Genomic DNA, 144,179 nt, shown 5'->3' on the forward strand with positions numbered 1-144,179 from the left:
TTACATGTACGGTGTTCAGAACCAAGGAGTTTCAAAAGTGCAAGATCCAACAGATCCAAATGTTGCAGCAAATCAGAATGATGGACTTGTACCTTGACCTGGAGCTATTCAAGATCACTTAACTCATATCTTGGATGATCTCAACTATTATAGCAATCTAGATTCAGGCAACCCACTTCGAACTCAAACCAGACATGTTTAACTTGTTGAACTCGATAGGACATTAGTGTCATGCCTCATGAAGATGCTAGGCAACACATTTGTGCTTTCTTGGAAGTTTGTGACTCATTTAGGCAAAAAGAAGTGCATGAAGATGTGTTGAAGCTTAAATTATTTCCTTATTCTTTGCATGACCGAGCGAGGGTTTGGTTGAGTGGAGTTATATCCGGCTCGATAAAGTCATAGACTGATCTTTAAAAAAAATTTGCTACAATATAACCCACCCAACATGCACACTCAACTGAGAAATGACATAGCATCTTTCCGTCAAGCTGATAACAAGTCTATGTATGAGTGTTAGGATGCTATAAGATATTGCTTCGAAAGTGTACTAATCATAGATTTCAAGATTGGACTTAAGTCATGATGTTTTATAATGGAGTTAATGCACCCACTAGGATGATGCTAGATGCTTCTGCAAATGGCACTTTGCTAGACAAATTACTTGAAGGTCTTTTGCCATTATTGATAGGATAACAAACAATGATTACCAATTTTCTTCTTCAAGGCTTGGAACAAGGAGGAATATTCCAGGGACATTTGAGCTAGATGCTAAGGATTCAGTCTTTGCCCAACTCTCAGCTATCACAAATATGTTTAAGAACTTGCAATGCTCTAATGAGGTAAAAAAACTAAATATAGCCAACTCTCAGAGGCCATTGATCAGATGCCCACATATGGAAAATTTCTCAAGGAAATTGTCACCAAGAAGAGAAGAGTTGAAAAACATGAGATAATTGTCACAACAAAAGAATTATGTTCTGCATTGAGCAAGTTTTCGTCGAATCAAAAAAATCCAGGAAACTTCATTCTCTCTTGTTATATATGAGACAACTATGTTGGGAAAGCACTGTGTGACCTTGGATCAAGTGTGAATCTAATGCCTAAGTCAATATTTTTGAAGTTTGGTATGGGAGATGCAAAACATACCTTCGTTATTTTGCAACTAACCAATCGATCCAATGTTAGTCCTGGTGGACGGATCGAAGATGTCATAGTAAGGGTATATAAATTTTTGTTCCCAACCGACTTTTTTATACTTGATTGTGAGGTTGATACCAATGCACCCATAATTTTAAGTAGATATGTTGAGTTAATCGATCGGATGAATTGACCAAAAGGGGGTGAATTGACAATTAAAACGTCGGTGGAAGCTTACATAAAATTAAAAATATTTGCATAGCGATTTAGAGTGGTTCGACTTTCTCAACCAAAGTCTACATCCATTACCTTAGCTATTCACACTAAGAATTTTCCACAAATTCACTGATTTGTCTTTCTTTTGAGGACAAAGAGTAACCCTACAAATCCCTCAAGAATTATACCCCAAATTCTTGAGAACACTCTCTCCCAAAGAGAAAACTACAAATTCGTAAACTTTACAGAAAAACCTCACAAGGTAGATTGTTTGCACAATTCTAGAACAAATAAATAACACTAAAAAATGAATACAATTGAGCACAAATGGTGTTCTTGAAAGCGAAATGAATATTGAATGGAAAATATGCTTGAAATGCTCAAACAATAAGTTTAAGGCTTTCTTTTTGATTCTATCTTAATTCTTGTTGATCAATGGCTTCAAAACTTGTTTTAAAACACCTTGGATCAATTCTGAACGTTGGGGGATCATTGGTGAAGTCAATAGAGCCGTTTTTGTATGTTTTCCATTTTAAAAATCTGTTAGGAATGTAGGGGTATCGGTACACCCAGTGTAAAATTTAAATATTTCGACCGTTATTTGACTAAGTGTATCGATACCTCCTAGGGGTATCGGTATACTAATTACATTCGATGTTTCTTGGAGCCAATTTTCACATGAGGGGTATCGGTACATTCGGTTGTGTATTGGTACCCTTATTACATTCGAAATTCAGGGGTATCAGTACATCCGAAGAGTGTATCGGTACACCCCTACTTAAAACTCATTTTTGGCTCGATTAAGGTTCAAAATAATTTGTAAAACTTATTTCAAAAATATTTTAAGATTAAAACACAATTTTACACTTAAGTAAGGATTAAAATTGACATTTGAAAACTTGGAGTAATATTTTTTATATTCGATAAATTTAATCGAATATTATTTTTGAAATTGAATATAAAATATTAAAATTCATTTACACTTTATTTGTTATATCGAAACATCAAATTGTTTTCAACAATCTCCTCTTTTTGATATAACAAAACATTTTAATAATTTTAAGATTTTATTTTTGAAAATAATTTTTGAAATCAATTTTGAAAATTTGAAAAATTACTCCCCCTTACTTTATTCTCCCCCTTTTTGTTAAATCAAAAAGACTCTATAAAACATTTTTAAACAAGTTTTTAAGAAAAATAACCAATTGAATTAAATAGATATAGATTTAGCTGCTAAGATCACAATCAAGAGAATTGTTAGCCATTAGTCAATAAACAATATTCATAAATAATATGTAAATTGGGAATTAGTCATTTGATATCTAATATGTAAATGATGCAAAAACTATATAAAATTTAAGTTTAAGTTCAAACAACTAAATGTCATTCAACTAAATCAAATAAACCAAAATCCAACAAATCCAAACACATCCAAGTTCAAATATCCATTCAAATCATTCAAAATGTTTTAACAATAAGTTCAAATTCAACCTATGAAAACTATGCAAGACAAGGTTTAGTCATCCATTGGTGGGTCAGAAGGAGGAAAATGTGCTCGTAGAGCAGCCATATTGAGTGTGAGTGCATTGAGTCTTTCATCCATAGTAATGAGTCGATGATTCATTGCTTCGTTGTTAGCTCGCATCTTCTGTTGATTCTCCAATTATTGAGCCCCTATAGCGGTTAAGTAGGACTCTATGGATGCAAACCTCATATCAGATGTCTCCAAGAATGATTGAAAATATGGAGGCATATGACTCTCTTGTTGGACCAGCTCATCCTCAGCTAGGTTAACGGGATCATCGACATCCCGAAGAAGATCTTCAAGTTCTGGACTATCATCAGCCGATGCAGGTGCCGCTCGTGAAGAACTAGCACCCGGTGTTTTCTAGGTTGATCAACCCCATTGATATTTATCCCTGCTCTATCCCAATTTATGTAAAGTTTTGATATTTATTTGGCTTTTAAGAGGGATGTCTACATCAAGCTAGACCCTAAGTTTGAATTTGATAAAGAAATTATTAAGAAGACAACCGTAAACTAAGGTTTCTACGTGTTTAGACGAGACATTGTTTACGATTTCAACTAGTTCAGCAAAAATAATATGTGGAAGGTTTATTTTCTTATTATTTTGGATACAATATATCCACCAAAGGTCAAGTGATCTAAGAGTAGAGTATCTACCTCCGGATGGTCTAAACCACCAAGAGATGATCAAGTGAAGAAAACGACCGTTGTGATCTGACAACGTACTCGCACTACCCTTGACTCTATAAGGAGTAGCCATAATTTCTCTCTCGTTATCTAAGTCGTTATTATCTAAACCAAATATCCTAGCGATTGAGTCAGAGTCAATATGAATGTATTGGCCTAGGAGATACGATCGAATACTAACGGTGGCAGTTTGAGACTCGTTTTGAACACAAACCGCATTGGAATAGAAAATATAGATGAGTTGGTGATAAACGATAGGTTGAAGCTGAAAAAGTTTATCAAGTTTCCAAGATTGGAGGGTAGTAAGATATTTAAAATTCATATCAAACATAGGTTGAATAGAAAGGATACGTTCTTCCCGAATGTTATAGGACTCAAATAGGTCAACAAACCTAGTGTAGAGATTTTCCAAACGGTCAGGTTCGTTAAAACAAGAATTTTGATAGTCATTTAGGGGTCATTTGGGTTTGGATTTGGAGGTGGAATAGGAGGTCGGTTTAGAGGTTGGTTTGACCGACTAGATGAAGTCCTAGGTCGTTTGGAATGAGACATGGTTTAAATCGGAATGAGATAAGGATACATGCAAGTTGAAAACACATGTATGCAACAATATCAATCCCAAAACTCAATATGAGTCCTCAATATTCAAGGTTCCCTAAAACTAATCATAATGGGCAATTTTGAAAACTTTTTGAAAATTAAGTTTGAAAATCATTATATAGTTTTCAAAACAACATAATTAAATCAAAAACAATAATTTAAAACAAAACATTTTTTTTATTTCGAAAATTAACAAATTTGTTTTGAAATTTTTGTGTTTTTGATGAAATTAGTTATAGAATCTAGTTTAAAATCATAATATAATCAATGCCCGATATCTATTTCGAACTAGAACTAACTAAAACTAGTCTTATGTTTAAAAATCAATAAAATAGTAATTTAGAAAATATTTCCTTGAAATTTGAAGATTGAGTGATCCTCTACAATTCAAGATTGAAACTCTTCCCAAGAAAGCTCAAGTCAAGAAGGTTCGAACCATTTGAGGTGCACCAAATATACCCCCACGGAGCTGTAGACATTAAAAATCTGGACGATGGGATAATTTTCAAGGTCAATGGCCAACACTTGAATGCATACACTAGAGCCTCTATCGTGCGAAACAAGCTAACACTCTATTTGCAGGATGCCTAAGTTTGCCCCTCGAACCATTTAAAAATGCCATGACATTTTGCATTTACTTTTGTTTCATAAATAACACATGCATTTTTTTATTATTTAGTTATTTTAAAGTTTCAATTATTTTAACTATTTTCCCACGTTTTCTTTTAGGGCAATATTTTTTTTCATCCATGATCAGGGGAAGACTAAGGAAACAATGAAAAAAATTAGGAAAAACCCTAATTTTGAGCTTTGGATGGTAAAAGACGAAAATGGGAAGTTACTTTTTCATTTCAAATTTTTAACATTTTATTTTATTTATCTCTCCACGTTTTTATCTTCATCAAACCCTCTCCACACATTTCCCTCATTAAATACCCGCATCATTTTTTTTACTTTATTACTCTCTCTCCCGTCTTTGTGTCTTCAACAATTCATTATTTTCTCTCTTTCAAGGAAAAAAAAAACTTTAAGCTCTTCACTTTCTTCTTTGTCCACTCGAGAAACTATGGTGCGCTCTCGTCCTGCAAATGACAACCCTCATTTTCCCCAGTAATTCAAGGACGACGCAGCCAAAGAACATTTTCAAAGCATTAAAAATCGAAAGGTTTTCTTTGAGTAAGGCTTTGTCTTCTCTAATGACAATAACAATGATCTAGGGCTGACCGTGATATATGTTGTCAATCGGCACAAATGGAAAAAGTTTACAAGGCACCTGGGCAATGTCAATTCTTCTCTTGTCAAAGAGTTCTACACAAACATCTCCGACCCAACGCAATGCTTTGTCTATGTGAAAGGTAAAAATGTTCACTTTTTCTCTTCTGTGATTAACCGTTACTTTAAACTTTAGGTTGTTGTCGATCATCATACAAAGTTTAAAGAGGAGACTGATAACGTGACTTGTCTCAGTGTTATAGAAGATTTATGTTTTTCAAACTCTAAATGGAATGGTAATCAAGTGAGTCATTGATCAATGAATCGGGAAAGGCTTCAACCGAGAGCTAAATTATGAAACCATTTCGTAAAGCATAAGTTAATGTTAATCGCCCACAACACCGTTGTCTCGCTACCTCGGATGCTGTTGATGCACTCAATACTTTCGAGACGCTCAATTGACATGGGAAAGATCATGTGGGGCAAACACATACGTGCTTAAAGCAACCAGCGAGTACTTTAATCTTTCTAAATCTCATTACGACACTCTGCAAAAGGAATAAAGTCATAGAGGATGACTTTGATGAAATCGTATCGGGGTTGAAGGGAAACACTAAAGAAAAGCTGATGATGTTATTGGGTTTCATAAAGATAAGTCTGAGGTAAATTTAGAGATTAATACAAAGCTAAATGTCATGGCAAGATTAGTTGCTGCTGTCGAGACTTCCAAGTAGACCAAGGAACAACTTGAGGCCCTATTAGGTGATCTCCGAACATTCTTTACCTATGTCAAGTAATACGACACGATGATACAATCTTACTTCAAAAAGATATTTCCCTAATTGGTCCATGATCTCCCTGCATTCTCGGAGTCCATCTTGACAGCAAATGACGATGCCTCGGTATTTCCAGATGCCCCAATGTCAGAGCCATAAGACGTTAACCAAACCACCATGATGCAAGAGGAATAAGAATAGGATCTAAAGCCTGATACGCACACCCATGATGAGCCAGAATAACCCATGGAGGTTCACGCTACTGCTGATAAACTACAATGAGAAATGCCTATGCAAACATAATTATCGTGACAATCTTCCCTACGTAAGACTAAAAGATGTCTGAAGAGGTTTGTGGGGCATGTGAAGACTCTACCCATCAAGGAACCTAAACGTATTCAAGCCTCAACCGCTGAGCCAACATCATAATTAGATCCGAGGCCTCCCCCATTGAAGAGGCATACCCGTCGCAACACAGCCTCCACGACACACCACCATAAGAAGTCAAGGTACCTTGCATTGCATTGCATGACATGTAGTTTAGTTTTTAACTTAGTTTTTTATGTATTAAGGATAATGCATCCCTCAAGTTTGGGGTAGGTAGTGTTCTTAGTAGGTCATTTGCATTATAGTGTTAGCAGAATTAATTTTCCATGACATTAGTAAAAATTAGGATAGATTGTTGGAATAAGTTGATGATGTCCAATGATAATACTTCTTTATGGCTAAAAACTGAATGTAAATAACTTTAGAGTCGAATAGGATTTGCTCTAGGACTTTATTGTTTGCGATTTTAATCATTACACGATTGTATGCTCCCTATGCTTAGGAATTTTAGATTTTTTTAGGAAAGAAAACCTGAATGCCTTAGTGTGTATTAATGAGAATGAACTTAATTGATTAAATTAAACTCCCTTATGTTTGTAAATTGTAGTTAATTGTGAATAAATGTTTCGGCATAACTGTAACGAGACACTCCTCTTTGCTATGACATTGCCTGGATAATGCGTTTCAATAAATGACATCTATATCATATGAGTGAATAAAAGTAGGCATGAGATGATTCTTTCTGACTAGCTCGGGAATGGAAGGTTCGCTCCAGTTCATCTAGAGTGTGGGATAATAGGTATGATAGGCTTACTCTCCTCGTAGCAGTGCTAAAAAAATACTCCCTCTGTCCCATAATTTGTGTCTGATATTGATTATGCACATAGTTTTAAGAGATATATTTGACCAAGGGAAATGAAAAAATTATCCTAAAAGGTGATTAATAGATTTGACAGATTTATTTTAATAGGTGTAAAAGAGTGGGACATATAATGGTAAAAAATAAAATATGTGTTGTTTTTCGTTGACTTTTCTAATAAGACATTTTGAATGGGATAATTTTAAAAATCAAAAGAGACGCATTTAGTGGGACAGAGGGAGTAAAAAAATTAATATGGTTAAGTTAAATGGAAATGAGAGTAATGTATTTGTGATTAAATTTGAAAATATGCTATGGAAGGATAGTAGACTTCCTTAGAATTTTTCTAACTTGACTAAACATAGATTGGATACAATCACACACAACACTCGCAAAAGACCTTGTCCTAGGGTAATATTCTTGAAATATCACTTGTCTAGCTTGTTGAAGCCAATACATTTCCGAGGGTTGGAACTTTATCTCATATGACTGCCCTGAAACTGAACTTTGCCATAACATTTTTCTTTTGCTAACTACTATCCATTGCTTGAGGACAAGCAATAACTTAAGTTTGGGGGTTTGATAACTCCGTAAAAAAGCTATAATCAAGGCCTTTTTCACTTAAGTTATTGGCTATCTTAAAGCATATATAGGTTCATATAGATGCATTTAGGAGCATACTATTGCATTTGATGATGTAGATTTGTCGTGGCATATTAATTTGTAAATGATGTTATTTTACGGAGAAGGTTGTGTTTTGCTGATGATGTGCAGGTTGATGAAAAGGGTGAGCATGAATAATTGCCGCAATATTCCCAAATGGTGAGCAAAAGAGAATTTACAAGGCAATTTAGGATGACTAAGCATGAGGAAAATGTCGCGACAGCTAAGACGATATTTCTGGGCATAGAAAAAGACAAAAGAGCTTAAGATATTTTCATCAAAGTGCCAGCTGTCCATCACTTATGTGATTTCTGCTGCTAAGCACCTAGGAGAGGACCACTTCCACCTTTGTACCCATTTTCACGTGAGGGAATGTACCCTAGCGTACTATGGGAATTTTTACACTAAAACCTAGGACATTCTCCTAGTATAAATAGAAAAGGTAGCTATAAAAATGAGTATGATTCTTTTTGGAGGAAATAATGAGCTAAGCAAGAGGGAAATACAACTAAAAGCTTCCAACTTTCTTTCCCCTTTCATATTTTCAAAGCTTTCCTCTATAGCCAAGCTCAAGGAAATGGCAAGCTAAGTACCCGATAAGAGCTAGTGTTGCTAAGATAGTTCATGGTGGTTCGAGGAGCAACCGACAACGTGCATTAGGAGTTTCCACCACCCTTATGCTTTTATTTTCATTCGACTTATTAGGTTATATGAAACATATTATTTTCATGGATGATTCAAACCCTACCATGACTTAAACCTTATTTGGTGTGGATTATTATGGATGATTAAGTTTTTGCTTTAATGAATGGTTTAAGTTTTTTTTTTATTTGTTTTACTCATTGTTTTTAATTACTTAGAATTTAAGAGCTATGAGAGTAGCCATTTCTTAGGTAGAATGCTTAGTGTTCGAGAGAAACTAAGTGAAATATACTTAGTGTTCGAGAGAAACTAAGGGAGGATCAACGTGAGCAATGAGTTTTAGTTGTTAACTAAGACCTAATCCACCTTAGTGATAAGGATAAGATTTCAACGACTAAAAGGAGTAGTGCTTATTCGATAGGTTTTATGTTACTGTTCACACTGAGAGGTGTTGTCATGACATTTTTATCTGTTAGGCTCCATGATTAGAGATAGCGTAGGGACACTCTTAGTACACTTTGTCAAGGAAGTAGACCATAGAATCTTGAATCATTCTGAGAGGTAAGGCTTATGATTCCTTAGATCTCCACTATTCATTCCCATTGCAGCTTGTTTGTGTGAGCATTATTAAGTCTGCTTATATATTTGAATTATCAACTCACTTTGCCTTGACATTTTCAGTTGTTTACATTTCAAATACATCTTGAATTACCACGACATTTACAACTGCTACACTGCCACATTGCCTTTACAATTTGCCATAACATTTCCATACTACCATTGAACCCCTATTTGCATACATTCCATTTTGTCACAATATTTTCACTTGTGCATATCACCACACTAATTATACTTATATAATTTAGTATTCGTTCTTTAACTTAACTTGCAATTTTCTCCAATCCCTGTGGGGACAATACTCACTCATCACTTTATTACTTGTTCGGTTGTGTATTCCCATGTTTGATTCACGGAAAAGATTATCACCAGGGAATAATCTTTTCCCAACAGTAGCATTTTTTGGTTAAAATGATGAGAATGTCATTACCTCTAAATTCTTAGGTATTAGACAATTCCCACCACCTTGGACAAGAATACCCCTAGACCAATGAACTCTTTTTATATTGATCATTTTCAATTCTTATTTTTTGTACTTTACTCAAAATTATAAAGATATAATAATATACAAAGAGTTTAATTTAGTAAAATAATAATAAATTTGAGTATTTGAAATTATTTTATATTTTAATATTCAATATATTAATTATTTATAATTTTATGAGGGTAAAAATAATATGATTGTAAAAATATAATTATTTAAAATAAGCTCTAACTTTAAGTTATTAAAAAACATATCTTATACATTGAAAAATAATATCTTTGTGCACTCGAGATCATAATATTATTTTTTCATATTATATTATATTTTATATAAATAAATATGATGCTTATGAAAATTATTTAAAAATATAAGTTTAATACACTAATTATATATTAAATATATTTTTTCTCATAAGTTAGATAATATACCAATTAAAATATTTGTAAAAATTTTCATTTAAATATTTATAATTTATTATTAAAGTTTATTTTTTTTAAAAAGAATATATCACAAGGATAATTTGGTAAAATATTCAGTTAAGTAATTTTATATTCCTCCAACCAAACACTTTAGTTTTACATTCCTGCTAAACAAACCAAACAATGTAATTCAACATTTCCATAGTAATATTACATTCTGGTAATGTTTTTCCCAAATGTAATCTTACATTCCGTAAACCAAACAACCCCTAAGTACTTTGTAAATCGCTTTATGTGGTCCAAGACTCAAAAAGTTGGAAATTTGTTTGTTGCTAAGGGTAAGTTTGTTATAGCATTTGAAAAGTGTTGTATAAAAATACATTTAAAATTTAATTGTTTGAGATTACCATTAAAAAGTGAAATTGAAAAGATAAAATGTTCATTATAAACATTATGTTATAAATTGAAAATATAACATTTAAATTATATTTACACTTATATACGAATCATATCAATTTAAACAATAATAAATTTTCTGTATAAAAAAAACTTATACTAAATTCAAAAAAATATATTATATATGAATTATATCAATTTAAGTATGATAAAAATATAAATAAAAATATAATTGCAATAAAAATATATTTTATATAACTAACTATTAATATTTTAATATATAAATAATGAATTTTATTTATTTTTAAATAATAAAAATAAATTATTAAAAATACTAAATTATTTTTTTAAGAATATTAGTATAAAATTATTGAAATAAAATGTAAATATATAAGTGAATGTAACATATACTGTTCCTACTGTAATTTTTTACTTTTTATCGGTTTAGTATTGATTTTACTATCAATTTCGATCAAGAGTGATTTTCGAAAACATTACCAAAAACTCCCTATTAAGAGTCCAAGACCAAGAAGTTTTCCAGTGCGATTGAATCCTATTTAACCCATGCTTTAAACATTCTTCCTTTTCATCAATTCCCAAAGCCATAATAAACATGGCTAAATCACATTTTCTCCCATTAGCTTTAACTTTCATCCACTGTTTCATGGCTAGCCACGCCATGAACGAGAGAAACCTCACCACCGATCAACATCTTCTTCTCCAATTCAAACGCCAAATCGTTGATCCTCTCAAATCTTAGCCGATAGCTGGACCGCCACTCTCTCAATCTGCCATTGGACCGGCGTCTCTTGTGCTGCCAAGCATGGTAGAGTTCGAGTTTTGGATCTTTCCTACATGAATCTCACCGGAACTATCTCTCCGGCGTTAGGAGACCTCTCTTTCTTATCCTCTCTCAATCTGAGTGGCAACGGATTCCACGGCGATTTACCCAGTGAGTTGGGCCAACTGCGTCGTCTCAAAATCATGGACTTAAGCTTCAATCTCCTTACCGGCAAAATCCCGCCGTCATTCGGAAGCTTAAATCAGATTCTTCAGCTGAGACTGCGGAACAACAGCTTGAGCGGTGAAATCCCTCGCTCGATAGGTAACTTATCAAACATGGAGATTCTGGAATTGACATTCAATTCCATCCAAGGTGACATTCCCGGCGAGATTGGTAATCTTGTGAATCTGAGAAGACTTCGTTTGGGATTTAACAAACTTTCTGGGTCTATACCGCCTTCCATTTACAACATGTCATCGTTGCAATTGATCTCCTTAAGAGAAAACAGTTTGTCCGGTGAAATCCCAGATGATATATGTCACCACCTTCCCAATCTACAGATACTTTACCTGACAACAAATAAGTTTTCGGGTCAAATTCCAACGAGTATGAACGAATGCAGTAATCTTGTAACTCTAGGATTGGATTTCAATCGATTGAGCGGCGGCATTCCCACCAGTATCGGTAATTTAACCACACTCCAGGAGCTTACCTTGGATGGAAATCCTTTGGAAGGTACATTTACATATATACACATTTTATCATTTTCTTGGCCAAATTATTTATTTTCTTTTTTCTTTTTACTTCATTACTAAGAAGTGAATATTTGGTATATTGATGTTATATAATTATTTTAAAATTGAATAAAAAATATTAGTTTATTAAGAAATGTTTTATTCTTAATAAACATAAATTTAAAAGTATAATACATTGAATCTATCTAATAATCTAAGAGATTAAGGAAAGTGTTATGCAATTGTGTTGTATGGTGTGCTATCTATGATTAAAAAAATCATGAATAATATCGTAATTATTCATAATTTCAAAAAATAAGTATAATATATTAACAAAATGGTCTTAGGCAAGTTGATGTACCGCTTGCAAATTGATTTGAACAGGTGAGATCCCTTGGGCAATTGGAAATCTGGTGAATTTGCAGACATTTTCAGCTGTAAATACGACACTTACCGGACACATTCCAAGAAGTATTGGAAATTTAAGCAGCCTCAGAGAGATATATTTAGGCCCTAACAAATTACAAGGTAAATATTCTACATTTGGTTTTTTACTAAATTATTTATTATTATTACTCGTTAAAATAAATTTTAACAAACCATAAATATGGTGTTATTTATATATTGATCACTATTTGTTATTTTTATCGGTTATTTAGTGTTTTTTATTAGAAAAATATTATTTTATTCTTTTATTAAAACCTTATTTATTGTACTTTTTAGTTTTTATAATTTGTTAAGCTGTTTTTTTTAGAAGTTGGTTGATAATATATAAATATGTCTTGTATCAAAATTATAAATTAAATTATTTAATCTAAACCTATATTCTAATAATTGGAAGTTTAAGTAATATGAATGAAATACAACAACAAAACAAGGAAGGGCTAAAAAATAATATATCAAATTTAGTTCGGATTCGAATACATATTTAATTTAATTTTTTTAGTTTTATATATTTTTCAGATTTAAATTATATCAGGTTTGAATTTAAACTTTTTATTTTTGTAGTAAAGTTAGGCTTAAATGGATTCAAGTTTGAGTTTTGAGCCTTTATGTTTACGTCAAACGACTCAAATTTTGTTTAAGTTCAAACAAAGTAATTTATTTTTATTTTTTATCTAGTTCAATTTAAATTAATAATAAATTATTTAAATAAAAATATAAAATATTAGTATAGTTTATAATATACACAATGAAAATATATACCAAAAGAAATATACACGATGAAAATAGGTCGTTGGATTAGACAATAGATAGTAGATGTGGTAAAATCTCATGCTTTTGAATAGACTATGGATCTAACTCTCTCGATAGTAGAGGTGGTAAAATGACCTTGAACTCATAATTTGGGCATAAAAAATATGATTTTTTTTAAATTTGAATTTGGAAAAGGTTGGAATTTTAAAATAAATCTAAATCAGAAAAATATGAGTTTTAAATTTGAATTCAAATTCAATATTAAAAAAATAAAATAATCAAATTATATTTAAATATTTTAATAAAAGTTTCAATTAGTATTGATTTTATTGTAATATTTTTAATAAATTAATTATATATTTTTTTGTTATGCAAATAATGATATGTTTATATATATATATATATATGTATTAGTAATAATTTTGTTTTTTATATTCTGTAATTTAATAATATTTATTTTTGGTCCCAAAAATATTGGGTAGGTGAAATTCCAGAGGAGATTGCAAATCTTGGCTCATTAGAGATATTTCAATTAGCAAATATGAGCTTAACTGGGGTGATTCCACCTTCTCTTTTTAACATTTCATCTCTGACAGAAATTTATCTCCAATGGAATCAATTGTCTGGTGAGTAATTATGAGCTTAATTTATCTGAACTTGTATGTCTCTTTGAAATGATGCAAACTTGGTTCATGTTTTAGGCAAATTACCAGAGATGAGGCCGGATTCGAATCTTGAGGGGCTTCACCTGTGGGGCAATAATCTCAGTGGAAATATCCCAGAATCTATCTGCAATGTTTCCAATCTCAAACAAATTTCATTGGGCGCAAACTCCTTCTCTGGTCACATTCCAAATAACCTTGGCAATCTAAAGTCCCTACAGGACTTGCTCCTTTGGAAAAACAAATTGACCACCAATGGTGAATGGAGCTTCTTCCCCTCCCTGCTCAATTCCACATCCCTAACAGATCTAGACCTATCCGTGAACCCATTGGGTGGAGTTCTTCCCACTTCCATCTCGAAACTCCCGGCATCGCTCGAAGCTTTCTCGGTCGCCGACTGCGACATCGGAGGCACCATTCCAATGGAAATCGGTGACTTAAACGATGTATGGTTGTTACAGCTGAATTTGAATAAATTTATCGGATCCATTCCAGTGACAATAGCAAGGTTGAAGAATCTCCAGCATTTGAGTCTTGATGGAAACAAGTTGCAAGGCTCCATCCCGCATGATCTTTGTGATTTAAACAGACTGTACGAATTAACATTAGATGATAATGAGTTGGATGGCCCTTTACCCGCATGTTTGAGTGAGTTGACTTCTTTGAGAAAACTCTCCCTGTCCTACAACAAGTTTCATTCTGCAATACCTTCAAGTTTTTGGAGCTTGAAAGATATCTTGGAAGTAAACTTGTCTTACAACAACTTTAACGGTTCGCTTCCGTCCGACATCGGAAATTTGAAGGTCGTTAATAGTTTGGATTTGTCTGGAAACAATTTCTCTAGTTATATACCTCCTGCTATCGGCAGTCTTCATGATGTGCAAGCTCTAGCTCTTTCTCATAACAGATTGCGGGGTCCTATTCCTGAGGAGTTAGGTTACTTGCTGAGTTTGAAAAGTTTGGACTTATCCGATAACGATCTCGTCGGAGTCATTCCCGAATCTCTCGAAAAACTTGGTGACCTCAATTATTTCAATGTGTCTGTAAATAGATTGGAAGGGGAAATACCGAGTGAAGGGCCGTTTTCGAAGTTCACGGATCAATCGTTTGCAAAAAACGATGCACTATGTGGTTCACCTAGATTTGGAGTCTCCCCTTGTGTGCATCGACATCACAGAAAGACTCTCTTACAAGTTTTGAGGTACGTTTTGCCAATATTTGCCTCAATCATCATACTTATTGCCTTCATAGTTGTCTGCATACAATTAAAGAAGAAGAAGAAGATGAAGAAGAAGAGTACGGGTTTGGCAATTGGAGAAGATGCAATTCCTCTCAAGGAATGGAAAAGAATTTCGCATGATCAGTTATCAAAAGGGACTGAAGGATTCAGTGAAGCAAACATACTTGGTTCAGGAAGTTTTGGCACTGTATATAGAGGACTACTTTCAGACGGGAAACAGGTTGCAGTAAAAGTGTTCGATTTGCAAACAGAGGGAGCATTCAAGAGTTTCGATGTCGAATGTGAGGTGATGAGTAAAATCATTCATCGTAATCTCGTCAAGGTCATTACCTGCTGTTCTAATCCCGATTTCAAAGCCCTGGTGCTCGAATTCATGCCGAACGGAAGCCTGGACAAATGGTTATACTCTGCTAACCATTCCTTGGATATCCTGCAACGAATCAACATAATGATAGACGTTGCATCGGCGTTAGAATACCTCCACTCGGAATATTCAGTTCCGATAATCCATTGCGACCTCAAACCGAGTAATGTCTTACTTGACAGAGACATGGTTGCGCACGTAGGAGATTTTGGAATCGCCAGATTATTAGGAGAAGATTCCATCAAACAAACAATGACACTTGCTACTGTCGGCTACATGGCACCAGGTGATGCTCCGTTTCTTTCCCTTTGTGTCCAAATTTTAGTGCTTTTTACTGAATTATTAATGAAGCTCAAATGGCATAATACAGAGTACGGATCAGCTGGAATAATCTCGGTGAAAAGTGATGTCTACAGCTATGGTGTTCTGCTGATGGAGACTTTCACGAGAAAGAAGCCGACAGACGAAGCTTTCGTCGAAGAGATGAGCTTGAAGCGTTGGGTGGAAACATCATTATCTAATGGAATAATGGGGGCAGGAGATCCCAGTTTAGTGCAGGAAGATGATGAATACTTTGTTGTTAAAGCAAACTGTATATCGTCGATCATAAAACTAGCCTTGGATTGTTCAGCTGAATTACCAGAAGATAGGACAGATACGAAGAATGTTATCTCCATGCTCAGGAACATCAAAAGAAAATTTCTCAACGACGTTGCACATGATTAATACGGTGAGGAATGCAATTATTTCTCTGCATATTATAAGTTGTTTAGCTAGGCTACTTCTCTGCAACTATATCTTACAAGTTGAGCTTATGTACCCTGTTTAAGAACAGTTTCAATCGATATTCGATGTATCGTTTCGATCGGAATCAATGCGCAAATAGATGAACCGACAATCTGAATATATCCAGATCTAGACTAGAACAAACTCATGGTATTTATGTGTGATACATTAAAACATGTACATTAACAGAAAAATCCCCCTTCCCCCCCCCCCAAAATTAAAAGACCATATTTCAGATTGTTAATTAATTTCAGACAGGTTGAAACATGTCAGAAAACCTTCATTACGTACCGAATTCCACGAGAGTGTATGAAAGCCTAATACAAACAGAAAGACGTTCCTGCACCAGAAAACTGCTGAATAGAAGCACTCTTGAGCCGCTCTCATGACATAAACGGTTGGTTCGAGATGCCGGTTGTATTTAACGATTCTCAAGTTACTCGACGATATCAGAATGCCTGATGAATGTGCTTCTTGACCATGAATGAATCACTTCATTGGTTTTGAAGGCTATCGATGGCTTTTTTCCACTGCCATGCTCTTTGTTTCGCATCTTCGAATGACAAGACCTTTTTCGACTGGAACAGCCATAGAAGGAGGAATCGAAAGCATGGACAGATTAATATGTAAGTTTGCAGTTTTCATCGTCACCGACACATAACAAGCAAAAGGAACACAAAGGACTACGGTGAATGTTGAATTTGAGGAATTCATTTCTATCCTACTGGAACACTTGCAGAGACTTACCGTGCAAATCTTGAACTGTGACGGACTTGTGACCTGGACATTAAGGTCACTGGAATTGTCGGACCAAATAATATTCCCTTTTACCACCATTTTCGCGGGATTTACATAAATCAATTTCGGCTTGTTGGTGAGGATAAGCTGCACCTTCTTGCTCGATAATTTCTGTATTTTCTTCACCATCGAGATCATAAGAACAGATTCTCCGGGTTCCAGAAATTGCTGCCTGTTAACACAATGTACGTAAACAATAATACTCGGATTACAATTTGGAAAAATCATTATGTAAGACAACTATCTTAGAGAAATCGGAAAAGTCATGTCCTTTCAACAAAATCTAAGAACATATGCTGAGAAAATAGCTAGACACCAAAAAAATACCATTTTGAGTCAAAGGAGTCGATGGAGGCCATTCTATTTATATGGCCAGGTGATTCAGTCGATGATGGTCCATCATTTTGTCTGCCTGAACCATATCGGATGGGAGTCGGATTCTGTGAAGAATAACTATGATCATCACCGTCACTTGAACGAGCCTGAAAAAATAAATGGCAATATTTTAAAACTCTCAAAAGACAATACAGATACTGAAGCATATATGCTGTCATACCCCGCTCTGTAATGCAAGCTTTGGAGGGGTTCCTGCTCTTACATTGCTCCAGTCAACTTCCCTAAAGAAAGGATGCCTCTTGAGAGCGGCATAACCTTCGGGTCCAACACCTGCTCGTCTACCGGGATCGGTATCCTGCATCAGATTCGCATTACACAATTCCACGGCTACAATTTTTTTCTTGTAAATCAAGATCACACACCACAGAGAAGAATTTATCATGATAAGGCTTTTATTTGTTATTTTCCCGTGAAAACGGAACGGAACAAATCTGATATTCATCTGATAACATAAATAGATAATTGGACAAAGAACTTCAAAGTCTTAGCTACAAGATCATGAATGCATAGCAGAAATCAAATCCCAACATGCATAAAAATTGCAGCTTACCATTAAGTGATCGATAAGGTCTTTGGCTTCTTCGGAAAAGTAGTTTGGAAATCTTATATCTCTGGCTATAATTCTTTGAAATATAAGCCATTCGCTTGTATCTTTAAAAGGAGAAGTCCCTGAAAGCATTTGGTACAAGGTGCAACCAAGTGCCCAGATGTCATTTCTGTTTGAATATGTTAGAACAAACTAGTTATCCTATAAACAACAATTTAACAAGTTAATAATTAAAACTGTTACTAAAATCGGTTTTGTTTGATGGTTTTAATCTAGATTGCAAGACTAATTCGTTAAGTGATTGAAGGTCACTAACCCGGAAGTTGCTGGAGAAGAGTTAAGGACTTCAGGAGGAACATATGCGGCCGTCCCCACAAATGTGCATGCCTTATCATCTGGACAAGTACCGGACACAATCTTAGCGTTTAACGTTCAGGAATGCAAAGGAAGGGGTGTTTTCTTTTATATGATATAAGGATGAATTTACCCGAGGCTGCATTAGGAAGGACTGTAATTCGGCTGTCTTCCATTGGCTTTACACTACCAAAGTCCGCAATCTTAAGATGACCGCCTTTGGTTATTAGCAAATTCTCTGTCTGCCATAAGTTAAGCATTTAGTAGTTTCTCAAATGTTGATGTAACAAAACAGACATGCTCGGAAAATACCTTAATATCTCTATGTATCAATCCCATGCCATGTATGTATTCAAGTGCATCTACAAGCTCTGCAGCATAAAAACGAGCTTCATCCTCCGATAAACGACCTTTCTGCATGAAACGTAACCAGATGGTGGATACTGAACATGAATAAACCAGCAGAGATAGGTTCAAAACGAAAAGTCAAAACGCTAAGAACAACTCACTCTTGTTATTTGGTCAAAAAGCTCTCCACCTTCACAGGATTCAAGCGCCATGTCTTCACATTATGATCAAAGAAAGCAACGTCAAACAAAAACGAAAACTGAATGAGCTGGAAAGATAACACCAATGGGGAGAGAAGTTGTTGTAAAAACTAACTACAAAAGCATGCACGTAACTGAAAACACTGCCAATTGTTACAGCCAAGAATACCTACAGAGAGAGAGAGAATCTTGAAACGTAAAATGTAGCTGCACAATGCCAGGATGGTCCAGCTGATCGAGCACAACCCGTTCCAACTTTACATAAGCTGTTTTGTTTTCTTTGGTGATGAACTTTTTGTCCATGATCTTCAACGCATATACCATGCCGGTTTCTTTCTTCTTTGCCCTCACAACCTAATGACAACATTAGTATCATATTCGGAACAAACCAATGTTTAATTTTCTGTCCTTTGCATCAAATTTCCAGGAAACTAACGCAAATTACTTCTTTCCATTCAAAGTTCAAACAAATTACTTTATCACTAGGGAAATACACAAATCATGAAGATAGCTAAAAGTTATCTAAAAAATATACAATTCATCATAAATCGACCAATCGTCACTGCCCATCGAATTCATAAAGCTAGCTAGAGCATGCATAGATATATAAATTGTTAGATTTGTCTAGAAATAAAGTTGACAAGTTGAAAATTTCATCTTGGTTGGTGGCCAACTTATTGAAAATTTCATCTTGGTTGGTGGCCAAACTTTGAACATGTGAATTTCATATTTGGTAGTTAACTTGTACACATTGGAGAATTCTTTGGTAGGTGGTCAAACTTTGAACATATTGTTCTTAAAACTCAACTATAAATAGGCCTAAGTATTTTCATTAGAAATCATCCCAAAAACAAGTTCTCTATTCCTCTTGTATTCTTCATTCTCCCACTTTGGGAATTCTAAAAAATTCCATTTGTAATATTGGCGATATAGTGAAGTTATCATCCGGTGTGGTGTCCGAGGAGTAGACGATATTCTCGTCGAACCTCGTAAATTTGGCGTGTTCTCTCCTTTATTGTTTTTATTCGGTTCTTTTCCATTATGTTTCAATATTCAATAGTTTGACAGGTTTATCCGCTGTGAAACCTTTGGTGGTTTTAATCTTGACATTTTAGGTCAATTTTAAAACTACGTTCATGTGGGAAATAACTCGTTTTCTCCAACAATTGGCATCAGAGTTTCGTTTGAGGTTATCCTGGTGGTTCCGTTGCTGAAAAGATACAGTTCGTGATATTGAATATTGTTCATTAGAATTAAAATGCCAAAATAGGGATCAGTTGAGACATCAAGCTCTTCATCTGGACCGGTGAGGAGGGTGATGTCAAATGCAAATTTCTCGGTGGAGTTGTTCGATGGATCCGATCATTTTGGCATGTGGCAAGGCGATGTGTTAGACGCTTTATTCCAACAAGGTCTAGACATCGCCATTGAGGAAGAAAAGCTCGAATATATGAAGGAGAAAGAATGGGGAACAATCAATCGTTTGGCGTGCAGCACGATTCGATCTTCTTTTTCCAGGGAGCAGAAGTATGGCTACAAGAACGAGACTTCTGCAAGTAAGATGTGGAAAGCTTTGGAGGAAAAATTCCTGAAGAAAAGCTCTTAGAATCGTCTCCACATGAAGAAAAGATTGTTCAAATTTGATTATCAACCAGGCACCAGTATGAATGAACACATCACTACGTTCAATGAGCTAGTGGAAGACTTATTGGGCATGGATGAAACCTTCAAAGATGAAGATTTGGCTTTGATGTTGTTGTCATCGCTTCCAGATGAATTTGAGCACCTTGAGACAACATTACTTCATGGTAAGGATAATGTTACCCTTAAAGATGTAACTGCTGCTTTGTATAGTTATGAACTCAGGAAGAAAACCAAGAAGGAGAGCAAGTACGAAGCAGCGGAGGCCATGGTGGCAAGAGGTCGCTCGAAAAGTCAAATGCCAAAGTGGAGAGGGAGATCAAAGTCAAAGTCCAGACTGGGAAAAGATGAATGTGCCTTTTGTCATGAGAAAGGCCATTGGAAGAAAGATTGTCCGAAGCTGAAGAAGAAAGGAAAAGATGCTCCAGATGCATGTGTTGCAGAGCATGATGCACATGACTCTGACATATCATTGGTTGCTTCATCAACAACATTCCATTTCGATGAGTGGATATTAGATTCGGGTTGCACCTATCATATGTCCCCTAATCGAGAGTGGTTCTCCGATTTAGTGGAACTAAATGCAGGAGTTGTTTATATGGGCAATGATAATTCCTGTAAAACTGTTGGGATAGGTTCAATTCGATTGAAGAATCAAGATGGATCAACCAGAGTTCTGACGGATGTCCGATACGTGCCCAGTTTGAAGAAAAATCTCATCTTGTTTGGAGCCTTGGAATCCAAAGGCTCAGTAGTCACTATGAGAGATGGAGTTTTAAAAGTCACATATGGCGCACTTGTGATGATGAAGGGCATCAGGAAAAATAATTTGTATTACTACCAAGGTAGTACAATTATTGGAGTAGTTGCAACAGCTTCCGGAGGTGATGATTTGGACGCAAACCAGTTGTGGCATATGCGGTTGGGACATGCTGGAGAGAAATCCTTGCAAATTCTGACAAAGAAAGGATTGTTGAAAGGTGCAAAGGCTTGCAAATTGAACTTTTACGAGCATTGTGTTCTGGGAAAGCAGAAGAGAGTGAAGTTTGGCACCACTATACATAATACAAAAGGTATTGTAGATTATATTCACTCAGATGTATGGGGTCCTTCAAAGACATCGTCTTTGGGAGGAAACCATTATTTTGTAACTTTTGTAGATGACTTTTCCAGAAGAGTTTGGGTGTATCCGATGAAGTTTAAAGATAAAGTGCTTCAAATTTTCATGAAATGGAAAAATATGATCGAGAACCAGACTGGTAGAAAGATCAAACGTCTTAGGACGGACAATGGAGGGGAATATAAAAGTGACCCATTCTTTGACGTTTGCCATGAGTATGGTATTATTCGACACTTCACTCTTAGACATACACCACAACAGAATGGGGGTGACAGAGCGTATGAATCGAACACTATTAGAGAAAGTTCGATGTATGTTGTCTAATGCTGGGTTAGGCAAGGCATTTTGGGCTGAGGCTGTGACATATGTTGGCCATCTCATCAATCGTCTTCCGTCATCAGCGATAGGAGGAAAAACACCATTGGAGGTACGGTCTGGAAAACCTGCTACTGATTATGATTCCTTACATGTATTTGGATCCACTGCTTATTATCATGTGAAGGAATCCAAGCTTGATCCGAGAGCAAAGAATGCTCTCTTTATGGGAATCACCCATGGAGTGAAGGGATTCTGCCTTTGGTGTTTAGACACCAAGAAGATAATTTGTAGCAGATATGTTACCTTTGATGAATCTGCCATAGTAAAGAAGGTAACAAGTGAAGCTGTCCAGACAAGTAGTACTCCGCAGCAAGTGGAGCATACTCTAAAACAGGTGGAGTTTCAGCAGACAATGATCCCAGAAGTTGATGCAGCTGATTCTTCAACTCCAATAGAATAATCAGAATATGAAGAGGTTCAAACCCAAGAACCATTGGAGACACCAGAACCACTTACAGTTAAAAGGCTAAGGAGAGAAATTCGTAGACCTGCTCGATTTGTTGATATGGTGGCCTATGCTCTTCCAGTTGTTGATGATGATATCCCTATCACTTACCAAGAAGCAATACAAAGCTTGGAAAGTGATAAGTGGAAAAGTGTCATGGATGAAGAAATGCAATCTCTCCAAAACAACAACACTTGGAAATTGGCACAATTACCAAAAGGTAAAAGAGGCATTGGATGCAAGTGGGTATTTGTAAAGAAAGATGGATCTCATAGCAAGAAAGATGTTCGCTACAAGGCATGGTTGGTAGCTAAAGGCTACGCTCAAAAGGAGGGAATCGACTACAATGAAGTATTTTCCCCTATTGTGAAGTATTCCTCCATTAGAATATTGTTGGCCTTAGTAGCACAGTTGAATTTGGAGCTAGCTCAACTTGATGTAAATACGACTTTCTTGCATGGTGATTTAGAAGAGGAGATATATATGACTCAGCCAGAAGGATACAAAGATGGTGGTTGTGAGAAATGGGTTTGTAAGCTGAACAAATCGCTATATGGATTGAAGCAATCTCCGAGGCAGTGGTACAAGCGATTTGATAGTTTTATGAGGAGGCAAAAGTATACTAGAAGCAAATATGATCATTGTGTGTATTTGCAAAAGCTCAAAGATGGATCTTTCATTTATCTTCTCTTGTACGTTGACGATATGTTGATCGTTTCGAATAGTCAAAAGGAGATACACAAATTAAAGGCTCAGTTGAATAAAGAGTTTGAGATGAAAGATCTAGGTGAGGCCAAGAAGATTCTTGGTATGGAGATAAGCAGAGATAGACAAAGAGGGAAGCTTTGTTTAACACAGAAGAAGTATCTGAGAAAGGTATTACAATGTTTTGGCATGAATGAAAATACCAAACATGTAAGTATCCCATTGACTTCTCATTTGAAACTTAGTTCTCAATTATCTCCTAAAATTAACGAAGAACGAGTGTATATGGCAAAAGTTCCATATGCTAATGCAGTTGGGAGCTTGATGTATGCAATGGTGTGTACGCGTCCTGACATTTCACAAGCAGTTGGAGTTGTGAGCAGGTACATACATGATCCTGGAGAAGACATTGGCAAGCTGTGAAATGGATTCTACGGTATCTCCAACAAACCATGGATGTTGGTTTAGTTTTTGAACAGGATGAAGCACTTGGTCAGTGTGTGGTTGGATATGTTGATTCCGATTATGCTGATGATTTTGATAAGCGTCGATCAACTACTGGGTATTTGTTTACTCTTGCTAAAGCCCCAGTAAGTTGGAAGTCTACATTGCAATCTACGGTGGCCTTGTCTACTACAGAGGCAGAATACATGGCAGTTTCAGAGGCTGTAAAGGAAGCAATTTGGCTTAACGGGTTGATGGAAGACTTGGGAGTTGTTCAAAGTCACATTAGTCTCTATTGTGACAGTTAGAGCGCTATTCACTTAGCGAAAAATCAAGTCTATCATTCAAGGACTAAGCATATCGACGTGAGGTATCACTTTGTGCGGGAGATCTTTGAAGAAGGAAAGATTCTACTTCAGAAAATTGCGACATCAGAAAATCCTGCAGATATGATGACCAAGGTGGTAACAGTAATCAAGTTCAATCATTGTTTGAACTTGATTAATATCCTGAAAGTATGAACACCTTCGGGTGTGTAGCGCTTGTGAGCACAATTAGAGGCACTACAAATTTGGGGAGTTGAAGAAGTTGAGTAGGCTTGGTAATTTCAAGCCAAGGTGGAGATTTGTTAGATTTGTCTAGAAATTAAGTTGACAAGTTGGAAATTTCATCTTGGTTGGTGGCCAACTTATTGGAAATTTTATCTTGGTTGGTGGCCAAACTTTGAATATGTGAATTTCATATTTGGTGACTAACTTGTACACATAGGAAAATTCTTTGGTAGGTGGCCAAACTTTGAACATATTGTTCTTAAAACTCAACTATAAATAGGCCTAAGTATTTCCATTAGAAATCATCCCAAAAACAAGTTCTCCCTTCCTCTTGTATTCTTCATTCTCTCACTTTGGGAATTCTAAAAAATTTCATTTGTAATATTGGCGATATAGTGAAGTTATCATCCGGTGTGGTGCCCAAGGAGTAGACGATATTCTCTTCGAACCTCGTAAATTTGGTGTGTTCTCTCCTTTATTGTTTTTATTCGGTTCTTTTCTATTATGTTTCAATATTCAATAATTTGACAGGTTTATCCGATGTGCAACCTTTGGTGGTTTTAATCTTGATATTTTAGGTCAATTTTAAAACTACGTTCGTGTGGGAAATAACTCGTTTTCCCCAACATAAATAACAAAACAAAACCCAGAAATCCAAAAACCAATAAAAAATCAAAATGCTTACTTTTGAATAAGAACCAACACCATAGATCTTGCCCAGTTCAAAAGCATCAATACTGAAATTTTCCTGAGGAGCTCTAAACGAAAAGCTTTTTGATTTCACAGTATTGTTGGAAGCTTCACCATTAGAAGAAGAACAATTAACATTTTTCTCATCATTGTTGTTATTATTATTGGACCATTGGTTCCCTGATTCTCAAGCTTTGGATCAAAATCCTTCTCCTTGGTCAACATTTCTCTCTCCAAAATTCCCCCACTTTTCCTTTACAATTATAATAATAAAAAAAGTAGTTTAAGTAAAAATACAAAAATAAATTGTTGGGTGTCAGAGGAACATATTTTTTTGCTTTTTTGGTTCCAGTCAAAGAGGAATAAAAAAAATAATTCTTTTATTGGATTAGATTAGAGGGGACGCCTACAATCAGATCCTTTATAGTGGGATCCATGGCGTTCAAATTGAATGTGACCGTCGGATCAACAAAGCGCAAAACAAGGAAATAGGCACCGTTGATAAGACCACGTAGGATAGCTTTGTAACCTGCTTTACTGCCTGAACCTGCTGAGACCCAATTTAGGTAGAGGAAATCTTATTCTCGTTAACGGGCGTTTGGTTCGTGGAAAAGGTATGAGAGTGAATCATCATTCACGGAATTATATTATTACCTTTACACAGATACCCTTGAAATGATTTTTTTTTCATATGGATCCTTCATAAATATTCTTCTTTCTTACTTTACTCAAAATTATAAACTTAATAATAATAATAATATACAAAGAGTTTAATTTAGTAAAATATTAATAAATTTGAGTAGTTAAATTTATTTTATATTTTTTAATATTTATTATATCAATTATTTTATAATTTATGAGATGAAAATGTTATTATTGTAAAAAATCTAATTATTTAAAATAATATTTATTTTTTGAGTTATTAAAAAATAGATATTATATATTAAATATATATATATATATATATATATTTGTCCACTCAAGATCGCAATATTATTTTTTATATTATATTATATTTTATATAAATAAATATGATATTTATAAAAATTATTTAAAATTATAAGTTTGATATACTAATTATATTAATTATATGCTAAATGTATTTTTTATTTAAACTTAGATAGTGTAATAATTAAAATATTTTTATTAATTTTCATCCAAATATTTATAATTTAATATTAAAATTTTACTTGTTAAAAATATATATATCACACAAGTAGTTTGGTAAAATATGCATCCAAGTAATATTATATTCCTTCAACTAAATACAATAATCTTACATTCCTGCTAAACAAATCAATCATGGTAATACAAAATTCACAGAGTAATGTTACACCAGTAATCTTATTCTCAAAGATAATCTTATATTTCGTGAACCGAACACACAAAGATTTTTTGTTCGAATAGCTATGTTTGTAATATATATATATATATATATATATATTGTCCATAAATTATGAAAATTTTGAACATATATTATTTTGTAATCCCCTATACTATTCAAAAAAATATAAAATTATAATCTTTGATAATACAAACATATTCTACCAATATAACTACTTAATATCTTTAAAAATAATAATCTTTTTTTATCATTAAATCACTTAATTAATCAATTATTTTTTTTACTCAACTATAAAAAGTAAACCACAAATCCTCAATGTTTTTTTTCCCAATTGCCTGTCATTCCACCTGTGCAAGTGAGTTCCATAGACTGTAACTTTTTTATTAGTGTCCCTTTACTTTTTGATTGGGACATAAATTATACATGGACCCAAAGGGAACTGAAAGACATGTCTCATAAAGAAATAAAATAACACAGACATAGACAAGACATGGAAGTCGGTCTTTGATTATGTCGGAAAGGATGATAAATCTTCTGTTTGATCAGTCAGTACTGCATGGTCCATCAATATTTGTCTAAACCCCAAAACGTGCATGCACATGCACGTCCGAATTGAAATAATTCTGAGGTTACAAATGATACAAAAATAAAAAGTAATATAAAAGATGTGTCATTATTTTCTCAATCTATGACTTGAACAGGTTTAAACATTCATTTACCAGATATTATTGTTTCTAATTAAGAAGAGTAAAGGGGATTAACAATCATGTATTCAACATTCTAACACCTTTTCTATGTAACAAGAAAACATGAACATCAATGTGCACTATTAACAACTCGCATTGAGAGGAGACGCAAATTTTACCCGTCAGGTAAGAGAATCCGATGAACAAGTTGGAATCGCAGGCCGAGCCACTCTTAAAGCTATTGCTGTTACTTTCCTGCTATACATCCCAATGATCCTTCCGGGAACCGAATTCCCACCGCCGGCCACTCATACTACCGTACATATCAGTAAACTTCCTATGGCATTCGCTTCTTATTTTGTAATGTGTGTTTGTGTCTGCTGATTGCTGCACTGGAAAGTTTTGATGTATCTATTCCCCAAGCAGGTCTCACATATTCAACAGTTTTAGACGAGCTTGCATTCGCATACAAGAAGTTCATTAGCACGTCCTCGCAGTTAAATTTCGCGTCCACCACTTCTCTCCCCGCCTTGGCTTGCTTGCTCCTATACCGTTCGAAGGCTACTTGACTATCGATGAAAGCAGCCCCTATAAGAATCATATTATACCCTTTATTTTTTCTTGCATATTTCTCACCTCTATACTTCAATTGGCTCCCATCGACAAACCGAGCGTAGAATCCTACAATCCTATTAGGATTTGGGGCCACAACATAAATCCACGCTCTATATCATCACAGGGCATCATTATATCATCGTCAAGCTCAAGCACCGAACGAGTCTTGATCAATGGATCAATCTTGAATCGGTTATTGAGGGAGTTCTGATCCTCGACTCTGATCCGAACAGGCACTGCTGAGTCAAGATCACTCAACTTAGGGGGTATTCCTTGTTCCAGACCACAACAATTTCTTTTACCGAAGCACACCTAGAATAATGCTTCACAAACATTTTCAAATTCCAGAGACGAGCATCGTAAGTCATTGTTAACAATGTAAACTGCGAAAACTGACCCTTCCATGAGTATGGTTCTTCAACACCGTTGCCTCCGTAAATGAATGTAACTCCAATGCAAGAAAGCACAACTCCTAAAGCAAACACCGGAGCCAAAACTAATTTTCCAGTACAGGTGTTGGTTTATCCAGCTTCGCAGATATAAAGGTGTTCGATTTAAGCGGCTGAAAACCCGTCTCACTTTCGAAGAAAAATCATTTGCTCTCTCCCAAGCAATAAGAGTATCGCTTCTCTTTCCTGAGTAATCGGAACACCAGTTAAGGGAGACAATGCAGTTCACTGCTCCTAGTAGGACATCTAATAACAGAATGAGGCCGGTAACTACTGCAACTGAAGCACAACCAAGAAAAAGACGATGGACCAAGTCTCCTGAAGGTACTCGGTCCCCATCCATAACCCCAACCCATTCACCAGACTTTAGCTGCTGTACATCAAGATAATGATACCGGGCACCATTCCAGGCATTCCGGCCCTTGCTGGACTCCTCAAAGGGAAATGAAACGTCACTTCAACCTTGAATATCCGCACACGTCGTCCATATGTTTCGCCGCAGTCCATTACGAGCCCCAAAACTACTGTAAGTATTATAAATAGGGTTCTTCTTGTGTGGTTCCCAGGGACCAAGGGGTGAACTGCTATACCAAATTTCCAAATGTCCGTTTGCTGCTCCGAAATAGCGGTGTTCTGATCCGAAAAGGCAGTACTCTCCATCATGATCGATAGTAAATGAATCAACAAGAGGCTTCTTCATGATGATCTCAAAATATTAGCAAATGGTCTTGTCTAGGAGGCAGGGCACCCATGGATTTATTAATTTTGATGTTGGACCATATTATTATTATTATTATTATTATTATTTGGAAAAGTACATGATTGCGTTTGTTTTTGTCACACATGTCTGAACATATCGAGAAATTTTTTTGATTCAATGAAATAATATTCCTGAGATGAAATTCGAGATTTGATGATGTCATGTTACAAAACATGATAAAAATTAATTTGTCAAATTTTAACTTAATTTTTGTTGTTAGAACATAATAAAAAATTAATTTAGTCTAGTAGTTAGATGGTTTTCACCCCATTGAAATTTTAGGTTCAATCACAATTAAATCTTTTGTATTTTTTTCCTTCCATAGTATAAACTAAATATAATATTTTATCGCAATATAATAAAATGTCTTGCTTAATCTAATGGTTGGGTATTAGAAATCTTTTTTTAAAGGTTTTTAGGTTCAATCTACAATAGGTCCTTACTTTGTTTTCTCTTAAATTTTCATCAATAAGATATTGGAGGGGATACATATAGCTGTTTATGAGCTTGGATCGAAATGAATGTTTTTCTTAATGATAGTGACTTTAATAAAAAAATATTTTGTTTCAATGACCAAAATGAAATTACCTTAAAAGTTTGCTGACCATCATTGTATTTTACCCAAACTCTAATAATTAAGTTTATAAATAAATATTACTTAGGTTTATATAGTAATTTTACCTCTCGTCTCATCTTCCTCTAATCCTCTCTTTCTGACTACAAATAAATATTTCCTTTTTTTCACGTCTATTTCGACACACACGTCGACATATTTTAATATTTTATGAAAAAAAATAAATAAACAGCTTCAAAGAAACGCCGATCAAAATAAATTTATATGTAAATTGATTGTTGCAAATTGTAAATTGACTAAAGGTAGAACCGTCTCGGAGATTTTTGGGGTCGAGAACAACTCAATAAAAATTTAAAAATAAGGCTCATAGAATGAAAGTATCATTAATTTAATTAATTAATTTAATATTTCATTAATAAACCACAAGAATAATTAAACTTTATTCATTACTTTATTAAGAAAATACAACTAAAATAATAAGGGACATTCATTAACTTACACGTTTGTCACTTAAAAAATCTCATCCTCCAAGCATTCTTTGATGCAAATTCATCAATCAAATATTCATAAGCAACTTTATCTAAATCCCATTCTCATTGCCACCAGAGCTAGTCCATTAAGTCTTTCTTGTTACATAAAACTACGCAAGTAAAATTTGAACAATTTTAACTTCAAAACACTTCTTTTGGCCGTTTCAACTGTCACAAGAATTGATAACAATATTATATATGGAATAATTGTATTAGGAAATAATCAACACACTTCAGAAACTTTAAAATATCAAAAGCTCCCAATTTTTCTGTGGACAAAAATTCTTGAAGTAGCTTCAACTCCACATATAAGTCATATCCATGAATATCACATTTATCACCATTCTTAAGCGCATCTTCCAAACGAAAACAACAAAATTTTAAACTAGAATCATCTAGCTAATGTAATTTGTCATAAGAAAATAAAAAACCAAACATATTTTCATATTGTTCAAATCTCCTATTAAGTGAAACAATTGCTTGATCAATGATGCAATTAAAATAATTAATTCTAAAAGACTCTTCTGCACATTGTGGACTTTAATCATTTAAGTTCTCATCAAACTATCTTTTTCTTTTGATTTGAGGCCTTTGAAGAAAAAATGGATCAATTTCCATATCAATTGCAAGTTCCTTAGCAACTTCAAGAGCATTAGAAAAACCTTTCTCTCTATACTCCTTAAAAATAAAATTAATTTTTTCACATTTTCAATGGCAACAGAAACAAACATATCTTCCGATTGTAATTTTTTTACTAATTGAATTGAAAGCATATAACAAATCATATCAAATGACCATATAGCCACTATAAACTCAAAATCACAAAGCTTATTATTGGCTAAAGATTTATCTTCGCTTCTTATTTTAGAGTTTTTATCACTATTAGCAACTTCAAGCAACGCTTCTCTTATAACTGAAATCTGAAATCGTATTTCCTTTACACTATCAACACGACTCTACCAACGAGTACAAGATAATAATTTAGGAGCTAAGTCTTTCACGTTTTCTTTTAAAATTTACCATCTTTTTGTAGAATTTGCAAATATAGTATAAATATATTGTATTACACTAAAAAAATCTCTAGCTTTTCCATAATTGTTGGCCATATCACAAAACATTAAATTAAGACTATGGGCACCACTAGGAGCTTAAAAGGCTCTAGGATTCAAATCTAAAAGTTTTCTTTGTACTCCTTGATTTTTTTTCTTTTATATTTGATCCATTATCATAACTTTTGTCCATGCATATCATCTAAATCACGTTCAAGAACATTCAATTCATGCAGAAAAAAATCAAAAAGACCTTGTCTAATTGTGTCATTCACATTCAAAAATCCTAAAAAAAAAAGATTCTTCTATGCTAACAGAATCAGACGAAACATTCACATGCCTTAAAATTAAAGACATTTGCTCTTAGTGACTAATATCAAGAGTACAATCAAGTATCATAGAAAAATATTTAGCCTATTTATTTTCTTAACAATTTAGATTAATTGCACAAGCAAGCAAAAGAATCAACTCATTTGGATGTTATGACCAAGGTAATGAACATGAATCTCATCATTAGTAATACGAGGAACATGCTCTTCAATAATAGGATCAAACTCAGCTAACATTTCAATTAATCCCAAAAAAAATTCATTGATATTTGATACAATTTCTCATTAATAACACATAATGCTAGATTATGTTTTACAAGAAATTTTACAATTGAAATAATTCTCAATAAGACATTTTTCAATGTTCTTTCTCATTTTAAGTTTTTTGAGCTACTTTGTCAATAGTTATGTCTTTTTAAGTCTTAAATGTAAATCATACCAAGTGCTCATATTTTGGACATGTTCTATACTAGTTTCATGTTCTCTAATTCTAACACAAAGATGTGCCCAATCACTATATCCATTATTTACTAATTGACCTTTAGCACACAATTTCTTAAATAATTTACAACAAAAATAAAAAACTTTATTAAGTTCTTTTGAATATACAAGTTAATCTCTATCACATTTTTCTCCATTTGATAGTATTCTAGTGTAGAATGAGGTAGATAATTGTCTTTCAATTTTATCGTTAACACATTTCACAATGAATAAATCTCTTTTAGGACCTTTTATCATTAAAATGTAATCATTTGAGAATCTAAAGCATCCCAATTTCTTGGATCAAATATGTTAAACTTATGATACACAATATCATCAAAAATATTAACATTATCATCATCAACATTATTAGACTTATCAATTGTAATACCCCAAACATCGAGTTAGTGGCAAAATATAAGAAATTGAAATTTAGTAGTTTAATTGGAATAAGTGATAAGTTCAATGACTATTTTTGGAAATTTGTGTTTAGGACTTATTAACAAATAAGGAAGAGAAATAAAGGGAAAGAAGAAGGGAAAGAAGGCCTTTTGTCAGCATATGGATTTTAAATTCATTCTTTAAAGATATTTTAAGTATTGAAAAAGGGAGAAAAGAAGAAGTATCTGGAGACTCAGCTATTTCTCTTCTTCCTATTCTTTTGGCATGTGACTCCATAGTTTAAAGGTGGGTTACTTCAAGTTGGTGATTTCTTAAATTTATGGGTTTGTTTTAAAGCTCTAAGAGATATATAAGATTAAAGAAGTTTGAAGATGAAGAAAAACTAAGTTACTAAGGAATTATTAGGGAATTAGTAAATTGAGTTTTGAAGTGAAGGGTTGAAAATTGATTGATAAATGGATTCTAAAGGTATAATTGACTTGCCAAAGTCATAGCTAAGAAATTTGAAGTGTTATAAATGATTTAGAACATGTTTGATTAAATGATATATTCGTAATTTTAAGAATTCTATTGAGATATTTAGATGTTATAAGAAGATTAGTGGATATAAGTGATTAGTATGAGTATTAATGAGTTTGAGGAGTTGATTAGAGTTAAAAGTAAGGGATTTAGGTGATTTGAGTTAAAATTCAAATTGAAAGATATGAAATCTGGGCAAAGGTATCAATACTAGAAGAACAGTACCGATACTATAGTGTTAATTGAAGGATTTAGGTGAAATGTGATGAACAGTATCAGTACTGATTAAATTAGTATCAATACTGAAGTGAGGTATCGATACCAATATTTGAGTATCGATACTATTATTAAGTATGGAATTCCAGAATGCCAAAATGGTATCGATATCGACATGGGTATCGATACCATAGAAGAGAAGTATTGGTACTGTAGGAGGAGTGCCAATACTATTTTGCCTGGATTTTAAAAGAGAGTTAGTTTGTTTTTGTAAATGTTGATTTGGTTTCGTGAATGAAAGTTGGTATTGATGTATAGATTTAGATTGAATTGTATAGAAGGAATCGACGTGATACGAGATTGAATGGAAAAGAAAGGGTCTTCATTTTAAACTTACGTGAGGCAAATGTGAGTGAAACTAAATTGTTTTATATTGAAGTTAAGGACGACTTGCGAAAAGCCAACCTCAAAGTTTTTGATCGAAAACTATATTTTTTTATTTCTTTTATGCAATATTTTATGACATTTTATTCAAGTATATTTCCAAGTTAAGTTTCTATTGTTATATGTGTTTGAATGTGAACATGTGACATGTGAATATGAATCATATGAAAATTCCCTACGTGTAAGTAAACTATAAGAATGTACTCTACGCGAATAAGATATACTTTAAATGGTGAAACCTAAAATAATTATAAGTTAAAGGCCAAGGTATATGTACGAGAATTAGAGGTATAGTTGGCATGCCAAGAGTCGAGGGTTCTACGCGGTCCTTTGGGATAATCTATGTGGTGTTTCGAGATATTTCTACGTGGTCATTCGGGACAAATTCTACGCGGTCCTTTGGGACAAATTCTACGTGGCACTTTGGTGCAAATTATATGAGCTGTGGTGACAACATTTGTGCACAACCTCAATGTATTTAGATATTCTGAATTCTCAGTGTTATACATTGGGCTAAAAGAATAAAATGATGTAACTTGAATAATGAGTGACTTGATGCAATTTTTTAGAAAACATATTTTAATTCAAGTATGAAACGCTTTATATAGATCAAATGAAAAATGGTTTTGAAATGTTTTATTTTATACTCCTTATTACCTCACTAAGTCAACGACTTAGCGTGTGAATGTTTCACACGTATGTCCAAAGAGATCGGAAGAGTGAAGAATAGAAAAGGACATCATACGTTAGGAAGATCAGATCAGAACCATTTGTAATAGTAAGTTTTTATAAGTTTGTAAATTTTGTTGGCATGTATCACTATGTTTTAAATGGAAATGCTCTGATTAGTTTTTGTAAACGTAAATTATTGTTTTTATATAAATGATGAAGTATCCCTTTCCAGTATGAGTTTGAAAGTTTTTATATTTATTTTGCATTTAAGGGTTCTACCATTTTAATACAAGAAAAAATTTAAATTTTCAACTACATTCTAAAGGTCAACGATTTGAAAAGTCAATGTGGCTGTAACACCCTCAACCCATACCCGACCTGGATACGAGTCCAAGATGTCACATTGTCTATACAAAACAATACTAAAAAAATATAAAACATTTGAACTTATATTATTAAAATATAATAATATACATATGTTAATACAAGTTTGTCAAAATACTCAGAGCATACACAACTTGACCCTTTGATTACATGCCAACATTCATTTACATAACAAAATGACCTACTGATTAAGTTTCCTCTGATCTGATTTGCAGGAGTAGTGTTGTCCAGCTGCTTAACCTGTCGCGTCTACTTTCTCGGATCCTACATGTGAAACACTCACACGCTAAGTCATCGACTTAGTAAGGCAATATAATAATAATAACAACAAAGAAATGTAATGAAAATGCCATAATAAAATGGAATGAGATGAAATAAAATACTTAACCATGCAGTTTATATCACCATGTTCCTTACCTGTAAGCATAGTATATTAACATTCATGAATTCGTATTAAAAAGATTATTGGCCCATGATACCATACTGAGACCCTAAGGTATGTGAGTACTGTGAGGTTGTGCACTATGCTGTCACCACAACTCGTATAAATGCACCGAAGTGCCACGTATAATTGCACCGAAGTGTCGCGTAGAATTGTACCGTAGTGCCATATAAGATTGTCCCTAAGGACCACGTAGAAAATTCCTTAAGAATCATATACATATGCCAAGGATCAAGTATGTGTCTCAAAAGACCTCACACATGTTCCAAAGAATAGATATATATCCCGAAGGACCACGTAGACCCTCTACTCTTGGCATGCCAACTATACCTATAGTTCTCATCTACATAACATGGGTTTTTCCCAAATTACATAATATATCACATAGACATATTATTTCCTTACCTTCATCACATGGCTCATATAACTTTGCATACATATTCATTTAAAACATGTTACGCAATGTACATAGTATGAATTCATATCATGTTTCACAATATGAAATGAATCATGCATCAATGTATTGAATCTAGAATTCTCACAAGTCTAGAACTAAATATATCGTTATAATCATGTTATGCATATGCACTCACCTATATTTCCTTGTTTTTTCCTTGATCGATGGAACTTGTTTAGGCTCTGTATCTACATGGTAATTCATTGATACTTATCAGTATACTAATTAATATATTATAAACTATCATTCCTTAGGCTAAAAGAAAAGCCATTTTCATCTTTTAATGAAGGTATGCATCGATGCACTACACCATGTATCGATGCATCCCTTGACGGGTGCATCGATGGACTATCTATGCTTCGATACATAAATCATATTCGATGTTTGTATTTAAGGGGGTGCAGCGATGCACTACTTGTGCATCGATGCACTGATGGCATTCGATGTTTTTATTTTAAAGTAGTGCATCGATGCACTTCATGTGCATCGATACACCTTGAATAATTTATGGGATTTATCCTTGATGCATCGGTACACATTGAATGTGCATCGATGCACATTGCCCAGAAATGTCATTTTAGCACAAAAATCTCTTCATAATCTTCTCAACACTTTATATTTCCCCTTTTTTTATATCCCTAACTTGCATACTCTTACTTAAACTAATTATTATCCATTCCATACCTCTAAAACTTAGAAATCCAATTCTCCATATAGAATTTAAGAATCTCACTCAACTTCCAACATGTTCTTAATCTAATTCTAACACTTCATATTCCTTAATTAGCTTGATGACAAGTCAAATCCCACTTCTAATTCTTATTATGAACTCTAATCCAGATTTCACTTTCTACTTCCTTTCTTTAATTCTTCATATAGTCCTCATCTTATGGTTTTAAGATAATCTAAGCTTTCCTTAAGCTTAGTTATCATCTAATGATCAATAAGCAACCTTAAATTCATCAAGAATTTGATCAACAAGAAAACTCACCTTTAGTTTGGTCTCACGGTAGAGAAGAAGAATGAAGAAGAAGAGAAATCTGGAACTTTGGTTTTCCCCAATTATCTTCCACGTGGTATTAAAATATCCCTTCAAAAGTAATATTTAATTGCTTCCCTTATTAAAAGACTTATTTACCCCTTTAGTTCCTCCTTATTTGCTAATTGCTCATCACAAAAACATTTCAATCAATTCTTTGAACTTTTTAATTTATCCAATTTGGTCACTGAATTTTTAAATCTCACAATTTGATCACTAACCCGGTATGGAGGATGTTACAGTGGCACCTCGGATTCATATTCGGGTCAGATATGGGTTGGGGGTGTTACATCAATATTGATATTATCAACATCAACATACTCAACATTAGAAAGTCCAACATCATTATTAAAGGCATTTTTCTCATTTACACGATCCTCATGACCATGTTCATTATTATTATTATTTAAATTCAAATTATGTTCAATATTAACATTATTATCATCGACATTATCAATATTAGAATCATCAATATTAGCAATATTTTCATTTTCGGACACTTGTGACTCATTAATAAAAAATTTATCAAGTGCACTTTTTTGGGAATGAGCTAACTCATTAATTCTTTTTTTTCTTCTTATGTTTTTCACATCCAGAGTTATACTTTCTTTTATGAAGCATACTTTCTTTCGTATCATAAATGACTAAACTAGTAGTTGTAACATGCAACACATAAAATTTCAAGAATAATTAATAGGTAAAAGTATGAACAACATAACCTGATTTTTTAGTCGAATAATTTCATAAATTAGATTTTCTTCTCAATCCTTGAGACCATGTTCTTTTGAAAGTTTGCAAATCCAGAAGACCAAAACATCCAACGTTCTTCTTCTTCTTCTTGAATTTGAATGAATTGAATTGTGGGTATATTATAAAAGATGAATAATTGAAGAATATTAAATTAGGGAATGAGTTGATATTGAAGAAGAAAAGTTAAAAAAATGTAAAAAAATGTAGAATGTGATTTGAGAAAGTAAGATATATATAGTATATTTAAATTAGAATTAAATAAATGAGAAAAAATCTAATTATGAGAAATTAAAAATATTTAACTATTTTACCGTTAAAGCTTTGGGTTGTGTGGTAAGTTAATGAGATTTTGGAAATTAAAAATTGAATTGAAGAAATACTATCTGATCGTTAAAATAAAAAATGACCCCATCGGTTATATATGAATTTATGTAATATATATATGGCTAAACTCACATAAAAATGCAGTGGAAAAAAATTCACATGATAATCCTCTCCTAGAATTAATTGTTCAAATGGTGCGAATGCTACAACGCTCTTATTGGTCTCCATGCAGGCGAAGCGAAGCAAATAGGTCGCCATGGAGTCGGGGCAATCGACCAATGTCGCCATGGAGTCGGGGCAACCTTATAGGTCGCCATATAGTCGGGGTGAACTCCTCTGTGAATCTGTGAATTGACGACAAAGGTGGCCCTGCCTCCCTCAGCCTTGTCTCCCTCATGCATGCAGATTAATTCATGTTGTTGCTGCTCCCGCGATTCCTCTTATCTAATTTAAAATAATTAAATTTAAATTAGAGATTTCTAGAGCTAAAACAAGAAGTCATTATCAACTACAAATGGTAACTTTATCGAAAATAATGGTCTTGATTTGCAGAAAATTAGAGACTTATGCATACATGTATAATAGAGCATTATTTTAGCATTATATCAGAGACAAGTGGCCTTGTGTTAAATATGCATGTTGGAGCATTATTTTAACGTAAATTGTAGGATTTGCAGCAATACTTTAACATAAATTGTAGGATCAGCAATATTAATCGCGTGATATGGAGCATTATTTTGCTCCTCTCATGCATGACCTACATGATTTGCACGTTATAAAAGTAGCAAATGGATGAATTATTACAGCAGTTACTTTAGAGTTTATGGGGTCAATTTAGCATTATAGTAGTGTGATATAGAGCATTATTTCCTCCTCTCATGCATGCATGCCTACATGATTTGCATTTTAATAGTAGCATTGAAAATAGATGAATTATTGTCGCAACTAATTTAGGGTTTATGGGGTTAGTTTAGGGTTATATATGGGTTGGTCATTGGGTCTGGGGAACGAATATGAAGAAAGAAAGGGAGAAAAAGGAAAGGAAGAAGAAGCAGAGAGAAGAAGAGACCGGGTAAAGTTTATTAGTTTAAATTATTAGTTGGTTAGTTTAAGTTATATTATATTAGTTTGTTAGTTTAAGTTATATATTATATTATATGAAAAATTAGTTAATTATTGTTTGTTAGTTTCTTAGTTTAGGGTTTATAAAAAATTAATTAATTAGTTTGTTAGTGTGTTTAATTTATATTAGGTTGTTGTTGAAGCTATATTGAAAAAAAAGTTAATTATTGCTTGTTATTATTGCATTTTTACGTGAGTTTAGCCTATTTAATTTGTTAGTTTACTAAGTATATTATAATTAAAATAGTTTATTAGTTTATCGTTAATATGGTATATTATATTATTTATTTAATGAATTATGAAATTATCTGATCAAATTTGTTTATTATAAATTTATATATATTTGTATTTGTAAAGAAAATGAGCAACAAATTTTTCACGGTTGTCCATTATAATGGACAAATTATGGAAAATGAGGTCAGAGTTGTTTTTCAGTCTGAAAAACCAATAAATATGATGTTCAAAAGAGACATCACATTTGTAGAAATGAAGCAGAAGATAGAAAGAAAAATTCGAGCTGTAGTTGATGGTTTGATGTACATGTTTATGATATGTCCCAACCCAGTCAGATATGTTGCAGTACCAGTTGAAGAAGATGTTGACACTGGAACCATGATTGGACTACATGAGTCAAGCAATATAGCAGTTATTGAGTTATTTATTGATGCGCTTAACATATTTGATGTTCCTGGGTCATCAAAAGATGTAGCTCAAAATCCATCTGAAATTGCTTTCGATAGAGAGTTTGAGGATCCGACAAACAGGTTCCCAAACAGTTTTATGTCACTATTAGAAAATGGAAATGAAGTCGGAGGGACATCCGCAATAACAGAGTATGAGACGAGAAACATACACCATCGGAATTGACTGTGATATGATGCTGAAAATCGATGGAGCGAGAAATTCATGATGATTCAAGTGAAGATGAAGAAACGGAAGAACCGTTTTGGGCGACGGATATAATTTTTTTGGTGGAGGTGCAATTGACTTGGCCATTGATGATGTCCCGACACCGTATGAAGCTACTCCTCACATGTACGAGATAGATGATGATGCGATGAGGGCACCTGAATTCCCAAACATGCCATATTTACCTTCATACCAAATTGCTGAATCATTTGAAAATTCTGGTGAATTTTCAGTTGGGGTGCAATTCAGAGGAAAAAATAAAGCTACGCTGGCGATTAAAGAGTATTGTATCAAATACCATGTTGATGTCCATGTGCAGAGTCCAACTAGAAAAACCCTATCAAGTGTGTTAAATATGGCCAGAGTGCAAGTGGAAAATCAGAGTATCGAAAATTCAAAGGCACGATGCTTGGGTCATCAAAAGGTACAATGGTCCTCACACATGTTTGCGAAACTCCATCGAACAAGACCACCGACTATTGGACTCCGATGTAATATGTGAATACGTGAAGGTGATAGTTGAAAAGGATCCAAGGATCTCTTGTTCAGTGTTAGCTGCATCTATTCGAAGCCAATTTGGATATCAAGTAAAATACAGCAAGGTGTGGAATGCGAAGATGAAGGCAATGAAGCTGACGTATGGAGATTGGGATACATCGTACAATGATCTACCACATTTGCTATAAGCAATGAAACGATTTATCCCAGGAACCATAGTGAAGTCTCAAATCATGCTCGCATATGACAAAGAAGGCCAACTTGTGTTAGGAAAAAAAATATTTCATAGACTCTTTTGGGCTTCAAGTCATGTATTGAAGGATTTCCATTGCAAACGTATGATCCAAGTAGATGGTACGTGGTTGTATGGTCAATATAAACTACTCTTGATGGCAGTTGCACAAGATGGTGAGGCGAAATATCTTCCAATACATTCGCCATTGTTGAGGGAGAGATAACAGAGGCTTGGGATTTTTTTTACATATCTACGTAAATATATCGTTCGAGAAGATGGAGTTTGCTTGATATCCGATAGGGGAACATGTATTTTGGCGGTAATTGAACTACCAGGAAGTCGTTGGATATGATAAGAGATTGGAGAATTTGAAGGTATTTTATGATGATCAGCGTGTTTGGAAGTGGGCTTCAAAAATACCACGGGAAAAATGGTTGCAAGCATACGATGAAGGTCGAAGATACGAACATATGACCAAAAACCTTGCTAAGGCCATTAATTCAGTATTAAAAGGTACACGTCATCTCCCAATAGCGAGTGTGGTGAAAGAGACGTACTTTAGGTTGGCTAAGGTTTGGTCCGATAAAGGCAAAGAAATTGATAGTCTAATAAATAGAGGTCATACTTTGGCTCCTACAGTTGTGGAAGCAATGGAAGCAAATGAACTATTGGCAACATCAATGGTTGTTCATAATTTCGACCGAGTTGGTCATACTTTTGTTGTGTCATGCATACGACGTAATGTCGGAGGAGAAGACCAGACATTTAGAGTTGATTTACGACATAAATAGTGTGATTGTGGTCGCTTTCAGGCATGGAAATACCCATGTGCTCATGCAGTCGCTGTATGTATGTATGCCGGTGTAAGCGCATACACTTATGTTGATGAATACTTTTACCTACATAGGATATTAAATGTCTACAGTTATGCATTCAGGCAGATCCCAAATGAATCATATTGGCCCAAAAAGGATTGTGACGAATGGCTGCCAAATCCAATGCTTCGTAGAAGTCCAAAGGGTCGACCTGAGTTCAGTCGTATTCATACCGGTATGGATTTCCATGCTAGAGAGAGAGGTCAACCAAAGAGATGCAGATTATGTAGGGGTAAAGGTCATTCAAAAAACAAATGTCCTAATTTACCAAGATATAGGCCTCCTCATTAGTAATCATATATGTATTTCAATGTATTCAAAAAAACAAATGATTTGATAGTAATAATTAGTAATAAAGATTTATTATTAATATTTAATGATTTGATATTAATGATTTATTGATTTGATACTAATAATTTAATAACGATTACTAATAATTATTTAATAATGATTAAATAATTTAATATAATTTATTCAATTTAAATCGAATTATAAATAGTTGAATTATAAATACTCGAACTTATTTTTTTTACATTTCACGTAGAGACAACATATTTAAAATTATAATATTATAATAGTTTTTCAATTCATTTTAACGTTATAATGTTATTTAATGTTATGTTGAACTATAGGTTATAGTACAAGTATTTTATATTTAATGATTAAAAACTATCTAATTTCAATATTAATTTGTAACAAATAACAATGAGTTTACAATTATTGTCGAGGTCGGGGTGTTGTTGAATGTAATGTCGGGGCGGACGTCTGATGCGTTGTGGCGTTGTGGTTGCTCAGGAGTATGGTACCCATCATCCTCATTCATTGGGGTAATTCCACCAGTTTGCTCTTCCATCCCACTTGCAAACGTTGATTGACAAATACTGGTATTTGACATCATAGATGTCATTTGGTCAAAGTCAGACGTCGACTCAAACATGGGAGAGTAGATGGGTGCCTCAGACTGCACAAACTCTGGTACGTATGCCGGGACAGTAGAATCATCAAATGTGTGATGCAATGATCCCGCATCGCCAACGGTTGTGGTACACTATTATCCACATCGGTTATTTTCTGCTTCAGGTTGTTGAGATGAACTCCCACTGGTAGAGAGTATTCATCTTACCAAATCTTTTCTTAAAACTCAAAAATTGTCGCCTCTCTACCCTTGTTGTCAAGAACGACTTTCTATTATCCCAAAAATAATCAAGGTAAGCCGCAGTCGTAAAGTTAAAGTCAACGTCTTGAATGGGGTCAAGAGTTGGCAATAATGAAGTCGTATTGTTCCAAGCAATAATGTAGGTTGCATGCTTCTCAACCCAATTCACCTTTTCTTTACGGCGACCATCAAATCTGTGCAGGTCGTCATGCGTATCAACCCAATTCACCTTATGACGACCATCTAAGTTTTGGAGGAGGTCATGATCCCATGAACTCTGCGGAATAGGTTGGTGGAAGTCGAATTGCCTCAGAACTCTATCCGCAAATTGGATCTCAACAAAAGTAAAATTGATCAATGGTGTAACAACACACCAATTTTGAAACCCATCAAAAACATCGTGCGACGCACACGCCAAAATTTCTTCATCTACATATGGTCTCCAATTAAACTGCAAATTAAAATAACATAAGTTGATTTAAATCAAATAATAATTAATTTAAATAATTAATAATAACATATTATGCATACCTCTTTTTTTCCTAATGTCGATCTTTAGTCTGAACTCTTTAATATGTTGTGCACTAACCCTGTGCCTTTAATTTTATGTCTCTATCTGTATATCAATCAAAACAAAAAAATGGCCATTTTTTTCAATATTTTTAATCAAAATAAATAATTTATAATAATTTTATCTTAAAATAGAGAATTCATAGTACCTTCCGGAAACGGAAAATCAACCATAGTCGATTAATCGGTGTCAAAACAGAAGTCTATGCCAAGCCCATGATTGTAGTATATCAGACATCCACCGTTATGTTGTATTATTATCATCACGACTAATGACGCATTGCACATCTCACGATACAAGAACGCCAATATCGTCGATCCCCAGCTATATTGCCTACTTTTTACAAAATTTCTTAAAAAAGAAGATACTGAGTGTGAACATAATTACGGATTTATCCGGCATCAAAATTCCCCCAATCAACTGCAATATATATGCCCGTGTTGCATTTAAATTTCTTGCTCCGTATACTTGCTTGGAGCTGAAATTGATTCTTCAACCATGATAACCATATATGCCCGTGTTGCATTTATAATTCTTGCTCCGTATACTTGCTTGGAGCTGAAATTGATTCTTCAACCATGATAACCTCACGCCACCCTTTACACTCTGGTGGTACGGGCTTTTTCCCAAGAAACGCACTGCAAAGTTGTGCCATATTCTTGTACTCATGTTTCATTACCACTGGCATCCCATTTGTTTGGACCCCAAGTTGCATTGCCACATCATCCAGAGTTATCGTACATTCTCCACACGGCAAATGAAATGTGTGCGTTTCTGGTCTCCAACGTTCAATCAATGCATGATCAAACCTGGGACCAACTTGTTCTCGCACAAATGTTACATACCAAAATCCAGCCTGTTGCAAGTTTTCTTCTATCAATCGGTGTGGCTTGGGCAGCTTATGTAGCCGATTATGAAGACTCGCTGCTCGTCCTCCTGCAATAAATAATTACAAATATTTATCACAATCAAATTAATATTCAAATACTTAAAATAATTCATTAAATAAATATTTTATTTTACTAAATAAGAAATAACACCATTATTCCCAAATGAATTGAAATATGTTCATTGTCAAGTCTCAGTAGTGGAATTTGGTCAGCCATTCCAATGAATCCGTAAAAAAAATTAAACAACAATATTTAAAAAATTATTTAATATAATATAATGTTAACTATTTAATTTACACTACACAAGAACAAAAAATAACCTATTATAACTTAAACAGTTAAACTAATAAACTATTTTTTATTATAATCCAATTTAACATAAACTAACAATCTAAAAAACAAATTAACTAGTTTTTTCATATAATATAACATCAACAAACTAATGAACTAATATAAATTTGTTGAAAACATTTTGATATTTCGATATAACAAATTAAGTTAAATGAATTTTAAGATTTTCCAAATGATTTTCTAAGTATATTCGATAGAATTATTCGAATATCAAAACATTACTCCAAATCTTTCAAAGATCATTTTTAATCCTTACTCAAAGTGTAAAATTAAGTTTTAATCTTAAAACAATTTCAAAATAATTTTACAAAGTATTTCGAACCATTTCAAAGCCAAAAATTCCAGATTGCTCAGAGGGAACAATTCCCCCCTAAGGGGGTACCGATTCCCCCTGAATGGTTGGCTCGAGAATTCCAGTATGCTCGGAGGGAACCGATTCCCCCTGGGGGGTACCGATTCCCCCTTGTATAACGGTCAAAATATTTGAATTTTACACTTAGGGAACCGATTCCCCATAGGGGGTACCGATTCCCCCCACGCTCCAAACTGTTTTATTAATTGTTTTCACACTAAAACGGCTATATTATTTTTTCTAATTATCCCCAACGTTCATAAGTGATTCAAGGTGTATTTAAGCAAGCTTAGAAGCCATTGATCAATAACAAGAAATCAAGCATTTCAAGCCACTTTTCATTGTATTCATTTTGCTTTCAAGAAACACTTATTGTGCTCAATTGTATTTATTCTTGAGTGTTCTTTCTTTATTCTAGAATTGTGCAAACATATTTGCCTTGTGAGTTTTTCTTGTAAGTTTGCAAATTTGTTTTCTCTTTGAGAAAAGAGTGTTCTCAAGAATTGGGGTATATTCTTGAGGGAGTTGTAAGGTTATCTCTTTGGCCTCAAAAGAAAGAACAAATTAGTGAATTTGTTAAAAAATCCTTAGTGTGGATAGCTAAGGTAGTGGATGTAGACTTTGGTTGATAAAGTCGAACCACTCTAAATCGCTGTGCAATTTCTTTCAATTTTCTGCAAAAGCTTCCACCAAAATTTTTATTGCCAATTCACCTCCCTCTTGGTCGATTCAGTCAATCGATTAACTTAACAATTGGCATCAGAGCCTAACTCATTTGAAGGTTTAATCGCCTCTTGAGTCGATTCGGGAAGATTTATATCGATAATCAAAGTCATCAATGGCCTCCGCTTCAAACTTCGACTCCAGTCTCGACTCGATGTCCGTCAACAAGCCTCCTTTCTTCAATGGAGCTAACTATGCCTATTGGAAGAATAGAATGATGTACTTCATTCAAGCAAGTGACATGGGAGCATGGAATGCTGTAGAAGAAGGATACATCAAACCTCTCACTCATCCAAGGTTGTGGAGTGAAGGAGAGACAAAAATGTTCCAGCTCAACTCCAAAGCCATCAATATCATTTTTTGTGCTCTTGGACCAGATGAATACGGAAGAGTTTCATCGTGTACAACCGCCAAAGAAATATGGGACAAACTTTAAGCCACTCATGATGGTACCGATGAGGTAAAGAAATCTAAAATTAGTATTCTAACGCATAGCTATGAAAATTTCAGGATGAAACCAAATGAAGATATCAAAGCTATGACAGATAAATTTTCAACGATTTTCAATGGTCTCAAATCATATGGAGAGATCATTTCAAATGAAAAGCTTGTGAGGAAGTTAGTCTACTCCCTCCCAAAATCGTGGCAATCAAAGAAGACGGTAATCATCGAGTCTAAGGACTTAACGTCCTTAACTCTTGAAGAGCTAATTGGGTCACTCCTCACTCATGAAATGATGCTCGAAGATGAGGTGGACCTCGACAAGATTGACGAGACACCAAAGGAGAAAGAGAAAAAGAAAAACATTGGAGTTGCTCTCAAATCCACAAAAGATGAGAGTGGTTCGAATAATGATGATGATGACGAAGAAATGACATTGTTTGCCAAACGGTTCAGAAAAATGATGAGACCTTATCGAGGAAGAAAATTTAAATGAAATGAAGGCCTAAAAAATGAACCGGAAGAGAAGGACCCAATCATTTGCTACGAATGCAAAAAGCCAGGGCATGTCAAATATGATATCCCACAATTGAAGAAAAATGGTCAATCAAAGAATAAGCACAAGGCTCATGGGCTACATGGAGCGATGAAGAAAGTTCCGATGAAGAGGAACAAGAAGTAGCTAACTTGTGCTTGATGGCATTGGGGAAGATTCTAAGGTAACCTCTAACTCATCCGATTTGATGATTTATCCTATGATGAGTTATTAGAGGATATAATGGGTTGACTTCGGATTATGAGAAATTATTTTTAAAATATAAAAATGATGTTTCAAAATTGAAAAATGAAAACAAACTCATATCCAAAACCAACAACGATCTTGAAAGTAAAATCAAAGATTTGCAAATCAAACTAGAAGAGTTTGAAAAGAAAATTTTAATTTGCCAAAATTTACTTTCAAAGATCAATGATGATCATCAAAAGAAAATTGATGATCTTAAAACTTCTTTTGATAAAGTTGGAACAAAACATTTTGAAAAAGGTGGAAATTCAAAATCCAACTTTGTTAGAAAAAGTTTAAGAAACTACAATCATAGAGGTCCCCAAAGAACCTCTAATAGAAAAATCGTTAAAAGTATGTGGGTTCCTAAAGAACTCATTACTACTATAGATAAAAATATCCTACACAAATGGATACCTAAGGGGACTAGGATTTTGGAAACTAATGAATATGGACCCAAAAGAATTTGGGTACCAAAAATCAAAAATTAATCTATGTTTGTAGGGAAAGGAGCATTGCTACAAGGCACGGGAAACAAATTCAAATTCATGGTACCTTGATAGTGGATGCTCAAGACACATGACCGGAGACAAAAGCCGGTTCATTGAGCTTAACGCCAAAAATGAAGGAGAAGTGACTTTTGGAGATAATTCAAAAGGTCACATTGAAGGTATTGGTACAATAGGTAATACCTTTCCATACAAATTAAAAATGTTTTATATGTGAATAGATTAAAGCATAATCTAGTGAGTATTAGTCAATTATGCGATAAAGGATTCAATGTCTTATTTGAAATTAATGGTTGTAAAGTCATTGACATTGCATCTAATTGGATTATGCTTGTTGGTCATAGAATAGGAAACATATACATGGTGCAATTAGATTCTTTTGACATGACTAATTTATGCCTAGTTGCTAAGGATGAACATGATAGTTGGTTATGGCATAGGAGACTAGGACATGCTAGTATGAGTGTTTTGCAACGGTTAATTCAAGGAGACCTAGTAAGAGGGTTGCCTAAGCTTAAATTTGATAATGATAAAATCTGTGATGCTTGTGCTAAAGGAAAACAAAAGTGAGTTTCTTTTAAATCCATTAATGATGTATCAACTAGTAGAGTTTTACAATTGATCCATTTAGATCTTTTTGGGCCAACTAGAACTACTAGCTTGGGTGGAAAACAATATGCATTTGTCTTGGTAGATGACTATTCTAGATATATTTGGGTTCTATTTTTAAATACTAAAGATGAAGCATTAGAACAATTCATCACGTTTTCAAAAGTAATCCAAAATGAAAAAGGTTACTCTATAACTAGTGTTAGGAGTGATCATGGAACTGAATTTGAAAATCTTGGATTTACTGAATTTTGTAACTCTAACGGTATTAGCCATAATTTTTTAGCACCTAGAACCCCTCAACAAATGGAGTTGTGAGAGGAAAAATCGAACTTTAGAAGAAATGTCTAGAACCATGCTTTGTGAAAATAATTTGCCAAAATATTTTGGGCGGAAGCCACAAATACCGCTGTTATGTTGTAAATCGAGTAATGATTAGGCCAATTTTAAAGAAAACTCCATATGAAATTTTCAAAAATAAAAAACCTAACATTAGTTATTTTCATCATTTTGGATGTAAATGTTTTGTTTTAAACAACGGTAAAGAAAACCTTGGCAAATTTGATGCTAAAAGTGATGAAAGAATTTTTCTGGGTTATTCCTTAAATTCTAAAGCCTATCGTGTATTTAATAAAAGAACTTTAGTTGTAGAAGAGTCTATACATGTTGTTTTCGATGATAATCCCCTTCCGAGGAAGGATTCTTGTGTGAATGATGATGTAGGTGTTATAAATACAAATGACGTTAGACATGACGTTGGAGAACCATCATCAAAGGAAGAAATGAAAAATGAGGAAACTCATGATCCTCTTGAGAATCCAACCATTGAAGAAAGGGAAGTATTTTATCCAAGAGAGTACAACTATGTCAATGATGGTGAAATTATAGGTGATCCATCAAAAGGGGTAACAACTCGATCTTCTCTTAGAAATATTTGTAATTATGTTGCATTTATCTCATGCATAGAGCCTAAGAATATTAAAGAAGCATTAAATGATGAACATTGGATTATGGCTATGCAAGATGAGTTAAATCAATTTGAGAAAAGTAAAGTATGAACATTAGTTGAAAGGCCTAGTAATAAATCTACTGTAGGTACTAGATGGGTATTTAGGAATAAGCTTGATGAGAGTGGTAATATAGTGAGAAACAAGGCTAGACTTGTTGCTCAAGGGTATACTCAAGAAGAGGGCATAGACTATGATGAAACATACGCTCCCGTAGCTAGGATGGAAACAATTAGAATGTTATTAGCATTTGCATGTTTCAATGAATTTAAATTATATCAAATGGAAGTTAAAAGTGCATTTTTAAATGGTTTTATAAAAGAAGAATTGTATGTGGAACAACCTCCAGGTTTTGAAGATTCAAATTTTCCGGATCATGTTTTAAAATTGACAAAAGCTCTTTATGGTTTAAAGCAAGCTCCTAGAGCTTGGTATGAAAGATTGTCAAATTTTTTAATTGAAAAAGGTTTTTCAAAAGGGAAGGTTGACACTACATTGTTTTTTAAGCATAAAGGTAAATATTTATTAGTAGTTCAAATTTATGTTGATGATATAATATTTGGTTCTACTAATGATGTTCTTTGCCAAGAATTTTCTAAGCTAATGCAAAGTGAGTTTGAGATGAGCATGATGGGGGAGCTCTCATTTTTCTTGGGACTCCAAATCAAGCAAAGAAAAGATGGCATCTTCATCAATCAAGCTAAGTACGTCAAAGATATGCTCAAGAAGTTTGGATTGGAAAATGGGAAACCTCATGACACTCCAATGAGCTCTTCAACAAAGCTTGACTTAGATGAAGGAGGTAAATGTGTAGATGTTAAATTATATAGGTCAATGATTGGATCTCTACTTTATCTAACTGCAAGTAGACCGGATATTATGTTTAGTGTTTGCTTATGTGCTAGATTTCAATCATGTCATAAGGAATCACATTTACTAGCTGTTAAGAGAATCTTTAGATACCTTAAAGACACTCCTAGTTTAGGACTTTGGTATCCTAGAGACTCTAGCTTTAGCTTGCTTGCTTTTTCTGATACGGATTATGGAGGATGCAAATTAGATAGGAAAAGCACCTCCGGTACTTGCCAATTCCTTGGAAATATGCTAATTTCTTGGTTTTCAAAGAAACAAAATTGTGTTGCATTATCTACCACTGAAGCCGAATACATTTCAGCTGGTAGTTGTTGTGCACAAGTTTTATGGATGAAACAACAACTTTTTGATTATGGAATTGAAGTAGGTACCATTCCTATCAAGTGTGACAATACTAGTGCTATTTGTCTCACTAAAAATCCCATCTAACACTCTAGAACTAAGCACATTGAAATAAGACATCACTTCATTAGAGACCATGTCACTAAGGAAGATGTAGTTCTAGAATTTGTTGATACTTTGCACCAATTAGCGGATATCTTTACAAAACCTTTAGACAAGGAACGATTTTGGACACTTAGGAGAGAATTAGGTTTGACCCATCTATCTTCACTGAGTGTTTAAAATAATTTTAGCACTTTTAATAATAAATGAAAAATGCTTATAATAGTAATTTTTGATTGCATTCATTGCTATTAGTTAGGGGGAGTTTATGATTCTTGATGAAAAAATAATTTTATGTTCAAATATCTTTTAAAGATTAATTGAATTGTTTGAACATGATTAATTTTCAATATATGAGTTGCCAATACCACTAGAGGAAATTAATTTAGCATTTTGGATGTTTAAAATCAGATTTTAACATTTTGGTGTAGAGGGAATCGATCCCCCCTTGAGGGAACCGATTCCCCCTTTGAAGGGGAACCGATTCCCCCCTAGGGTTCTGGTTTTAACACGGGCAGAACCCAATATTTGCTCAAACCCTCTCTTATTCCTTCACACTGTTTCTTCCCTCTACCCTCTCAAATCTCCATTCTTGCCTCAAATCAACGTTTTTAATCGGAATTCACTTCAAATATCATCCTCTAAACCTGTTGGAATCATCAAAAACGTGCAAACTTCATCTAATCTCACTCAAATCCGAAATCATTCAAGGTATTTTTCCAAAACTTATTTTTATCAATTTATGAACATAGAACTAGTTTTAATTAGTTCTAGGTTGAATTTTTGATCGGGCATTGATTATTTAGTGATTAGAAACTAGATATTACAACTAATTTCATAAAAAACACAAGATTTTTCAAAATTTTCTAAATTTTTGAAATAAAAAAAATTAATTTTCAAATTATTGTGTTTTGATTAAATTATGTTGTTATTATGAAAACTATACATATATTGTTTCTCAAAACCATATTTTTCAAAAGTTTTTCAAAAACTTTGCCCATTAGGATTGATTTAGAGAACTTTGAAATACTGAGGACTCAATTGAGTTTTGGGATTGATTGAATTGCATACATGTGTTTTCTAAATTGCAGGTTATCAATTCTATTCCGATTTCCTAAACCATGTCCAATCCTAAACGTGCTATGTCTTCATCTAGTCGTTCACACCGTCAACCAAATCCACCTCCAAATCCTCCTTCTATTCCAATTTCTAATCCTAATCCCATTGATCCTAATTTGACTATCCAAAATTCGTGTTTCAATCATCCTAGTCCTAGAAATCATCGTTTTTGGTATTATCAATATTTCAACTCTTACAAAATCCGGGAAGAACGTATTCCTTCTCGTCAAGCTATGTTAGCTATCAATTTTAAATATCTTCCTCTTTTACAAGAGTGGAAATTTGATAAACTCTTTGACCTTGAACCCATCGTTTACCATCAACTTATTCGTATTTTCTATTCTAATGTCGTTTGTGTTAAAAACCAATCTGAAACCGAAATCATAGGAATTCGTTCCTACCTTCTAGGACAATTCTTATATATTGACTCGACTTACATAGCCAATATATTCGGATTAGATAATGATGGTATTTCAAATGAAAAACAGGTTTTAGGATCTCGTTATAAAAGAAGGGATAGTGCAAGTATCCTAGACCTTCATGAACGTTTTCTTCATTTAATGATTTCTTGGTGGTTTCGACCATCCGGAGGTCGTTATTCTACTCTTAGAGTCTTAGATCTTTGGTGGTTACATTGTTTCGAAAACAATATTAAAATCAACCTACCTCAGATTATTTTTGCTGAAATTGTTGAAACCGTAAATCTTGTTCCTAACAAAAAACTTTGTTCATCTCTTGTTTACGGTTGCATTTTGAGTAATCTGTTTTCCAAAGCTGGGCTTAGAGTCGGTCTAGATGTCGTTTTTCCCCTTAAGAAACAAATTAACCTTTTCTCTTTAACGAGAGCGGGATGAATTAAGGATAAGGAAACCGGTGAATGGGTTCGATCTTCTGCAAATACTCTGGGAGCTAGTTCTTCACAAGCTCCACCCGAAGCTGACGAAGATCTCGAGCTTGAGCAATTAATGCGAGACATCGATGAAGCCGAAGATGAGCATGAGCAGCCCAAGGAGCAGCCCGAAGAGCAAGCACAACAAACGCATCAAATGCCTCCATATTTTCAATCCTTTATGGAGACATTCGATTTTCGATACGCTACCATGGATTCACGCTTTTCTTCTATAGAGTCTCACTTATCCACAATGGGAGCTCAACAATTAGAAATTCTTCGGGAGATGCGTACAAAACAATGAAGCAACCAACGCGCGTATTAATGACCTCACTCACGAAATGGCCGCTATGCGAGCTCGTTTTCCTCCTCCTGATCCTGATATGTGATTCAATGTTTTACTTTGAACTCCAAACTTATTGTTTTAACATTTTGAATATTTTGGAATGTTTGAATTTGTGGATTGATTGACTTTGAATTTGTTTGGATTTATGAATGGTTAGAAATTATCTATTTGGTGTGATTAAATTTATTCATCATTGCATCATTTACTTCATGATTAGATATATGACCAATTTTGCCATCACATTAATTATGAATATTGATTATGAAACTAATGACTAACGTTTCTCTTGCTTGTGATCTTAGCAACTTATATTATATATAAATTGGCTAAATGATTTCAAAACCTTGTTTAAATTCTTTAAAATGTCTTTTTGATTTAACAAAAAGGGGGAGAAGTGTTAAAAGTGTTTTTAAATGATAAATGGGAGAAGTGTTAAAGTAAGGGGAAGTAATTTCAAAACTTGATTTCAAAATCTTAAAATTACTAAAATATTTTGTTATATCAAAAAGGGGGAGATTGTTGAAAACATTTTGATATTTCGAGATAACAAATTAAGTTAAATGAATTTTAAGATTTTCCAAATGATTTTCTAAGTATATTCGATAGAATTATTCGAATATCAAAACATTACTCCAAATCTTTCAAAGATCATTTTTAATCCTTACTCAAAGTGTAAAATTAAGTTTTAATCTTAAAACAATTTCGAAATAATTTTACAAAGTATTTCGAACCATTTCAAAGCCAAAAATTCCAGATTGCTCAGAGGGAGCCGATTCCCCCCTAAGGGGGTACCGATTCCCCCCTGAATGGTTTGGCTCCGAGAATTCCAGTATGCTCAGAGGGAACCGATTCCCCCCCAGGGGGTACCGATTCCCCCCTTGTATAACGGTCGAAATATTTGAATTTTACACTTAGGGAACCGATTCCCCATAGGGGGTACCGATTCCCCCACGCTCCAAACTGTTTTATTAATTGTTTTCACACTAAAACGGCTATATTATTTTTTCTAATTATCCCCAACGTTCATAAGTGATTCAAGGTGTATTTAAGCAAGCTTAGAAGCCATTGATCAATAACAAGAAACATCAAGCAATTAGAATCAAGAGAGAATCAAAGAGAAAGCATCAACCTCAAGTTTGAGCATTTCAAGCCTATTTTTCATTCAATATTCATTTTGTTTTCAAGAACACTTATTGTGCTCAATTGTATTTATTCTTGAGTGTTCTTTCTTTGTTCTAGAATTGTGCAAACATATTTGCCTTGTGAGGTTTTTCTTGTAAGTTTGCAAATTTGTATTTCTCTTTGAGAAAAGAGTGTTCTCAAGAATTGGGGTATATTCTTGAGGGAGTTGTAAGGTTATCTCTTTGGCCTCAAAAGAAAGAACAAATTAGTGAATTTGTTGGAAAATCCTTAGTGTGGATAGCTAAGGTAGTGGACGTAGACTTTGGTTGATAAAGTCGAACCACTCTAAATCGCTGTACAATTTCATTCAATTTTCTGCAAAAGCTTCCACCAAAATTTTTATTGCCAATTCACCCCCCTCTTGGCCGATTCAGTCAATCGATTAACTCAACAAAATTAAACGACATATAATAAATTATTTAATATAATTTAAACTATAACTATTTTTAATAAAATAACGACATATAATAAACCATATATATTAATTTAATATGATTCAACAAACAAATTAAATATAATTCTTCAACATTAATCTAACTTAAACTAACAAAGTAATTAACTAAATTTTTGTTATATTATATAACTAACCTAAACTATACCCACTTACTAAATAACTAATAATTTAAACTAATTTACATAATGCTCGTTACCTTTCTTCCTTTCTTTTTCCTTTCCATCACCTTTCTTCTTCCTTCACCTTTCTTTCTCCTTCCTTCACCTTTCTTGCTTCTTCTTACAACAAAACAATCCGCCTCATACCCAATATATAGCAACAAATCTATTGTCATTCCCTAAACTCTACCCGTGAATTATTACAGCACTAATTAGAATATTTTTTTATCCACCTTGATCCACCCGTGAGCAGCTGACTTTGGCATGAATTATTGCTGCAATTTGCAGCGCAAAATAACAAAGCAAGAAATCACGTCGGGACTGCATGGCGAGGTGAGGGAGACAGGGCGTTGATTCAGGAGGGAAGGGGGGATACATGTGTCGATTGCAGCAAATTCACCTGGCGACCTACAACGCCGCCCCAACTGCATGGCGAACTATAAGGTCGCCCCTACTGCATGGCGACATACCTTGCTTCGCTTTGCCTACATGGCGACCAATACGAACGCTATAGCATTCCCACCATTTGAACAATTAATTCTAGGAGAGGATTATCACGTGAAAAAAAAATTTCCACTGCATTTTTACGTGAACTGAGCCATATATATATATTACAAGTACACTTTAAAATTTTGGACTTTTAAGAGTGAAACTAAATGTGAAATTATGGATGTGGCCCAATGATAATATCACAGTTACTTTTGAGAACTAATATTGAGCAAGTGCTCAGGTCGCTCCCCTCAAAAATCGGCTCCGACTAAAGGTAACAAAGAGAAATCTATTTCTTATTAAAAATTGTATGTATTCGTGTATATTTTAACGTTTAAAGTATATAGTAAATCACAGGGCACATATAAGATTTGGCAAAGGTTAAAGGGCGTAATATTAGGTTATGTGTCACTCAAAACATAGTATATAATAACTATTGAATCGCATATAGAATAACATTAAGTTTGTAAGGATGAGTTTAGAACGTACGTTGTATATCGAAATATATACTAATATGACATATCGATGCACATTATTAATTAAATTGTTTTTATTAAATAAATATAAAAATATAATGATATATCCATAATTAATCATTTATTATTACTGAATTTAAATTTTAATATGAATATAATTAAAATATATTTTTTATTAAAAAATTATAATTATTTTAAGATTTTTATTTGTTTTGGATTGGAACACTTAATTCATATAAAGTTTACATCTTCATCTTAGTAGCAACAATCAAACCCAACTGCTAACAATCCTATTCATCGCAAAAAAAATCGCCTGAGAGTTATATCAAGAGAATCTAAAAAATAATTGTGTAAATTCTTAAGGCGTCATTGTAAAAAGTTTTAAGAAGAAATCTTGGTGTTTTTCCTCATTCGTTTCCAACACCATTTAATGAGAAAAAGGAAAAGAAGGGTATTAGAAGCTACATTCCAATGTTAAAAGGAACCATAAGCTGTGATTCCTCACATGGTGTCTATTATAACAATGAAAACAAGATTTGATGCATACAGTCTTCCCAAAGAAATATACAGCTAAAGGTGGGCACTCAATTTAGCCATTTCTAAGTCAATGTACAGCCGATCCATGACCGATTTATGTATGTAGGTTGGGGGACCATGTTAATTACACATGTCACCATGCAAGTGGGAACGACTAATGGAAGGGAAAGAACTAATAATAATAATAAAATAAAGATACGATCGAACGACAATGACAAGGATAATCGACGGTTAATTGCAAGACGATGATAAATTGGGCAACATTTGGTGAAGAGGAAGACTATTTTCCTCTTGATATAACTTTCCGACGACATTATATATTGATGTACACGATTTGCCAGCAATGAATAGGGCCGCCGAACAAAAAATTTATTGTTCGTGTTCGTTTGTTAAGAAATGTAACTTGTTCGTGTTCGTTCATTAAATAGTAAACGAACACAAATGAACAAAATAAACGAACACAATAAATGAACATAAACGTAAATGAACAAAACAAACGAACATAAATGAACATAAACTAAAACAACAATAATCACATAAAATTCATTAGTATAAATTGCAACTTAATAATTAATTTGTTCGAGTACGAAAAAAACTTGCATAAATAGTAAACAAGCTACATGAAAATTATGAAGTTAAAGTCTTAAAGTGTTCAACAAAAACGATATTCTTAAAATCCAAACGTCTTCAATAATCTTTAACTTGCATTCATTAACAATCGTCAATTCACCATTCATTCTTATTAGAACCAATCAAACGAAATTATGTTAAATTAAATAAGTTATAACAAAAGAAAAATATTAAACAAAGACCAAATCATGTGAGGCGTGAGCGATAAGATTGAGATTTGAAAATATATATTTTCTTCTTTCCTAATAATTTTAGGATTATATTTTATTTAATTGTTTTGAGTTTTTTATTTGTATTTAAAATTAATTGAATTTTAAAAATATTAATAGGTATCTGATTAAAATTTATTGGGCCTTTATATTTTAAATGGATCTAGAGAGATTAGGTTAAACATAAATGAATGAATATAAACGAACGAAAGTAAACAAACAAACATTAATGAACATAAATGAATGAACATATTACCAAACGTTCGCGAACGTAAATGAATGAACTTATGTTCGTGTTTGTTCATTTAATTAAACAAACACAAAATCTTGTTCACGTTCATTCGTTTAATAAATAAACAAACAGAAACGAACTTCCCGCCGGACGGTTCACGAACAGTTCGCTGAACATTCGGTTCGTTTACAGGTCTATTAATTATATTCTTATTAAAATTTAAAATAAATAATAATAAAAGAATAATTACGGATATGTCATTATATTTTTTAATATTTATTTAATAAGGACAATGTATTTAGTGGTGTGCATCGGTACGTCACATTAGTGGTGTGTTTCAGTGTGCGACGTGCATTCTAGAATTTTTTCTAAGTTTGTACTAATTTTCTTAGTGGTTAAAGAAATTATTGTTATTTCTAGAGGTCACGAGTTTAAGCACCAACGACTACAGTATGATGATTAAACTTTTATTGTCCAATAAAAAAGAATATTTAAAACAAATACCTAGTTTATAGTAAAAAAAACATATTACATATGTACTAAATCTTTAATTGATACTTATTTTTAACTCATTTCTTAAGTGATTGAGTAATACATTTTTTATCATTTAATTTGTTGAATTAATATTTACTTATATGATATATTTTTTTAAAAAATTTGTTACATGTTTTTTCAATTGATTAATCAAATTTAATAGTTAAAACTAAAATTTTAAAATACGTTAATAATTATATTTTTATCTTTATTATTGTCGATCTCAATAATTAGTTATATTCATTCAATAGTTTTAAAAATGTATAAGATTTAAAAGTTTTATAATATGTCAACATATCCTAATATATATATATATATATATATATATATCTACTTACACTTAATGTAAAATTTTCATCTTTATATATTTTTAAGATCATTAGATGAATGAAGATGAATTACTAAAATTATCTCTATTTTCTTCCGTGAATATATTATTATTTTTTTTACTATGATTCTCCATCGTCTATTTTAACTCATCCAACAACCTTAACAATATAAAACTAAAAAAATTCACACAATGTGAATTGATCATGTATCTCTATATATACACACATAAGGATCCGCTTACATCTAATCTGAATATTTTAGTTCTTCATCCTTTTAGAATCTCTGGGTGAGTGAAAATAGACAGATGAGATTATTTATTCGTAGAGTGACTAAAAATATGAACAATTCAAAAATTAAGTGACTAAATATTAATTAAACTTTAATGACTAAAATAGAAGTGAGATAATAGTTAAGTGATGAATGTTGTAGTTTATCCTTAAAATAAAACTCTCAAACGAGCCATCAGTAATGAACCTAAACCAGCGACCGATGTATTATAGACAACGAAATATCAGAGAAACCTTGAGCTCAGACGGAAGAACAAGTTAGCTGCGAACTCAAAGGAAAAAGCTAGATTAGATAGCAAATTCTGGACGCAAGTATGAATCCTTTTGTTTTTGTTTAAAACTACATTAATTTAGATGAAGATTTTGATTAATTTGCTTAAGTTTTGCTTTCTCTAGTCCTACTTATTTATGTAGTTTGGTGTCCTTGTTTTATTGTTTTTATTTTTATTTTATTGATTTTTGGTTTAGAAGAGGAGAAGAGAGAAATGGAGTCGACGGAGTCGTCTTACATGTCATCACCAGAGGCAGCGAGGAATAGATCTCCTCCGCCGCCTAAATCGCCAACCTCTGGCAAGCTTCTGATCTGATCTTCCTTTTATCTTCGTTTAAGCTCTTCATTTTGTGTTTTTTTTTTCTGTTTTTCAAGTAAAGGGGGAAAAGTTTGTTATTTATTTTTTCCCCCTAATCTAATGATTAGATTTGATTAGAATTTGAAACTCTAACCCTAGCAGTGTGTTCTCAGTATTGTTAAATGCTGCCCAAAGTAATAGTGTAGAAGGGTGAGAAATCCTGGAGTTCCGCTGGCATTATCTTTTATCTGCTTGTATTTGTACAGTAACTGTGAATGTTGAACCTACTATGAGTTCAACAGTATTGTGAGGTGTGAGGAATTGCAAGTAAGGGTTGTTTTGGTCATGGTGCTGGTGTTCATTTTTAAAGTAAAATTAAAGATTAGATGTGAAATCAAAGAAGATATGTCATTTGAATTGAAGTCATTGATGGAAAGGCATATATATAAAATGTTTTTGTTTCTTATATATTTGAAGATATCATCGAAGTAATTGATTCGACTTCCTAGATGCTATATTTAGCAAACCAGTCCTTCAATTTTTTTCAATACTAAAATGTAGAACATCTAGTGTATATCCTGTTATCTACAGCTTGCATTCGTATCTTTCATATACCTGTAGTTTTCTCCGACTCATATTCTCCACGATTAAGATCTGTCCTTCTACAGCTACCAGCCTACCATCTACTTCAGGATCATCCCTTGGTTTTTAAATGTTGACAGATGATAGGGATTTAAGTTACTTTGGCGATGCTAATAGGAGATTTTTTCCAATCTGTGTTGCTTGCTATTAGCTATTCAATGTATATCAAAATGTTGATAAGGCTTGTGTGAATATTGAAAATAAGTTTTATATTACCTTAAGATCAAATTTTCCACCTTTTCCATGTGTGAGATGACATTTTTACCATCAGAAATCAAGGTACTTGTTGCTATCAAGCTACCTGCGATCAGGCTACCATGTATTCTGTCTTTAATGCATTTACTTCAATCATTTTTTTAGTTAGCAACTGCATATTGTTTTACGTCATAAACAGTTGATTTTTTAATCCTCTTATTTGTTTTCTGCACTGAAAGGGAGGAGATTGTTTCAGTTGATGAAAATATCATGCGTGGTTCCAAAGTTCCTCGTTGACTACAAATACATTGGTGATTTTTTTGACATATTTCTTCTGGCAGATAATGCAGAGAAGCCTACGTATATCAGGTTTCTTGTATCGAATGCTTCCGCTGGTTCTGTAATTGGAAAGGGTGGTTCAACAATTACTGAATTTCAATCCAAATCAGGAGCTCGAATTCAGTTGTCACGCAGTCATGAAATTTTTCCAGGAACATCAGACAGGATCATTATGGTCTCTGGAGCAATTGATGATATACTCAAAGCCATGGAACTTATCCTTGCAAAATTATTGAATGAGGTGATCTTCTGATGACTTTTAAGTTTTAACTCTTTAAATTTTCTGACCTTTTTTTATGGTAATGAAGTTTTTCTGGTTAGCTTAATATCAAAGATAATGAGGATGCTGAACCTAGAACAAAAGTGAGGCTAATAGTTTCCAATATCTCTTGTGGAAGCATAATTGGGAAAGGAGGGGCTACCATTAAGTAAGAATCCTACTTGGACACACTGATTATTGTACGTATTTTAGTTTCTTTGTTTTCGGCAATTAACCTGGATATGGTGTTTTTGCAGGCTTGAAATTTAAGGAATTTTTAATATAGTTTTTAGTATGCTCATAGAATTGTAGCATACTAACCCGACTTGTTTTTATAAAGAATATGTGTTCATTCTTCCATATGCTGTGTTTATTTGGGGATAAACTTCATAAAAATTTTAAACTACAGTTGATTTATAGTATGTTCAAATAGGCAGGACTGGTATTTGAACTGCTTATTTTGAAATTGAATCATGTGTGAGAATGTCTACAATGAAAGTTATACATCGCCAACTAAGTTAGGGATGATTCGACAACTTCTAGGATTGAAAAGGAGAAATTTCGGTGATAGGAACAAATTTAGTAAAGATTACAATCGCTATAATTTTGATGCAGCTTAGCAAGTTGCTTCTAGAATTGCATATTCATAACATGCTTATTCTCTAAGTAAATGGGGATGGCTTTTCGTTTCATTATAGCATCCAAAGATGCAGGCTTAAGGTTTTTGATAACATTGGTTTCTTATTAAAAGGTCTAGCCAGCATCAATATCTGAACTGCATTATATTTTGCTTTCTTTTTACAATGGAAGTACCTTGGGCTTTATTTATGATTGTATGTCAATTAGGATCATGGAAAAGAGCCAAACTAATGTTATAATTGTACCTTGGTGCTCGGGTATTGTGTGGGCTGAGGACATGTTCTTCAAGATGGACCAGTCTCTTAAATGTAAATATCACATGCAAGGAAATTAGTGTTAACCTGTGCTTTTCTACATTTATCCACTACTTCCACCAAAGGGAGCATGATTTGACTAAGAAGTTATTCTGATTTATAAAGTATGACTGCTGCTCAAGTGGATTATAGCTGCTACTTGTGGCTTAAGTCCCACATGAAGTTATAATTGGTTGTTTAAAGCTCATGTATCCTTAACATGCTCCCCTCATAAGAAAATTATTGTTGTGGGCATAATCTTATCTGAATGCATTGGATGAAACAAGAGCCGAATCATATACTAAAAATAATTGTTTAAAATAGGCTCATTTTATGTGTGTGTGGTCAATGGTCCGTGGACTGTTTTTAGTTACCGTTGAAGCATTATTTGTCCCTTTTCATTGAGTATTTCTGCCTTAGACATATCCTAATTGTTATTTATCCCTTTTTTGTAGGTCATTTATTGATGGCTCCCAAGCTGGCATTAAGATATCTCCACAGGACAATAACTTTTATGGCTTGAATGATAGGCTAGTAACAGTGACTGGCACTATAGATGAGCAGTTGCGGGCAGTTGATTTGATTCTTTCAAAGCTTTGTGAAGACCCTCATTATTCACAAGCTATGCATGCCCCATTTTCATATCCAGGTGTGTTCTTATTTTATTTGGCTATTGTGTCTATGTTTGCATCTGTCTCTGCTTTATAATCACTATATTTCCATTTTATCTCCCACCTCTTTCATGGTGATATCATAACTTTGTTATGCGGAGAGTTATTTACCATTTAATATTTGACAAAGAGAACTTTTTATCTATGAAGTGACTTTAAACAATTAAAACTAGGTGTATTTCCGTTCATCCATATTCTCCTTTTTACAATTTTCCATCTAGCATTAAGCCCAAGCCTGATTGTAGTCATCCATCTCATTAGAGCTTTCTGGATGTGCTATGAATTTAACCATTAAACTTAGCTGCCAGCATGATGTTCTTCAAGTTTCTTTTTCCGATAAAGAACGCATTACCTTTGTAACAATCATTTTTTTCAGTATTTCACCTTCCACTGAGACCACGTCTGACACAATTCTTCCATCTCATATTCTGATATTTTAATGCTCTTTTTGCTTTCACATTGTATAAAATAAATACTCAAATAAACAACTTTTGAGGGCTGAATGCTTAGACAACTGTTGCATTGTTTTCCGCTGGACCTGGGCCTTTCAGAATGATCACAGAAACCTTAAAGCAAAGGGCCATAACAAACATAAAAATTGGAAGTGTTGCACCTATGTAATTTATCCTAATTGCCAAGTAATTGCAAATTTCTACTCACGGTGGTCAAATGATCGAAAATAACAAGTCTTCAAAAAATTTGGCCAAAAAATCATGATGTCTTTCAATTTCGTACGTGAAAATAAGGTATTATGGAAGTTCCTTTATCTGTTCGAATTTCGGAGGTTAACCTCTTTGAAAGTTTAGTTTTTTAAGGATGTTTTAACAAATTTCAGTTTCAAATAATCTGATTCTTAATGGTCATTTTTCTTTTTTAATTTATGATGTGAGTTTTCCGTGATGTACAATTGTGATTTACCTAGTTATTATGTCCTTTGTAGAGTTCTTACTATATCTATTACTAGTAAGATTTCTTTAATTTTGTCCTGGTTTTTTTTTTAACTTAAAATTTTTGCTATTTTCTTCTCTGGTTTTCATTGTATACCATATGTATACGTGTTTCCTTCTGTTGCAACAGCGACTTACAATTCAATGAGCTATGCACCAAATGGGGCTGGAGTGAAGTTTCCGAATCACAAGGTTCATCTCTTTCTGTGTGCTTTCTCTGTTCTGCCTGGTGACTGATGCTGTTTTACTTCGTTCTGTTCTGTGCTAGGCTAAGTATATTAATTTGTTATTTTTTGTTTTGGCATTTTCACGGAGGATGATAACATGCTCCTTCCATTTGTTTTTTTGCACACTCATACAATAGTTAATTCGTAAACCCATTTCTGCCAAATTTTATTATACTTCTAGAACTGTTTTTTTTATAAGAATTGGAGGTCTCGTTAAAAAAAACCCCTTCATACTTCTCGGCAAACTGCGAGGTAGCCAATAGGTAGCGGAAGAGGGAAAAGAGTACCTCATTTTTATTCAAAAAACTACAGAAAATTGTACAAAGTTCATCCATCACAAACTAAGCATTTTCACGGAGGATGATAACATGCTCCTTCCATTTGTTTCTTTTGCAGACTCAATACAATAGTTAATTCGTTAACTCATTTTCTTCCAAATTTTATCATACTTCTAGAACTGTTGTATTGTAGTATATGTTACTCGGACTTTGGTATGAGTGTTGGATACGTGTACGTGTCTAACACTGGATTGTTTAATTTTTTTTATTATTTTCCATGTTTTTTGTAGGGTCCTTAGGGGGTGTCATATCCCCATACCTTATTTATTTCCGAATATGTCAGACATGGGTACTTTAAGCTAAATGAAGAATAGGAGCAATATAGTTGTATTTCTAGTGTCATTTCAATTTTTAATGCCTCCCTAAACCCTTATCATTTATTTTGCAAGTGATGTGACTGATATTCTGAAATCAACAACTCATGCTATATGTGTACATTGTCGTTAATCGATCTTTGCTTGACAGAATTCGTTTACATGTCTATCCAGGAGGATCATAGCAACTCCATCACAATTGGTGTTTCCGATGAGCATATTGGACTGGTTCTAGGTCGTGGTGGAAGGAATATCATGGAAATTAGTCAGGTTTATACATGAGAAATATATACTCATTTGGTTCCATAGTATTTTTGCTTATGTTACGAATTTGAGCACTTTGTCATTGCAGGTAAGCGGCTCCAGGATAAAAATATCAGATAGAGGCGATTTCATGTCCGGAACAACCGACAGGTGCGACAATCCCGATTTTATCAATCTGCCATTAAGCATCGAGTTCCTAAGTAATGTTTTCCCCTTTACCTCGTGCAACAGGAAAGTCACAATCATGGGATCACAAAGAGCAATTCATCAAGCTGAGTTGATGATAATGCAGAAGGTGGCAAACGCCACTGAGAGTGTGATGGATTAGTCTTCCGGTTATCAAAAGATTCGAAACCATTATTTTCGAGTTTTCCTACTTCCTCACATAGTTTGACTGAAACATATTTGCATTCATTGGCATGCAATGAGTTGTTGACAAAGCTATAAGAGCAGGAAGGGGAATATTTTTATCGAAAAGAGCTCTTATTTAGATATTTTTGGAAACATACAAACTAATTTTCTTGATTGAAGAAATAAAAACAGAAAAAGAAAAAATATGTTAGAATTGGCTATCAATTGCAACAGCTAGCAATTTTTTACTTTTATTGAATAGCTGAATTATAAATTTCAGTTGATACCCATTTCTATATTCAATTTATGCAAGGGAACCTTCTGGGTGTTGTAATTGTTATGTATCTTATCTTGTTATTAATGAAATTTTAAGGCATTCTTTTCCTCCTTCCGCTGATTAAGAAGTTTCTCTACAAACTCTATTAATCATGAAGGGATTTTTAATGAGGCCTATAACTCATAAAAAAAATATTCAATTTATGCAGCATTTCTATATATTAAAGGTGGAATACTCATTATGATCTAAATCTATATTAATTATGCATTCAGCTTATTTGGATTCAATTCGCTTTACTGAACCTATATTGATTGGATGTTCCTTTAGAGAATGCAAAATTTTGTAAAAAAATAATAATAAAAAATTTGATTCACTGGGTGAATTTAATGTAAATAAGAATGTTTTAAAAATTGGACCGGTGATAAAATCGATTGATATAGATTTTTGATTTATTCTTTCCACGATCTGCAAATTAGTTTATCTAACTTGATTAGATTAGTTATTTTCAATTCAATCTATCGGTCTGATCCAGTCCTAACTACTAGAATGAATAGTAAGTAGATTTAAATTTTAAAGCAATTATAAGAATTAAATCCTGTCCAAGGTACCATCGAGGAGACTTGGAACCTGCATAGAATCAGTGATTGGTCTTTCACAGTTTTTGCCTAGAAGACAAATTCTTGATTGCTCCTCCATAACAAATGAAGGGATTGATTTTATGTATAAGGGGGGAAGGAGTAGGCTTCAGGATAGATTTCAGGAGGGCTTTCTAGCGAGGATAATGGGAAAAAATGGGTTTCGAATCTAGTTGATGTGAGTGGATTTCCATGTGCATCTCGACGGCCTCAGTTTCGGTCTTAGTGAATGGCGCACCTACATAGAGTTTTCCGATGGCGAGAGGACTCAAACAAGGCTGCTCTTTATCCCAGATGTTGTTTAACAAGGTTGGTGAAGCGCTAAATTTAATGATTCGGAAAGCTGTTGACTTGAGGCTTTTCAGAGGATTCACGATTGGTAGGGTGAAAGATCCTTTTCTGCTGTCCCATTTACAATTTGCAGACGATTTGATTATCTTCAGCGGTGATTCTTTGGGCGAGATAAAGAATGTTAAGAGGGTGCTTCGTATTTTCGAAATTGCTTCGGGGTTACAACTGAATAAAAACAAAATGCAGCCTTTTTGACATCAACGTAGAAGAACCTGTACTAACTGAATGGGCTTCGGTCATTGGGTGCAAAGTTGGGAAGTTCCCATCCAATTACCTTGGATTACCTTCGGGTCCAAAGAGAAATTCATTTCATTGGCCTTATGGATTAGCCATTACTGGATTCAAAAATGGCTAATTTTTTGCGGGGCAATTCTTCGGACAAAAAACACATTCATCGAATCAAATGGTTATCTTTACGTCCCCCGCGGGTGTAAGGTGGTTTGGGAATTATAAATTTAGAGTTGCACAATCGTGCCTTGCTTGGTAAATGGTTTTGGAAGTTCGCCAACGAAAGGGAAGGCCTGTGGAAGCAAATAGGCACGGCAAAATACAATTTGGATAGCACTCTAATGTTGTCTACCTATTCTAATCTGTATGAGGCATCGTGGCTCTGTAGGTACATTATGAATTCTTATTCAAAAGATGACTACATTGGGTTTTGCCTTCGGAAGCGTTTCAAAACACAAGTGGGCAATGGGGAACCCCCTCCTTTTGTGGACAGATTCGTGGTTGTGCGACAGTCCACTCAGGGAGCTTTTTCCAATAATATTTGCCCTTTCCTGCAACAAGAATGAAAGGATTGCTGAATTCGGTTCTAGAGTTAATTCGGAAAGGACGTGGGTTATTAATCTACGTAGAGGACTTTTTGACTGGGAAGTGCTTCAATGGGATTCTTTGTTGGCATTACTAAATAATTTCAGGTCCTGTGGTCTCGACAATGAGTGGATATCTTGGGCAGGCAGTGACAATGGTGTTTATTCGGCCAGATCCTTCAATAAGGTATTTTACAAATCTTTTACTCATAATTCCCTCTGGAATTCATATGTTTGGTTGGGTCTGGTTCCTGCTAGAGTGAAACTCTTTATTTGGCAGATTTGTCACTATCGAATTTCCGTTAAAAGTGAGTTATCGAAAAGGGTTATCACTACAGTGCTGGACTCATTATGTCCACTATGCCGTTCGGAGGATGAAACAATTCACCAGTTGTTTGTGGCTTGTAAAATAGTTTGGGGAGTTTGGACTAGGTTCCTTCAATTTTGCGGCGTTTCGATTGCATTTCCAGGAGAGATCTCCTCTTTTCTATCTGCATGGCACGACTCAGTGAGCTCCCCTCGAGTGGGCTTCATCCCATATGTGGTCTTGTGGTCAGCTTGGAAAATCAGAAATGAGGTGGTTTTTAATGGTTGCAACTTGGATCCTTCGATTAGCGGCTTGGTTCGAAGCCAAGCTCCCAGAGGTGTTGGTCTCGATGTATGATGATCCGTCGTTAGCGAATAAAGCTAATCCTGCTGGAATAGATAACCAGACCCTAGTGGAGTGGGTTCAGCCTCCCCGATTCCCTGAAATTAAATGTAGACGGGGCTGCGACTGGTGATGGAAGCAGAGGGGGTATTGGTGGGATCCTGCGAGACTCTAAAAGTAATCGCATATTGTTCTTTTCCGAACCAAGTGGGTCGGGCCCTCCCATTGTAGCCGAATTAAAGGCGATTAAACGTGGTCTTTCTGCCTTTTTTTGCTTCTACGGTTAGCAAGAATCATCGTTTGATCGTGGAAAGCGACAGTAAAGTCGCCGTGGACTGGATTTCAGGCGCATCAGAGAGCCCGGCAGTTTTCGATGGTGCATCAGAATATTTAGAGTGGAGCTCTCTTTTCCAACAGATTAGGATAATTACCCAGAAATAAACCTAGAAGTAGCCTTGGATGATCAGTTGAACCAAGAGTTATTAAACAGCCTCTGTTGCTCAACACTGATCAAATTGACCTCTTGCACTTAAGTTTGATTTATATTATGAATTACGTGGTACTTTGATGTTTAGAAGAAGAGGAGGAGGAGAATTAACAAGTGTCCTTTATTGTTGTTATATCACAATGCAGCATGGTCTATAATGTGCCTTACAGAAGGCGTCGAATGTCTTACACTATAATACGCAACCCTCCATGCAAAAACTACGAGTACATTTCTATTTTATTTTTCAAATTATAAATCACAATAATCAACTGTAATATCCTTACTTCTACGTAAATCCAATATTCATATTTCAATCAGTTTATGGCGAGTAATCATCTTCTCCGCCGGCGTACCCTGAACCATAGCCAGACCCACTGCCGTAGCCTGAACCCTGTCCATAACCATTTCTGCCGCCGCCGCCGCCGCCGCCCCCACCTCCTCCTCCACCACCACCCCCACCGCCTCTACCACCTCCGCTTCCGTATCCAGATCCAGATCCATAGCCTGAGCCATATCCGCTTCCATTGCCTCCACCTCCACCACCTCCTCCACCGCTTCCACCACCTCCACCACCGCTTCCAGACCCGTATCCGGACCCATATCCAGACCCAGACCCACTTCCTGATCCAGAGCCACCTCCACCTCCTCCTCCACCGCCGCCACCTCCACCCCCTCTACCAGAACCTAACCCGGATCCCCTTCCGGAACCATATCCAAACCCCAAACCATTTGCTCCTTCGCCCTTAAACGGCCTGGCAGCAAAGGCCAAGTCCACTAGAACCAAAACCAAAAATGCAGCACCAATAACCCTAGTGCTCCCCATTATTCTAAAGCTAGTGAGCAAAATCAGAATACAAGGAACCGAATGCAACCACTCTCACACGGTACGGGAAAACTTTAACAAGCCTGGCTCTTGAATTGTGTACAAGATGAAGGCCAGGGTCCTCTATTTATAGGGCATTGCAAAGAGCACTAAACACGGGTGCGTTTGGTTCACGGAATGTAAGATTACTAGTGAAAATAAAAGATTACCAGTAGGAATAAAAGATTACCAGGGAATATGATTACTGGGAATGTTACATTACTGTGTTTGGTTAGTTTTGCAGGAATGTAAAATTACAGTGTTTAGTTGAAAGAATAAAAGATTAATGGAATGTATATTTTACCAAATTGTCATTTTCTATATTTATTTTTTTAACAAGTGAAATTCTAAATATTTATATAAAAATTCTATTTTTTGATAATATATTACTTGAGTATTTAAATATATCATGTATTATTTTAATTTTAATTAATATTAAATTTTACATAATTTATGTAAAAATATATTAAAATGAGTTTTTGTTATGTAACAAATGAGATAATACTTGAGTAAGAATACAAATGTAAATTAAAATTCAAATTTTGTATCTTTATTTTGAGGAATTATGATTATCAGTTTTTATTTTATTATAACGAGAACCACATTACAAAATGTAGCTAGCTAATTAATTAAAATCTTCTTGGATGACTGTGTAATTCATAAAAGTGTTGACATGAATTTATTCGGTTGAACAAGATGACAAATACAGTGTAATGAAAGTTCATAATCTTAATCCCTTCATTTGAGTTTTTGTTCACTTGATTCTTGGTTTGTTAAAATAAATTTAATTAATTTCCTAAAAGAAGGGAATTACTTTTGTTTTGTTTTGTTTATTTTTAGTTTTAGTTAAATAACTAAATATATAATTTACTGTTAAAAAATATACATGAAAGTGGGAATTATGATTATCAGTTTTTATTTACCGCTTTCTGATGGAACCCGATCATCATTCTCCAGCATTCCATGGTCTTGCTCTAATGCTTACACCCACTAAGCCTGCATTGGGCAGTGAAGATAGCTACAGCAGGTAACAAAGATGGTGGGAACTTAAGCATTTCGTATTCGACCAGGCAAAGCTCAATCATGAAGTATGACAGAAGCTCAAGCTTCTTGTTTGATTGAGCAGCTTTCAGAAATCTCCTCATGAACACGTAAGGCGTAGGAACTGATAGATATGCTGATTTTTATAGACAATTTCAGTGGTTGATCCAGTACGCTGCTCTACTTGTCTATGTAACACCATCTATCAAAGAGAAGCACTTGAAGTAGACACACCTCTCTGATGGTCTTTGTGAGCTTAAATATTTTACATATATTTTAGGAATGTGGCTAGTGGAACCCACCCTCCCTCGCAAACCCATCTAACCAGCAACATTAATAGGAAGGTAACATACATGTCCAGTAAGAATGATTCTGAATGAGGGGTACTTTTTGGAATGGTTGAGTAACCCTCTGACATTAGTTAATTTTGGCACTCGGGTTTAAAATGTAAAAACAATATTTGTCAATTTGCAAAATTATTTTCCTTGGGCACTACTTTTTAATTCATCTAAAACTTGCATTTTTTGTTTTATTTGTGATTTAAACTGCATAAATGGCTACTGATAATTTATGTCATATTTGTAAATGACTTCTACATCTTTTGTAGTGCATCCTTGTGACTAAATTCTGATCTTGTTTAGATTTATTTGATATGCAGGCTGCCATTGTGAATTCTCAGACTTTAGAAGAAGTTGCAAGACTTGAAAAGGTGGCTGCTTAATTGTATGAGTGGCTTTTCAAGATAACTGTTATTTAGATTTCTTTCTTAGTTTTACTTTACATTTTGGATATTTCTTTGGTTGAGCAGGCATTAAAGACAGGTCAGCTTCCTGCAGATTTGAAAACTCCCGGTTTTGATACCAATTCTGCTAAAGGGGGAGATGAAAAAATGGATTCTGATATTAAAAAAAGAGTCCAATGTTGAACCTGATAATATGGATGAAGAAAAGAACGAAGAGGAACAGGTATGTTGATATTTTTATGAGGATTCTGAATTGTCTTTTTGCAAGGTCAACACCAGTACGCTGCTCTACTTGTCTATGTAACACCATCTATCAAAGACTTCCAATATTCACTACCGATAAGTTGCGACACACAAGAACTATTAAAAGTAATTAACATATTCGAAAACTAGCACATTACTTGCAACTCATATACTACATAACAAAAAGAAGTATAACATTAACCATCAAAAGATTGTACAATGTTCAGACTTACAAAAGATAATAGTCATGACATTCTAAACGTAATCATATATGTTAGCTATATTATTATATACACACAAAATTCTTCAAGTCAAAAGATTGACATATACTTGGCTAAGCTACACAAAAAAGTTGGGACCATATTCTAAAGTCATAATCAAAAAGAGATCGACATAATTGTAGAAGGACGACAATCAAAATGATGGTCTAAATTAACGGCATTCAACCAATTGCTTAATCACATAATCTTGCTTGAATTCTTTTGGCAAAGAAAAGAAGAAATCTACCTTGTGTGCATCTTTGCTCATATACTCTCATGCAGTAAGCATTTCATCAGTGGACAGTCCTTTAATTTTCATAATTTCAGTGAAAATCGACATTCTTCGATCATTTCCTTCTGCCTCCTTTTTCAATAAAGAATTAATATCCTTAATTTCTTTGGCAGTTTCTCGGTATGCAGCACCGAACTTACTTATCTCCCGTACAAGCTCGGTTAACCCATCATCACTTCGAGACCTTTTCTTGCTAGTTACTTTTTTCATTGTAGGGGTAGAGGCAGTAGCATCAGATGTTTGGCAAGTTGAAGCACCAACATCCTCTCTTGATTCAGAATCTCTTACTCCCTCTTCTTCAAGTAATGCATCTATAAATGCATTGTCTTCAACATCAATATGTTCCGCTGCATCAGCTGATGTCTCCGCTGCTATTCCTGTAGCTCTTTCTTTTCCAAATATATGAACAAAGCCATCAAAGAATAGAAATGACTTGTTTCTCAATCCAGCAGCAGTTGGATGACTCTACAATATAATAAAATCGCAAATTTAATAAATCTTACAAAGCTACGTAGATAACAAAGAGTATAAAAAGAAGATAAATTCAATTAAAATACTAACTCTAACCCAATCATCAAACACATCCTTCGGTGCAGTTAAACATTTTTCTTCTTCATTCAAACCGAATCCATTTCCAATATTCAGCATTTCAGATAAAACATTGTATTTTCTTTCGAATAGCTTCATTCTAGATTCAATATGTGGATGGGCCCTAATTTGTGATGTTGGAAGCTTGATTTCTAACATCTTTTCAAGATTAGATATATAACCTGATCTAAATGTTCCATTATCAGCTTTCCAATGTGGGTCTTCAGCCAAAATGTGTAAACATTCAACAAGTGCAGCATCCTCCTCTTTAGTCCATGTCCTTTTAGTTACTAAAGACTTAACCTTTCTAGATGTCGGTGGTTTTTCCCCCTTTGAGATTCCATATTTGATGTTGACATATTTCTCTTCGAAACAATCTAAGAAGATGTAAATAAAAAATGTATAACATAACATAAAACATGTCATCATTGTTAATACTAATCATAAAAGAAATTTAAAATAGTAACATAATATAAATAAAATGTAGTGAATGACATAAGTAATGAATGTCCATAACAAATAAAATTTGAATTTTATAGAAGAGAAATACATAAAATTTAATAAAGTTTATGCCATAAAATATAAAGATGTCAAATACATGAAAGTAATGACCACTAACATTAGATAAAATAGAAGGTGGAAGTCATACATAACATAAAATAACATCTATCCTAAAGTACGTGACGCCAACCAACTAGTAAACATATCTTCTGATAATTTGTCTCTCCACTCAGTCCAAGCACTGCTTGGCTTACAATGTCTGATCATTTCTACTTCATTAATCTCTTCAACATGCTTACTATCTTCAGTATAGTAAGATTCAATAGGATCGATTGGTATCTCAGATCTTATGAAATTATGGAGAAGACAACAAGCTGAAATGAGTCTACATTGTGTTTTCACTAGATAAAATGATTTTTCCCTTAAAATCGCCCATCTCGCTTTCAATATGCCAAAGCATCTCTCAATGCAATTCCTATCTTGAGAATGTTTCATGTTGAAATACTCTTGAGGGGTGGTAGGTTGGTGTCCTTCTCTCCAATCATTCAAGTGGTATCTTTGACCTCTATATGGTGCAAGAAATCCCTCTCCATTCGTGTATCCAACATCACATAAGTAGTAACACCCTATATTATTTTAATTTAAAAAATAAATTAATATACAAAACTTGTAAGAATTTTACATTCTTTTATATATATATATATATATATATTAATGACCTAATAATTTACCTTGTGGAACATTTAAATCATTTCTTCTACTAATGGCATCTCTGAGTATTCTATCATCAGCTGCAGAACCTTCCCACCCAGGTAAAACATAAACGAATTGCATGTTTGGTGTGCAAACACTAAGTACATTTGTCGCAATTTCATTTTTTCTTGTTTTGTATCTAGGTTTATCGATTGCAACTACATTGACCTTAATATACGTTCCATCTAGAGCACCCAAATATCCCTATATTCATCAAATAAAGTTAAATTTCATTATTACTATCCATTTATGTATTAAGCATTACTAATTAACTTAAAAGAAAGTTCAGAATTATGATACAATACCTTAAACCATTTCCATCTATCATCTGTTGAATTATCTTGTATCGGTTATGGTTTTCTAAAAAGGATCGGATGCAGTTTCAAGACTAAAGCTAACACTGTATGGAGAACTCTACTAATTATTTCACTAGATCTTACTGTTTGACGTTTTAAAACTCTAATCTTAATATGGTGGGATATAATATGAAGGAAAATAATAACCATATCTTCTATAGACATATATCGACTCTCTTTTAACCCACCTTGACTTTGTAATAGGTGACACAATTTAATAAATGCTCTCCTATCCATTCGACAATTATTAACACTTTGTCGATCACTTTCAAATACAATTTTATGTAAATTAAGTGATCTAATATTATGTCTATGAAGTCTTTCATGTGCATAAGTTATTTTAGGTCGATTTTTATATTTTCTAAGAATAACTGAAATAATCATAAGCATATGACACACAATCTCCATCATTTGCAGTTGTAAAATAAGAATTATGGCGATATGCGTCTTCTTTCGCATTGGTAAACGAGCCATAACTGTTATTATGAACAAACATTTTAATATTAGAAAATAATAATATTTTACAAGAACAATTGTTTGTCATCACAATAAAAATAATTGAACATAATAAAAACGGCACTATAATAAAATGATGATAGAAGAGCAACTATGTCAATACAATTCAGCAAGTTACTGTAAAACAAGTAGGTAGCCACACATTTCTTTGTTTGCTTTTAAACCTCAACCTGTTTCACCCTTAAAAACAACCCTATTAACCATTTTCGGGCAAAATCTAGATAATTTTTAGGCAAAAGTATATTTGAACATTTAAGACTAGAGACAAGAAAACATAGAAATCCATATTTGAACAACCCTATTTGAATTAAAGGATGCCAAAATCTAGAGCCTATGAGTAAATGCTTGCAATCTAATCCAATGGTTAGACTAGAGACAAGAAAACATAGAAATCCAGATTTGCACAACACTATACGATGTAGTGTCTAAAAGTAGGTTTTAGAATTATATAAAGAATTATACGTTGCAAAATGAGCCACTGGATTTCCTAAGATTCTTCTTACTTATCCATGTACAAAGCGAATTTGTGGATATGTAGTCTAGAGTCTGCCAGTACTTCTTGACAGATCAACAAAATCGTTTGCTAACAATACTTTAGCATCCTAAACTACAAGCTTTTTGATACGTCAATTTAAATTATATTTAGAGCCTATCACAATTTAAAAATAAATAAAACAAGTGAGGTAGTGATGGGATGGCTTCAGAATTCCTTCTCAATATTTTCCTTTTGAAATTTTGGGTTAGTGGTAAGATGTATTTTAAGAGTTTGTTTAATCATGGCTAAAAGCACCAGTAATGGTTTCCACACCAATTAGTTTAGTTCTCCATATATGTATCTTTGCTTCAAAGGTTAGTATATCATCTTAATCAAATCACGTGTTCATTTTACATAAATTAACTTCGTACTTACAGAAGTACATGAGCAGTGTATTTTTAAGGATGCCAAAATCTAGAGCCTATGAGTAAATGCTTGCAATCTAATCCAATGGTTAGACTGGAGACAAGAAAACATAGAAATCCAGATTTGCACAACACTATACGATGTAGTGTCTAAAAGTATGTTTTAGAATTATATAAAGAATTATACGTTGTAAAATGAGCCGCTGGATTTCCTAAGGTTCTTCTTACTTATCCATGTACAAAGCGAATTTGTGGATATGTAGTCTAGAGTCTGTCAGTACTTCTTGACAGATCAACAAAATCGTTTGCTAACAATACTTTAGCATCCTAAACATATGTAAGAACTTGCAACCTCAAATTTAAATTAGAAAAGGGCAGGTTCTACCTTCAGATTCCATCATATTCTATCGTAGAAGTTCAGAAAAATAACCTATTTCTGTTAATTAATTACATTGAAGCATATAAACTAAATTTCTGTGGTGGTAGAGATGAACAAACACAAAAACTTACATCACAACATACCATACATAACCACACCACCGATCCTAACACTCCCCCGGCAACACAATAATAAACCAAATCCGGACACGCCATTAAAGAAATAGAAACTGAAAGTGGTTCAAACACAAACAACAACAACAAGAATAAGAAATCAAACCAACACCTCTAGCTTAATATCAGCAACAACCAAAGCTTAAGCAAAGACACGAACTGAGACAAGAGATACTCTCTAATTGAAGCTAATCGAAAAGGATGACAAAAGCTCGAAAAACTGAAGAGCACAGCAGACTAATGAAAAAGCATCGAAAGCAAGCAGAACGACCAGAATAAACCAGCTCCCTCATTGGCCAATCTACCAACATACTCGTAAAAGGACCAAAGCAAAAAACCCAGAGCATAAAAACTACTCCAGGCTACCCAGGTATACCAAAATATCTAAACATAGCAGCAGACGACAGTAAGCTCAAATCAAAAACATGGAGGTCGAATTCAGGAGAAGTTGTTGAAACTAGACTACCGGGAAAAGAATCAAAAGCAAAGGAAAAATTAAAAGCAAAGGAAAAGAATCAAAATCAAAAGCAAAGTAACATTACTGGGAAATTTAAAGAAAATGAGTGGAGGAGAAATCTTACCAGGAAAAATTCTCAGCAAAGGAAATTGGACATAAGCGAGGTCACGGGGAGAAGATGAGAAGAAAGGGTATTTTAGCCCAAATGCCCGGGAATAAATAAAAACCTATGTAATATGTGGGAATGACATTCCCAGTAAAAAGGTCAAAAAAAATTACTGTTGGCAATGAGATAATACCCTCAAGTGGAAATCTTTCCCATCCAAACGTGGGTATAACAGCCCAGGAAAAGAAAATTCCTACCAGTAAACAAGATTTCCATGATCCAAACGCCCCCTAAAATAATTAATCTAAATATCCCCCCAAAAGCTACCTTAAATTCTAGTATCTTCTTCCGTGGCTAAAACAAAAAGCACGGTGATAGCAATTTTAGTGCTCATCTTTTTGTATTTTATCTTCCCACATCCATTTTTCATTTGATATATTAATAGTTTTTCAATTTATAGTGTAATAACAAAAGAGATTATTTTATCTTAATTAGTGTTAGATTTTATATTCAGTTTTAAACAAGTGTCTTAACTCTCATTTTGACGATTATGATCAGATTTTAATAAAATAATAAAAAAATATTCATAAACTAAATTACCTCAATGATTAAAAGAATGATTCTTATTTCTAGAGGTGTCGGATTCGAGCATCAACTACTACAGCAGAGGTAATTGAATGTTCATTATCAAATGGCTAAGAGTATTTAAAACGAGAAAATGGCTGATATAATGTTGTAGGGGGAAATTCTCAATATAGGCCACATTCAGAATTATTTTCCCATCTAGGGTGAAATCTACAGTAACAACACAAAGACTCCATGTCTGCTTGGCGTCTTTAGTCCAAACTTAAAGACTCCAAGACTGCACGGCGTCTTCAGGTCGGGGAGAGACGCGTGGAGTGCACGACGTCTTCAGTCCATGCATAAGCCCTCGGGAATACGCGACGTCTTCAGCTTTATTTCGACTGCAGCCCTGACTCTGAACCAAATTTGTTGCATGGCGTGGGAAGAAACAAAACTGCATGCATGGCGTGGGGAACGTGACTAATAATGGTGTCATTATTAGACCAATAATGGAGCACCAAGATATGTTATAAAATAGGAGGAGTTGGATTTTGGGTGAAATCTAAGGGGAGGAGAGTGAGGCTGAGAGAAAAAGAACATTTGCAGGAGAGAAATTCAAAAGGGAAGAAAAAAGTTCGATCGAAAGAAGAAAGAATTCGTATTTCAGTGGTCTGGTAAGCGATTTGATAAATTTAGTGTGAATTTTATTGTTTCATTTTTAATTTTTATTTGAAATATAAATTAAATAGATTAATTATTTTGATTTACATATTAAACTGTATTCGACTGGTTTGGTAAGTTTAAATTAAATTTTTTGTGTAATTTTTATTTTTAATTTAGTTTAAATTATAATTATTATAGTATTTATTTTGATTTTACATATTAAGTTGTATTAGAGTAAAACTTGGTAAGTTTAGTTTAAATTATATTTTTATTTTTTTGCTGAGCAATATAAATTATTGGACTAATTATTTTTATTTTACAGATTAAATCGTATTTGAGTGGTTTGATAAGTTTAGTTTAAATTTTATTGTTTTGTTTTTGTTTTTATTGTAAATATAAATTAATTAGACTATTTATTTTGATTTTACAAATTAAATTGTATTCGAGTGGTTTGATAATTTTAATTTTTGTATTATTTTTAGTATAGTTTTTTTCAATTTAAATTATAATTATTAGACAATTTATTTTGATTTTACATATTAAGTTGTATTTGAGTAGTTTGGTAAGTTTAGTTTAAATTATATGTTTATTTGTTTATTGAGTAATATAATTTATTAGACTAATTTTATTTTACATATTAAATCATATTTGAGTAGTTTGATAAGTTTAATTTAAATTTTATTGTTTTGTTTTTTGTTTTTATTGTAAATATAAATAAATTAGACTATTTATTTTTGATATAAGAGATTTTTGTTTAAATTTTCTTTAATTATGATTAATATTATAAATTGAAATATTTAATTATTTTATAGATTTGTTGAAGCATGACAAAATAAAATGTTCTTTTGAGACTAGATGATCTACATATTTCTAGTCATTTGGGAGCAATGGTATTATTATTGAATAATATATTTTATTTGAGAACGATGAATTAATTTTAATTCCATTGATTAATAAATTGCATGATAGAGAACGAGTCATTCGAAGTCGAGTGAACATTTGTGATAAGTCACATGATCTTATTGTCCAGAATTTGCAAATGGTGGGCTTTTACGATGTAACATTTGTAAGAGAATATAAGTTGGTCCCCGGTTTGATCAGTCCATTAATTGAACGGTGTGGTGAATGTACGATCACTTTGGAGGATGTTGATTTACAACTAGGGGTCCTTACAAATGGAATGACAGTGGTGGGAAAAATGACTTAGGACGTGTTTGAAATGTGTAGGGCATACCTTGGGAAGGTGCTAGAAAAAACAGTTACGAAAGGGTTACGTTTGAGGTTATCATGGTTGACAAATGAGTTTAAGCTCGATCGTTATAGTATTGAGCAAAACATTGTATATGCAAATCAAGCATATCTATTATAGTTGATCAGGGGAGTCTTGATGTCGGATAAATCCGATAATCTTGTTCATGTGCAATATCTTCCTTTTTTTGGGTAACTTTTTTAATACCCGTCAGTATAGTTGGAGATTAGCAATATTGGTGTTTTTGTATCGCGAGATGTGCAAGGCGTCATTACTTTTAAATAATGCATGTATGATGGAAATCGGTGGATGTCTGATATTATTACAATTGTGGGCTGACACAGACTTCCATGGTTAACACCGATTAACTGAACTGTAGTTGATTTTTCTCTTGCCAAAGGGTAATATTTTGATTTAAAATATTTGATCTTAAATTAATTAATGATTTTTATAGGAAAAATAATTACATAATTTTATTTTCATTGGTATACATATGGAGGCATAAAATAGAAGGAGCGTGGTTGATGCATAATAATGTGAAAGAATTTAGATTTAAGATGGACATTAAATGCAAAGTTGAGGTATATAATTAATTTATTTATTTTCTTATATTGTTTATTTATTTAGTTGAATTTTAATATTATTTAATTAATTAAGAATTATATAATTTTCTTTTATAGTTTATATGGAGGTCGTATGATAATGGAGAAATTATATCGTGTGTGCCACAGCATGTCTAAGAGGGTTGTCAATATTGGTGTGTTGTTACTCCATTGATCCATTTCATTTTTGTTGAGTTCCAATTTTCCGATAGAGTGTTGAGGCAGTTCAGCTTCCACTAACCTATTCTGTGGATTTCAGAGAATTATAACGCTCTCCACATATTAGATAGGAGGGGTAGGCACGGTCAGGATTGGGCTGTGAGGCATGCCAACTGTATCAATCTTTGGAACAATAGGGCTTCATACTTGCCAACTCTCACTCCCATTCAAGTGGATGACTTTGACTTCCAGAATTCGGATTACCTGAATTATTATTGGGAACATGAAAAATTGTTCTTGACAACGAACATAGAAATACGACAATTTGTACAATATAAGAAAAAATTTTGTAAAGTTAAAAAACCAAGATGGAGTGGGAGTGGGAATTCATCTCACCATGAAGCAGAACAAACGGCAATGGATAATATTTAATCGGAATATTTTGGCGATACAAGATTATTTCATCAAGTGTATGGTGATTCTGGTGTTACGACTTACATTCCTCAGCTTATTCCTCATCAATTACCCATGTTCTCTCTCATGTTTAGAGCAACATATGATTTTGATCAGATGGCATATATGATGTCAAATACGAGTATTTGTCCTCAGGTGGGAGAGCAAAGTGGTGGTGGGCATGTATTTACAACACCGGATCATATGCCCTTGGTAAATGAGCAGGTTGGTTATGATGAACAAACTCCTGAACAACCGCAACGACCATAATGAAACCGACGTGCGCCTCGATAATATTATCAACAACATCCCGACACCGACATGAGTTGTAAACGCTTCCTTGATTTGTTGTATTTTTATTAAAATTAAATAAAATTATTATTCACATAGAAATATTTATATTAATCACATTCATTCAAATATAACATCAACAAATATCTATCACATTCATTCAAATATTGATATTAATCATATTCATTCAAATTTAACATCAACAAGTAGACTAGAAATTCAATTATTCGTTCAAATAGAAATAAAATTAATGTTGAGCCTTGTACTGTGGTAGGTTTGGACAATGTTTTTTAATGATCTTCACCTCTACATAATTCAGATCTTTTCGGTTGACCTTTCTCTCTAATATGGATATCCATACTGGCATGAATACGAGTGGACTCAAGTCGACCCGTTGGACTTCTACGAAGCATTGGATTTTGTAATCATTCATCATGATGCTTTTTCAGCCAATATAATTCATTTGGGATATGTCTGAACTCGTGGTTGTAGACATTTAATATCCTCTATAGGTGAAAGCACTCATCAACATAGGTGTATGAATTTATTCTAGTATGTATACATGCAACGACTGCATGAGCACATGAATATCTCCATGCTTAAAAACGACCATAATCACACCATCTTTGTCGTAAATTAATTATAAATGGTTTTCCCTGTGTTCCTTCTTTGCGATGTATGCATACGATTACAACAAAAGTATGTCCAATTCGATAGAAGTCATGAACAAACATTGAGGTTTTCAATCACTCGTTTGCTTCCATTGCTTCCACCACTGTCAAAGCCCAGATTTTACCTCGATTTATCATACACTCAATCTTTTTCCCTTTATCAGACTAAACTTTAGCCAACCTAAAGTACATCTCTTTCACCACACTCGCTATTGGGAGATGGTGTGTACCTTTTTAGTATTGAATTAATGGCCTCAGTAAGGTTTGTTGTTATGTGTCTGTATCACCGGCCACCATCATATGCTTCTGACCACTTTTTTCCACTCGATTTTTGACGCCCACTTCCAAACACGCTCATCTGTGACCTTCAAATTCTCCAATCTCTTATCAAAATTTGGTTGGCGTAGTTCATATCATATTTCATAATATATATTGTGTTAAAGTTAATTTAGAAACAAACTTTAAATAAATGGATACACATATTGAAAATAAAACTAACACATGCTGACTATCTCACTACGAATGGGGTCATTATGAAACTTCTCAATACAATCATTACCAATATAGCGGATATAATATATGGGATATGCGTGCAAAGGTGTCCAACGAATTCAAGGTCGTTCAATTACTGCCAAAAGGTTTGTTCCTCGATCAGATATCAAGCAAACTCCATCTTCTCGAACGACATACTTACGTAGATTAGTCAAAAAGAAATCTCAAGCCTCTGTCATATCTCCTTCAACAATGGCGAATACAATCGGGAAGATATTTCATTGACCATCCAGCACAATTGCTATCAATAATATATATTTATATTAATTGTATAACCACGTACCATCTACTTGGATCATACGTTTACAAAATGAAAAACCTTATATGCATGACTTGAATGCCCAAAAAAGTCTATGGAATATTCTATTCCCTTGAATAAGTTAACCTTCTAGGTTGTATGTAGGCATGGTCTAAGACTTCACGATGGTTCCAAGTATGAATCATTTCATAGCTTGTAACAAATCAGATAGCTCATTGTATGATGTATCTCAATCTCCATATAAACACCTTATTGCCTTCTTCTTGGCATGTTAAACCGGTTTGTATTTTACATTGTATCTGAATTGGTTTCGAATAGATGTAACTAACATCGAGCAATGAAGCATTGGGTTTTGTTCAACCAACACTTTCACATGTTGACATATTACATTGGAGTCCAATAGTCGATGGTCTTGTTCGATGGAGTTTTGCAAACATGTGTGTGGACCATTGTACCTTGTGATGACCCAAGCATCTTGCCTCAGCATTTTGGACACTCTGATCAGCCACTTACACTTGGACCCATATTTAACACACTTCGCGTACAGAGTTTTCTGGTTGGACTCTACAACCTTGCAATCTACATGGCCTTTTATGCAATACTCTTAATTGCCAATGTAGTTTTTCCCCTCTAAATTGCTTCCCAACTAATAATTCACCAGAGTATTCGAATGATTCAGTCATGTGGCCAGAAGTTAAATGTGACATCTCTGAGAATTCAGGTGCCCTCATCATATCATAATCTATCTCGTGCATATGATAGGTAGGTTGATACGGTGTTGGATATCCATCAATGGTCATATCAGGTTCATCACCATAAAAAATATCGTCATCCTCAGCCAAAACGGGTTCTTCAGTTTCTTTATCTTTACTGGAATCATCATGTATTTCTCCCTAGCGGTTTTCAATGTCAACATCAATAGTCGAATTCGGATAATGTATGATTCTTGCCCCATACTCTGCTGCTGTAGATGTTCCACCGATTTCGTTTGCACTTTCCAACATCGCCACGAAACTTTTTATAGACATATATGTCGGGTTCTCAATCTGACTTTCGAAAGCCATTTGAGATGAAGTTCTAACCATATTTCTTGATGACCCAAGCACATCAAATATATTACACACCTCAACAAATAACTCAATAATTGGAATTTTTGTTGAGTCATGCAATTCAATCATAGTTGTAATATCATCATCTTCTTCGAGTGATATTGCAGCATACCTGACTGGATTTGGACATACCATAAACTTGTACCTTAAACCATCAACTGTAGCTCGGATTTTCCTTTCTGTTATCTCTTTTTATTTCTATAAATGTGATGTCCCTTTTAAACAACATATTTATAGGTCATTTAGACTGGGAAAATAACTCCGACCTCATTTTCCATAATCTGTCCATTGTAATGGACAATCATGAAAAACTTATTGCTCATTATCTCTACATATACAAATATAGATATTCAGAATAAATAAAAAAAATAAAATACATAAATAAAACAATTTTTGACATATTAGATTAAAATTATATTAGATTAAAGTTACTATTACTATTATTATTATATTATTAATATTATTATTAAAATTAAAATAATTATTTTTAACATTTTTTCTAGAAATACTAAATCAATATTATTTTAACATTTTTAAAAATTTTACTAGAAAAACTAAATCAATATTATTTTAATAATTTTAACATTTTTACTAGAAATACTAAATCAAATTTTGATCAAAGTATAATAATGATTCATGAGGTAAAAATTGAATTTATTAAACATTGCAAACAAATGTAAATATATTAACAATATTTTTAATCAATTAAAATAAGAATGTTATATCTTTATTTCGAATATTTTATAACTACTTATGATTAAATTATAATAATGATTAAATATAATTAAATTTTTTATTAATTATAATAAATACTATTGAAGTTATTATTTTTCGTCATTATAATAAATATTATTTTTCGTCATTATAATTATATTTTTTACCATTTTTACTACAAATACTAAATCAATAAATTGATCTAATTATCTTAACATTTCTACTAGAAGTACTAAATCAATAATGTTAAAATTATAATAATGATATTTACATAACAATAAATCGTAAACTGATATTTACTAAGTCAATATGTAACTAACAATAAATCGTTAAATACTTTAAATAAAAAAATTTGACACTTACTTGAGAGTTTCTTCCGACAAGTTGATGTTATAAAAAAACCTTTTCGAATTTCTTACTCACTTCTTTTTTTGGCCTGAAGACGTCATGTACTCCTGGAGTCTTTAAGTTTGGCTTGAAGGCGCCAAGCAATCATGGAGTCTTTGTGTTGTTAATGTAGATTTCACCCTAGATGGGGAAATAATTTCGGATGTGGCCTATATTAAGATTTTTTTTCCCACAACATTATCTCGGTAATTTGGCCATTTAAAACAAATACTTATTTATAATTACTTAGTTTAATAAAAAGTTATATATTAAAATTTTTCTTTAACGTTAATTAATTTGATTTTTGTTTTTAAATATTTTAACTTTTAATATTTTATTTGTTATTAAAATAACAATTTTAAATGATATTAATTAATGAATATTCAATATTTGTTATTAATATATACATCTACCTATGTTAAGAACAAACGTGACATTTTTAATTAAAATATAACATTAAAAGATTAAAAAAATAAATATTTTATTAAATAATAAAGATGAATTTTTAATAAAATAATAAACAATAATAACGCGTCATACTAACGGTGCTCGAGGTCTTGGGATTGTGTTTGGTAGTGCATCAGAGTCTAGTTCCGCATGAGGCTTTATTGTATCCCACTTTTTGACTTTATATGATTTTGGGACCAATTGGGATACATTCATACAAGATGTATAAATGTTTTTATATTTTACATTAAACTATTTATAGTTTTTTATATTAATTTGTGTTCGATTAGTTTACTTCAAAACTTTTCCTTTAAAAAAATTGTTTCTGATTTTATATTTAAAAAAACATTTTAATGGTTAGAATATTTATTTTTAAAGTTAAAAAATTAAAATAAAAACAATTAAGAGGATCGAGTATGTGATTTTATCTAAATAGTGAATTTAATTTTATTTGTTCAGAAAATCCGTATTTGTTGCTTGTGGATATGGCGGTGCCACGTAATCATGAAGTAATAAATAAAGTAATTTCAAATCGTTTTCAACCCCTCGTCAATTATGCACTGATTACTATGATGATCAAAGTATATAATCTCGATAAACAGATGATTATAATGGCCGCGAAAGTATCTTTTTCCTTTACATAGCCGGGTAAACATCTTTAAAAGTCAATTCCAATGATAATATAATTAATGTATATATCTTTAGATTTTGACCATTTTATTAAGTTACAAATGATTCTTTGATTATATATATAATTGTTTTATTATGTTATTTGATTGTTATAAGTTACAAAATGAGATTATGAGATCAGAATCTTAAATAATTATCATATCTCAGTTAACATATTAACGTTCGACTCAGACGACCATTAATATTTTAAAGGAAAAAGATCTGTTTAGAACATAAAAAATAATCAATTGATCATTTTATAACTTTTAATAGTCGAATGAATCAATAAAATAATTTTTTTATAGTTAAAGGATTCAATAAAGCAATTATGTAGTTTTCAATAAGAACAAAAATGCAAATAATTAAATTCAAACTCAAATTTATTAAATGACAACGCTTAAAGATTGATTCATGATCTAATTTAGCCCAAAAATACTCATAGTATTTTAATCCAAAAAAATTATATCGGAAAGGAATCTCATGCTGCATGCTAAATTATAAAAATAACAATTTTTAAATTTTTTATTAAAATTACATTTTAAGATGTTTTATTCTCAAATAACAATCATTTATGTCATATAAGACGAAAGTGTGTTATGTTGCAGCATATTTACTTATATGATAGTTCTAAATGACATTAATATTTGGCGAAACAATCTATGTGACCTCTCATGTAAATGCAAGGTGTTATCATTTAATCACACATTTGTCTTGACATTATTCTAAAATGTTTTTTAAAATATTATTTTAATAAAAAGATAAAAGAGTAGTATTTTTATAATTTAGCCCATGGTGCAAGTCATTTACACACGTCATGCTTTTGGAAGGCCTAAAATTCAAAAGGACATGGCTTAAAGAATAAATAAACTCCACTAAGTCACCTACCCAAATGCTTGTAGTGGGATTGTTACTTGTATCTTAATCTATACATTTATTAGAACGACGCGTGGCCTTTTACTTCCATACTTGTTTTAGTCAACTTATCTTCAACGTGGGACGGAATTTTAGTCAATTTCATACTTCTTTTTTTTTAATGAATTACAGCTACTAAGCACTACAACAATTTTTTGCACAAACGTTATGTATATCTCTCTCTATATGACTATTTTTGTCCTGTCAAAATCATATTCAAATATTAATAAAAAAAATTATATTGGTCAGTTGAACCATTCATTTAATAAACATCCTTGAATTGAGAACTAATGAACTAATACAGTCAATCAAACACATACTATAATGATCTGGTATCGAAATTATGAGTTTACAATTAATTTATATTTATTAATTCGGTTGAATTATTAATATAATGTGTTTATAAGTGGTAGTATCTGTTCTAAAGACTCATAAATCATTTGACACTGAACGTTTAAATATCATATAGCCTTAAATGTTCGAACCTGAAGTCTCTAAAAATAATAATTATTCCTTTAATTACTGAAGTAACTTAATTCGTGTTATTACTTACGTGTTTTTATGTCTACATAAATTGCAAAACGTTTACCATTGATGTTATATAGTCATTTATGTATTTGATGTCATATTCATATTTTTTAATATTTATATTATTTTCATTAATTTTCAGAAGTTACTGCACAATGAGAAGATTTTAATCATTCATCTAAATTTTAATATAAAAATAAATTAATATTTCACTTAATATAATTTTTTATGTAGTTAAGGGATTAATTTCACATAAAAAGGAAAATTCAAAGAGTTTTTATAAATAATTTAAACAACAAAATTGATTATTTAGATTTTTAAGGATTTTTTTAAATTTATATGAATATATTGTAGTATCTATTCAAATAAACTCAGCTATTTGATAATGAACATTCATATCTATGTATACATGATGCTTGAACTCGAGATTTCAAGAGAAAATAATAATTCCTTTATCATGAGGAAGTTTGACCAGTGCAAAACAAAACTTTTAGAATGTATTTATATAGTTTTTATTTTTGGTACATCAAAGTTTAGTTCAAGGGTGGCTCCCCCAATTCATAGGAATTTACAGATTATCCACAAAAAGTGATAATGGTAATATTCAAACTTGACCTTATAAGTTTAAATTATTGAATCACGACCTTTATTTATATAATTTGTTAATGTAATGACATCTGTCAACAATACTTAGAAGTGGTTTCGCGTGTTACCCTCTAATTTTGAGGATGAGATTAGGCATTAATGCATATATCGAAGGCATTGAGTATTTATATTGTAGTTTAGAATCATATTTAGTTTGAATTTGAATATGATTTTGGTGCCTAGAAATTAAGTGCAAGGCAATGTGGAACACAACGGATTAGTGGCAAGCATAACGTGCATGTATAGTATTGCAGGAATGATTATTATTAGGGAAAACTACATGTTTAATATTAAATTATCAATTTTATTCCGTTTTGGTACCAATTATATTTCTTTTCACTCCTCCCTCTACTTAGCTCCTATTTTTCTACTCAACCAACCACTTCCTAAAGTCTCACTTGTTCTATGTTTACCATATCACTAACTTTGTCTTATAAGGTTTTCTCGTGGATATGGATAGGATAGACAAGATTACCAAGTCTACTATAACAGTAACACATGTACATATGCATTATTAATGCTTTAGATTTTCCACATCTCAAAGCATTTACGGTGGATTAAGATTTACTGTTTTCTTTGTTCTCTTTTTACTCAACTTTTTTCCAACCAAGAACCACAAAGATGATGTAGAAATAAAGTTGGTGAGGTCAAAAGAATTGACCATGGATTGTTTTTACCTTTAGATTTCATGCATTGGTAACTTTTTCGAAGATTTCTAAGGCAAGCTTTGCAATGCTTGATTCCTGGGATTGTCGAAGCCGTTCAATTACGGGGAAGAACTCCGATGAACAGAGGAACCGTCAATATTGCGGATATGCACACATATGTTGCAGTGAAAGAAGAGTCGTCCTTAGAAGTAACTCATTGATAACATCTTTTGAGCTCGAGTTTAAAGGAATTAGGAAAAAAGTCAGCTGCCAATTTTAATAAAGCCTGCAATCAGTCGAGTTAGAGTTTTCTAAGGTCTAATACCTTACGTTACTCGACTTGAGTGTAAGTGTCTAATACAAATACGTATTCTACACAGCTATGGTTTTTCATATGTTTATAGAGTCGTTAGAAGTCCTTATTCTATAAATGACGTATCCAGAAATATTTTTTATAGTAGATGTATATGTAATAATAATAATAAAATTTCATATGAGAAAGACGCAAATAAAATTTCAAGGTGGGCATCAAGAGTAAAATCAAGAACGAACATAAAGAAATTTGGTTTTCAAGGTGGACAACATACACATAGATCCTCCACTGATTCTATATACGTGTTAGACATGTTTAGATAACTGCGTCTGCAACTACTCAAGTTATAAAAGAAATTACTTTTTTCCTAATAATTCGAGTTCGAGCAGTTTACAAGACATCTTCACGGCAATACCAATTAAGTTTTTAACATTTTTTTCCAAACACAAGCTTTCTTTGACAGAAATGTTAAAGTAGCCTAAAAATCAGAAACTTGATAGCCCGTATCATAATTTCTCAGGTAATGCTTGCGTTTCAATATGGATTCCGAAGTTCCAGTAACTAAGAGTAAAACGTTGGCAAAAAAGTTAAAGGTATAATGATTCATACAGTTCAACAGGCACAAAGCAAATATACAGTTTGGCAGTGAATCATAGAAGTATGCACTATGGCGACACATGTTTCCTAGAGTATCGTAAATTGGTGCATAAAATAAATGTAGAAAACTCAATGCAATGCAATGCAATTTTAAAGAAAAATTAATGTTATAACCAACTTTTTAAAACTCTAAGTTATAATTGTTTATGAAGAATTATAACTTTTGATCCTTTTTATAAAATAATCATTTTTTGAACGGTAAATTGATCCATATTATTAAAAGAAAAAGCCAGTTACAAATAGGGGTTTAAAAATCTTTTACCAAAGATTTTCAGATAAGATTGCAGGGAAACCATTGAAACCAGAGGCCTTCAGGGGGGCCATACTCTTGACTGCCTTTGTCACCTCCTCAACTGAAAAGTCAGCGGTGAGGATATCATTCATGGGGCCGATTATGGATGGATTCATCTGATTAAGAATTGGAGCCGTGTCGATAACTAGCGACGAGGTAAATAACTTCCGAAAATAATCATCTGCTAGTTGCGCCATTTCTGTTTCATCTGTGACCAAATCACCGTTATCATTCATAAGGCTACGGATAGTATTTCTTTTTTTCCTATAGGTAGCCCAATTATGGAAAAAAATAGTATTCATGTCTCCCCGTTGTAACTAATTCACCCAAGCTCTTTGTTCCCAGAAAATTTCCTCCTTGTCAACTTCCATATTAAGAGCCAATTTGACATCTAAAAGTTCAGCCAAAGTTTCATCATCAGGGTCTTTAGAAGAAAGATCGAGAAGCTTGCGATTCAAAGATTCCTTATGCGATGACCTCCTTGATTTCAATCCACGGCTCCAGCTCTTAATTTGGCCGCATAGAAATTGACGTGTGAGCGGCACATCTCCAAACGTGGTGGACCACGTATTCTTTATTAAGTCCTGAGGTACTAACCAACATTGGGCAGTGATCAGAGAAAAATTGAGGAATGTCGCTAACCAACATTAGGAACAACCCTGTCCAAGCACTCCCGCATATTTGTGTTATGGAGACGACCTTTTTCCCAAGTATACCAACGCTCTTCATAGCCCAAATCAGATAAATCACAATCTAAAAGAGCATTACGAAAGGCAATCGTGTTAAGGTCAGCACTGGTTCAACCACCTTGCTTCTCATTTGCATAAAGAATATCGTTGAAATCGCCAACTGTTAACCAAGGTAAATTTTGATTCGAGCCAAGATTGCGGAGTAAGTTCCACGAGAACTCCCTCTGATTATCAGTTTCCCATAGAAGCCAGTGAGATGCCAAGTAGTAGAGCATTCGGTGTCCATGATATCAGCATATATATGAGAGGAAGAAAAGATTCGAAGGTTCACTTGGATATTTGAAGACTAACCCAAGGAAAGACCCCCTCGAGAGCCTTCAGCATCTACATCAAAACCACAATGAAAACCACATTTTTTCCTGACAGAATCCATTCTTCGAACAGAGAGTTTTGTTTCCATAAGAAGCAAAATTTTGGGACGTCGATCAGTCCGTAGTTTCCCCGACCACGGACATTCCAACTTAGAATTTTCATGGTGTTCGGCGGGCCTGTTGATCAAGGCCTACCGATAACTTATTTGGAGCATCAGTCGAATCAGCATTGGTAGAAACTTCTGATGTGTTGAATTGGACACGTAACCATTTAGATCTTTCAATAGGGCCAAGAGGGCTTTCTTCCATGCCATAGTCCATAGCTGTGTCTAGGGGTGTGCAAAATTACCCGACCCGTCGACCCGGATAAAAAAAACCAGGTAATTTTATAAAAAAAATACCCGGTCGGGTCGGGTCTGGGTCACAAAAATTGATTTTTTCGGGTACCCGGTACTTACCCGGGTATCCGGTTAAGTATTTTTTAATATATTAACTAAATGATTTAGTTGGTTGCACACGCTCCAAACTTTCGCTCAAACCTTCTAAATCCCTAACAGGCAGCCACGCTCCAGACTCAAAACGGCCACGCTGCAGGTTAATCGCCAAGCTCCAACCTCAACCTCCGTGGAAGCCTTCCACGCTCCGGCCAGATCCAGCCACTCAGCCAGGTAACAATTCACTCAACAGTATTATTAGTTTATTACAGCAATTCGAAGTTTTTTGTTAGAGAAATACATTTACGTCTTCTTCCTCAAAGTCTCCTTTGGCCGGCGGCATTTCCTTTTGTTATCCAGTTTTAGTTATACCCTTTAAGTGGGTTGATCATTAAAGCAAATGGGGTTTCAATAATTGATTTGTTATAATCTGATCAATGCTTGGCATGTGAAGTTGAACTGAATTCCCATAATCTGTTGGGTAAATACAGTAAAATAAAATTAAAAATGTATATCTTTCCATCTTTTTCATAGATTTTCTTTTCAATCTACCAAAAACAACAATCCATCATATTAATTATTCAGTTTTTGTGTAGTTTGTCAGAATTTGGATTAAAATAAACCAACAATAATAATTAAAAGTAGAAAGAGATTTGGGTTACCGTACATAGAAGAAAACTGAGAAATCTGAGGATCAGCGGTAGCCGGTTGGATTGCGTTCTTGAGTCTGGGTGAAGAGCTCGACTTTAGAATTAAAGCAACCTCTGCACTGACCCAACATAAAAGCAACTTATAAACAACAATAAAAGAAATTAAAATTTAAAAGTAATTAAATACTCAAAAATTCGAACAGACTCTTGCAAAATAAGGGTTTTGGGTTATTACACTTTGATACAACTTTGATAAATTGCAAATAATTTATACCCAGTGGGCAGTGGGCACTTCTAAGCTTTTAATGATCATGAATATTATATTAAGATTTTTATATAAGTGAGTTACGAATTTATAGTAATTATTTGCAATTTTTCAGAGTCTTATAGACCCAAACTGGAGTGAGTAAATTGTGAGTCCATCAAATAATTTATGCCCAGTGGGCAGTGTATGTGTTTAGGTTAAATGTTAGTAATTGATTTACTAAAGGACTTTAGTTTACTAAGATAAACATGTGCTTAATTTCATAGCCAATCAATATATCTAAATGCGCTTACATGTTTTCTTTAACTTTTAGTTTGTTGACAAATTCCCGACTTTTTTTCTTCAGATAATGTCGATGACAGGAGAAAATATTGATGATATAGAGATGTTATCTTCATCAATTAAGTCGTCTAAGGAATCCGAAAAGATTAATGTGGTTGAGACTCCAGTTAATACGAAAAACAAAAGGAAGGGGAAAAATATTGTTGAAGCTAAAGGAGGCAAAAAGAAAAAAAACTTCTTCTGCTTGGGATCATTTTAAAGCATCTGATGATGATAAAGAACGTGCCAAATGTATTTATTGTGCACGAAAAATAAGTTGTGCAGCTGCGAATGGAACTAATGCAATGAAGCGCCATACTGCCCGGTGCAAGAAAGCCCCATTTAACTTGGAAAAAACACAAACAATATTAGATTTCGAGTCCAAGAAAAAGTGCAACGCTGATGGGACCATAGAGACGGTTAGTGTTCCTAAATTATGGCGTTTTGATCAAAAGAATATTAGAGAAGCACTCGCAAAAATGGTGATTGTTGATGAGTTACCATTTAGCTTTGTTGAATGTGAAGGATTTCGTATGTTCTGCAAGGTAGCCATTCCTGATTTTATTCCTCTTTCACGCACTACTATTACAAGAGATTGCTATGCTTTGTTTATTGAAAAAAGGAAGATGCTGAAGAACTTTTTCAATAATTTGTCCTCTAGGGTATGTCTTACCACAGATACATGGACATCTGGTCAGAATTTGTCGTATATGTGTCTTACTGCCCATTTCATAGATGCTACTTGGAAATTGCACAAGATGATCATCAACTTTTGTCCAATTGCCGGTCATTCTGGGGAACTTATTGGTAGAGCTGTTGAAAAATGTCTACTAGATTGGGGTCTCAAGAGAATCTTGACGGTAACCATTGATAATGCCAGCTCAAATGATCTAGCGATCAAGTATTTGAAGCAAATTGTTAACTTGTGGGATGGAAGCGTGTTGGATGCTCAATTTTTGCATATGAGATGTGCTGCCCATATTCTGAATTTGGTTGTTAAAGATGGGTTGAAGGATGTTGATGATTCTATTATGAAAGTTCGTGCTGCCGTGAAATATGTGAGGTCTTCCCCTGTAAGGCTCCAAAAGTTCCGATCTTGTGTTGAAGAAGAAAATATAAACAACAAATCTCTTGTTTGCTTGGACATTGAAACAAGGTGGAATTTTTTCTATTGCATGCTGAAGAGTGCTTTAGTGTTTAGAAAAGCATTCAAAAATATGAAAACGAAGTGTGTTCCTTACACCAAAGAGCTTAGGAAGATTGGTGGTCCTCCTGGTGATGAGGATTGGGACAAAGTTACTGTTTTCTTGCCTTTTCTTGAGATCTTTTATGAGGCTACATTGAGCTTCTCTGGATCAAGGTATGTGACTGGTAACAATTTTGTGGAAGAAATATTTGACATTGGGTATACGATTAATCGCTATCTTGATGACTCAAATGTTGGGCTTAAGAGCATGGCACGCCAAATGAAGATGAAATTTGATAAGTATTGGTCAAATATTAACAATGTGAATGTGTTGATGTTCATTGCTTTAGTTCTTGATCCTAGGTATAAGTTAAGATATGTTGAGTGGATTGTTCGTCGTTCTTATGATCCTAGCAGTTCTTTTGAGTTGTGTCAACGAATTAAAGACACTTTGACATAGTTGTTTGATTTTTATGCTTCTTCGCAACCGGCGGCACCACAAATGAATTATTGCTCTATGGAGTCTAGTGCCCATGGTGGTGTAGGAATACGGAAGTTGAAAGGAACAAATTTGAGAAAGGATTTTGTGAATAAAGTAAAATTATTTGATACTTCCGAAACAACTGATCTAGACAAGTGATACATGCATCACAAGGCTCACATCAAAGGAAGAAGTAATAACTCTTCCAAATGATCCACTTGTCCAAGCATTGGAAAAGAAGATCAGAACAGAAGCATACTTACGACAACTTTTTGAATAGGATCCTGATCTTATTTAGTCAAGATGTCTTCTGGAGATACAACCGTCTGTCTCTTATCTTTCCAACGGTTCTTGAATCGCATCAATCCGATATCGGGAACTCAAGATATGGCTATTTTACTGAAGACGATGCATGCAGAAAATCCTATACGGGATTAATACGAGATTTTGTAAATATTACGAATTTTCAATATTTTTATTGATTATTTGTAATATAACTTAATATAGGATGATGCATTATCTTTTAGGATTAGATTTATTATTTTATTAGGAATTAAGATTGGGTTAAAAATATTATCTTTAGTTATTATTATTTTATTAGGAATTAGAGTTAATATATGTTTAGTTTATTATTATTTTATTCATTAGTTATTTAGGACCTTTAGAACTCAGCCCCTATATAAAGGAGGCTTCATTAAATTTTGTAATTCAATATTTCTTTGATTAATAATACAACGAGAGTTCGTTTTTGCAAGTGCTGATTGCCTTGTGCCTTCGAAGCTTCTTCTCCTGGAGTTCTTTCAAGTTCTTGTGAGGGAGATTAATCTTCATACTCCAATTTGTCTTTTCATCGCGACTAGGAGGGTTGGTTAGAGCCATTTATCGAGTTTGCCTTTTCATTGCGACTAGGAGGGTTCGATAGGATACTTATCCATCTATTTTTCCACAAATCCATCTGCACCATCAATTATCTTTACCGTCCACCTTCGTAAGGGAGATCTTTTGATTTCTTTATTATTTTATCTTATTTTATTTTCAATTTCTTTATCTTTTGTTTATTTTGTTCTAATCTTATTGCCTTGAAGAAACCCTAAAGAATCATAGTTATTGTTGCCACCTTCCCCTATTCATCCCCTTTGTTCTTAATCGAGTCTAGAGCTTTCTAGGTTTGATTCTTCAACAAGAGCAACGTTCATTAACCCGCCACCGCTTCCCTATCAATTGGTATCAGAGCTGGGCCGATTCTTAGAAAGAAGCAAGCAATCTTGTTTGTTCTTGCATACAACACCGTCAAGGTACCCCAACGGAGCTAGTTCAGAGAATATTCATCGTTTCAGGTTATTTTTATTTAATTTTAATTTAGATTCAAATCCTTCTTATTAGTTTGCTATTTTTTTTAAAAAAACAAAAAAGACAAAAAAGACAAAATTTTAAAAAAATTGCAAACGAAGGTATTTAGGGCTTATTTTCTCCAGATATCATATTCGTCTTTAGTTTAATCTCCAGTCCAAAATTCACTTCGATCAGAGTTCATTAGATCCTTTAAATACATCATTCAAGTTTTATCGGCAGATTCGGTCTAGAATATTGTCGAATTTATTGAAAATTCTACAGGAGGAAATTTGTGGTGAAAATTTCCAGATTGAAACTCCATATATTGGATATCATTCACACAAAAAATAAGAATTTTTGGAGATCAAGAACAACTTCGAACAAAGCGATCAAGAAAAATAGATTGTTTGAGGACTCACCGTTCAACAGAGTCTACTGGATACTACTGAAGGTATTTGATTCTTAAATTTTACAGGTGGTTTCTTGACGCATCGAAAGACATTAAAAAATTTTTCCAGAATTTTTGGATACCGGTAACCCCCTCAAAAACGTTTCTCAAGTTGATCCAGCGTTTTCTAGGTTTTTTGGTTTGGTCCTTTTTTTCTTTAACTCTTAGTGCTTTAGGTTCTTTTGTTTTTCCCTGTTATTGTTCTTTTGCATTATCTAACACATTATTTTCCTTGTGTTAGTAGGACTAAAGAGTTTGCATATTTCTTCCTTCTTTGCATTCTCGTTCTCTTGGAGTCTAACCCTTGTTTGACCTCTTAGAACTTTTAAGTTTTTCTTATAATCTTTGCTAGTAATCAAACTCCGATACGAACTGTGGAAGACTACATGGTAAAGTGAGTTTTAAAGAGTACAAGATCGGCTTACTTGCCTCTCGTTGTGTTACTTTCTTGGAGTGACTTGTGAGGTTTCTTGCTTTGTTGAATTTTCTTTCTTTTATTTTTATTTTACTTTAAAATTTTCTTTTGAGTGTTATGATTTCAGAATGGGCGACACTAACAACAAGACACTTACGGCTATCTTAGCCACACTTGCCCGACTCACGACTCAAGTTGAAAGATTTGATGAAATCGTGAGAGAACAACAAGAACCACAACTGGATCTACCAAACCATAATCCAAGACCAAACAATGCTGAACTTTTGGTACCTGAGAAAGAACAACCACGTTTCCAAGCACCCAAACTCTTTACAAAACCAAAGTTCACGATCCCGTCTTTCAAAGGAGACAACGATCCAGACAGGTACATCAAATGGGAAGGAAAAGTTGATCTCATGTTCGCATACCATGACTGCCCCCAAGCTAAACAAGTTCACCTCATCACCATACAATTTGAAGGATATGCTCGAACTTGGTGGATGCAAACAAGGAAAAAGATCCAGAACTTCCAAATTCCAACAATCACTTCTTGGACCGACCTCAAACAAACCATGAGGAACCGATTCCTACCGACACATTATACACGAGAAGTTAAACAACGACTACACCGACTTCAACAAGGTAGAAGTTCAGTTGAAGATTACTACAAGGAGATGCAGTCCTTACTCAATAGGGCTAACATAACCGAAAAAGAAGAGGTCACCGTGTCAAGATTCATCGTCGGTTTAAACTCAAACATCATTGATCTTCTTGATCTACAAGGGTACGAAAACCTTGAAGACGCACTAAAGAAAGCAATGACAATCGAAGCACAAATCCAAAGGAGATCTCGATTCAGTGAACATTACCAAGGTACTTCATCCTCTTACCAAGGTAATCCTTCAAATCCTTCCTCATCTTCTACTCCATCTTCTCTAAAAAAGCCAAGAGATGACAAACCTGACAAGGAGAAAGAACGACCAGCAAAGAATGACACACTTCCAGTCCCTAAAGATCAAATGATAATTTGTGAGGAGGTAGGGAAAGCAAAAAAAGAAAAAGTTGAGAAAGAGGCAAAAGCAAAAAAGGTCACTAGTTATAAAAGCCAAAAGAATAATGACCCATGGGAGGTGAGTGAACCTAAATGTGAGAAGAAAAGAGTGACTCAAAATCTATGTGTGAGTACAAAAGAATTGAGAGAGAACCTTCTTTACAAACAACCTTGCATCCTTGTTCGCTTTAGCGAATCAATTGTTTCGATTTCTAACATTAACAAGGATTTGCCTAGTGTGTTTTCATCTCTTTTACAGGATTTTCGAGAAGTGTTAGGTGATCTACCTAACGAATTACCACTGAAAAGAGGAAAACAACGCCAAATCAATCTAATTCAAGGTTCCATCATACCTCGTCAAACATACAATCTCGAAGAAACCAAAGAGTTGGATTTGTTACAAAAAGGCTACATCCAGGAAAGCCTTAGTCGTGACGCCATCATAATGACGAAACATGATTTGAACAACTCTACAGGCTTTATAGTTCGTGCACAGGAAATCCATGTAAATGATGAAATAGTAAAAGCAACACGAGACTAGCCCACACCATCTTCCATAGCCAAGAGTTGTCGAATAATATTAGGTGACCCTCCTGACGGGTTACCACCTGAAAGCCCTAATCACTATGTCATATCAATGAAGAGTCACAATTTATGGGAGTCCAAAGACCGAGGTAAACAAAACATAGTAGACGATGCACTACCACGAAGGTATACTCTTACCTATCAAACACATTAATATTCCGAGAATTGAACATATCAAAGATCTATATCATAATAACTCGGATATTTCTGATATTTCTGATATTTCTACCCATACTTTTAAAAGTGCTTCTAATGAGTTTTATCGTGTATATGAGTTTCCTTGCCAACTAAACAGGTTCTACAGTCCAAAAATCTCCTCCAGAGAATTTTTAATTCATGAACCACACTTAAGAGACTTAAGGGATTACTTTAACAAACCAGTTGATATGGTTTTTAATCACTCATTCTCGCCACACACGAATAAAACCATGGAGAAATTATCTGAAGCAATCATACAGAAAACCAACAGTGGTCGGCACCATGTTGAATTTCAACCTAAACATCAGATTACAAGACTTGTATGCAAAAGAGGGTTTCAAGACTACAAGAAATCCGTTCCTACAAAGAAGAAACCTCGACTAAAACGCATAAAGACATATCACATTGATCCTGGTAAATGTTTCACAAGTTTTTCTTCCAACAAATATAATTCTCTTTCTCTTGGATTTTTAGATTCGAGGACGAATCCTTTTGAGGAGTGGGGGAATGATACATGCACCAGAGCCCATAATACATGCTTCTTTGGACTAATGTTTCTACTCGAACCTATTAGAAGAACAAAGTCTCGAAGATTCAAAGCATATATATTCGATAAGTATAATGTGAATGAATCATTAAATGATTCTAATGTTGCTCCCTTTAATGTTTCAGATTCGAGGTCGAATCTTTTTGAAGAAAGGGAGGATGATACATGCATCACAAGGCTCACATCAAAGGAAGAAGTAATAACTCTTCCAAATGATCCACTTGTCCAAGCATTGGAAAAGAAGATCAGAATAGAAGCAGACTTACGACGACTTTTGAATGGGATCCTGATCTTATTTAGTCAAGATGTCTTCTGGAGATACAACCGTCTGTCTCTTATCTTTCCAACGGTTCTTGAATCGCATCAATCCGATATCGGGAACTCAAGATATGGCTATTTTACTGAATACGGTGCATGCAGAAAATCCTATACGGGATTAATACGGGATTTTGTAAATATTACGAATTTTCAATATTTTTATTGATTATTTGTAATATAACTTAATATAGGATGATGCATTATCTTTTAGGATTAGATTTATTATTTTATTAGGAATTAAGATTGGGTTAAAATATTATCTTTAGTTATTATTATTTTATTAGGAATTAGAGTTAATATATGTTTAGTTTATTATTATTTTATTCATTAATTATTTAGGACCTTTAGAACTCAGCCCCTATATAAAGGAGGCTTCATTAAACTTTGTAATTCAAGATTTATTTGATTAATAATACAACGAGAGTTCGTTTTTGCAAGTGCTGGTTGCCTTGTGCCTTCGAAGCTTCTTCTCCTGGAGTTCTTTCAAGTTCTTGTGAGGGAGATTAATCTTCACACTCCAATTTGCCTTTTCATCGCGACTAGGAGGGTTGGTTAGAGCCATTTATCGAGTTTACCTTTTCATTGTGACTAGGAGGGTTCGATAGGACACTTATCCATCTATTTTTCCACAAATCCATCTGCACCATCAATCATCTTTACCGTCCACCTTCGTAAGGGAGATCTTTTGATTTCTTTATTATCTTATCTTATTTTATTTTCAATTTCTTTATCTTTTGTTTATTTTGTTCTAATCTTATTGCCTTGAAGAAACCCTAAATAATCCTAGTTACTACTGCCACCTTCCCCTATTCATCCCCTTTGTTCTTAATCGAGTCTAGAGCTTTCTAGGTTTGATTCTTCAACAAGAGCAACGTTCATTAACCCGCCACCGCTTCCCTATCAACAAGTATTTGGGGATAAATGTGTTCGTGAGATGGATGAATTTGATATCTTGTCTTGGTTGTCGATGCAAACAATGAACTATCCTATTCTTATGAGAATGGCACGTGATGTACTTGCAATTCCGGTTTCTACTATTGCTTCAGAGTCCGCTTTTAGTAAGGGAGGACATGTGCTTGATTTATTCCGTACTTCTTTGACTCCTAGGTTGGTGGAAGCTCTTATTTGTACTCAAGATTGGATTCGTGATTCTCATAATACTATTATGGTAGAGGAGAGCTTGCTAGCATTGGAGAAAATGGAAGAAGGTTAGTTTTCAATTTCATGTTTAGATATTTAAATGTTTATATTTTAAAACATATGTAATAATTATAACGATTGCATACTTTAAATACTTAATATAGAAATACAAGATTTAACTTCGGAGCAACCAACAATTATCATTGATGAAACAAGTGAAGTTCCGGATATCACGTATGAAGAACAATTCCCATAGGCCATAAGTCCCAAACTTTGGTAAGCTATTAAATTTTAGTTATATTTTCATTGATTAAAGTTTTAAGAGAAAATCGCCTCAGTGACCAAAAAAAAAGTTATAATATACGATTTTAACCAACTTTTTTTGGATTTGCCAAAATGACCAACAAAATCGCAACGCGAAATAAAAATCGCAACGCGATCCCCAGAATCGCAAATCAGTTTCCAGAATCGCAAATCAGTTTCCAAAATCGCAACGCGATTCTTGAAAATCGCGATGCGATAGTACAAATTCGCATTGCGATTTTCCAAAATCGCAACGCGAATATGAAAAATCGCAACGCGAACACATAAATCGCAACGCGTATCCGTAAATCGCAACGTGTATCCGTAAATCGCAACGCGTATGGGTAAATCGCAATGCGTATCCGTATATCGCAACGCGTATCCGTAAATCGCAACGATAATACATAAAATCGCAACGCGTATCCGTAAATCGCAACGCGATATTTAAAGCGCCATTATAATCGCTACGCGTATTTTATTTTCAAATTACAAAAAGAATATTAAGACAAAATCCCGTAATCGCAACTCATAACCTAAAACCTAAAATCACAACTCAGTCCCATCTCCATCTCTCACTCTCTACGGCGAAGAAATCCGTCCCCATCTCCGAAGATTTCCGTCCCCATCTCCGGCGAAATCCCTCACAACCATTCACGGTCAGAAATCCCTCACAATATTCAGAAATGGAAAATCAACCTCCGAGGGTTAGTTTTTTTAATTATTTTTATTTTGAAATGTTTGCATTATTGTAGGTTTCTCATATTGAAACTGATGATAAGTTTACTGGTCATTTCAATAATAGATTAACCATTTCACTTAGATTTCATTTCGCGTTACGATTCTGTCGTTGCGATTTTCATTTCGCGTTGCTATTCTCTCGTTGCGATTTTCAAGTTAGTATTGTCTTTGTCTTTGTTCTGTCTTTTGGTTGAAGTAATGCAATCCATTCAAGTTTCAATTTGCAGAAGAGTCGCAACGAGATAAATGAAAATCGCAACGAGAGAATGACTGTCGCAACGAGAGAATCGCAACGCGAAATGGAAATCGCAACGAGAGAATCGCAACGCGAAACCAAAATCGCATTGCGATTTTCATTTCGCGTTGCGATTCTCTCGTTGCGATTTTCATTTCGCGTTGCGATTCTCTCGTTGCGATTGTCATCTCGCGTTGCGATTCTCTCGTTGCGATTTTCATTTCAACCAAAAGACAAAACAGTGTTGCAAATTTTAGTTTCAAGAATAAACTACTACTTTTTATGTTTATTGTTTTTGGTATATCTTCACAGTGTAGTTTTTGGTATATCTAACTTGGTATGTTTATTGTTTTGTAGAAATTTTTTTCGGCTCAATTGACCTTGAGAAATAAAGTCAGCCTGGCCACTACAATTGCAAAGAAGCTTTCACCTGCTCAAAGACAATTGTTTGAGGAAACCTGCTTCGGGCCATGGCTGAGAGTACAGCATCCGGGTGGAGATGCTAATTTGACCCATTTGTGGCTTCAGACCATGACATCAAATCTACCCGACAGTATACAACGTGGTGAGGAAGAGATATGGTTTCATTTTCCACCAGCGTATACTTGCTTTGGGCGGAAGGAGTTCTGCTTAATCACTGGTCTACGATTCGGACACGATGATGTAGGCCGGTACACTCGTCATATCGCCCGCCCATCATGGTTATCCCGGGTTTTTCCGGATGAGTCAATGGAGAAGCCGAACCTACATGTCGACGACCTGAAGAAATTATTTAATAAGAAAGCTGGTTTCACTCGGATGGAAGACGTCGATGTTGTCCGAGTATGCCTTATACTACTTGTGTATGCCGGCTTTTTAGGCAGAGAGGCCAGACAACCTATTCATCGGGAGCTAATAATATTGGTAGAGGACCTGAATGCATGGAATCTGTTTCCGTGGGGTTCGTATATATGGAAAGCTACCTGGACTAAGTTGTCGTCTGCCTTTGATGACCGCAAAAGTTTGCGGGGCGATGGGTCCAAATACACTTTGTCAGGCTTTGTTTGGGCCTTTAAGGTAAGAATTTCTATATAATGTTTCTAAAATTATAATTAATTATTTAACAATTACTAATTTTGTTATTATATTGTTTGTAGATTTGGATATTCGAGGCTTTCCCCAGCATGCGTACATATGCAATAAAAACGTCAAATGATATTCCCAGGGCTATTTCCTGGAAGAGGAAAACTCTGTTGGATTGGGAAGACTTAATACCATATGCCACAATAAATAATGTAAGTTAACACAAATACTTTCATATAATATATAAACAAGTTATTAATAGTAGACGTTTAACTTTGTTTGAGTTTTTATATTTTAGGAGGCCAACATTCCATTACAAAGACTGTCACCCACGGAGGAAGAGCTTGCCACTGATTGGTGGCAAGCTAGTCAGAGTTTTTTTGATGGCACGGATGATGAGCAGCATCCACTTCCTCCAATTCGAGAGCCATCACCTCACCTAGAGCCATCACCCGATCGTGACGACTATACACCTCTAGAACGAGAGCCATCACCTATCCCGTCACATCATCGAGCCTCTTCTCCACCATCACCTCATGATAGGCGACCGGCAAAGATGCCACGACTCCTATCTCCCTGTTCTCCACCTCCACCTCAACGGGATGAGTCAAGGGAGTTACGTGATGAGGTCAATGCCTTGCGTGAGGAGATCGGTACTCTACGCGATAACGATGGTGCATGGCGTGTGGAGGTGTCAACTTTACGTGGTGAGGTTGCCGCTCTACGTGAGATGATAGTATCGTTGCAGAATGAGGTTCATACTCTACGCAACGAGGTAAGTTTAAGATTTTCCATATTTAACTTAATGATAAATTTACTCGTAATTTCACTTAGATTAGCCATTTCACTTAGATTGCTTAGTAAATTTATTCGGTTGCTGCCAATTCTGCTAAACTGTGTATTCTTTAACACTGTGAAATAGTATTTGTCTTTGTTTTGTCTTTTGGTTGAAAGTAAATTTGTTCGGTTGCTGCCAATTCTGCTAAACTGTGTATTCTTTAACACTGTGAAATATATTTGTCTTTGTTTTGTCTTTTGGTTGAAAGTAAATTTGTTCGGTTGCTGCCAATTCTGCTAAACTGTGTATTCTTTAACACTGTGAAATAGTATTTGTCTTTGTTTTGTCTTTTGGTTGAAAGTAAATTTGTTCGGTTGCTGCCAATTCTGCTAAACTGTGTATTCTTTAACACTGTGAAATAGTATTTGTCTTTGTTTTGTCTTTTGGTTGAAAGTAAATTTATCCATTCAAGTTTCAATTTGCAGAAGAATTTATAGTTTACTTTCGCAACACGAAACTTAAAATCGCAACGCGAAACCAAAATCGCAACGCGAAATGAAAATCGCAACGACAGAATCGCAACGCGAAACCAAAATCGCAACGACAAGATCGCAACGCGAAACCAAAATCGCATTGCGATTTTCATTTCGCGTTGCGATTCTTTCGTTGCGATTTTCATTTCGCGTTGCGATTCTGTCGTTGCGATTTTCATTTCGCGTTGCGATTTTGGTTTCGCGTTGCGATTTTAAGTTTCGTGTTGCGAAAGTAAACTATTTCTTCTTCTGCAAATTGAAACTTGAATGGATTGCATTACTTCAACCAATAGACAAATCAAAGACAAATACTAACTTCAGGGTATTAGTTTGAAACATATTTTCTTTGTTATCTGATGCATTTTGTGAACTATGATAGAATAATGACTTGGGTGAATACAATGCAAGTTTGAAACATATTTGTCTTTGTTTTCACTGTTTAAATATCATGTCTGTTTATTTACTGATTTTTGTATTTAATTATTTAGCGGCCCGATAGAGTGGATGCTTTACGTCGGGTTATGCTTGCACGACGGAGTTCACGCATCAGACAGCGTGCACGTGCTATTAAGTCTCCGTACACCCCAATAGTGCGAAGACACCGCAAGAAGAAGCCCGACTCGCCTGTCATCCCTCAAGAGTCCACTCCTATCGTTGAAGAGGCCCCCCATATCATTCCTCGAGAGTCCCCTCCCACCGTTCAAGAGGCAACTGTCATCGTTGAAGAGGTCCCTCCCACCATTCCAGAGCCCGATTCACATGGGGTAATATATCGAAGTATTGAGAAACCCCCACCGGTTCCGGACATGATGGATGAGAGTTGGCTCTCGTATGAGTTACCGGCCAGTACCATACCGGTATCTGAAGAGGAGAGGGAACAACTACCGGACACAATTTTGGATAACACCCTTTGGGCTAAGACCGCAGTTGATTTTTATCTACATGAGCGGAGCAAGGGGTGTTTCACTGACATATGCAAGCTCACCGATGATATCTTTTTGTTGCTTGAACGGCCTTGGTGGGGCGTATTATTAGGGGTCGAAGACAATGGCTATTTCGATGGGGGGGTAAGTCTTATATTTTTCTTATATTTCAATTTGATTAATTTTTTTTTTAAATTTATGTAAGTCACTAATATATGTCTTTTTTTGTAAAACAGCATATCGATGCGTGGGTGACACGTCTTCTAATAATAAAAACTTAAGAAAAATAAAAATATACGATATACAATAATGCCGACGTCTTTTCACGCCGTTCACTTGAAGAATGCACGAGATGAATCATTTGATTTGGGCAATGGACAAGCTAAACTTTATCCTGCATGGTGGAGGTCGATAAGGTTAGTATTTATTTTAGATTGAGTTTAAAGGTTTTATGAAATAAGTGCGCAAATGAATGAATTATTACTTATGATTGCAGGTGTTTATCCCTGTTTTGGAACGTAAACATTGGATTCTCGTCGAGCTTCAGCTCCCATCCCTTAAGACAATAGTGTATGACAGCATGATAAATTACATATCATTGGCTGATTTAAGAGATGTTATTAAGGGATGGAGCTCTCATTTGGCTAAATTCTTGGATGCGATCAATTATTGGACTCGTTCTGGAAACAAGAAGCCAAAGAAGCTCAATATTACAGTTATTAGAGACGAGACCGCGCCACAACAAACGAGCGGAGCCAGAGGAGATTGTGGTCCTCTCGTATGCTTGGCGTTGGAGCGTTTGACGACGGAAGCATCAAGTATCTACCTCCCACCGATAGAGATAAAGCTGCAGTAGGCTTGTGGTTTCGGCATTATATGGCTAAATCGATATATACGAGACGCTGCCTACCTGCATCCGCGTTATAAAAATGTCCATAAACAATTGGTAAGTTTATATACTTATAAATGAAAATGTTTGGTTAAGTAATTAGAATTCAATAATTTGCGTAGAAAGTGTTGTTTGAACAAATGTTTGGTTTCTGCAGGTTAATCTCAGAAGTGAACTGCGTGAAAATGATGTCGAGCTGCAAAAGTTGATTCAATAGTTTAATTGATTGTTTTTTGATTGTTTAATTGATTTGTAAAAGTTGATTCAATTTTTGATTGTTTAATTGATTTGTAAAAGATGATTTGTAAAAGTTGATTTGTGTAATTGATGCGAACATAATTCTTATTTGTGCTTGTTTAATTGATTGAAATGTAATGGTTGATTTTGTTGATTTCAATCTGCATTATGTTGAAGGCAAAAATGACTATCGCAATGCGAAATGAAAATCGCAATGCGAAATGAAAATCGCAACGAGAGAATCGCAATGCGAAATGAAAATCGCAATGCGAAATGAAAATCGCAATGCGTTTATAATTTCGCATTGCGATTATCTCGTTGCGATTTTCATTTCGCATTGCGATTTTCATTTCGCATTGCGATTCTTTCGTTGCGATTTTCATTTCGCATTGCGATTTTCATTTCGCATTGCGATTTTCATTTCGTATTGCGATTTTAATTTCGCATTGCGATTTTCATTTCGCATTGCGATTCTCTCGTTGCGATTTTCATTTCGCATTGCGATTTTCATTTCGCATTGCGATTCTCTCGTTGCGATTTTCATTTCGCATTGCGATTTCATTTCGCATTGCGATTCTCTCGTTGCGATTTTCATTTCCGCATTGCGATTTTCATGTTGGGATTTTCATTTCGCGTTGCGATTGTATTTTCCGTGTTGCGATAGTCAAATGCATGCCTAATAGTGATAACAACTGAATAACAAGAGTTGGTTAAGTCAAAATGGTTGGCCTGAGTCATTAATTCAACTGAAAATGTTAAAAGTTCACACATAAAATCCACATAATACAACGTTTGCATATGAGCTTTTGATGGCAACGTTTACATAATACACATAAATGTTAAATGTTAAAACGTTTACATAATACAACTGAATAACAACGTTTACATAATACAAAGTTCACACCATATGAGCTTTGGATTTTGATGAGGATCCATATTTTGGTAGAGGAAAAGATGATTTTGATGGCACTGGTGATCCACATGTCAACCTTGTATGACCACTTTCCTTGCACCGACTACATGTCGATCTCTTCTTCTCTTCACCCTTAGACGGTATACGATCGTGACTTTTTGGTCGGCCAGGTAGCCTTCTGTCCATGGCTGGTGGCAAAACTGTTTGTAAGTCATCTGGTATGTCCCACTCAGAAGGATGTGGAATAGGGTAGACAATCTCGGCATAAGTCTGTCGATAAACTTCTGTAGTGTAGCAATCCATAGCGTATGCGCTTGAATCATCTTGGTTTAAATGAAGAGCAACTTTTATAACATGGCCACACGGATAACCAGATGTTTGCCATTTCATACAACTACACGTCTTTGCATTTAGATCGACTAGCCCATTTAAGTTATTATCCAGTACTTGAAACAAAGTGTTTGAACATGGTTCAACTCTCCATGACGTTGACTTCACAACACGTTTCGTTATCTTTTTTTCAGTCCATGGTGTAACACGATGTTCCAATGTTCCTGTAAATTTAAATAAACAATACTTAGTAAAATATATAAATATGATAAGTTACGAATTCAAAGAAATAATACCTGCATGGTTTCTTTTCTTGTAGTACCACTGTTGAATAGAGGCTCGAAAAAACTCCATTAACATAGTAATGGGTAATTTCCGGGAATGACGACTTAGAGCGTTGATTGATTCTGCACTATTAGACGTCATGAAACCATATCTTGCTCCAAGTTGATGTACTCTTGACCATCTTTCAAACCCGACATCTTCTAGTGTTTGAGCACACTGAGGCAAAACACGTCTTAAACAATTTATATGCTTATTGAAATCCACTTCCCGATAAGCTTTTACAGCCTTCCAGTATGTCCATTTGTGCTTTTTTATACCAGCAGACCTTGATTTTAGATTTCTATACAAATGAACACCACAAAGTCCATGAAAAGCATCTGGGAAACACCTTCTAACAGCGTTGTCAATTGAGTTTGCCCTATCGGATATGATTGTCAGATTGCTAATAGGACCTATGCAATCCCTAAGATGCCCCATAAACCATGTCCATGAATCAGAGGTTTCAGATTTGCCAACCCCGTAAGCTATTGGCAATATCCCATTGTTAGCATCCATGGCTACTGCTAATAAGTTTACTCCAAGGTATCGACCTTTCAAATGTGCTCCGTCAACTATAATAACTGGGCGCATGCAAGTAATAAACGAACGAATCTACAAAATAATATACACAAGAAATATAATCATTTAAATGTGAAATGCATGTAACTAACAAAAATGAGTCAACAAAATTATATTGATTTACTAACCGTAGCACCAATGGCGATAAACAGCAACTCAAAGCGTCCATCTCTATCTGTTTTGATATGAGTTACCGACCCAGGATTTTTCAGCTTTAAATTGTGACAATAAGCCGGCAGTTGGGCAAACGATGCTTCTGGCGACCCCCTCAACAATTCCAAGGCATAACATTTGGCTCTCCAAGCTTGAGAATATGATATACTAATCTTGAACCGAGCATTCATGTCAGTCATAATTTCATGTCCCCGATATACCCTGCCATTCAAAAACATTAACTCAGCCAGAAAACCACCCAACACCTTTTTGTTTGCCTGTCTATGGTGAGGAAAAACTTGGGTTCTTGAACATGTATGTTTATCAATAAAGTCCTAACTTGAAACATTTTGCAATCTTTTATTCTCTTTGCAATCATACGCCACGTACAGTTTTTGTCAATCATACACCTTGTTTCGAAACGATCTTTGCTTGATTTGTTAACTTTTAGTTGATAGCCATCTTCCACACATTTCGTATATAAAGCTATCTTCAAGTCTTCCTTTGTATCAAAACAATCATCTTTCTTGATACGAATAACTTTTGTGTAACAATCAACTGCTTTCTTTATCAACTCTTCTTCCGGTATCTGAAGTAATTCTGGCATATTCCAGTTATACGCCCGTGGCATTTTCTTTCTTCGGGGACTTTTTCTTCTTCTTTTTCTTCTTCAGGATTATATGAATTACAGAATGGATGTTCAACATGTTCATTCACAGTCGTAACTTCCTCCTCATTATCATCAACATTACATTCTTCGGCAACGGCTGTTTCATCATCAAAATTCGGGTATTGACCAATATCAATATCATTACACGCATGGTTTGTTTCTTCTTCTGAAACATCATCAAAATCCGTGTATTGACCAATATCAAAGTCCGGATATTGACCAAGACCAAATTTCGAATACTGACTAGTACTCACAATTTTTTCTGTTGGCTCATCATCGTCTAACTGGTCAATACGAAAACCGGAATTTGGTGCTGAAAGTTGATTGGGATTTGGATTAGAGAAAGGTTGTGGTTTTGAGAAAAACTTAGTTGATTACTACCCGCTACTGACCCAACAATACTACTTCTAGGTTCAACAACATACAATGTAACATCATCTTGTGAAACACTAATGTAAGCAATGAATCGTTCAACATCTTCATTGTCGGTTAACAAATAAACTTTACCATTTCTCTGATAAGATAGCCTAAATCCACTTAGGGGCTCTAAATTCAATTTATTTGAAACACGTAGCATTAGAGTTTCATAAGTTAACTTTTGTAAAGACAATTTTAGTTGAAGATTTATGGGTAAAGGCATATATTGTAAAACACCATTAACATTATCCCATGACCCTCCAAAACACAAATCTATCCAAACATGATCAACATTAGATGATTTCATGGTTGTAACTAAACAAACGAGATGCGAAACTAAGACCTGTTGCCGGATGGGGAAGGATGTCGTTGGATATAGGAACGGATGTCGCCGGAGAGAGTGATAGATGGAGATGGAATGAGTTGCGATTTAGGGATTTAGTTTATGATTTCAGTGTTATATACCCAAAATTTCAGTGTTGTGATTTACAGATTCTCGTTGCGATTTACGGATTATCGTTGCGATTTACAGATTCTCGTTGCGATTTACGGATTATCGTTGCGATTTACGGATACGCGTTGCGATTTACGGATTATCGTTGCGATTTACGGATACGCGTTGCGATTTACGGATACGCATTGCGATTTACGGATACGCGTTGCGATTTACGGATACACGTTGCGGTTTACGGATACGCGTTGCGATTTACGGATACGCGTTGCGATATACGGATACGCATTGCGATTTACCCATACGCGTTGCGATTTACGGATACACGTTGCGATTTACGGATACGCGTTGCGATTTATGTGTTCGCGTTGCGATTTTCATATTCGCGTTGCGATTATGGAAAATCGCAATGCGAATTTGTACTATCGCATCGCGATTTTCAAGAATCGCGTTGCGATTCTGGAAACTGATTTGCGATTCTGGGGATCGCGTTGCGATTTTTATTTCGCGTTGCGATTTTGTTGGTCATTTTGGCAAATCCAAAAAAAGTTGGTTAAAATCGTATATTATAACTTTTTTTTGGTCACTGAGGCGATTTTCTCAAGTTTTAAACTTATGGTTTATTTATATCTAATGAAAGAATTGCTTGTAGGAAAGGAGAATGACAAATGAAGAAGTGTATTAATGATCATGAATTCAATTCATGATTCAAGTATCAAGTTGATTGGATCTAGCATCTACTCATCTAGTTAGCTATGAACTTTTATGTTTTATTTATATTATGGATTATTAGATTTTGTATTTTGAACTATTAAATTTTATGTTTCGATGTTGGACTTCAGGTATTACAACAAGATGCTTCTCTATAGTTATCAATGTTTAAGGTATTTGATTATGTTATTCTTCAGTTTATGTACATTGCTTTTCTGTTACACTGGTTTATTCTGGTACACTGGTTCTCTTTTTGGGTACATGTAAGGTACATGATATTAACTTGTGGCATTTCCTTTTGTTGTTTATTAGTAAAGAGTTGAAGTTAAATAGTGAGCATTGTTTTAGGGGATGTTAAAATAGCCATCTAATGGAGTTTTCACATACTTTGGCATTGTTCATTATCCATTGCTATTAATACTGTTACGTTCTTGATTAAAATTTTTAGGAGTTGCTTCAGTGGAAGAAGATGTAAAGCTACTGGAAGAAAAATACATTCTTGATTAAAATTGTAGCCAACTAGCACATTCTTTTTCTGACCATTATTTATAATCTTCTTAGATGCGTTGAGCTATCAAAAAAAATATATCCAGTTTGTATTATAATGGTATGAGATAGAGTTTTGCTGATTTAAATTATTTGCATGTATTTTTATGTGTTTTTTTTTATTTAATAATTTGAAGAAGAAAAATCCGGGTATTCGGGTACCCGACATACGGGTACCCGAAAAATCCGGATACCCGGAACATCCGGGTCGGGACACGGGCCGATAAATCACTTACCCGGATGTTTCGGATACCCGATTTTCGGGTACCCGGATTTGCACACCCCTAGCTGTGTCCATCCTATCATTGGGCCTGGAGAAGATCCATTAAAGACAGGATTATTTGAGAAAGTAGTAATTATTGACGGTAATGGCTTAAATTGATGTACATCCCCTGATTGCAAGATTGAGGAGGATTTGCCATTAATTTGAGTAGTAAATGCAGATGCCATATTTGATGTCCCCTAATTTCGCCAGCAATTTGCCAGAATTAATATGGCCCAGTGCAATCGGATCTCTCAACCAGATGCTCGACGGAGATGTGGATCTCCGGACAGGGGCTCGAAGGGAGATATCCCACGTAAAAACAATATTCTCAGCATCGGTATGAATCCTAATTGGACAAAAGCTTTCTCCATGATCAAGTTTTCCATAAATGAAACAGAACAGAGTTAGTTTCTCATATTCGAAACGGACATTTTGACTCGGATCCGCATAATGCCTTTGTAACCGAGGGAAATAATATTCGTGTCATAATTTAAGAAATATCCAATGAAATTTCCAAGGGAACAAGCCACCTTTTCAGACATGAATCCATGAGGAACATTGTGGATGAGGACCCAATAGCACACATGATTTAATTGAACCTGATTAGGATCTTCCCCATTTTGTAATCTGTGGAGGATAAGCAAATGAGAGTTAAAGTTCCAGGGTCGCCTGCTTCGATTCTGTCAGCATCTACATGATTAAATAATCGGCATAAATAGCGCCCAACTCCTAATTTCGATATCGATATCGATATTCCTCCGACCGAGTGCCAAACATTAGCAAGGGTGGCTCTCATTGAAGGGAAATGGATGACGCTTGTCGTGAGAAAACATCCTACCAAACAGAAGGCAAATGGAGTCAGATCCAGAGTCACGGATATCAAGATCCAATGGGGCATCCTCCTCGTTGTTAATTGAGAGATCAGCTAGACTATCTTCTACACTGGTCATTCACGCTACAGGGACAGTACGACAGGGGGGAAAAAGAGGTAAGAGAACGTGCTAGAAAGCAGAGGAAAGACGTAATATGAAGCAGAGGAAAAAATTATTACTCTATATTCAAATAAAATAATCACTTTTAGTTTAATCTCTTTTAAATTAACCTAAACTACTTGACAAAATTCCTTTCAAATTTGAAAATATTCAATTAATACTAAAAATTCTAAGAATATCAATTTTGACTAAATTTCTCAAGTTTGAACTTATCTATATGATCATCATTCGCTAATTCGTAATTCGGTGTCGGCGAGGAAAACTCCATGGGCGTGGAGGAATATCGTGCAATCGTCGACTCCGACACATGATTCAATTAAAAAAGATTTAAGAATTTCGTTAGGTGACGATAAGTCCACCGACTTTTGGAATGAGATCTGGACTAATATTTTGTCCTTGAAATTGTCTTTTCCGAGGATCTTTGGGTTGGCCGTAAAAAAGGGGTAAAGTTTCTGAATTCGGTTCCAAAATCAACGGTTTTTGGGTTTGGAATATTGAAATTAGGAGGGTTTTATTTGATCGGGAGTGGAGTATTTGGGAGGAGTTTATGAGAACACTGGATAGTGCTTCTCAAGGCAGCCTTGTTTCGGATTGTTTGAGATGGACGGGTTCTTTGTCTAGCTCTTTCTTTCCCAGGAGTTTTTGCATTAATTCCGTTAGCGATGGGGCTGCATGCGATGAAGTGTGGAGGTTGGTGTGTTCCAATATTGCCCCACCAGAAGTTGAAGCTCTTGTTTGGAGGATCGTTTTACAAAGAGTCTTTGTTCTTGTGGAGCTAACGAAAAGGGGTGTGGTGGGTTCGGATGCTTGCTTGTGTGTGTTTAGTCATTAGTATAATGAAACGGTTAACCATCTTTTCTGTCACTGTGATGTGATATTGGAACTTATGGCAAATATGGTTTTGGCTCTGTAACTTTCACTTTATATGTCCTTATGATGTTAAAGCTTTCTTGTTATCTTGGGTTGGATTGCCAATTTTTGGTACAGGTAAAAGAATATGGCATGCTGCTTTCTATGGCTTTATCTGGTCCATTTGGATTAGTAGGAACGATATTTTGTTTAACAAAAAGAATTCGTGGTGTGGATCAAATTTTTGGGTCGGCTTTGGCTTTGATTGATTTTTGGTTTAAGAGTATGTGGCCAGATTCTTGCCTTTCCATCATGGAATTCTCTCGCTGCACGGCTGCTAGTGTTGTTTTTAGATAAATTCCGTCTTTTTGAGCTGTTGATTTCCGTTTTGCCGGTGTGGTGTGCGTTGTCTGGACCTGCTCTTGAGCACGGTTGTTTGGTAGGTTTTCTGTTTGGTTGTTGTGGTTGATGGGAAAGCTGTCGTGGTTGCTAGTTGGGTGGTATTTGAATGATTGCCTTCAGCTGATGCTAGCTTGTTCTCTGTTTGGCTTTCTATGCAGGTAACCTTGGTGGTTTTCGGTTGTAAATTCCTGCATTAGTGATTTTATGTTAGAGCTAGCACTGGTTTTAGGTTGTGTCAACTGTACTGTTTTGTGTCTTGTTTCGTTGTTTCTCTGGTGTTTGTATTGTGGAATTTGATATGTTTTCGACACTGTTTAAGATACTTTTTTTCCTACATTTAGAATTAAGCAGCATGGTTTTCAGAACTGGATGAGTTAACGAACCGATCATGTTATCGATTCACTGGTTCAATCGGTCGAACCGGTCCGACCGGTCGGAAGAACCGGACGATGTCATAATTATTTAAAAAATTAAATAAAATTACCAAAAATATTTAATAAAAATAATTTTTTATGTCACAAGTCATATTCAAAGCAAGTCATAACATATATAAGTTAAAAACCATAAAATCAAGTGAAACAAAATGATTCAAATTAACTACAACATAATATTTAAGGTAAAACGTATTAAATAATAAATATAATTATATAACTATAATTAAAAAATAAATTTGGGGCTAAAAAAATCATAACAAAATGATATTGTTTGGTTTAATTTTTTTTTTTAAACAATCTCACATGGCTAAGAAACATAGAAGAGCATCTTAACTAACTTCTATAAATAATAGAGGTAATTTGACATTCAAAATCATGGAGCCTTTTGGTGAGCATTAAGTGAACTATTCTTTCACTTCAATCAAGCTCGAATTTTAGGCTTCAATCGAGCTTCTAATTTTTTTTTGAATTCAAGCATTTTCGAGTTCAAGTTTCAATATTATATTTCGAGTTCGAGTTGAACTTGATAATTTTTAGCTCGTGAGTTTGAGTCGAGTTGAGCTTACTTTTAAAGTTTTCAAGTTCGAGTCAAGCTCAGCAATACTCGAGTTCGACTTGGCTCGTTTAACAAACGACGCCGTTTGGTTTAATTTTAAAAACAAAACAAAATTGGCAATTTTTTTTTCAGTTTTTAGCCGGTCCGGTTCAGCGGTTTCGGTCGGTTCACTAGTAGCGGTTCAACCGGTGTAGATTGAACCGAATTAGACATCAGTTCCCGGTTGAACCAGTCGGTCCGATCCGATTTTCAAAACACTGTTAAGCAGGCTTTAAACGAGACCTCTTACTTTAGCGTAGTTTTGTATATTTCGGTTATTTTAAAAACATGCAAAACGCCATTTTTCAAAAAAAAATTAGAACATTTAAATCGAGATTGTTTTAAAATGAAATTTATCTAAAACATCAAGACTTTTAAACCAACTATTTGAAAATTAATCCAAAATTATTAACTTGAATTTTGGGATATTATATGAATTTATTAAATTCTTCTTCCGTAAAAGACCTTGACTTTTCAAATTGATAGTTTGTAACACCCGAATCCCGGGTTAGAAGTATTGGGCTAACCCGAGATGGACCTTAGTTTAATTCTTTAACTTGTAGGAAGTCTTAACCCAAATTGAAGAGGATTAGGGCTTGAGTTGAGCCCAATAGTGAAATAAAAAGGGTGTTTTTAATCTGCAGTCAGAATTAGAGGGACCAAAGAAGCAATTTTATCCTTGTTCAAAATTAAAGCTAAAATCCTTGATTGCTTGGTGATATCACGTATGATACAGCCTATTTTTCTTAACTCTCCTTTGTATCTTCATCCTCTTCAAATCTTCACCTTCATAACTCTTTCTTCCTCTTCAAGAACCAAGTAAAGGTAGAAACATGGTAGTCTTGCAACCCTAGTTCAGCAACCTAAAGGTAAGAATCATCATCCTTGTATCCCAAGCTTTGTATCAAGCTCTTAAGACACCTATTTCACTATAGTTGCAAGAACGAGTTTAGAAGGGTTTTAGGAACTAGATGGTTCAACCCATTTTTTAAGATATTTCCAGCCTTAGGAAGTGTTTTAAAACCCTCCTTAATCCCTAGCAACAATTAGTAACCTTTGCATTTGGTTTTGTTTAGTGCAAGAGGTTGAAGAAGCCTCCAAAGCTAAGGGGAAGGAAAAACTTACTTTGGGTTGAGCCTTTGACGTTTCCAGCAGTATAGCATCAAAGGTAACTCACTCTTGACTCAACTATACCATATTTAAGTCATTTAGATGAAATGTAGTAGGCTGCATAATCTTGAAGCATTCTCATGGTAGATTTCATGTTTTAGAGTTATAAATACGTTTAAAGCCCTATTTATGCTCATTTGTATCTTCATAAAACATTAATAATGTTTGGGGACCTCACTAAGGTCTTTGGGATAGTAGTGTCGACAGTAGTTTTCGTCCGAGTGATGATTATTATATATATATGTTATTATATATAATAATATTATATTATAAATATTATTATTTATAAATCCTGAAGGCCCGGTTATAAAGAAAGGCACACAGGCTTGATTACAACCAACCCCGAGCCCAACCGGTTACAAGCATAGGCATATCCAAGCCCAACTCCAGCAGGCCTGCGAGAAACCCATAAGGAGTTAGGGTTTCTCTCCATCCTCTCCAGTCACCAACTCATCTCTACCACACGATCATGAACATATTTAAGGGCCAGAAACGAACCAGCAGAAACCCTAGGGTGCTCATTGCAACCCTAGTGCCTATTCCGGCCACCACCTCCACAGCTTCAATCCAGCGCTTCCACGATGATCACCGCTTTTCCAGATCTCACCATAGCACTCCAGAAGGCTCTAGAAGATGAACAACAACCGCACAACACATCAACCTATGGTGAGTCACCACCATAGGTCCGGTGACTCACCGAATGTGCAATCATTATGGTCGGTTTCCATGGGCTATATAAAGCTCGAACCTGCAAGCAACGAAAAAACACACAACAGCAGGAGAAACAAACAAGAAACAGAAATGGAGAAATGCAGAGCAAATCGGAGATATACATCAACCACAATGACCTATCACTAGAAAAGGAAAAGAAAAAAGAGTGAGAAGCTTACCCAACCGCTGAAGCTTCAACATCGTCAGAACCATAGTAAAATCGAAGGTAAAGCCTTCAATATTTTTTTTAGATTTAGGACGATTTGAAGGTTTTTAGAGGAAGAGGAAGTTAGATTTGGGTAGAGGAGGTTCGAATTTATATTTTGGGAAGTTTTTATATTTTCCGGCCACCGTGGGTGGTGGCCGACGGTACCACCCATGGTGCGGTTGACAGCGGTTCTCGACTGATAGCCGATGACCGAAGTACCTCCAGCGAGAACCTTTAGAGAGATGCCAGAACATCTCTTGGTTTAGAGAGAGAGAGGGAAATGAGATAAATGAGAGCACTTGGCTCTTTAGGCCAAATCCGGGCCATTTATACCCTCTCTCAAACGGCGTCGTTTTGGGATAGAGGTTTCTGTGTAATTTTTGCATGGGAAAATTATGTTTGTAGCCCCTCAGGTTTTGTAAGGCTTCAATTTTGGTCACCGAATCAGGTTCTTACATATTTGAATTTCATCTTCAAATTTTTATTTTATTTCATTTTAGTCAATATCCGTATATTTATATATTTTAGAGTAAAATTATGAATTTAGTCCCTTAAATATTATTAGTTTATATTTAAATCATGTATTAATAATTAGGTTAAATTACATAATTATCACAATATTGTAATATTATTATGAATTATGATATTTAATTTGATTATTTTATGTTTTAACCATTAATTGTTAGTATGTATATAATTAATTATTATTAGAATTTATACTTTAGAATTATTATTACACATGACTTATAATTTAGTTTATATAATTATAATATAACATTATAGGGTTAGTAATATTTACATTAAATATTATTTAGTATTTATATTAAATTATTTTAAATTAAGAACAAATATATCATTTACTGCAAAGACGTTTAATTAATAAATACATGTACCAATTTTGGGCATTTTTGGATTGCTAATCCTTCCTCATACGTAACCGACTCCCGAAATCATTTTTCTGGTAAGCAAACTCGAGTTGTATTATTTTAATATTATTCTTAGGAATTTTTATTAAAATAATTTGACATTCTAGTGACCAATCTCACCAAATAAAAATATTGGTGGCGACTCTACAATTTGGTGTTTAATTTGATTCAATGAGGATAAACACTTATTTTTTTAAGACTAGTTTCACCGTTTGGGGTGTACTATTTGCACTCTCCGTCGCCAGGGTGAATAAACGTCTCGCAGCTTGGCGACTCCGTTGGGGAGATTTTTAAATGATAGTCTAGCCACCAATTTATTAATTAATTGTCTTTACAGTAAATAATAAATTTGTTTTAATTTTATTTGTTTTACTAACTTTTGTTTTTCTATGTGTACAGATTTAATTTTTGGGTCATTAAAAATAGAATAATAAGTTGTATTTTTATTTTATGATTTTCCTCACCCACTGTGCACTATATTCATGACATGAGCTAAAACCTCGCTCTTATCCTGTTTAAGTGAATGAGAAACTATTCCCTCGTGTGGTTTTCACCTCCGTATGGGATAGGAGACCATTCTTTGAACTTATACCTTATATTCTTCGTGTGGTTTTCACCTCCGTATGGACATAAGGAAGTGTGTTCCTTCGAATTGAACTTAATCTGAAAGTATGTAATGGATCAAGATTGAAGGCTTGGTAGTCCAAGGGGACACCAACAAAGGACAATTCGTTGACCCTCCTAACTCTAGAGCTAAAACCAGCATATAATAAACTTAGAATTGAAGTCTAGCTGGAGCCTAACCTGATTGAGTAAGATTAAGTACAAAAAGGAAAGGCATGTTGAGTTTTTCATTTTATTTAGTTTTATTTTATTTTTTGAATAAATGCACGCGAACTAGAAATCATGCAATTAGGTTATTTTTCCAAACAAAGCATGGAACTAGAAAGCATGAGTTAGGATATGATTTTTTATTAACCAGTTTTTGTATATATCCTAAAAATGCACATATTAATTATTCTATTTGCATTTGCATAATCATAACATACTCAAGGGTGTTGATTCAAGAGTGATTATCAAAATCAAAGGCTTTCATTATGGACAAAGGGTTTCATGATCAAGTAAATTGTGAAGCAGCTAAAGAAGGGTATCTTGAAGAAGCTTTTAAAATCATGAAGGGGTATGCACATAAAAATCCCGTTAGACTGGTATCGAAAGCTTTTTATGGTAAGAGCATTAATAAAAGCAGTCACAAGGGAGATAATTTTTATGAAGCTCAAACCCCTTTTTGGAAAGACAAAAACAAGAAATTAAGCACAGAGGTTGAAGTCATGCTTAATGATTTTTGAAAAGTTAGTCAGACCTTCAAAGATGTTGGACTTGGAAATACCCCTGAAGAATGGATGACATGAATCATTAAACTGAAAAGTGATGTTGGTTACTGAAGAAAGATATATAAGGATCAAGCAAAGAAATTCTCCTATGATTTTCAAATTATTGAAGAAATATACAATGCATCTATCACCAATTTGGAAAAATGTCAAGTTGAAAACCAGATATTGAAGAAGGATATAGTCAACATGGAAACTTCATATCTAATCCATCAATGTGAGATTAATGTTGAGTTAAAATCCATTAGAGCTCAGAACCACACATGACTGAAATGGTGGATGATTATGGAGATCTGGTACAAGAACTTCTTGAGCATAAAGGTTCTCTGATAAAAGAAAATGAGCAACATTGTCTACAAATTCAGGAAATGGCAGGTAAAATTCAAGAAAAAGAAGATGATATGAAAAAAAAATTGTTGTTCAAGCAAGTAAGGTAGCCCACAAACTGGTGGACTTATATGGTTTTATAAGGGAGCTGAAGTAGAATGACGAATCAACTTCTGAATATGAATGGAAATTAACTTGGCTTTTTAAGGAGATAGAGAAATTATGAGGGAAAGTTATCCCTTATATATAATGATCATGTGGATAAATTGAAGAAGAAGAAAAAAAAACCTTTTTGTGTTCAATGGATGCTGTTTTAAGATAATTACTCTTGAATTACACCTTTCGTACATTTACATTCATATATACATTCATGTTTTGCATAGCATGATAACATATGTGATAATCATGAAAACATGGGAGTAATCAGTGAAGGATTTTGGAATCAGGGGTTCTAAAAGTTAGGGGCAGGTCTTAAAAAGATTAAAAACGATGAATGGAATATTAGTTCGAGTTGGAAGGATTGAGAAAATCCAAGAACAATTTGTGGAAATCCAACAAAAAATGCTTGAAGAAACAAGAAGGTTTCAAGATAAGTCTAGGGAACAAATGTCTAAGATAAGGGGTATAATGGTTACTCTGTAATATGAGGAGAAAATGTCAGAAGATTCTATAAAGCATGAAAAGATGAAAGGCTCAGGAAAAAGTCTGGATTTCAATAATATGATGACAAATGACCAATAACCTGTTATGAAATGTAGAAATCCAACTCAACTTTATGGATCAGGAAATATGACAGATAGCATGGACATTGAAGCTGGTACAAAGAAGAGAAGCATGGAACAAGTCCCATTGAAAATGGATAAAAGGGCAATAAAGAAAAAATGATGGCACATCTCTTTCCAATTCCAATTTTGTATTCAGAGTTGTTACCCTTTCTCTTTGAAAGTGGTCTTATACCCTCCTAGTACTTATTTGCATCTAAATTTGAAAAATATCAAGAATCCATGCAATTATCATTCTGGAGATTTTGGTCATTGTACTGAAAGTTGCATAGTGCTGAAATTAAAAATCCAAGACCTTATGGCAGAAGGGTTGTTATATTTCAAAAATGGGAAACCTAAGCTCTTCAGAAACTTAAAGCTGATTGAAAAAAGAGATATTTTCAAGTTGTTATCTCTCTCAATACAATGGATAAAAGTCATATATTCAAAGCAAACATTTTCAATAAGGCAATAGTAAAGAACGGTCATATCAAGGGAATCTCTACCCTGTTTTCCTTCAATCTCATGCAGCAAATTATATGTTAAATTACATGAAGCCCAACTTATTGCTCCATATCTGGCTAAACCTTTGGTACCTCCTTATCCAAGATGGTATAATAAAAAGGTCTTCTATGAGTATCATTCTAGAATCTGATGGCACTCTATTGAAAATTATGGCAACTTCAAACGACAAGTTCAAAATCTTCTGACTCATGGAACTATAGAAGTGGATGCCGAAAATCAATCCATTATGATCAAACATTTGGGAATCAACCCCAAGAATGAAGTTGATAGTGTCAAAACAAATGAAGGATAAGGTAAAGCTAAAGAGGATGAAGTATGTATGGTAGATTTAACTCTCGATACTTCTCTCAAGCTAAAAGATGATGCAAAAAGAAGAAATGAAAAAGCAAAAGGAAAGGTAATCTGAGACTGGCCTACATGTTTTAAAAGAAGCAAGGTAGATACAACTTTGGAGACATCCTGGTCTGATTATACACCCGATATCCAAGGAATAATGAGACAATGAAAGTTTTTATCTACCACTATTGTACCTTTCATTTTGTAACATCTTGTTTGGATATGTTTTTGTTCCTTTCTCCGCCTTTTGAAATAAAGTATGTTGCTTTTAAGGTTATGAGCATTGAATCAATTTTGCCATCTTGTAGTTCTTTGAATATCGTTAGATTAAAAGCTCTTTACAATAAGAGTTATACATCTTTGACAAAAATATCAAGATTGAACACAAGAAAAAAAGGACCATGACCTTACCTCAGAAAAAATACATCCCAAACACTACTCTTTCCAAAATAAAATGAGAGAGTCTTCTCCAATGCAAGGAATTAGACAATGTAACATCCCAAACTACGTGTTAGTGACTAAATTGTAAAATTTCAGAATCTAGTGATTAAAGTAGAATAGTTTAATAGTTCAATGATTTATTTGGAAATATTTCCTGAAAGTTATTAATAATTATCAAAGGAATTAAAGGGAAAAATGGTCATTTGACAAGAAAGATATTTTCCCCTTAATAAATATGAATCACGTGGGGGTGGGGGGAGAGTTATCTAAAAACTCTCTTCTTATTCTTCTTTCTTCTTCCTCTCCTCTCATATGCTCAAGCTCAAGCCAAACAAAGGTGAGTTTCTTAATTAGTTGATTATTTGTTGAATTAAAGGTTGGGTTATGATCATTAGATGATAACTAAGCTTAAGGAAAGCTTAAGTTGTCTTATAATCAAAAGATGAAGAAGTTATGAAAGATTAAAAAGAATGAGTTTCAAAGTGAAATGTTGATTTTAATACTATATATATAGATATCAAGCACAAGCATATTCAGGAAGAACCGCAAAGTTAGAATTGATTCAAAGAGAGAAAATCATAGAAGTGAATTTGGTAATTAAGCAAGGCTAAGGTGAGTGCAAATTTTATTTGTACTTATATTATCGAATAAACATTAGCTTGCGATGATCCAGTGACAGAGTTACTATGGTAAGAAGTTACTTCGAAAATATTATTTGATTTACAATGCATACATAAGTTATATGTGTGTTTACATGATTCGATAAATAATACATGATTTATGTGTATGAAGGAGTATATGTGTTAACATGTTATTATGTATGTTATATGATTTGTATAAGTATATGTTTGTGTGAAAAGTCATGTGAAACAATACAAATGATCTATATGATGGTATAAGAATATTAAATAAGTTCTGTGATAAAGGAATAAAGAATGAAATGAACATGTGAATATAAGATGACCAAGTATAATTTATACTATATGGTATAAGTGAGTACACGAGAAAGGTTATGAAATTCTATGAGAACAATATTTAAGTTAGAAGGCATAAACATAAGTGAATATATGAATATGAAGAGTTATAAGAGAACAAGTATAAATTATATGACTGAGTTTTGTAATGTTTTAAACGTATATATGTAAATGGTAAATGTATAGTGATGAACGTTTTAAATTTTATGAGTTTTTAATAAGGGGGCGAAATTATTGTAGCAGTACTGTAGCAAGGGAATCGATACCCTGTAGCAGGGTATCGATGGTATCGATACCCCTGAAGCAATCTGAAGAAAAAAATTAGAATTCGGTATTGTTCACGGTACTGTTAATTACTGTTCACGGTAATGTTCATTACTATTCACGGCACTGTTCATTATTGTTCACGGTTCTGTTTATATCATATAGTACTATTTATAAAAATATTTCTTTCATTAAATTTGTTATAATGAAACATAATTCAATATTATATTATCGGATTTGTTATAATGAAATATAAGGTTATGTGAATATATGGTTATAAGATAAAATGTGTAATAATAGAAGAATATGATGAAAGTGAATTCCTGAGAACAATAGTAATTAGGTAAATATGTGTAAAGGTTATATGAATAATAGAAATATGAATTAGATCAGTACATAGTGATATGATCAATTATGAAAATTTGGTATATTAGAGTTATATGATTTATGGAGAATTAAAGAAAATTAGATAAGATTGAATTATATAATGAAATGAGAATAATATGAACATATGAGAACAAGAGATAAAATAAGAGACTTTGTGATAGAAGCTATATGACCATGAATGATGTAAATAGGAATAATTTAAGTATTATGTAACTATGAGTATTTGAGTATGTATTTATGTGATGTGATATATGAGGTTAGATGAAATATTATATGACTATGTGATTATATGAAAAAGAATATATGTACATATGAATTATATGGAAATGAGCTATGTGTCTGGATGTGATCTTATGAAAATTGATAATGAGTTATGTGAACGAGCTATGAGAATATGTGTATATGTGATTATGAGAAGAAGAATATTAACATAAGAATATATGGTTTTGATAAGTCATAATAATAAAATATAAGCTATGTGACTATGTGAATATATGTTTATGAAAAGACATAAGAACAAGATATAAGCCACGTAACATGTGAATGTAAATCATATGAAAGTGTTCTATGTGTAAGTGAAACAAGTGCATATATGAATATGTGAAATGACATAAATGATAATCCCCATGTTATGTAATATGAGAGTTAGGGGTATAGTTGGCATGCCAAGAGTCGAGGATTACAGTGTTTTTTCGGGATAATACAGTGGTCTTTCAGGATAATACAGTGGTCTTTCGGGACATAGTGGTCATTTAGGACAAATTTCAGTGCCCCTAGTGGGAATTTTATGAGTTGTAGTGACAGCATTTGTGCACAACCTCAATGCACTCATATATCTTTAGTTCTTACAAGTGTACCGTGGGCTAATTAAAGAGATAACATAAATACAATATATATGATGTATATGCTTTTGGGGATATGAAATGTGCTATAAGAATTATATGATGTTATGTGCGTTTCTTTGTGAAATAATATGTGTTATATGATATACAAGAATGTTAATACATGATAGTGATAGAGATCATGATAATGATAGAGATCATGATAAAGATGTTTGTGTTGATAATGAGGGTATATCTGCATGTATGTATTTGGTTATATGAAATGTTCTATGGTTTCTATTATATATTTATATGCCTCACTAAGTCAACGACTTAGCATGTGATTGTTTCACACGTAGGTACCAAGAAGAGAAAGAATGATAAAAGTTAAGCAAGACATGTCAGTTACTCCTTTCCAAAGATCAGATCAGAAAAGCATTGAATAATATGTATTTTGTAATACTGATGGTAGTTGGCATGTAAATAAAGATTTGGATCTGATTTGTTCTAATTGGTTTTGTAAAAATCATATGATGGTATTTTATTTAAATTATTTAGTAGTATTTAGTAAAAGTTTAAAATTATTCACTATTTTGTACAAGTAAATGTTTTGAAAGGTCAAGGTGAAACCTCGGACTCGTATTCGGGTCGGGTACGGGTTGGGGTGTTACATAAAAAATGCTTGGTATTGATATTTAGAAGCATACAACGTGGGGCATATTTTGTAACATTGCAAAGATATTTAGATTACTTTTCTATTGATGAGGCTTGATGATGAAACTTTGACAAATCTAGTCTAAGTCAGTTGTTGGAAATTGAAATTTGGTAATGAGATTTTTTGAATTTCACCTAACACATAGACTATAACAGGTTCCCTGTAAAAGTGTAAGAGTCATATATGCAATAAATATGTCCTTCTAAAGCAATTGATTAATAGCCCTGGCTTTATGGATAAGTTCCAATTAGCCTAATAAAGGTTAATTTCAATAACGCTTAATTCAGCCAACCAAAATGGCAAAAGAAGAAGTTGTTATAAAATGAAATAATACATGTTATAGTCTATTTTACACATATGCACATATAAATCTCGTTATTAGATCGATGTTTTCACACTGTTTTGGGTAGAACCAAAGATTTCAGAAAATTGAAATAGAGGTACTTTAGAAGGTCTAATAATTTTCATACTAGATTGTGTCATTTTGTACACATCTGGTTAAAAATACCAAGTCAAGAAAGTAAGGCATGTGACAATGTTCACAAGAGAGTGAGAGAAGAGTGACATCTTCACTAAGATGTAACCATAGAAAATAGGAAAGCCAACATGAAACTATTTTTTCAATCTTGATACTTGTCAAAGAACTATAACTCTGAAATAGTAAAAGTTGTTGATTCTTTTGATGTTCTTTGAACTCATGCTTATGATATGATTCTATTGTAAACCTGTAAGGGGCAATATTTTACAAAATTATTTTATTCTTTGATAAGAAATGAGGAAAAACATTTTAAAACAAGATAGTTTCAAGTAAGAAAAGATCTTGAAGCAAGTTAATGCATATTATACCCTTATTAAAAAAATGAGTAGGGCCAGAATGATGAAGCATTTCACATTCCCGAAAGCAAGTGGCTTGAGAAACCAAGGTTTGAAGAATTGGACTTATAACATTCCTTCATGATAACCTGTTGAGAAGAAGATTATCACTTCATTATCTTAGAGCCTAACAAAATGGCAAGAATGTAACCAGTCAAGGAATAGATGATTATTTCGTTCGGAAGATGCATGACTATTATACATTTCTATCAAAGGAACGAGAGCATTCAAGATAAACAAATTTGGCACTCAGAAAGCTACAACCCATGATGGGACATTCTCAAAGTTGGATCACAAGGGAATCATGAGATTCAAATCAAATGGACATTAAGAGTGATCATTACAACTTAGAATGTTAGGACATCTTTAAGACTCACATCAGCATGAAATAATGTATGGGCATTTTAATGCTAGGGCATTGTGAAGGTCCATTTCAGACAAAAAATGATCTAAGTAGGATATTTTGAATGATCACATCAATATTGGAGCATTTTTTAAGGCTCACACCAATAAGATGCAAATGTTGGGGCATGCTAAACCATTATCATCCTATGGAAAGATTATCGATTTGAGCAAATATTTCCACTAAAGCAGAAAGGTATGAAGAATGAAAACGGTGAAACAATGGCAATAGAATTGACCAGACATCACTGTTCTATCCACCATGTGATCACATTATCCCTGCAGGAGTCACAAGAAATGATGAATGTGTTGCCAAATGTTCCTTGATATGATGCTAACAAGTTAAAGCATCCCATTTGTATTCTTACTAAAATATCATTGTGATATTATGAAAAAGGCTTCAAACAACATGCAAAAAGTTCACTGGTTGAGAAATCTAGGCAAAAACCACAAGAAATGACGAATGCGTTGTCAAATGTTTACGAACCAGTAGTTATGGTACTGAACCAATATTGCAATCATGGGGTATTTTATCTGTTGACACAAGATAAAGATTGTATTCATATTCCAAGAATCAGAAATGAGAAATGATGAAGATTTCTTTCCACGAAAAAACGCTAGAACTTTAACAACAAGAAACCAGTGGAACCAACTAAGATTGAACGATGAGTTATGGTTTGAATGATCTTGTTCGAGATCTGATTAGATGTGGAGACATGAAAGGAATTAGGATAAATCCTTTTATGAGTTATTTCAAGAAATTTGATTAGATGTGAAGACGTGAAAGGAATTAGGATAAATCTTTCTTGTGATGTGTTTCAAGAGTCAAATCAGAACATATATGGCTGATATCCTGATTAATCTGTGTTAAGTTTAGCATACATATTTACATGTTGTAAAGATGATAGATTCTCTTTTCAAGGATGATAGATTTTCTTTTCATAGACAAAAAGCTTTATCAGATTTCTACACAAGTTCAGATAAAGATAACTGGTGTTATCAAGAAAAGTGGGGCAACAAGGTCATAATTCCGAGTATGGCAAAAGTCTCATAAATGAAACAGTTCTTCTGGAGGCAAAAGAAGATACAAAGATACAAGATGATCAGATGCAAGGACAAAATACTTTACAAGTATCAGGTAGAATCCAAATCACATGAGTCATGTTTGGAGAGGCTAACATCTGTCTGAAGAATAGATAAACACAATCCATACAAAGGAAGCATTAATTTTGGGACATGTCTAACCAATAAGTTGTTCGAAGAATGAGAAAACGAATTTCAAAGTTTCTCATTCAATTTTCTTGAAAATGAAATTTTTGAAAATCTCTCAAGCAAGATGATTCTTCTCATATCAAATCAAACTCCACGGAAGAGTAGTGGAAAAAAATCCTACATTGAATATGATATTCACGGAAGAGTAGTGAAATTAGATTTTTGTCAAGTCAATTATTTTCAACTTTTACAGAAGAGTAGTGAAGAAAAATAGATCAGGTTAAAATTCAATCTCCACAAAAGAGTAATGGAACAGATTTTTCAGCAAAGTATGAGAACTCTACAGAAGAGTAGTGGAGTAATCCATCCAAGCCCAACTCTAGCAGGCCTGTGAGAAACCTATCAACAGTTAGGGTTTTTCTACATCATCTCCAGCCACCAGCTCATCTCCACCACATGATCATGAACATATCTAAAGGCCAAAAATGAACCAACAAAAACCCTAGGGTGCTCATTGCAACCCTAGGGCCTATTCTGGCCACCACCTCCACAGCTCCAATCCAGCGCTGCCACGATGATCACCGCCTTTCCACATCTCACCAGAGCACTCCAGAAGGCTCTAGAAGACGAACAACAACCGCACAACACAGCAACTTATGGTGAGTCACCACCATAGATCCGGTAACTCACCGAAGGTGCAATCGTTATAGCCGGTTTCCATGGGCTATATAAAACCCAAACCTGCAAGCAACGAAAAAAACACACAACAGTAGGAGAAACAAACAAGAAATAAAAAAGCATAAACGCATAGCAAATCAGAGATATACAGAAACCACAACGACCCATCACTAGAAAAGGAAAAGAAAAAAGAGTGAGAAGCTTACCCAACTGCTGAAGCTTCAACATCGTCAGAACCACCGTAAAATCAAATGTAAAGCCTTCGGTATTTTTTAGATCTTGGGCGATTTGAAGGTTTTCAGAGAAATGAGAAGTTAGATTTGGGTAGAGGAGGCTCAGATCTATATTTTGGGAAGTTTTTATATTTTTCAGCCACCATGGGTGGTGGCTGGCGGTGGCGGTTGACGTCGGTTCTCGATTAATAGCCGGTAACTGAAGTACCTCCGGCGAAAACCTTTAGAGAGATGCAGAGCATCTCTTGGTTTAGAGAGAGAGTGAAATGAGAGCACTTGGCTCTTTAGGGCCAAATTCTCTCCCAAATGGTGTCGTTTTGGGAGAGGGATTTCTGTGTAATTTTCGCACGGGTAAATTATGTCTGTAGCCCCTCAGGTTTTATATGGCTTCAATTTTGGTCACCGAATCAGGTTCTTACATATTTGAATTTTGTCTTCAAATTTTATTTTATTTTAGTTCATATCCGTATATTTATATATTTTAGAGTAAAATTATGCATTTAGTCCCTTAAATATTATTAGTTTATATTTTAATCTTGTATTAATAATTAGGTTAAATTACATAATTATCACAATATTGTAATATTATTATGAATTAGGATATTTAATTTGATTATTTTATGATTTAATCATTAATTGTTAGTATGTATATAATTAATTATTATTACAATTTATACTTTAGTATTATTATTACACATAACTTATAATTTAGTTTATATAATTATAATATAACATTATAGGGTTAGTAATATTTACATTAAATATTATTTAGTATTTATATTAAATTATTTGTAAATTAAGAACAAATCTATCATTTACTGCAAAGACATTTAATTAATAAATATTGGTACCAATTTTGGGTGTTTTAGGGGTGCTAATCCTTCCTCATACGTAACCGACTCCCGAACTCATTTTTCTGGTAAACAAACCCGAGTTGTATTATTTTAATATTATTCTTAGGAATTTTTATTAAAATAGTGTGACATTCTGGTAACCAATCTCACTAAATAAAAAGATTGGTGGCGACTTTACAATTTGGTGTTTAATATGATTCAAGGAGGATAAACACTTATTTTTTCGAGACTAGTTACACTGTTTAGGGTGTACTATTTGCACTCTCCGTCGCCAGGGCAGAGAAACATCTCGACAAGTAGAAATGGAGTTTTTGCACCTATTTTATGCTCTCTGCATGTTGAGTTTCGATACTAGAGAGATAATATTGAAACTTGTTCTTCTTCTCGGGCAAACTCGTGAGTTTCTGGGTAAGAGTATCGACACTCTTTCAAGAGTATCAATACTTTGGGTTATAGTTTTGAAACTCCCAGAAACTTTCGAAATTGAGAAAAACAAAATGTTTAAAAGTATCGATACTTATATAAAGTATCAAAACTTTTGCAGGAGTATCGATACTCTTGGGCTAGTATTGATACTTGCAGTTTGTTTTGGACAAAAAGGTCAGTTTTTTAAGGGAATTAGACTCGAGGTATCCCAACACTTCAGTATATCCTCAAATAAGACTTCAAGCGAGAATAATAATTAATATATGAACAGTATAAACAAAAATAACTAGGTTTACGCTCGGGAAACAATCAAGACACCCAAGTTCCTTTTAGCAGAAATACGGCAGTTAGTGGATCCAATTCAGTGTTACGACACTACATCATCCAACTGGGTGCAGATGCCCCAAGACTTCGATGGACTAAGTCGGTGGGTGTACATTTCGATGCATAATTCCGAATCTCACCTATGAGTACCTGATAGTGCTTCGATATTTTTAGAGGGTGCGTGAGCTCTGAGATGCAGAATCCTTCAGTTGCACCATGATGCCAGCCACAGATTAGCAGTCCAATAGTTGTACACTCAGACATGTGTCACTTGTCACTTCATCTAGTGAATGCATATAGTATAGTACAGTTTTCAGTGAGGCACTAAGCTCGTAAGCTCAACGTTCGAAATGTGTTTACGCGTAGGTTATTAGGGAGTAGGTCGTGGGGAGCTATCGTCATCAGATATTCCAGTGTAGCAAATTCAGACTTTCAAAGACCTTTCAGAGTACGTCTTGAGTCATATTTAGAGAGTATGTACTGTTGTGGACCTTGTTATGTATTCATTCGTAACTCTTTTGAAACTCTGTATTTTGTATTATTTAGCGGATGTATTTTGGAGCTCCCCATTATTTATAAATCCATATTATTATTGTGTTTTTATATTACTTTATGGATGTCTAAATTTCAGAGATTTACAGATAATTTTAAAATAAAATTTTTGGGTCACTATTTCGATAGTCTCATGTAACATTGTAATTCATGGATCTTCAGGTTTAACTAGACTAGGGTGTTACATAGTTACCACAAAAGCAGAGTTTCCTATGAATTGAGTGATCGTTGGTTAATTCTAAAGGTGAGAATGCTTTATTTGGTCAAAAGATTAAAACATAATTTGAATTTAAATTGATTTGACAATTAATAGTGATATATTAAAATGTTTTAACTTTTAGTTTTGATTGAACCATCGCATCCTTTTGTCGTTACTTCTAACATATTAAGTGGTTTCTCTAATAAAAAATCATTGAACTAATCTTCTTTCCTTATTTCTTTCATTCAGTTCAAATTTATTGAAAAATATTTCAATCTCCTCAAATATCAATTAAAACTAAAATCTACAGCTTTTAAATCTGTCATTGTCAATCACCAAATCAATTTGGCATCAAACTATGTTAATATTCTGATTAGACAAAACTTTTCTGCAGTTTAGATTGGTTGGCAATTTCTTTGTTCATTAAAAATTGGCTTTTGAGATGGTCGCTAATTTGAAAACGTAAGGTTTTATTTGGAGAAGAAGATTTTAGTGTGTCATATAAATATTTCTTAACGGTAGCTAATGTTAGTGATCATAATAAAAATGAATTAAAAATTTTATGATTGTCACGTAAGTTTTAAAATTCATTGATCAAAGTGAAAGCATCCTAAAATTTAAAAGATTACAAATGTAGTTTATCTTAAAATTATTTTATGTAATTTTTTACGTATATATTTCATTTTTTTTAAGAAAAAAATCATGTAGAGTTTTTTAAAATATATTTTAAAATAAATAATTGAAAATTTATATATAAATATTAAATATATTTTTTTACTAATCTAGAGTAATTATAAGTGGTTTTATCTGTTCTAAAGACTCTCAAGTATTTGACAGTGAACGCTAAAATACCCTGCAGTTGTTGTTGCTCAAACCCGAGACCTCTAAAGATAACAATCATTCCTTTAATGGCTTAGGTCATTTGGTTCATGCAAATACCTAACATATTCTAATGTTAAAAATTATTTGATGTGCATATAATGTAAACTTTAATTTATACAAATTTATTTATTTAATGTAACATATCTTATTTATAGTTTCATATTTAAAATTTTAGAATTTAATACTATTAAAAAAAGTTTAGAGTTTAATATAATAATTTAAACTGTACAAATAATTAAAATAAATAAATAATATAAAATAAATTTTACATAATGTATATTTTAAAAGAGACTTAATGTAAAAATAAGTGCCTAAATTTTACCTCAAAAACGATTTGGTGTCTAAAGAATTTTTCGCTAAAAATTGGCGTTAACGTTTTCTCAATTACACTTTTAGGTGTTCTGTTATATTTTTTAATTTTTTAATAATAAAAATATTATTTGTAATAAAAATAAAAAATTTAAAAATAATAATTTATTAATAAAAGAACCCCAAAATTTAATGAAATTATAAAAAAACAAACAACAAAAAACTAAAAACTTTCATTTTAACCCATGTATTACTAGGGGCGTTCAAAAATACCCAACCCAACGGCCCGATCAAAAAGTCCAGGTATTTAAAAAAAAATCAAATTATGGGTCGGATACCCAACCTAACATTTCTCAGGTCGGACCCGAGCCACAAAATTAATTTTTTTTCGGATACCCGGTTACACACTCAAATAAACTAGTACATTCTATAATTCTTCCATTTCTTAAACAAGCATGTACATAGATAACGAATAAATTGCTTTTAGAAGGCTCAAATGTTTACAATTATTTCCTTTCCATGGAAGCTATGCAAACTGTCCAAATATCAGAAAAAACCTAAATTGATGTTACATTTTGGGTGCGTTTGGTTCACAGAATGTAAGATTATCAGTGGAAATAAAAGATTACCAGGGAATAAGATTATTGTAACTGTTGTATTTTGTGTTTGGTTGGTTTAGCAGGAATGTAAGATTATCGTGTTTGGTTAAAGGAATAAAAGATTATTGAATATATATTTAACCAAATTGTCATTATATATTTTTTTAACAAGTTGGAAAATATTTATATATTTTCTTTAAAAAATTTAAATTCATAAAATTCATATAATTTTTTTTATAAAATTGAAAATATAAAAAGATTTAATGAAAGGGTAAAATTTTATTTTAACCCCTGAACTTCATATAAAATTTTAATTATAGACCTTTTTTTGTAAATCTAAAATAGTTTAAGGATAAATTTGTAATTTAATCTTCGTAGAATTTTTATTATTCAATGACAGAAGAATGATATTTTTGAAAAAAAATTAAGGGCATTTTAGTCCAAAATACCGGTAATCCAACAATATCTAAGGGAAAGGAGATAATGATATTCCCGATAATATACCCCAAAAAATACACTATTGGTAATCTTACATTACTGGAAATGAGATTCCCAGCCAATCAAACGGGGGAATGTAGATTCCATTCTCATGGGAATCTCACATTCTCCGAACCAAACAGCCCTTTATGATTACATAAAGATCCCCATGACGAGTTCTATCAGGATCAGCTCCACCACTTCCATATATCTTCAATGTTTCATTGTTATCTACTCCTAAAAACAGGATATAACCTTGAGTCAATCATAAGATAAAAACAAAATTGAAATATCTAAAACGTTAATTCCTTCCTCACGCTCCACCGCTCTAACAGTGCGCTCTCGGCTCGCACTCGTCAACGGTCGCGGGCTTATCGTTGCGATCGCTCATCTAAGGAGGCAATCACGGGTAGCCGATTACCCGAATTACGTGTACCCGCAAAATCTAGTTACGCGATTTTCGGGTACCCACAACATCCGAATCGGGATACGGGCTAGCCAATCAAGTACCCGAGGACCCGGAACTTTGATACCCGAAAACCCGGGTACTTGGATTTGAACACTCTTAATCATTACCTACAGTGGAATGCCGGAGGAGCATCGAAAGAGCAACGACGATGATAGATTTTGAGCGGAACTACACTGTGGTTCGAATGGGGGTGATGACATGGCTTATGGACGTCGGTATCAGCCGAAATCGACGAAAAACAACTATGGTGGCTTAAAATCCAACGAAACTTCAAACCCTTCTCCACTGCAAACGATGGCAGCTTATGAAGAAAGGTTAACAGGAGTTTGATCGGGAGTCGATGTCGACGCTAACGACGGTGAAAGTGATGGTCACGATTGGTCGAATGATGACCATGGAAGTGGGAAAGAGAGAAGGGGGAGGGGGAGATGAAGAAGGAAAGGGAACTGCTGCTTTGCGTGAGGATTTGGTTTTTTTTTAATAATAAAAATATTTTTTTATTTTTAAAATTTTTCAAAATAAATTCTTAAAATTATTATATCTTAACATATGTTACTTAATAGTTAAATTTAACATGCATTTAAAAGTGTTCCGATATAAATATTAGGTATCTGATTTTAATAAAAATTTATTTAAACATTAAAATATTTTTGGAGATAAAATTGATGCACTTATTTTGATATTAAGAATTTAAAAAATAACCTTTCAATTTATTTTTAACTGGTACGGTAATTAACAATTGGAAGGTTTTAAAGAGACGACTTCGAGGTTTACGGTATTTTTTGTCTGCACGTAATTCGTAGGCACCAAAAACGAAAAAGGAAAACTCTTCACCTGGTGCTCAGAGATTAAGATCTCAACGGTTGGTGTTCGATTCTTCATCTTATGGCATAATCGATATCGTCTGATCTCACCTTACATTGCCACTCCGTCCTCCGATCTCATTTACCCAAAGAGCTTCTCAGATCCAGTTCTCCGAAATCCACAGTTGTAAACTCAGTTCGCTCTAATTTTGCATAATTCAGGTCATTGTAGTTTGTTTCTTTCGTTTTAAGCATTTTATGCTTTAGATTTTGGTTTCAATTTGTATATTGATGATTTAGATCTCTGGTAGAATGCGGAATTTGGTGAACTCGGGTTGGTTGCTGAGAAAAATGGAAGGAATTTGAATTCTGTTTTCCAAGGAAATGGGAGAGTGTTGACTTGTTTAAGTCAAACAAGTTTTATCAGATTAATTTGAGTGAAGAGATGTGAATTACTGCTATTTTTTATTTTCCTGCCTTTTCTCTACTACCACATCGAAATATTTTTTTTTTTGATAGAAATAGTAGGCCTCGTTAAAAACCTTCTCATAGAAGTCCTTTACCCTTAGGCAAGAACCATCTAGCGGAAGAAGGAAAAGAGTACCTTAATATATTATTGATAAACCAATTACATAAGACTGAAACAATCCCCTGTTACAAGAAGTTTGTGCTTGTTTTTTGCCTTGGAAACTTTAGGTTGATTGATTTCAAATACTATGACAGAGTTCGTGAGTTAATGGATAAAGTTCAGTTGGAAGATTTTCAAGAATTGTTTTGATCAAATTGTTCTCGGACAAGCATAATTATCATGTTTTAATGTTTTCTGTACAATATTTGTGTTTCCTAGTAGATACTCACGGCTAGAGTTTTGGAATATTATGATCAAGTAAAGTTTGACCAATATAATATCCCACCAAAATGCTTCCCGTAAGTTAATCAGTAGATATTGTTTGCTATTTGTATGAGCTATATATAAAATAGGTAACTTTGTGGTAGTGTATTTTTTAATGTCCTTTAGTTCATATTTGTTGGTTCTCTTCTCAGTAACTTGCCCTTAGTTTAGGAAGCTTACTCTTGTCTTTTTCATGTTGTATGCTTCCTCTGGCCTTTTCACTTAGCTTTCCATTTCTTTTTGAATTAAAAATGTACCAGTTTCGTTCCTGATAAGTTGTTGCATATCCATTTTTTTCTGGACTAAAGGACGGTGACATTTTAAAACTGTGTATCTTTCTAGTTTCTAGATTGATGTCTTGTTTATGTCTTGAAGCAAGGGAAAGGGAAGTGAGTTTCTAAATTGCTCTAGAATTTTGCTTCCTTTGCAGTTTTCTGCTGTCACACCAATTTATATATAGGGAATTTTAAAATTCTATCATGCTTCTAAATTCAACTTCATTAGTTTTTTCTGATACTAATGAGTTCTGAATTGTGCATATCTTGATTGTTAACATTTTGCAGTTGAAAAACTTGACTGACTGACAGACAACTGTCATGGGAGCAAAAGAAATTAAAACAGACATGGATATCAGCAGTTGGCCTCCAGATTTGGCCCATGAACAGTGGGTTGCACTACCAGTTTCTGGTGCACGACCATCAGCTCGATACAAGGTATTTTTTGCTTTTAAATTGTGAAGCTTTGACAAGATCATATTGTAGTCATTTTTTATGTTCTTTTTTTTTTTGTTAAGAATTGAAGGCCTCGTTAAAAAACCCCTTCTTGATTAGAGGAGCTCGTAAAGAAGCTCCTTAAATCAGCAGAATGAGGAAAAGAGTGCCTTAAGATTTCATTAAACATAAAGAAAGTTACAATAGAAATACAACACACCAAAACACCCTTTACGGGGACTAAAAACCATAAGACAACCGTAAACAACAACACAGGAATCAGCCTATTCTAGCCTTAGCTAAGACATCAGCCTCTAGGTTAGTTGTCCTAGCAACCCATCTAACAACACCCTCAAAAGCTCTAAGCCTATCAACTATGTCATTAACAATAAAAGCATACACATCTGGACATAAATCAACATTCTTAATCCAATCCACTGCCACCCTGCTGTCACTCTCGATAATCAACCGATCCTTAACAATCCCTTGAAAAGAGGCAAAAAAGGATAAACCCCTTTGAATAGCTTTAAGTTCCATCAGTGTAGGAAGACCCGAACCATCAGACTCCTTGAAAGGGCCTAAAATCAAACCAGAATGATCCCTTAAAACGCCACCAAGACTACTCTTCTTCCAGTCGCAACTAGTTGTAGCATCAACATTCAATTTGATGAAGCCCTTAAGGGGAGGTAACCAAGGGATCTTAGATAAAATCACTTTATTGTAGGATGAACAAGAATCTCCTAGGGAAGGATCAGAAATGAGAGAATCCTTAGGGATATAAATCTCCTTATACTTGGCTAAAAACCAAAAAGCAAGCCTAAATCTTGCTAAGAAAAATAATTATGTCTGATCTAACTTCCCCCTTCGAACACTATATCATTCCTGACTTTCCAAATGGTCCAGAGAACAGCCCCTGGGATAAATGACCATATAGCTGAATTAGTCTTCAAATCATCCTAAGCTAGGAGAAAAATCTTGGCATTTGCGTGAAAAACAGAATTGAGCCTCCAAAACTTCATAAATTTATTCCATAAGGACCATACTACTTTTTTTTATAAGAATGGAAGGCCTCGTTAAAAACCCCCTTCTTGATTAAAGGAGCTTTAGATTAAGCTCCTTAATCAGCGGAAGGAGGAAAAGAGTGCCTTAGAACTTTTATTGATACTGAAAAATTACATAAGATTTAACAATTACACTAAAATTCAGTACATAAAACTTAAACACTCTTACTGCCATAAAAATCTTCTCACTGGACCAAAAAAACCACAATTGAACCTATACAGTCAACCTATCCATTTCTTTGCTAAACTGTCTGCCTCTCCATTGCACGCCCTTGGAATCAACCTCACTGAATGAACCTTTCCCGTGATAAGAGTAGAAATCTGATAAACTAGATGCGATAAAAAAACTAGAGCCAAAACCGGGGACTGAATCCATTCCACTACAGACGAACAATCACTCTCAACCTACCAACAGACTCCCAACGTGATTACAAAAAAAATTCAATGCCTCTTTTTATAGCTTTTAATTCAGCAAGTGGGGGAGTTCCTTGACCAACATTCTCTGAAAAAGTCAAAAGGGTACAACAATTCCAATCTCTTAATATACCTCTAATTCCTCCACCCAAACCATCAAGCCTAACAGCTTCGTCGACATTCATCTTTAGGAAATCTACCGGGGGGAATCCATCGTAAGACATGACGATCTTTAGCTTTCAATAGTGATACTCCATTTGCAAGGGATGGTTACCAATCAATACATCCTCCTGAATAGATATCTTAGGAAATTTGGCTAGGAACCATTTAGTAAGCCTGAATCTAACAATAAAAAATCAAAGACATTCTGTCAGGAAGAGATCCTTCAAAAAACATTGCATTCCTAACTTTCCAGATTGACCAAAAGATGACTCCCGAAATAAATTTCCAAATCATCGAGTTCACCCTCAACTCACCCCATGAACTAAGAAGCAAAGGAGGATCTTGTGGTAACACCAACGATATGTCCCAGAAACTAGCTATTTTGTTCCATAATTCCCAAACAACATTACAAGAAATAAATAAATAAATGCTGCACTGATTCCTCCTATTTCTTACACAAAGGACACAGAATATCATCTCCTAGGGGTATACCTCTCTTAACCAACTCAGCTTTGACTGCTACTTTCTGATGTGCAAGCTGCCAAAAGAAAGCTTCCACCCGAGGTGGAGCAAGACCCATCCAAACCCCTTGTATCCACAAAGCACTACCCCCAAACTCACTGGCAAGAGTATTTCTGCAAGATTTGACCGAATAAAGACCATCTCCACTAGTAGACCACGATAAAAAATCTTCCACCAGCTCTGATAATTGAATATCCTTCAATTTAGACATCAAATCCATCCATTGAACCAATTCCCAATCACACAAATTCCTCCTAGTTTGGACATTCCACACCCAACCGCTAGGTTCAAAGCTTCCAAACTCTACAACCTTCCCCTCTTTATTAGGAGAGAGCATAAAAATTCTAGGGAAAAGAAATTTTAAAGAACACTCATCAGCCCATGCATCATTCCAAAAAGAAATGGACTTTCCATTTCCCACTTTCAACTTCGAGTTTGATCTAAGACAATCTCCTTTCGAATCATTCTTCAAGTAATTATTAGCAATTCCTCGCAAAATCCAAGAAGATTGCGGACAAGTGACCTCTCTAATAGAAATATTATTGCAACTAAACTTGTATTTGCTCCACAACACACTTTTTCATAGGGATTTTTTATCGTTGGCAAATTTCCACACCCACTTACCCAATAGAGCCCGATTGGTGAGATTCAAATCTTGGACACCTAGACCACCTCCATTTAATGGCCTACAAACCGTACTCCAATTCACCCAGTGAATTCTCCTCTTTTCCTCTTTATCGCCCCATAGAAAATTAGCCATTAACGAATTTAACTTCTTACCAACTTTGCAAGGCATTTTAAACATAGATAAGAAAAAAATTGGTAAAGAAGTTAGCACCGACTTCAATAATATTGGCCTACCGGCCAATGACAGACAGGAAGCTTTCCAACCAGCAAGTTTGGCACTAAAATTCCTAAAAATTGGATCCCATAAAGCCTCTGAATTTTTCTTAGCACCCAAGGGAAGACCCAAATACTCTGTTGGAAAAGAACCTACTGAACAGCCCACTTGTGATGCCCAATCTGCTAATACTTCATCCTCCATATTAATTCCAAACAGTTTGCTCTTCACCATATTTAGATGCAAACCTGCCATAATACTAAAAATCCTCAGCACTCTTATGACATTCTTGATCTGAGTAAGATTTACTTGGCAAAAAATGATTAGGTCGTCAGCAAACTGCAGGTGAGACAACCTAGTAGAATTTTCAGCATTCCCAATAACAAAACCTTGGAACAAACCCTTTTCGACTGCTTTGGAGAGTATCAAATGGAGTATCTCACCAACAATGTTAAACAAAAGCGGCGAGAGACTACAACCTTCTCTTAAACCCTTGGCCATAGGAAACTCTTCCGAAGGAGACCCATTAACAAGAATCGAAATCGAGGCTGTCGAAAGGCACTGAGAAATCCACGAGGACCATCTATAACCAAAACCCATCTCTGACATTGCTCTAAATAAAATTGGCCATTCCACAGTATCATAAGCTCTACGAAAATCGACTTTTATAACAACCCCTTGCAACCCTTGTTTTCTCCAATAGTCAATTCCTTCATTCGCAATAAAAACGCAGTCCAACAGTTGTCTCCCCGGTATGAAAGCATATTGGGGCTGACTGATGATATCTCCAACACAGCAACTCAATCTCTTGGATAACACTTTAGATAGGATCTTATATAGACTGCCCACAAGACTAATTGGTCTAAAGTCCTCCACATTATCCGGATTAAGTTTCTTCGGAATGAGCGTAATGAACGCATGATTAACCCCATGTTCCCATAACCTACCAAAGTAGAAATCCTGAAAAAATTTCATTACATGCTCCTTTAAGCTAGGCCAACATTTCTTGAAAAAACCCATGGTGAAGCCATTCGGACCTGGTGCTTTAGAACTGTCCGATGAAGCTATCGCTTGCCATATTTCATTATCTGAAAACTGCTCCTCTAGTTTTGAAGATTGGTCCCCTGTCAGCTTTGCAAAATCCAGAGATAAATCAGCAACTTCCAGAGTTAACTTAGAATTATAGGCTTCCTTAAAATAATCCGCAATATGCAACTTAATCGATTGCGGATCAGATACAATAGAGCCATTAAACTTCAAACTTGTAATTTCATTTCTTTTACTCCTGTTTAGCGCAGACAAATGAAAGAATCTTGTGTTTCTGTCCCCATCTTTGATCCATCTAGCCCTTGATTTCTGAAACCAAATACTTCAATTCTATACAGCCTCCAAAGATTCGATCTGAACTGTATTAGCTGATCCCATGCCTGTTGGGAGATAACACCACTTTGTGCTTTAATTTCAAGATCATTAATCTTCAATTCTAAATCTGTAATTGACTCAGAAATTCCATGAAACTTTCTGCCAGACCAGTTTCTGATAGATTTTTTGGTTCTTTGTAAAAAATTGAAGATACCCCTTCTCCTCTTACCCGCAAATTATCCAAGGACGATTTAACCAAGTCCTCAAAACCTTCCTCCTCTAAAAGATAATTAAAAAATCTGAACGGTTTAGGACCCCAATCTACAGATTTTTCCTCCAATGCAATGGGATTGTGATCGGATAAAGACCTAGGTAACATGCTCTGCACAATATTCGGAAAACAGATCAGAAAATTCCCAGAAATTAGAAACCTATCAAGTCTGACACAAGTGGAAGCTTCTCTATTATTACACCATGTAAACTTTCCCCCTACCATAGGAAGATCAATTAAGTTAGTTTGGTTCAAGAAATTTCTCAGAATATCAATAGATAGCCAATTTTGGGACTTTCCCAACTTTTCTACCGGATCAAAGTACACATTAAAATCCCCCCCAATGCAGATTGACACGGTTTGAGCAACAACAAAATCCAACAATTCCCTTAAAAATTCAGCCTTTTCAGAATTGATGGAAGGACCATACACATTAATAATCACACACTCTTCACTTGAGTTCTTAAACTTCCCAAAAACTGCTATGAATCTACCACTTAAGTGACTATTGAGAACTTCAAAATCCTTATCATTCCACAAAACCATTAAACCACCTGCAGACCCCACTGCTGGAACAAAAATTCCTCCATTCAGAATACTTCCACCTATTCTTCTCCTAAGAGCCTGAGAACAATTTTCTAGCTTTGTTTCTTGAATGAGGAGGATGCACGGTTTGTACTTCTTGACCATATTTGCTAAATCTCTTGATTTTTCCTTCTTACCAATACCCCTTACATTCCATGAAATAATCTTAATTTTTATCATGAAGATTGTTGTTAAACCAAAGCCTCAGAGCAAAAAAAAGTAGACAAAAGTCTATTCCCCCAGGTCCAACCTTACCCTAATTTCATCCAAACCTTCCTCAAAATTTATAATTTTTTCCAAGAAGGTCTTCTTCCCCTCTTTGAATGTAATCCCCAAAATTTTACTGACTTCCCATGTTGCCAAAGCCTCCTCCAAAAATACCGAGAAATTTGAAGAAGATGGAGTATGGAGACTGACCACATCCAGAGCTTCCCTGATCAGAAGCCTTCTCTTTCTTCTTTTCTCCATCCTAGCCACTGACCTAGACTGACAATCTGTTACAGCATCTTTTACACTCCTAGCCACTGCAGAAATGTGCCTAGAACCACCTTCCTCCACTCCCATGGATCTTCCCTCCACGAAAACAGGAAGAGATTGATTACTCAACATAGGCTCAATTATAGTCCTGTTATGATCAGTCATCTCCAAAGATTGCAATGCTCCTTCTCTGCTCGGGTTAAACCACACCTTTCTGTCTCTAGTTTTTTTATACGCTCTAGAGATAGAGCCTCTATTCCACCTTCCTATCGATGCATTCCTTATATGTAGACTTCTAGACAAATGATCTAAAGGACTCCAACTCCTTAGACCATTTACAAGAGACTCCTTATATAATCCTAACCCTTGGTTACTACCCATATAAACTTGCCTTGCTTCCCTTACCACCTTTTTTGCTTCCGCTCTACTATCTTCATTATCCTGGACTGTTACTTCCTCTAACCTTTCCTAATTTGACTTTTTTGGAGTCCCTCTGTCAATGGCCCTACCAGGAATCGAAATTGAGATTTAAGTCTGAAGGAACATTAGCCACATTCTACGTATTTGTTTCAACCGAACCATGATGCTTCTGATCTCCTAATATTTCCACCTGAGACTCCTTATAATTACCATAGCCCAATTTAAATAAATTAACAGCTGGCCCAGAAAGGGAAATTCCAGTGTTTTTTGAATTGGGCTCACTCAACTCCTCTAATTGGGCTTTATCCCTTTCATTGAAGATATCATTCCTTAAACCAAGACCTCGGTAATCCCCTTTAAAATTCAAATCTTCTTCTGAAAAATCTAACATCTTTCCACCACTAGGTTGACCTTCTCCTTCCTGCAACATTAAATGCTGACTTTCACTGCAGCCTGCCACTGTTGTACGATCATCCCCTACCAACCATCTGTCTACTGTGTCCCTAGAATCCTCAGCTAGCAACTTTGAGCTACCTACCCCGCCTAAAAACCTATCTTCTTTCTCCTCCGATGAAGCTTCATCTCTGGACTCACCATCACCGGCCACCGTAAAATTTGCTATTGAAGAGCTATCATGTTTTGTACTAACCGATCCCACATTAATTTTTACCTTAAAGGATCTCCCATACGAACCCAATGTAACAGTTTCCTGTATATCATAAGGACTGGCCACCCTCAACAGTGCCCTGGCCACCGCCAGATCCTCTCTTCTGACCGTCGACTCATGAATACACACCAGTTTCCCCCACCTTGAAACAAGCTTTTCCAGAAAAGGAACATTCCAACATAGCAAGGGGATTCCAACCAAATCCACCGAACAAAAAGCCATCGGGACACCATCCACACTCATAAGTGGATCGAGCCAATCAAACCAAAAGAACAGTTCCTCCCTTCTGTTCGACCACGCCTCCTCAAACCTGCTTCCTTTCCTAGATGACCCTCCCTTGTCTCTTTACTCGCCGGAACTTCCCTCCGCCCATCATAAGATACTAACGCATCCTTATATGATCTGTCATCCCTCAATCGATTGAAAGACTCAGATCCACCTCTTATTCCCCAAGCCATTCCCTTCTTCAACTTATCTTCTTCCCTTCTGACGTTACTACTAACAGCTTGCCTGAGCCTCTGCTTCTAATATTTAGCTACTCCTACCGATACTTTCTTTCCATCTATCCAAATACCATTGACATTTGTTATCGCCTTCTTCAGCCCATCTTCCTTTGCAAACTGAATGAAAGAAAACGTATGGTTTCTATAATTTGGCTTGTTAGAACTATTCGGAATGTAAACGCGCAGAACACTCCCCTGTTGTTGAAAAATTTCCTTTACTGTTCTCCAAGTTACCCTCTTACTCAAATTGTCCACAAATACCGTCCAATCCTCGCCGGAGGACTGACAGCCTAAGACCCTCTCTCTCTCTCCCACTCTCTCTCTGACACTCTCTCTCATGATTTTAAAAAACCCAGTAATATAAGGACCATACTACTGAGCAAGTAAAGAATAAATGTGTGGAAGACTCCTCCACCAGCTTACAAAGAGGACATAAAACATCTTCCATAACCTGAACCCCTCTTTTAACCAATTCATTCTTAACTGGCAGCCTCTGAAGAACAACTTGCCACATAAAGGATTCCACTCTTGGAGGAAGCAAACCCCTCCAAATTATATTTTTCCAGAAATGAACCTCCTCCGAACCTGAAGATAACAAATTAACACAAGAGCTAACAGAATACACACCATCCCCATTGCCTTTCCATATCAAAACATCACTGGAATCTTTAGAAAAAGAGTAATTTAAAATGATAACCATCAGATTAGACCATTGTTCGAGCTCCCAGTCATTTAAATTCCTTCTCACTTGAACATCCCAAATCCAACCCATAGAACGATATTCACCAAACTCACATAATTTGCCACTCTTGTTTGCTGAAATAAAAAACAGTCTAGGAAAGATAACCATTAGCGGATAATTCAAAGCCCAACTATCTTGCCAGAACCGAATGAACTTTCCATTACCAACTTGCAAACTACAAAAACTTCGAAACTTAGAGCCGAATAGGTCATCTTTGAAATGGTTATTCAACATTGATCTCCAAATCCATGAAGCTTGGGGTGGAACCTTTCTGTCAAATAATAACAAGGATGAATCAATATTGTATTTGCTGCACATGAATTTCCTCCAAACAGAGTTTCTGTCATTGGCAAACCTCTAAGACCATTTCCCTAAAAGCGCTCTGCTCATGCTGTTGAGATTTCGAACACCCAAACCTCCCTCATTCTTTGATTTACACACATTGGACCAATTAACCCAAAGTATATTGTTTTTCCATTCCCCCTCCCCATAAGAAGTTAGACATGATAGAATTGAGTGTTTTGTAAACCGAGGTTGGAATCTTGAACAATGACATAAAATAAGTAGGAAGCGAGCAAAGGACCGACTTGACCAATACTAATCTCCCTACAAATGACAGAGTAGAAGCCTTCCAACCAGCAAGTTTCTTGTGAAAGTTTTGAACCACTGGATCCCAAAGAGCTGATGAATTCTTAATAGCACCAAGGGGAAGTCCTAGGTAAATTGAAGGAAAGGACCCAACTGAACAACTAATAGACTCTGCCCACTCCTGAATAACCTCTTGAGATAAGTTAATTTCAAATAGTTTGCTTTTCTTTAGATTTAGCTGAAGACAGGACATAACTTCAAACAGTCTAAGAACCCTCTTCACATTCAAAATCTGCATCTTCGAAGCTCCACAAAATATGATAAGATCATCAGCAATTTGCAAATGTGATAAATTAAAAGAACCATCCTCTCTACCTATAACCATTCCAGAAAATAACCCCTCAGAAACTGCTTTTAGAAGTAATAAATTGAGTAGTTCCCCTACTAAGTTAAACAACAATGGAGACAAGGAACAACCCTGTCGAAGACCCTTTGCATTGTGAATTCCTCAGAGGGAACTCTATTGACCAATACTGAAATAGAAACTGTAGTAACACATCTCCTTATCTAACCAATCCATATGGATCCAAAACCCATCTTCTCCATTACCTTAAACAAAATAAGCCAATCAATTGTATCATAAGCCTTCTTGAAGTCAACCTTGAAAACGCAGCCTTTGAGCCCTTTTTTCCTCCAATAATCAATTCCTTCGTTAGCAATGAGAGAACAATCCAAAATTTGACGACCAGGGATGAAAGCAAATTGAGTCGGACTGATGATGTCTCTGGTGCAACAACTTAACCTCCTGGAAAGACACTTGGATAAGATCTTGTATACCCCTCCTACTAAGCTTATAGGTCTATAGTCATCTAAACCTCCAATGATAGAGCCCTTGGGAACAAGGGTAATGAAAGTATGGTTGATACCATGCTCCCAATCTTTCCCCAAGTAGAAATTGTGGAAAATTTTCAAAATGTCTTCCTTAAGGACAGGCCAGAACCTTTTGAAAACCCCCAAATTTAATCCATCTGGTCCCGGAGCTTTGTTGCTATTACACGACTTTAATGTCTCCCAAATTTCTTCCTCTGAAAATTCCTTTTCTAAAAGTATACTTTGCTCCAAAGAGATCTTAGAAAAAGTCAACCTTATTTCATCCACTTCCAAGGTAGACCGAACATTAAAGATTTTAAAGATTTTTTATGTTCTCTCATTGGGGCTGTTTTATCATGTTTTTTAAATCATTAATTAGGCTGCTATCCATTTCTTCTTTTTTCTATTATTGTGTAGCTAGATTTCTTATCATGTTATTTTTTACTTAACTGTAGCATGCTGCAGTAGTGGCTGATGAGAAGGTATATATCATTGGCGGAAGTCGTAATGGTCGATACCTGTCTGATATTCAGGTTTTGTTACTTGACCTCAGTTCATACATATTAAGTACTTTATTGTTTGTAATGTTCTCTTTGGCTGCTTTTGAAGGTATTTGATCTTAGAAGTTTGACATGGTCTAGTCTGAAGCTGAAGATTGAGCCTAATAATGATAAATCAGAGGAAAATGGCTTACAGGAAGTTCTTCCAGGCATTTCAGATCTCAGTATGGTAGGACTTCAGTTACATCTCGCCAATAGATATAATTCTTTTTCTCCTAACTAAACTCCTTGAACTTATGCAATGATTCAGTGCAATTTTAAATAAGCACTTGAAACAAATATTTATTTATTTATTTTGTTTCAGATTAAGTGGGAAAATAACCTTCTTCTTCTTGGCGGGCATTCGAAGAAATCTTCTGATGCAATGATAGGTTTGTATTTCTGAGGGTCGTTTGGTAAATTACAACAGAAGTTTATGAATCCAGTATTCTGTTTAATGGTTTGTGAATGTTGAAATTTGTACATTGTTTGGGACCTAATAATAGTTAATGCACTTCTTGTAGTGCATTTCATCAATCTGGAGACACATGTCTGTGGTGTCATGAATACCTTTGGAACAATTCCGGTAACTCACTTTTTACAGCATTTATTTAATATACTTTACAATTTTCCTTGTCGCTATGGTTGCTCATTTATTAGATTCTTTCCTCTGATCTGTAATTTTCAGTTATGCGTTCC

The 144,179-nt window shown here is 34.2% G+C and overlaps 5 protein-coding genes, 1 long non-coding RNA gene and 1 pseudogene across 10 annotated transcripts in view; 3 read left to right on the forward strand and 4 right to left on the reverse strand.

The window, feature by feature from the left end:
• Positions 1 to 11,216: 11,216 nt before the first annotated feature.
• Positions 11,217 to 16,342, forward strand: LOC120157841 (receptor kinase-like protein Xa21). The gene is made up of 5 exons (XM_039168846.1): positions 11,217 to 12,085; positions 12,469 to 12,612; positions 13,764 to 13,907; positions 13,983 to 15,833; positions 15,918 to 16,342. The coding sequence occupies exons 1-5, from the start codon at positions 11,422 to 11,424 to the stop codon at positions 16,271 to 16,273; spliced, it is 3,159 nt and encodes a 1,052-aa protein (XP_039024777.1). The 5' UTR covers positions 11,217 to 11,421; the 3' UTR covers positions 16,274 to 16,342.
• Positions 16,343 to 16,678: 336 nt separating this feature from the next.
• On the reverse strand, positions 16,679 to 25,175 carry LOC120157739 (3-phosphoinositide-dependent protein kinase 2-like). The gene is made up of 12 exons (XM_039168782.1): positions 25,121 to 25,175; positions 24,946 to 25,058; positions 19,150 to 19,330; positions 18,938 to 18,990; positions 18,741 to 18,842; positions 18,562 to 18,670; positions 18,391 to 18,469; positions 18,078 to 18,243; positions 17,688 to 17,822; positions 17,459 to 17,613; positions 17,081 to 17,303; positions 16,679 to 16,911 (listed from the first exon to the last, which is right to left on the reverse strand). The coding sequence occupies exons 1-12, from the start codon at positions 25,173 to 25,175 to the stop codon at positions 16,828 to 16,830; spliced, it is 1,455 nt and encodes a 484-aa protein (XP_039024713.1). The 3' UTR covers positions 16,679 to 16,827.
• A 1,996-nt stretch (positions 25,176 to 27,171) lies between these two features.
• LOC120157740 lies at positions 27,172 to 28,890 on the reverse strand (annotated as a pseudogene).
• Positions 28,891 to 48,315: 19,425 nt separating this feature from the next.
• On the forward strand, positions 48,316 to 63,830 carry LOC120157794 (protein BTR1-like). 2 transcript variants are annotated; one of them, XM_039168815.1, is made up of 9 exons: positions 48,316 to 48,326; positions 58,111 to 58,204; positions 59,382 to 59,620; positions 59,701 to 59,807; positions 61,026 to 61,219; positions 62,310 to 62,380; positions 63,242 to 63,337; positions 63,420 to 63,481; positions 63,563 to 63,830. In XM_039168815.1, exons 2-9 carry the CDS (start codon positions 58,120 to 58,122, stop codon positions 63,657 to 63,659), a joined length of 951 nt encoding a protein of 316 aa, XP_039024746.1. In that variant the 5' UTR covers positions 48,316 to 48,326; positions 58,111 to 58,119; the 3' UTR covers positions 63,660 to 63,830. The 2 variants fall into 2 exon arrangements, with proteins under 2 accessions (XP_039024746.1, XP_039024745.1); XM_039168814.1 differs by lacking the exon at positions 48,316 to 48,326 and adding an exon at positions 57,823 to 57,916 and having other exon boundaries at positions 58,108 to 58,204; positions 63,563 to 63,827.
• Positions 63,831 to 67,212: 3,382 nt separating this feature from the next.
• Positions 67,213 to 67,716, reverse strand: LOC120157741 (glycine-rich cell wall structural protein 2-like). Its single transcript, XM_039168783.1, has one exon. The coding sequence runs from the start codon at positions 67,714 to 67,716 to the stop codon at positions 67,213 to 67,215; it is 504 nt and encodes a 167-aa protein (XP_039024714.1).
• Positions 67,717 to 68,731: 1,015 nt separating this feature from the next.
• Positions 68,732 to 74,248, reverse strand: LOC120157795. The gene is made up of 3 exons (XR_005519166.1): positions 74,237 to 74,248; positions 71,613 to 71,615; positions 68,732 to 68,864 (listed from the first exon to the last, which is right to left on the reverse strand). It is a non-coding gene; the product is annotated as an uncharacterized LOC120157795 (long non-coding RNA).
• Positions 74,249 to 131,848: 57,600 nt separating this feature from the next.
• The window catches only part of LOC120157769 (acyl-CoA-binding domain-containing protein 4-like), a 16,198-nt gene continuing 3,867 nt past the window's right edge, over positions 131,849 to 144,179 (forward strand). Inside the window, exons 1-6 of one of the 4 annotated variants that reach the window (XM_039168798.1) lie at positions 131,849 to 132,076; positions 133,310 to 133,459; positions 143,397 to 143,474; positions 143,551 to 143,670; positions 143,806 to 143,872; positions 144,005 to 144,066. In XM_039168798.1, coding sequence (XP_039024729.1) covers positions 133,343 to 133,459; positions 143,397 to 143,474; positions 143,551 to 143,670; positions 143,806 to 143,872; positions 144,005 to 144,066 — 444 coding nt within the window. In that variant the 5' untranslated portion in view covers positions 131,849 to 132,076; positions 133,310 to 133,342. The remainder of the gene's footprint in view (positions 132,077 to 133,309; positions 133,460 to 143,396; positions 143,475 to 143,550; positions 143,671 to 143,805; positions 143,873 to 144,004; positions 144,067 to 144,179) is intronic. The other 3 variants (XM_039168799.1, XM_039168800.1, XM_039168797.1) reach the window with 3 other exon arrangements.

Source organism: Hibiscus syriacus, unplaced genomic scaffold (assembly GCF_006381635.1).
Source record: "Hibiscus syriacus cultivar Baekdansim isolate YM2019G1 unplaced genomic scaffold, ASM638163v2 tig00111276_pilon, whole genome shotgun sequence".
Classification (NCBI taxonomy): Eukaryota; Viridiplantae; Streptophyta; class Magnoliopsida; order Malvales; family Malvaceae; genus Hibiscus; species Hibiscus syriacus.

Excerpts from the sequence above, each read along its gene's own strand:
- LOC120157841 (XM_039168846.1), top strand. The coding sequence starts at position 11,422 with ATGAATCTCACCGGAACTATCTCTCCGGCGTTAGGAGACCTCTCTTTC. Across the intron at positions 12,086-12,468 it reads GGATGGAAATCCTTTGGAAG|GTGAGATCCCTTGGGCAATT; the intron begins GTACATTTACAT and ends TGATTTGAACAG. Across the intron at positions 15,834-15,917 it reads TGTCGGCTACATGGCACCAG|AGTACGGATCAGCTGGAATA; the intron begins GTGATGCTCCGT and ends GGCATAATACAG.
- LOC120157739 (XM_039168782.1), bottom strand. The coding sequence starts at position 25,175 with ATGTTGACCAAGGAGAAGGATTTTGATCCAAAGCTTGAGAATCAGGGA. Across the intron at positions 18,991-19,149 it reads TCAAGATTCTCTCTCTCTCT|ACATGGCGCTTGAATCCTGT; the intron begins GTAGGTATTCTT and ends CATAATGTGAAG. Across the intron at positions 16,912-17,080 it reads CACAGTTCAAGATTTGCACG|TCGAAAAAGGTCTTGTCATT; the intron begins GTAAGTCTCTGC and ends TGGCTGTTCCAG.
- LOC120157794 (XM_039168815.1), top strand. The coding sequence starts at position 58,120 with ATGGAGTCGACGGAGTCGTCTTACATGTCATCACCAGAGGCAGCGAGG. Across the intron at positions 61,220-62,309 it reads TGCCCCATTTTCATATCCAG|TTGCAACAGCGACTTACAAT; the intron begins GTGTGTTCTTAT and ends TGTTTCCTTCTG. Across the intron at positions 62,381-63,241 it reads TGAAGTTTCCGAATCACAAG|GAGGATCATAGCAACTCCAT; the intron begins GTTCATCTCTTT and ends ATGTCTATCCAG.
- LOC120157741 (XM_039168783.1), bottom strand. The coding sequence starts at position 67,716 with ATGGGGAGCACTAGGGTTATTGGTGCTGCATTTTTGGTTTTGGTTCTA.